The following is a 144,179-nucleotide window of genomic DNA, read 5'->3' on the forward strand; positions in this document are numbered from 1 at the left end:
AGGATGTACTTCAGTGGACAATACCAATCAAATTGAAATTCGAAGCTGTATATTCATGCTCGGCAGTAGATTTTTTTTTTAATGGTGTAAAATGCTAACTAGAAAAATGGTTTCCATCTAGGTTAACAATAGGAGCTCTTGCATAAGCCAGTAGAGGTTAAAAAAAGCTTAAAAAACATTACCTGAAATTTTCCAAATGTAACTGATGATAAAAATTGCAATGATTTCTTCCAGAACCTGCCTTATGTTTAAATTGTTTTTATCAACGTCTGAATTGCGTTTTTGAGGGAGCAACCATATGTGGTTACAAATTGGGACCTTTATTGCATGCTTTTATTTTTGTAGTTAGAAATTCTCCAAATGAAGGAAGGAAACTTTGTTATTAGGGAAGATACTTAATGATAATGAAAAAAAACCACCTTGTCCAGCTAATTTCCTGCTGTAAACTACCAGGTGCCAACTTTGTGTTTTCCTTCTGCAGTTGGATTATTTGGATATTAGTAACATAGAGGAAGGTCCAACAGGGAAGATATTCAACTTTCTGGAAATTTGTTGAAGATCACGGAACACTGCCAAATATTTTTCTGTTCTAAACATATAGTTATACGTTTAATAAATATTACAGAATTTGTAACGTTACCATCCGCATAGCTGCCTTATTATGAAAGGACCTGAAGGATGCACATTTCCATGCTCAGAGGTTAAGATCCTTGACAACTAGAAAACAAAACTAGATGAGTAGCCTGTAATGAATACTGGGTGGGGTTTTTTTATGTGTGAATATGGGAAAAACTCTGATTAACAGATTTGTTGTCTTCTGATTTCAAAAGGATGCAGATTTCTTCTTCACTTTCTTTCTTAAGGACTGCTTTAAGACTACTGTGGGCTCTCGGGCAGATGTTTCATTGCGCCTCAGAAGAATTTGGTGACTTCTTGCATATTTCTTAAAGCACATGAGATAAAAACAATTATATGGGTGAGCACATAAATTATAGCAGTATGTTCTGTAAAAAAAAAAGAAAAAAATACTTGTCCACTGTTAAAAAATATTTTGATCTTAGTTGATTCCTCATTCATATGAAATTTTATTCTTATTAAAAAAAAAAAAAAGTTTGCTTTACAATGTGCGCTCTGGGCTGTTTATAGTGCTGAGTTGCTTTCAACCTGCTGCTTTAACATGGGGATGTGGGACAGTTTCTTGCTGGCCAGTTGCTTCAGAGAATTAATTCAATATGCAGAGCCTGAACTTAAATGAACTTAAACGAATTATCTGGTAGTGGCTGAGCCTCAGAAGCCTGGCCGTACCTTCAGGCTTTTGACTCAAGCCTCCATGGAAGGCAACTGCCACTTTCACGCTGTTTTATCAGCTGAGGTCCTGGCTTAGTACACTCTTGTTACCAGCAGGCCCAGAAGGCGAAGGAGAAAAACAACAATATTTCCTTTAAAATTCACTTGGAGTTCAGTTCAAGCTTTAGGAGATACAGTTGCTAGTGACCTAGGGGTGATTCATCCATTATCAGGTTGTTTAGCTGAAATTATTTAAATACAGTGAGTTGAAGACAAAAAAAGTATTTTCCAGAACAGAGAGAACTTTGCCTAGAAATGGGCCATGTATTTTAAGTCAATTGAACGCTTCCAACCTTTAAAAAAATCTGGCTGTTTTGGGCTGCTCAGTGGAAACAAAGCAGAAGGAAATCTGATTTACCCTGCATTTAGATGGGCTTTCCAGCTTCTTTCTTAACAGTGCAAAGTAGCAGGCTGAGGCTGGTGTATCTGGCTGTTAGTTTGAACACAACTTTTGCTTGTTTTTCCCTTGAAAAATTATAATGATGGAATGAAAATCTCTTGTACTTGTTTTAATGTTTAAAATGAGCAGCTGCTCACCTAACATGGCTCGACATCTACTGATTTAAAATTTTGTTTCTGTTTCATCACTTGTATCCTGATTAAAATGACGTGGACCATCTTCCGATGTTCGATGTTAGAACTTCGGTTTTGTGAAATCTCTTGGGTTTTAACATTCAATAAACCAAGAAGCAGAGAGAGAGAGAGTAACTGAGTGCTGAGGGCATTTAGCAAAATCTGTGGACCAGTGCAACAGCTTTAATTGGAAATAACTAGACTTTACGTGGCTTTGGACGTTTATTTTCAAGAATTTCTCACTAATAAGTTTTTTCTTTCCTTCCCTTTTCACTTTAGATAGAAGTGTTTCATTTAATGGATTTTTCAGCTTTCCCATCCTGTCAGAAATCAGACAAACGGCCACTCATTTATAATGGAATAAGTAAGACAAAGAAGTGGTTCATGTATTGATATTCTGTGCACCTAAAATACCTTGAGGGAGGAAACAAATTGAGTGTCTGATGCTGCAACTGTCTTCTCAGCAAAGCTCATATTAAGTCCCAGCTTTTCTATGGAGAAGTCATAGTTTTACAGTGTATTAATAAATAAATCATCTCTTCATCTTACAGAGCTGACATTAATGGATGAGAAGTTTCATGTCTCGCTTGATGTATCTGGATGAGAATGTAGCCTGGAAAGTGCTCTTAAAACTACTTCTGCTTCCTAGATTTACATATTGCTGAGGGTAATTCTTATAATCTTAGTTATTTTTGCATTTATAAGCAAATACACTAATGAGAAACTTTACAAGCTTTTGGAAGAACCAGTGGTTATTTTAATGTAATGCTTTCTTCCAGGAGCTTGACATCTCACTTTTAGGTGTTCTAGATCTGAATCACTCTCAATCTGAAGTTAAATATCACTGATGAATTCTCCCGTGTATCACTGGTAGATCATTTGCTTCTGTGTCTGTTGCGTTTGATTTTCATCTTGCATAGATGAAAACTTGCACTAGCTCTCTAAGGGTGGCTGCCCCAGTACCAAGGTAACATAAACAGAAGATTCTTCTCACTTCACATCTTTGCTGTTTTTTAATTTAAGCAGCCAGAAAAAAACACACAAGTGGGATATAACTGTCGAATGATGACTCCCTGCCTCCTCCACGTCCATTTTTTTGTACCCTTCTTCCGTTTGCTGTGCTCCCTGTGTTTTTGTACCCTGTGATGACAAAACTGACCTCAGCAGGTTGCCAGTTCTGAAAAAGCACTTTTAAAAATCACTTGTGTGACTGGCTAGAGAGAAATTTGTGCCAGCAACTCCTTGATTTCAAGGATGTCTGCACGGAACAACAGCCTCTCGATGCTGAGGGACACTGAGGTTCGGTGCCCCGGACACAACACGGAAGAATCAGAAGAAGGATCCTTCCTGTGACGAGAGACCAGCCCATGGCCATGGAGAGAGAAAGCAGGAAGGACTTTCACTAAACCTGAAGCGCTGACTGTTTCTTTGAATCAAGGGGTGAAGTTACTCTAAGAGATGAAGAGGAAAGAACAAAGAAATAATCTCTGGACTTTTTCCACCCACCCTGACCCCTCCAACAGGTTTGGTTTTTTTTTTTAAATTATTTAACTTTCCTTCTTAAAAAGTATCTGTGATTTAAAAAAGGAAAAAAAGGCAAACAACCCACGACAAAACAACATACAAAACTTCTCAACTAACCCCCTCTACTAAAACACTTTCTTGCTGTTATGCCTTTCTAGGGCTGAGCTTAACGGTGCAGCTGAAAACTTCAGGGCGATCTGTGTCAGTCTGGGATTTTGGAAGGCTGAATTACAGAAGCATTCGGACAGGAATCTGCTCAGGAGAGCGCACCCAAGGGACCAGAAACCACCTCAGAGAGGACTGAACCCAGAGGTGACAAGAGTGGGTGAAGAGAAAGAAAACAGCTGCTAAATGACTCAGTGCTGCAGTCAGGATATGCACAGGACATCGGGCATCATGTCATTTCAGTCATCCAAATAACTCGGCAGTCCTCTAACGATATGGTGTATTAACACATAATTGCATAGCTAATTTGTCAGCAAGACTAAATTAATTCCTCAGTGTTAAGGTCTGCAAGAAACAGCAGCCTGTTACGTTGTATTTCCCTCAATCAATCTGGAAGGTGGCCAGATAAGCAACTTAAGATAATAATGGTGTGATTGTTCGCTGCCCAATCTCGGATGTTAGAAAGAAAAAGCCCAGCTGTCCTGTGCTGCAGCCAGACGGACTCATCACTCTCCTCTGTGCCACCAGGAGAAGAAGCTCACCAGTGTGACAGAGGACAGCAAACTGCAGAACAAGGCTGTTCCTGATCAAGAAACCCTCTGTTTTATTGTGAACCCAGACATGACGATTTTTTTTTTTTAAGAAAAAAGAACTAACCAACAAAAATGTCTAACATAACGTGTTATTTTCTAAGGGAGGAAGGTGACTTTCACATCCAAAGCAAGCACCATTTCACAGCCGTCTCCCAAAGTAACATTGCTTTGTACCAACACTTAATAGCCTTTCCCATCTAGAATTCTGAAAGTACTTTTTAAAGATGGGCGAATCTTTAACCCTCTTTTATAGATGGAGAAGCAAATAAAGGCTAAGCAGCTTTCTTGAGATACACTATAGATTTGTAGTAAAGACAGTGAATCATCCAATTTCGAGTTACAGCTAATGAGACCAGAAAAGCCAGCACAGAAAAAATGACAAAAGAAATCATAATCCTGCATGGATTTACAGTGAGTGAAAACATGTATCATGAGCACTTCTCAAACTGAGATGCCAAATTTGTTCCTTAATTAGGTGACAGTACACTATTTGCTTTTGCCATTAGAATTGGGGGCAGAGCTTGTACCCACGGAAAGAACGTCCTTTGAAAACTTTACCATATTGTGTGATAGGCCAGGTGGGGGCTGGAGGCTTACCGAAATGAAGGCTTAAAGGCTTGGCTTTGTTCTTGAGATTGGGTGTTGAGCAGGGCAGCCCTACGGAACAACCAGTCCCAAAGCTATTCTGCCTGTCCAAGCGTGGGATTCCGGATGCTGGACTGAAGACACATCAACATCGGCAGGAGCAGACAGACATGAGGTTTCTCTGGTTATATTAACCCTCCAGCTGCTGCTGCAGGATCATTCTACGATTTGCACCAGGCTCTTCTGAGCTGGTAGGACATGAAGGTACCTGAATGCTGGCTGATCCAGCTACCCCAGCCCAGGGGTAAAATGCCGCACGAAGCTGGTGAGAGGTGCCCTGCAAGCTCCGCACATGGAGCATCTCTGTGAGCTTCCCACTGCAGGGTGGCAGGTCCTCAGGGCAGTGCTCTCCGCAGGGAGCTTACAGGTTTACGATCAAAGTTCTCTTCCAGATTTTACTGTTTTGAGAGCAATGCTTGACCTCAGCGATCTCAGTTTACTTAGCTGTAGGATGGTTTTTACTATAACCACTTAGAGTAGTCCAGCTGGGTAGTTTAAAGATTAGGTGAAGGATTAAGTGATACACGAAGCAACGGATGATCCATAAGGATTTCTTTTTTTGAAGTATAATCCTACCTTTTGATATAGGTTGGCCTAAAATTCGAAAGCCTAGCTCTGGGAAGCTGGACATAATCCCTACTCCCAGACTTTGTGAATGTGCCCTCTTTGCTGAAGGTCTGAATCCCTTTAGCATCTATCAGCACTCCTGTCTGAATGCTGCCTTCTGTGCAAATCTCAGTAACTGAGAACATGATAGTTAGAGCATGATAGTTTTAGGTTGTATCAAGATGAACTCTGTACTTTCAATCTATTATAATGTTTGATCTGTCTGACCCCAAATCAAAGCTATTTTCTGAAGCATTACCATGGTGATGCACAACACAGCGTAATGTCATTGCCAGTGCTTTTAGAGCTTTATTGAAATGCTTTTGAGCTAGAGAAAAAGATGTATATGAAATAATATTACATTATGTTAGAGATTGACTTAAAATGGGATGCTATATAAAATATTTAATAGAATCTTTAAAATTATATCACGACACATTACCGGAAAATTAAAAATACCTAAGTATATAGAGCCGCAAACATAGATATTAGTGTGTGAGTACAACCAAGCCTCTCTTTCCAAAGCACTGAAGGAAGAAATGTTTGCTAGCAAATTGAGTAATTGTTTCAGAAAATTGGCAGCTATCTCATTTCTGAGTAAGCCTTCAATATTACCTATTCCTAAGAAACTTCTTTGGATTCACAGAGTGCTTACTATTGTGAAGCTAATAGATATGTTTTTGATGAATACATTTTTCCATTTGAATTGTGAGACCAGTAACATTTAGTCATACACAGACAAGATAATTTCAATTCTAGGCTTAGTCCAGCAAAATTGCTTGATTCAGAAGCTGATATGTGCATTGGCTTAATTATTTTTGAGGCTCTTTTTTGAAATAGTGAAGTTTATTTTACATGTACGGTAAATGAATCTCCAGTCTGATTAATTTATTTCTCCTCTGTCCTCCCCTGCTCTTTAAAAACATGCAGGATTTCTTGTATTGCTTTTAGAAGACCCTTTGTAAACATCATATTCTGTAGATCTAATTCTATCTTCCCTGCAAACCAGCAACGAGTATTTGATGTGAAATCCTGACCCTATTCAGGATTCAGCAGGAATCTTAAACCATTATCAGGTAGTTCAGACTCCACTCAGTGCAAAAGAGGCCAAACCCCGTCCTTTTTCCTGGGGTAGGCAAGAGTCCTAAAGCTCTATTGCTGAGATGTGCAAGAGTTGACTGATCTTGCTTGAATCTGTGTGCCTTAGGCTGGTAAAAGTGCAATCAGTGCCATGTATTTTACCTTGTATATAATTAATTTTAGCATTTTTTGTCATTTCCTCTCAAAATTCATTAATGAGAATAGAACCATTAAATTTACATACATCAGTGACTAAGCAGTTATGTTAACCACACTGTTAGAAACATCGATATTACTTGAAAGTGGGTCTAATTATATAGTGCTTCACATATTGGGCGTTATTTCTGTCTGAATTGTAATGTGGCTAAATTATTATTTTGATTAAGCTGATGAGTTCACTCTCATTTATCTCCATTTATCTCCTTCATTCTGATTGATTTCATTCAGAAACCTTTTAAACCTGCATAGCCGTCCCACTCTGAGGAGGCTCCCACTCAAGTTCAAGTAATACAGTGCTGTTCTTCATGAGAGCAGAGTTATTGGAAACTGGGAGGAGGAAGAGAATGGGACAGGATATTTTAAGTCATAGGACTCAACTTCCTGACTGAATCTGGGAATTACTGGAGAAGCTTATGTTAATACAAATCCATGCAAATCAGTTCATCTTCGCCTACAGAAGCCAAATAAATGGGTTGAACTAGCAGACTTGAACTTGCTTGTGCTAACAGTCACCCTGATTAGCTGCCTTTTTTTTACGGCAGGTCCTTACCAAGTCTGGAAGGATTATTTTCCAAGGGTTTTTATTTTCCATTATGTGTGCCATTTCCTGAGACGGATGTTCTGCTCGTTGGTAACTGCTGCCTTTCCTGAAGGAGGCACCTGACATATTCATGAGGCCATTTCCTAAATAATGGGAAAGATTGCACAAGTTCTTTCAGGACTGACTAGAGCTCTCAGTGGTGAGCTCTTGCTGCAGAAGCCGTGAGGCTGGCAAGGCACTTCTGCTGGTCCTTATCCTCTCCCCATCACATGAATAAAGGCTCCATGTGGTCGGTGGGGAGCAAAGAACAAAGCTGAGTATGAGAAGACTCTCCAACGCATAGTGTGTTTGTCTTATTTAACTCAGCTCGTCGTTTCCGGATCCAAAGTGCTTCAAAGACTGCTGGTTGCTTCTGAGCTTTGCCAGAGCTCTCTTCTTCCTGGCCGTGATATCCGGAGCACCGACAACCAACATACTGCAGAAAAGTGGCACAGCTACACTGGCTTTTCCTTCCATACTCCATGTCCGACCTTTGCACATGCAGTAGGAAGAAAGGAAGGGAATTATGTTTAGCAATTAACTCCTCCATTCTCAGCGAACTGCTAGTTTAAGGGTTAACTACCAGCAACAATAACATGTTAAATAAGGCAAGAAATGGACTAAATACTGCATTGCCTGTACATGAAAAAAATACTTCAGGTAAGCAAAGAGTTTTTTGGTTTTGGCTAGATATCTGGAGCCTATTCCTGCTCCCAGGCTAGTTATACCCTGTTTCCCCGAAAACAAGACAGGGTCTTATTTTAATTTTTGCTCCAAAACTTATTACTTTTTCACATGTATAGCTGCCTGGACACTATTTAAATTGACTTTTTAAAAATGAACTGTAACTAGGGCTTATTTTTGGAGTAGGGCTTACATTTCGAGCATCCTCAAAAATCCTGAAAAATCACGCTAGGGCTTATTTTCGGGGTAGGTCTTATTTTTGGGGAAACGGGGTAGGTCTTATTTTTGTGGAAACAGGGTAGGCAGGTACTCTGTGGTTATAGGCTGTCTTCTCCCACAGGAATACCCATGGTGGATGCACAGGGCTTGCATCATTCTCCAGACAAGCCAGTTTGTCGTTTCTGGCTTCCTCCTTGCTTGCGTGCAAGCTGTGCACGAGCTCTAACTCCCTGTCCCTTTGCAGTTTGGATACAAAGCAGAGTAATTTAATTAAGGATGCTCTGTGGGGAAAAGAGAAGGCTGCGGCGGCCAGGGGACAGCACATGAAAGCAGAGCATCAGCTGCAGCTAAGTGATCAATTGTATTGCAAAAAGAATAACGGATACTGTGACAAGTTAGCAAAATGGCAGTTTATACAACCTCACACGGATCCCATTTTGTGCTCAGAATCGGGACACAGCACATTTTTTTACGAGTTATTGCAGCAGGCAGTGTGAGTGTTCTATCTTTGTGTATTGCTTCGTTTTTCTAACTGAGCCGTGACATTTGATGAAACATTTTTTTTTCCTTATTAATAACGCAAAATATTTAAACAGCATCTAGTGTTGCTTTTAGAGGCTTTGCTGATAACTTTTGTTGCTCTTAGCAGGACTGGTTAGCCTCAGAAAGAGAAAAAGGATGGTCTGATCATTTCTATGTGAGCTTAGAACCTGCAGGGCTCCTGCAGAAGAATTTATATAATTTTCCCACCTGTTGTACAAGGAGCTTTTCTATCTTGCCAGCAGTGGCCAAGCATCCTGGATGCAGAGACGTCTTGAAGGAAACCTCAGGTAGGAATGCCCAGAAGATGTGTACATAGATTCCATTTGACATCTATTAACCTCTTTTCTTCTTAAGACTTTTATCTCTGTGTGTGGCACCGAGTAGTGGGTCAGAGGATTAACAAGTCTCCATTTTATTGCTCCACTTCTCTTGTAAAACTTCCTAATTCCCTGAGGCCTTTAGAGGGAGAAAGGGCCTCATAACTTGACCTTGGTTTCAAATAGACAGAAAATCAAAGGTTCAGATTCTTCTCCCCACACTTGCTGTGGCAGTATCAGGGCAACTATAACTGCACTGATGCTATTGGAAAGAAACCCACTTCAGAGTTTCCCATTGCAATGGGAATTTTGAGACTACTGTATGCTTAAAGTATTTTAAAAGAGAAGTGGTACATGGTGTTTCAGGAGCTGGCTTAAAAACCCTACAAATCCAAACTCATTCTAATGTTAATGGCAATGAACTACGTACTGGGCTAATTGCAAAGCTTTTAGCTATGTTGGTTGTCCATGCACTCCCTATTTCCCTGCCTAGGAGTCCCAAATTACATATAATGGAAAAAAATTAAAGCACTAAATGGTTGCTGCAAGTGGCGGAGATTGCAGTCTGCCGTAACATCTACGTCATCTGCACAGGAAACAAAAGTGTTATTGTCTGGAACGTTTCCATTAATCTGAAAGACACTGGGAAGGCCTTGCACTTGAATTTTACAGGAAAAATTCTTTAGCTTTAGGTGTTACAAAACAGAAGAGGGGGATTTTCTTAGAATGTGTTTAGGATTCCAAAAGACATCAGAAGGCTGTACTTAAGGATTGTAAATTAGCGAGTAAAAACCCTGAGGAAAAGAACAGAAATCACTCAGCTTTGGTGGCTAATGTTTTGTGTACCATGTCTCGATACAGTAAAGTCATGCGCTTCAGTGTCACTGTATGGTGAGGGGGGTTGTCACTGGAAGAGAACAAGGACAAGGACTCTTCCCTGTCTCCTCCCTAGGACCTCAGAAGAAGGGACTCACAAAAGTGACAAGACCACAAAGCTATTTTTTGGTTTTTTTTTTTTGAGGCCTCTGCTGATGCAAGATAAGCCAGAAGGTTTCCAGAGCAATAGGAAACATGTCGCCGCCTCTCCTTTCCTTTGGTAAAGAATGGCACACATACTGCCTAGATGCAGTCTGCAAAATAGGTCCAGACACATTCCGAAGCTCCCCCAAAACCAAGTTGTGGTGCAGGATGAACGAGGTCATCCAGACTCGGTCAGGCTGGGTTGTCTTCAATACATTTTACTTGCACCTGACACTGCGAGTACCCACCTGATTTTCTTGTTGTGGAGGCTGATTACTTGTGTTGTGCGACAGAACTAAATGGCTGCAAATATTTACCCATCTTTAGTTTTTCCATGATTATTGAAGCAGCGCTTGACTTCAAGCTGCTGTGAAGAATCATGTTTTAACCATAATGCAAAACAATCTACACGAACGTTTTTTGCTTTGTTTGTTTGTATTTCCTACAGGATGGTAATGAACTATGTAATCTGGCACCAGGTAGACACTCCAAACCAAGTTTTTCTGGGACTGCAGCAAACCAGAAATGTTTGCTAGTGGGTTATACACAAAGATGACAAAAGAATCACCAGCACCTGTCAGTGAGCAGAGCAGCCTCAGCTGGAGGTCTGTGTTTGACTGACTGTGTCAGCGTAACTGGAATGAACGCATTTATGGTGCTCAGCAGGTATCTGAAAACAAGTTTTCCTTGAAAACTCTGTGGTATATTATGTCCTTCAGTTACCTCCCACTGCTGAAACTGCTGGGAGAAAAAACTTTGCCACTGATCATAGAGGTGTTAAATCAAACACACAAGCCAGGATTTTGCTTCAGTAGATCCCAGAAGAGAAGGAAACCAAGCCTTCATGGTTCTTTGAAGTTTTGGCCTCTCCTCACTCCTCTACTCTGTAGCTATGTCCTTATCCCTGTAGCATAGAAATTACTTGATAAAACATGAATTTAACTCCTGGGAGAGGGAAACGGAGTGAGAAGAAAGGGAAGCATTAAGAAGTCTGCTGCAAGAAAGTGTATGTGCTTTTCATGCTCACTCATGATCTGTGGCCTCCAGCTGGCCCTGTGTGTATTATAGCTGTATCCCGTCCTGATATGAAACTGCTGGTCCTTAACGTGAGCTGCATCGTGGCATGACATGAACTTCGACACGAGCTGCACCATCAATGGCGGACTGGGAGCAGTCGTGCTTTCCAAATAGGACATAACCCATTGGAAACACAGCTGCCAGGGCGGAAGGTCACGATGTCAAAGACAATCAAAAGCCTCGCGAAGGGGTGGTAAAAGGGTTAATTCTTCAGTTTCTGAAGGGGCTTGAGGGCCCTGTTGCATTGTAGCTCTTGCCTTCCTTCTGCAATCCAAGTTAGAGCAAGATATTGAGGAAAACAGGTCTCTTAGAAGGAATTCGGCATGACATCTTGACTGTTTATGACGCACACCTGCCTCTTTCAAATTACCAGAATCCTGAAGGTCAGATCCTTCACATGCACCTGACAGTTCTGCTGGTCTCCCCATTTTACGCTGACTCAGACATTACTGATTGGTAGCAGTAACCAAAAAAATCCTCTTGTGTTGTTTATTTTAAAAAGTGTCATACATTTTGGGAAACGATGTATATAGTCTGCTTTTGTCTACAGAAATGGCAGTATCTTTCCAGTCTTTCTTCATTTAATTATCTGGAGAAAAAAAAAATCCCTTTCAAGTGCATTATGGCCTCTCTGAGATGAAAGTGTTATTAGGTTGGCACAGTCTGAATAAATTGGACCGAGCTTGGATGACCTCTTGCTGTTGTTCAGAAACAAAACTGCGAGCTTCACAGCATCTGTTTTTTTGCTTTGCAGGAGCACCCCAGAGAGAAGATGATCATCTATTGTCAAAAAGTAACACCTTTTCTAACAAGAACAGTAGAATTAGAAGCATGAATTTGGAATTATGACAGCACGTTATAAACAAGAGCAGCCAGGAGACAACTGATTCACAAATCTTTGCTTCCTGAAGAAAGTACAGGAAAGATACAATTGGTATCAACCAAGAGAGTAAAAGCTGCCTGAAAACAAATTGCTGATAAGAAATACTGATGCATTGAAAATGTCTTTGTTCTCATTCATTCTTTGTGGACACTTCAACACACTTGGCAATTGACTGCAGGCAGTTTACTTTTATTCTAAGAAAGTAGTTGTAGATACTTGCATTGGATATTAGGAAAAAATTAATTATGGAAAGCGTTGTGAAGCACTGGAACAGGCTGCCCAGGGCAGTGGCGGAGTCACCATCCCTGGAGGCGTTTAAAAGGCGCATAGATGAGATTCTTAGGGACACGGTTCAGTGCCAGAGTTAGGTTATGGCTGGACCTGATCTCGAGGGCCTCTTCCAACCAAAATGGTGCTATGATTCTGTGATTTTATCAGCCAAATTCAGAAGAGTCCACAAGGAAATGGGCCACCGGTACGGCTGTTGTGTCTTCTAGTTGGTCCCACTCCCGCTGGCCGGTGTTTCTGGTGGCCTCTTCTGCCAGTGAGGCTTCCAGAAGCAGCCAGCAGACCGAGCCCTCTGGAAAGCACACTGACAGTTTTTGGGAGCGGTGACGTTTTCCGTAGTGAACTTGCTGTCTAGATGCTTAGATAGGAGCTGAACTCTTGTGAAAAATCTGGCTCGGCAAACTCTAAACAGCAAGACTCCCGATACTGTAGAATCGCCAGGTTTGAGTCGTGCACTTTAGTTTCGTGTGTCTCTCTCTAAGCTCTTGCTTCTGCCTTTTCCTCTCTCGGAGTCTGACAGTCGTAGGTGCTTAAATGATGCGAGTCCATGTCACCGCTGGAGCTGAACCAATTTGTAGGGACAGTTTCCTTTCCTCATGGCACTTGCTGTGTCAGAAGGCCGGCAGCTGCCTGCCCCGCGCCGCAGCCCTGCGGCTCGACCCCAAATTCAGGCAAAAGAGCAGCCACGGATCGCATTTTCAGAAATACCTTGTCGGACCACGTTCTTTGGCAATGGGATGGAGAGGCCCCTGACAGCAAGGTACAGGAGCACTGACCATGGGAATTTTCCCAGAGAGGATTTTTGATCATTAGGATTTTCCCCTTGAGTAATAATTCACCCCACTGGGATTAGGTGACATTCTCAAGAATTTTTGTTACTGTTGTTGAAGGTTATTTGGAAGTCTGAATCTGGCCAGTTTAATGAGTTGAAGCTTGAAGCATTTGCTTATACAGAATAGAAAAAAACCCCTGCTGGTCTCTCACACTATGGTGTCAAGAAAGCCTTAATTTGCATGTGCTTGACAGTAAGAGGTAATTGATATGTAATTTGTCTTTTTTTTTCATAATAAACTGCTGTAATTGTCATTTAATGTACATTGCTGCATCCAATAATTATCTCATTACACTTGATTTACTCTTCCCATGGTGGTGTCTAACTCTGTTTAAAACTGAGTTTTTTGTCAAATCTAGGTTCCATAACCTTCCTCCCTTGAAAGAAAGTAATTATTCAACCAAAATATGTACACTTTGGTTATTGTGTCAACATACCCACTTTCTGCTGGGCATTTAACCGTATTATTCCTGGAGTCTGGACTGGGAATATGATTAATAACAGGTTCTGATACAGAAGAAGGCCATGAAGGCAGAGTAATAGTAATTTTTCATTTGAATCACAGACAAATTGGCTGTTTTGCAGTACTTGTCTATGGCAATTATGTGTTGCTCTGCTTCCTAATGCTGATTTCCGTCCACAGTTTATTAGCACGAATGCCAGGGAAACACTAGCACGCTGTTTTTTTGTCTATAAACACTTCTGGCCAGGTGGAGGAGGCAGCCCTGTCTGCACGGCTGGTTAGATCCGTTTGAATTCGGGCACTCCTGCAAGACCGCGCTTTTGCTGCGTGCCGCCGGTCCTGCCCATGCTCGCGGCATCTACCCGCTCGCGGTGGCCGCCTGCGCGTGGCCTGCTTCGTGGCAGCCTGGGGACGAGGTGCGCAAACCTTCTGCAGGTGCAGCGCGCACCGAAAGCCACGTCGTCCTTCTCTGGCTTGCACAAGTCGCCCCGCTGAGCCAAACTGCAGGTTTGTGCTGCGCTGTGGAGCAGTGCCGAGCTGCTCCAAAGGTTTGCGGCTTTTTTTGTTATTGCAAAACAAGCTATTGAGCTCTTCGGAAACGCTGAGCTGCCGAGTTAGATTTGCGATGAAACTTTGGCTGGGTTTGCACAGGGGACACTCAGCAGTTCACATTTTGTGGTGCTTACGGTCAAGATCCTGTACTCTTCCAGAACTCAGTGTTCCCAGCTGTCCGAAGAAATTTGGCCCCAGCTTGTCTTTAAAGACACAGAGGAACTAGAAGGGAGAAAAATTAAAAAAAAAAAGAATTGCTTTTGATTTTTAATTTCTCCATTAGAACAGTTGTATTATGTAGTTCCACAAAACAAGATGCTAAAAATTGAAGCAGCAGTTAGATTGACAGTGGGTCTAGAAGAGAATTTGGAGATTTTAGCTTCCCACAAGACATAGGTAGTGTTATTCTTTCTAAGTGAATTGTAGGTTGCTTTGTGCTAATTTGTCTTAAAATGGCCATTGTAAATCTGTGGATCTAATTTGTTTTTCACATTTTAATTCAAACTAGCTGGATGTAAGACAGGCAGCAGAACGGAGGACACTTGGATTCCTACTAAAAGAACACAACACTTTCATACATGCAAAGAACAAAAGCGACTTGCAGAAACGGTTAATTCCAGATTTTCTATGAATTGTCAGTGACTGACTGAAAATGTGCCTTCATCAGGAAAGTGAATATATGCTTGTACATATGCATGTTTAAATGCACAGGTGTGTATGTAAATATATAACTCATGACGATGGGGAAGTTCTTAACAAACTGCTATTTTTTTACTGTGGGCAACTAATTATAGGATGTGAAATTACACATTTGAGCTACTGAGACACCATGAATGTACAGCCAATGTGGGTCTGATCACAGAGGTGCTGACACAACGGGCAAAGTGCTATTGGATTCACAATGTAAACAAAAATATTGTTGAAAATTAATTTATTACAACATTAACATGATCATGCGAAGCAATGTTTTTGAGACAACTACATGTTTTGTAATGACAATTTCTCGTTAAGGTATGGCTTGTTTTTAGACTTTTCCTGCTCTACAGAAATTACTTTTTGCTTTTAACACATGCTAACTCATTATGCAGATGGCTTAATGATCTTGTATTCATTGCTGTATCAATGTGGGAACTGTATTCTTAGTTAATTCCATCTATTCCTTTATTCAGAAAATCTGATTGCTCAGAGTTCTTTGATGTGCTGGTTTTGATTGTGGAGAGCTTTCACTCACCATTTACAGAGCTGTCTTAATGTACTTATCTCTTTAGGAAAAGTGATGTTAAAAACTTTGTGTTACGTGTTCTGTTCTTACCGGCTTCCAATAAAACAAAAAAGTGGGTAGTGTATCAGTAAATTAATTTTCTAAATAGCAATATTTGTGCATATGCCTGGGAAGCTGTTTCCTTTTCCTGATTAGCAATTATACAACAAATGGGGAGTGACTGTCACATTAGAAGTAAAGTATTACTTCAGTATATCAGAATAATTTTTAATTAAGGAGAACTACCAAAGGGACAGCATTTAAGAAAACAAAACACAAAACTGTCACATAGCTCCAGCTATCCCAGAAAATTCTGTTCCCTGAGCTGTCTATTGCCTGTTACAATCTGAAAAATACTGTTGCCTGAAATAAATGCCAAATTTGCTGGCATCAGTATTTGACATGAATTAAGAAGCGGTCGCTTACATCTTTTCCAATCTCTTCCCTGAGCTTTACAGAACCTTCAAAAGTGAAAACTTATAAGCAGCATGTTTTGGTGGCTAAATAAGAAATCCTGTTCATTTAGGAGGGGGCAACAGTGGGGAAGTTCACAAAAGATGTTTCTGCCCAGGGCAGCAATTAAGTGGTATTTTGGTCTGTAAGCCAGACAGATAAAGCCTGATATGCTAGTTTTCCTTAAGCAAAGCAAATCAAAAGTGTCCAGTACAATATTCAATGCCTTTTCACCTTTTCAGATAATAATTGAGCTCATTTTGAGTATTTCTCATACGTTTGGACTGTCAATATTTTCACTGCTCTTAGATTCTGGTAAGAAGCTGCATTTAGGTCAAAAAATGGTATTTAAAATCTAGCATATCTGAATAACTGGTTCCATTTTGATTACCTTGTGTCATTAAAAGAGAGAGCATTGATTTTCACTATACTTCTGTTATCAAACAGAATTTAGGCTGTAAACATTTAACTCTAAGTAACATCGTTATTTGGTCTTGGTTGCCCTAAATGTCTGTATTTTGTAGGCTTCATGTTTTAAAGAATATTGTTGGCTTAATTATCATCTAACCCTTACAAGTACAATATGTTTTTAGATAACACAAATTAAGAATACATAAATATAGCGGCCAAAACTACAGGACAAAATTTTAATGTATCCCTTGGAGGATTTATTTTTCTGTTCTTTTGGGATTCAGCAGAAGTTGGGGCAAATTCCCATCAAAGTGGCCGGAAGCTGTTGTTCCTGGAGAAAATAATATAAAGGTGGAGGCAAGTGTTCCCTTGTCTCATTTATGTGCTTGCCTTTGGAACTATATGAGTCTGCCAAGTGCATCTGGCATAGTTGTCAGGCAGCAAAGAAGGTATTTTAATACAAGAGAAAAAGATCTTTACAACCCGAAGTCATAGTGACATGTCAGCTCTTAGTGACACTACACAGTAAATAATCAGAGGTGGTAGGAATCTAACGTAAACCAGTTTAAATTAAGATTATGAGACGAGAGAAGAAAATGATGAATTGAAACCCTGAGAACATAATGTTTTGGCACCTGGTGAATTTATTTTAAAAAAGGATATTTAGTAACCTATGTGTGCACCATCTGATCCCGTGTACGTGTTATTTCATTTCAATAGATTTTGTTACTAATTACTTCCTACTTGTAGAAATTCTGGAAAAAAAAGACAAACACAATCTTTACATTTTTTTTTTTCTTGATAGAAATTCACTGCCCTATGAAAATTTCCTATTGTTTCCTATGTCATTCCTATTTTTTCTAGCTTTTGATTTAAAATTTAGGGGTTTGTAATTATTAACCTTGTAACAGAATTTGTGACATATCTGGTTTACAATTTTAAGATACATTTAAAAGAACAAAAGAATATATGCATTTTAGCCAACAATAACATGATAGAATTATCAAATTGCATGCCAAATCATCTATAATAAGGTTAAATTATATGAATCAGTGGTGGAAACAATGTTTGTATTGTTGTTACACCCACAAGTCAGCTTGTGTATGCTCTCAGTTGTCTATGCTTGTGTATGATTTCAGTTTCTACTTCGCTTGCTTAGTCAAAAGAAAAAGCCCGTGCTTCCTGATCTAAATGCAATGAGCAGAAGAGAACAATTACTCATTTGTAAAAGCTTTTTGCTATTGAAATACGCAGCTGTCACTTTGTATACAAATACACACATGCTTCCAAATTTAACATTCCCAGTGCACTTTCTTCTGCTTCATCTAGTCTGATATTAATCAATGGGAACCTCTTTGATTTCATAAATAATCCAATATGGTGTCTTATTGACCAATTGCATTTACCTAAGTCAATCTTAAATGTTCACTTCTGTACCCTCCAAAGTATGTTAATCTATATGAAGCTTCTCAGAGTAACACCTGTGCACACACCTGCTTTTTTTTTTCACAAATCGTAATGACACACCAGTATATGAACTCTAGCCACACATTGATAGAAATTGCAGGTTCGTGCCAGTTGTATACATGGATTATTGATTTTTTTCATTTAGACCTCATCCTGTGAAGTTCCTGTTGGCTACACATGGCATTAAACAGGGAGGTGGTGTGAAATATTGCTTAGGAAATGGAGTGAATTTTTGTCTGTTCAGCTATTATTTGAGTAACAGCTATCGGTACAGAGGAGAAGGGTCATACCTGAGAGACTGCGTTTGATGCATAGGGCTGAAAACTGCGGCGTGGCTGGCAAGGGGGCAGAGAACAGCAATCAAATCACCAAAAGAGCATCTTCTGGCCAGATTTTGTTTGTGACTGCTGCCATAGATGCCACACGGAGCAGCGTGGTGTCCCCATAAGCTTAAACCTGAGAAAGAAGGGTTGATGTTAAAGAATTTTAGTTGATTCTGCTTAAAAAAAATCTGTTTTAAGACCGCTTTGGTGTCTGCTGGTGGATGCTCCGCCCTGCTTTGCTATTTGCTCCAATGGAACTGAATGTTCAAGTCATCGCACAATGCAGGAGCTGGTATTCTGCCTTGTTTTGTGCTTTTAAGTAGCACCTGCTTTCACGATTTTGGTACTGAGAAAGACACTTGTGTCTTTCAGAAGAAACAGGCTGGGCTCATGGATATTTGTTTAAAATGGGAAGACCTCTGGCCCCTGTCTCAAGACTTTCTATGAATGAAAAATGCCAGGACCAACCTGGCCAGGGAATACCTTTTTCTTAAAACCCCAGTCTTTTCCTTGGCTAAACAGTTTTCACTTGTGAATCAAAATAAAACTAACCACCACCACAAAACCCAAACACAGCTCCCCCCTAGCCAGTTCATTTATTACATATACCAAACCTGTTTGGACATTCAAAAGCTTATGCCAAACATAGCCAATTTTTCTTCTTTGTACCCTCCGCAACTTTATGCAATTCATGTGGGTCATCACCATAAATTAAATCATATGTCGATTTACTTCACTTGTCATCTCTTAGGAAAAAAATGGATGATTAATACCCTTTAAAGCTTCTTTAAGCATTAGACTTTCATAACTCCATGCAAATGCTTTTCATTAGTGGAATTGTACTAGAGTTGTGATCGCTGGTTTCTCAAAGGAGGGATATGAAGGTGGTTAATGGTGCCTGTGATGGCTTTTGTGGAGTTCATGATCACAGCTACTGATTACACATTCTTGACTCAGAAGGAAATGAAAAGCTCAATAGTCACAAAGGCAAGAAGTTCCCCCACCTCATACCTGGCTGCAAACCTGGAAATCTAGTAACAGATTCTACATAACAACCCTTTCTTTTAAGTTTAGGAGCATCTTTTGAAGTTAAAGAACAACAATCTTTGTGTTATACAATGTGCCTTTCTGATGAAATAGATTGTCTTTTATATAAACATAAAAATATAATGCAATACACTTTATTATGACAGTCGTACAATATTTGGTTTAATTTTTGTACATCAAGTTATCTCTGCAAACCCATTAGTTGCTTTCTTATATATGAAGAAAAGTTTACTGCAAGTCTCCTGATTTGTTTTTCCCAAAGTTTTGAATTCCCAAGTCTACCGAAATTGCTTTCATGCCGAGAAATCTGAAAACAAAAGATTATCTTTATTTCCTGTCCATATACCACTTAGGAACTTTAAATTATGAGTCCTTGATTTAGAGTACATTTCCAAGTACATGCTGTGCTTTTTAAAGATTACTAAAGGCAAATCTCTTCACAGGTATCACGTAGCTGAGTGCAATGAAGAGGCAGGCAATAAAGGGCTGCAAGTATTGGTCTGGTGTTTTGCCAAAATGTGGAATAACTTCAGCCTCATTTTGAGAGAAAAGGGTTTGTGAAAAGGTGCTTTGTTCTTAAAGGCTGAAGACAGGAGTGCATGTAGGCGTTGTGAAATAAGACAGGAACAATAATACACACAAAATCTGGACTAATTAGCTGCAGAATCTTGATTTCACAGTTAATGGATATTATCTGCTGATGGGCACCAAAGATACCCGCCCTCAGATCTTCCCTCTCCCATGTCTCGAATGGCACTATGTGCCTCCAGTAGGTGTTTTGCACTGCTGTTCAGACTTTAATTACCCATCCAGCTGTCTCTTGCCCGTCTTTTTTGCCTAATATTTTCTTGGAGGTGTTGATCCTGCTGGTGACGAAAATCTGAATTGCGATGACTCACGGAATTGGCTCCTTGCATGTTGGGACTCCTGCCTGCTGGCGGTGTTATAGCTCCAGGTCTCCCAGCATTTGGACAATCTCAGAATCATATTTTCTCTGTGATCTCAGAGGTGATGGCATAACTGGAAGGGGTAGTGATGCCTCTGCCTGTCCCTTTCCATCATACACACATTTCATAGAAACGCAACTTTGTAAATTGTTCCCTGTTTCATTACGAATTTGGGAAAATCAAGGTCTGCAAAGTTGGGTAGAAATTCACCGTCTTTCACTGAGGCAGAGATAAAAAGGCTCCTTAGTTCCCCAAGCAAGGTATTGCAAAAAAAGCACGCTCCTCTGTTTTTTCCTGAATTTAGAATTTTGTGTGACCACTTACCTTGACAGAACTAACAATTACATAAAAACATTTAGCATGCCAAGTTTCAGCAGTGCCTATCAACTCCCCCTGTAGCTGAAACAGAAAGTTGTTCCTGGCACAGATCTGGTGAAGCAGTCACTTATTTGACTTTCCTAGACAGTGAATGAGAGTCTCATCCCCTTCAGGAGCTTCCTTGCCTGCAACATTAGCCTTTGGGAAAACTCACCACCGTTCAACAAGGTATTATAAAAAGAGAAAAAGAGTTGAATACACTTAGGGCTGAAGAAGTCTTGAGTTGACCCTCACAGCTGTGTGCTAACAGCAGGGCAAGCGCTCTGTTTCTTAATGCACTTGTTCTGAATCACACTTGGATGCTTTTCTCAGTGTGTACTCAAACCGCTTTAAGTCACACATGCCAACACTCATGCAAAGCTCTGTTAAGGTGTAATATGAACACCTAATGAAGTGAGCACTAATAGGCCCTCACTGCCTCTTCTCATCACAGGAGGTAAGTGTTTAGACTGATTCTCCCAGCTGCACCTTTTCACTGCTTTGATTATCAGCTCACTCAGTATAATGGCCCCTTTGGGGTAGGTTGCTCCAGCAGTGAAGCTTTTGGAAGGTGGAGAGGTGCTGCAGTTGCTACCCAGTGCTTGTATAGAGCGGGGCTGTGTTGAGTGAGCAAACTCAAATGGGAACGTGTGTAATAGCGGGTGTGCACAGACAGGAGGTCTGTAGTTGTTCTGCCTCACCTACAGTTTCTGGTACCCCTGTGAGTATGTAAGTCTAAAAAAAAAAATGTTTATTTCTCAGGTTGTCTGCAGGTTTACTTGTGCTTATATATTAATTTAGTGGATTTGAATAGCTGGAAGTGTTTCTGATTCAGGGTATGGGTGTTTAAAAACCCCAAGGTTTCATCCTGTTAATTTAAACTATGTTAATTGCCACATCAGTTAATACCTGGTTATAATATTTGCGTGTGAATGCAGAATGGTCTCAAGTCCATTGTGTTTGGTCTCTGGCTTTGTAGGTCCTTTGCAGTTTATCCCTGACGTGCATCCTTACAAATGCAGTGATTGTATCAGTAATGTGTTGAAAGTCTCTTGCTGCCTATTATACCCATTACAGTGAATGAGGACTGCTCTATGTATTTTATTTTTTTCTAGAATGTTCATTTCTGACCTGAATGAGTAATGGTTACAGAACAACCCAAAACTGCATCAGTTCGGCTTGAAGGTGGATACTGACTGTGTTTATTACTAATGGAGACAGTCTGAGAGGTAGAATCATAGATTTATGGATTTTTCTAAGTAGATCTCGCTTCAGCAGTGCTTTGTTTGTAATCAGAAGAGAGGAATAGACTCAAATAAAACCTGTATGTTTTTTCATAAACAAATAAATGAAAACTGTTGAAGTCCTGGTTCAAGTCTTCCTGATAAAGCATATACTTCTGGACTTCTGCCGCATTCACCAATACAGCATTGCACAAAAAACAAATAGGCTGCGTTCCAGTTGTTATAGTTTGTGTTTCAGAGACATTTCTGACTTGGCTATGATATACAAGCCTCTTTGTATCAGTCAGATTTAGGGTTAATTTGCACAGCACTGAATCAGTGAATGTGATGGAAATATACCTTTTGCTCAGATCAGAATTGGTGCCAGTAGAAAGGGCTGTGTTGGGACCTTATCCGGTGACTTTAGGCTGACATGTGTCTATTATGAGAGTGATGAGTGAGTGTAGTCCTGTGCTACAATTAAAATGTTTGTGAAATATATAATGTCTGTGATGACGTTAAGGTGGTGGATGGTTATGAAAAGTGGATTTGGAGCAGGCTTCCCTGTGCTTCTTATTTCTGGAAAAATTAATTTGAAACAAGAAGAATATAAAAACGCTTGTTTTCCAAGCAGATTTAAAGTGTTAAAAGCTATGTTTTTTTTCTCTTTGGAGTGAATCTGATACAGCTTATTTTCATTCTCCCCTGTCAAGCCTGACCTGAGCTGTGACCCTGTTACGTGGCAGCCCAGAAAAGAGCACGATGAGATGTGCGGCCGTGCTGCTGCCAGTGCGCTGAGCTTCCCTGGGCAAATGGGCTTCACCTGGAGCTCTGGCATTAAGAATCTGCTTTATCTTCCTTCCTCAATGCCTCTGTCTGCTTAATGTACATTATTAACTGAGCCTCTTGAAAACAAGGCTGCATTTTAACCTTAAATTTTAACCTTCAAAACTGAGCAGAACAGGACCATCTGAATGTTCTTCAGAGAAGGCTGAAATTTTTATTATTCTTGGCAGTGTTCTTTAAAAGCTGTTTCTTTCCTCTGCCTTCCACCTTGAAAGCCTATTGAAAACGGGCTGTATGTTGCTGTGATAAAGACCCAGACCCTGTCCCCAGAGCTCTTCTGCAGAGGGAACGCCAGAGAGCCCTGTTGTGACTTGGTAACAACACTTACAGTGACATTGGGATTGCTATTATAATACAAGCTATGTGAGAACTCCTGCCCCGCACCTTGTAGCCCACTGAATGCTCGCCAAATTTCTACGCCTTATTCAGAAGGGATCGTCTTGTATCAGTTGTTCTGAGTGTAGCTGTCCTTTGCTCTTGGATGGTGGAGATGGCAAGGAACAAGCTGTTCTGGAACTGTTGCATCTGCTGTACCCATGCTGGGTGTCTCAGTGCCCAGGTTACTTGGCTTCTCTCATACTGTCTCATAGCTGTAGAACTGAGATTGGGCCGGATTGCCCAGCAAAGGTGTTTCCAGTGCATGCTGTGAAGCAGTATTCCTTTGTGGATGAGCTTCAAAATCGCTTTAATGGTTTAGGTATAGCTACCAAACCAAACAGCTAGCCCTGGTCCCAAACTAGGCATCAGGAAATAGAAGCATCTTATTTCGGTGGAGAGGTAATCAAGGTATTTGTACTAATGGCCCTACTGATGACCTTGGTGGACTGCAGAGTTCTGTGCCTTGTGTTGTTGTTTATCTATTAGGACAAATGCTTTTGATTATAAAATATTTAGACACTCATTGATGGGAGAACTGCATTGCATGGTACTGAATTTTATATGGGAGAGGCAAATATGGCTGTGATTTGCAGAATGTGCTGTGTTGAGTTGACTTAGTGAGATAACTTGTGCTCCTGCAAATTCAAATATTTGTCTGAATATATGAGGATTTTCTAACAAGTCTTTGAGCAAACGGTAATCCCACAGTGCTCATGTACTGCCTGCTTTTTCTTGCGGAAAAACCGAGTCAATAAATCCATATAAACGGCATCTTTAGATGAAAAAGATATTATCTCAGTCTGACATTTCTTGTACTATCTAGGGGGAAACTGCATGTGTCTTGTTCAGCCCAGCACTCTTACCAAGGAAGAAGCATTTATTCTTGTGAACAGACCATACTTTGAGCTTAGTAGTTACAACTCGGGAAGTGTTCACGTTTCACTGCAATTACAAATGGGGGCAGATTCTCAGCAGATAGAAATGTTGCTCTGGTTATTAGCATAGTTAAGGAGTGCTGCCCTGTACTAGCATGTGTTGCTGTGATGTCTTTGTTCTGCTGTATGTATATATATATGTATACATCTATAGGGTGCACTGCTGGAAGATGATGCTTTTTTTTTTTGGTGTGTGGGGGAGGCTCTGCTGATGTTCCAGTCCTTTTGTGTCACTTAGATGGGTCCTGACCTGAGCCTGGGCCCTTTTCCTGAGCACTGGGGGTGGCTGAATGCCGGTTCTGGGCATCCAGTCTTGGCTAAGCATTAAGGTCTGGCCCACAGCAGCTGGTTGCAGCGAAGTTTCCTTCCACTGCAGTCCAGTTCTTCCCTTTGCTTCTGTTTCACCCCTGGAGCTGTTTGTATCCATTCACTCCCTCCGATTGTGGGGTTCAGTCCCTTCCCATCACAGACAGGTTTGCGACGGTTCCCATCCTGGCTCCATGCAGGAGACTGCACTGTGGATTTCCAAAGTATGAGTTAGAGAGCTGGGATTCTGAAACGGGGGCTGGACAAACCCACCACCCATGTCCATGGACAACCTGTGGGGAGGAGCTGCCCCTTCGCTGGCTGGTGCCAGAAAGTAGGAGAGATCTTTGAGGGATTTTATGGATTCTCTTTCCATCATGTTTGCACGTGGGTTGGAGAAGTCTGGCTTTTTTGCTCATGTCTGTGTAGCTCTGTGGACAGTAGGCAGACCTAGGAGGTTTTTTCCCATTGTTAGGCTCTATTTCTAGTGGTCTGAACCAGACCACCAGGACTGTGGTTTAACATGGCACGGCGCTCTGACAGAAGCAAACAAGATTCAAAGTGAAGTCTTCAGACTGTTTTATTCAACAGACATATTTTTTGCTTAAAGGCAAAGCACAGTATGAATCAGTCTCATCTAAAAAACACTCTTTAAAAGAGAAGTAAATAGGACATCAGGTAGAAGAAAAGCTAAATACACGATAACCTGAGGCAGAATATCATGGCAAACGGTGCTTCAGAGTATAAAGGTACATAACACTGACAACAAGCAGAGTTTTTTGCGACAAATAGGTACAGCCTTTCCACACCACAAAAGGCCAGTTGTGTGGTTTCCTATACTGATTTGTTTGTCTTAATGTGCACATCAGATGCTGCAGAAGTAAGGCCGAGCTAACTGTATGGATCCTCGTACTGCCAAAACGTAATTCGTGAGACACAGAGAAGGCTGAAAGCATTCAGTTTAACTGACTTGCCGGTTGTTGGGGATTTTCTCTGGTCTCTACCTGAAATGTGGCAGAAGTTTCATCTGTGTCTGTTCTGCTACATGCTCTACAGCGCCCAAAGGACCTTGGCGGGTTTTTAGCTTGGCTTTTTAAGTTAAGGTTTATGAGATTAGGTAAGTGGTGAAACAGTGAGAATATTGGGGAGGTGGGAGGATGGGATTATGGGAAGAAAAGAAAACAAAACTCATAAGGCAAATGAGATCTTTTAGATATTTGAAGGCATTAGACAGTATTTGGTCCCCCTCTGCCCTGAGAGTTTCAGGTTACTGCCCTTCCTAAAAGTGAGATACCAGAAAGGTGCTAAATAGACTTTAGAATGGCTTAGAGTTTTCTCAGTCTGGCACTGTCTGTGATACTGCCTGTACACCGTGTTACATACACATCACATCAGCCTTTGCTCAGTTACAATATGCTATTTGAAGGCCACTTACATGGTTTATTCCTATAAAAAGCAGAGACAAAGACTGAATTATTGTAGCTGAAGTTGCATGTTTACATGCCACGAACTTGCACACAGAGTTTGAAAATGATTGCAAACAGCATGTCGTTTTCTTGTTTCTAATGCAGGTGTGCCCACCCACTGAACTCAGTGTAAAGCTCTTTAAGTAAAAAGAGACCGACTTGTGACATAAAATTCTCGATGCATAGAAGTCATATCTGCCAAACACATCCTATTGCTTTCAGGTACCTAACTTAGCCAAATGGATATCTCTGAAGACTCCATGTAGCATTAACAAAAAGCTAAATTCAAGCTATTTTGCGTTTTAGCTGTTCCTTAGGTTCAGCTCAGTGTAGCCTTCAAAATTCTCTAGGGATGGATCTCATTGGTGACAATTTATCAAAAGGAGATTTCTGTGATTTATTTTGTTAACATACCAAATACTACATAAATCAGTGCATTTCAGTTTAAAGAAAAATAGTTTGAGGATACGATGCTCGTATATCATAATAAGGAATGCAAATGTCTTCAAATTAGTCAGCTCTATCGGGCAGCTGTTTAACTCGCACTATTACTGATACAGTCACTGTTCCTTTTCACTTGACTGATTTCTACTGAGAGAATATTTCAGTGCAAGAGGAATGTTTACCTTCACCCTTCAAAGATTTTACTTGGGTTGCTTTATAGCAAGCAGTGCAAATGTCAATCTATTCTTTTAATAAAAGGTGGAGGCATGGGAGTAAGTGTAGAGCAACGTTGGTGTTTGATTTGTTTTGCAAGTGATTATCTTTCCATAGGTATTACTAATTAAATCTTTTAGAAAACACTGACTTGTTGGCAGTGGCACAGAGATAAAGCAACAGGTACAAATGAATGGTAGAGACAATATTATTTCCATCTCTATAAGGTAGCATTCACTTTCAGGGTTCATTTTTCCTGTGAGTTTCTTAAGCTATTTTGTAAACCACTCTGGATTTCCTTCTGTGACAAGTATTTAAATAACTTCAGATTATTTAGTTGAACCTGTCTTCCATTTTGAAAAGTATAAATCAAGGGATCAAGGAGAAGGTTACTTTTTCATTCCTGTGCCCCTCTTTCAAGCTCTGCTTTTAAAGAGGAGTTCCTATGTATCCAGACACACGTGTATATTTGTACACCTGTCATATGTATCCTCTTTATTCTCAGTACAAAGGCAGATGTTTACAGCATGCACTGTCCCACATTTATGCCATAGCAGCAACACACTATTTCTTTGAAAGTCTTTCTCATCTCCAGGCTCCGGAAAGCATAAATGAGTGGATCAATTACGGAGTTGCACATTATCAAGACCAGATAGGTGTTGAAGTGTGAGGTGTAGCAGACACAGTACGGATTCATCGGGCAAGAAATGATGAGAATGAGGTGAAGGAAGAAAGGCGCCCAGCAAACAATGAAGACACCAAGTAATATAGTGATGGTGACAGCTCCCTTCATGCAGGTGCGCTGGTAGGGCACCCCGTCCACGGGGAGGGCTGCGATCCGCTTGACGTGCAGACGTGCAAACAAGAACATGTGGACGTAAAGGGAGGCCATGAGAAAGAGCATGGTAAAGAACATGGTGATGAGACAGACAATGACAGTTTTGCTTTCTGAGTAGGCAATGAATATGATGCCACAGATGATACAAGCAAGCCAAATGACCACAATCAGAGTTAAAGCTTTCTTCACAGTCATGATGCTGTGGTAACGGAGAGCATAGAAAATAGTTATGTACCTGTCAATGGCTATAACCAAGAGGTTGCAAATTGAGGCTACTAGAGAAATACAAATCATGGAGTCAAAAATGTTGTCCATATGCTGAATAAAGTGGTCATCAATGATCAAGTAGCCGTTGCTCAGGATTGCAATCATGACAGTCTCCAAGGCATTTGACATGCTCACCAGCATATCTGCCACAGCCAAGCTACAAAGGAAAAAGTACATGGGAGAATGTAGGTTTCCATTCTTCAGCACTGCAAGAATGACAAGGATGTTTTCCAGCAGGCTGATGATCCCTAAAGTCAAGAAGACCTCGGCTTTTATGAAGACCTGCTCACAGAATCCATTGCTGCTTCTGTTGCTCAGAACTGAGTCGTTGAAGTCTTCGGTGACATTGAGCAGCACAGGCTGAAATGAAAACGCAGAGTGTGTAGTATTCATTGTCAGCAGAGGACTCAAATTCACAAGTGATTACAGACCTGATAGAGCACAGGTTAAAAAAAAAATAAAAAAAGGGGGTGGGGGGGAAAGGAAAAGAAGTCCTTCCAAGTTGTTGCTGTGCACATGGGATGGAATCAAGCAGGACTTTTCTTTAGTCACTTTTACAAGTAGAAACAAATTCTGCGTTTACAGTGAGTTTTGTGTCAGTCATGGGCTGCTCTTCTCCTTTATAAGAAGGTGAGCTGCAAACCTTGCAGGTATCAAACAGGTTTCTCTGAAGGGAAAAATCAGCGGCGGTTTCTGGCTCTCCTGGAGATGAAAAGCAGGGAGTTGTCCCATCTGCTCTCGTCAGCCGGGGCCAGCGCAAGGTTTGCTGCCAGTATGTTGCAGGCTCGGTGAAGTCTCTCTTGCTATTTCAGTGGCAAGAAAGGAAAAGAGAACGGAGGGATTTATACATGCATGAAAGAACAAACAACTCCTACTTCATCCCCCGTGCGGAGCCGCGGCCACTGCAGAGCGAGCAGCGCGTTGACTGGCAGCCCCGCATCCCGCGCTGCTCCCCGGCACATCGAAGCTCTGCCGCCCTCTGCAGACAGCGGGTAGGATCGATTTGCCTTAAAATTCACCTGAAAAACGAGATTTGTCACCCAGCAAAACCTTACGACTGGTCTCGGCAGCCAGGTGGAGCGACCAGGGGCAGTACTTCAGAATCAAAACGATACAGCGTCACATGTACTATTATGTGGGGTTTCTGTTGCAGGTTCATTAGCTCAAAAAGTTACGAATCTTTTCCAGATTCATTTTGAGGCCACAGAATTATTATCACGCACCCCTAATTCAATACCAAGAGGCAACAAATATAAAATTCAAACTCCAGATGATACCTTTACAAGGAAAATATCCAATGCAGTAATTTTAATCTGAAAAAATAGCTGGAAACTTGCCTACTGCATTATTCAGTTAATGTTTTGAAGATCTTAATTGGTGTCTCAAAGTCTCCCCCAAAATTCACGGTGATGTATTTCAAAGGAGATTGTTTGTTTTAAGCTATGTCTCCCATACCTCTAATCCCATGGCAAGGAAAAGATATTCCTCTGTTCAAGTGTAGCAGTGATGGATTTATGCCAACAGCAGCTATCTTTATTTTCATGGAATTGTTTCGGTTGGAAGAGAGCCTCAGGATCACACGGTCCAACCATAACCGAACTCAACTCTAGCACTAAACCATGTCCCTAAACACCTCGTCTAAATGCCTTTTAAACCCTTCCAGGGATGGTGGCTCCACCACTTCCCTGGGCAGCCTGTTCCAATGCCTGGCAACCCTTTCCATGAAGAATTTTTTTTTTTCCTAAAATCCAATCTAAACCTCCCCTGGTGAAACTCTTGTGCAGTGAGCCCCCGTTGCTTCTCGCCGGCTTTCTTGAGCTGATGAAGTTCACTCAAGATGGTGATTTCAAGGCACCATGACTATCGCTGGCCTGGCAAATCTTGTCTTTCCAACTGAGGAGGAGCCCATCTTTACAAGGCTGGAGAGATGTCCCTCCCTGCTGGCTCTGTCCTTGGGTAGTGCCTTGTGAAGTGGCAGATGGAGGTTGTGTCCTCCCAGGGTGCAGACAGGACAGTCTGTCTCCCGTTCTTGGGGAGAGCTCATTCGTGGAAGAACAGCATCCTCCTGGCCTTGGCTCTGGATTCCCTGCTGGTGGAGCAGCACTTATGTTCTAGGCACTCGCATGTAAATCAGTTCATGGGAGTGCATTGCCATTTAATTTCCAGTCCTGTTTCCTCATCTGATTAGGTTCAGCAGTAGTATGGACTCCAGAATGCCCTGTCCCTCGTTGCCACACTATTTCAAAAGACCGCTACAGATTTCCACACCTTTCAGCTGAATCTGAGAATAACAAGTCATTAAATATGTTTCATTGTGAATTTCTGGATGTATCTGACAGCAGGAGTCAAGCTACCATTTGCACTGAGGTGCAATTTGAAGTAGAAATTGAATGTTATATACCAAAGTGGATTAATGGCACTATTAGCTTTGCCATTAAGTGCTAAAAATAGTGGACTAGAGCCTCGTGTATCTGATTGCAAGCTCAAACTGACTCTAAGGCCTTTGCAAAAACGGGGAGAAGCTTTGTTTGCACAAAAGACAGTGAGATGTTAGGCCTTGTTTTCAGAAGGTGTAAGGTGTTTTCTTTGCTCAGCATTGGAAAAGTTACGTGGTCTGAAATTTTGCAATGTGTTTTGTGACAGCATATTTTAATAAGTTGCTGCCCCTCAGCTGTCGGTTCCTGCTTCGCGTCCAGAGGCGCAGCCAGTGATGATGTCCATCGCAGTGCAAGTGGACAGGTTACTCTAACATCCACCACAGTGGTGCAGTGGATTTGTGTCCTGGCAATTGCTCCATTACATCTGAGGAATGGCAGCTTATTAAAATGTACTAAAATGACAGCAGACGTTCGGATCCTCAGCCTCCTAGAGAGTGAAGTCCGCTTGTCTTGGGTAGGGGAATGGAGCCATGGCAATTGTTGCAACCCAGGGCATGTAAAATGATATAATAATTGGTTTAGATCCTTCCTCAACCGAAAACTGGTGAAGATTGGAAAGTTAGGGATATGAGACATCTGTGTGTACTCCCTAAATTTTGCCTTGTGTATGGCTGTTTCCACCTCTTATACCCACGGCCTCAAGGCAAATCTTTAAACTGGTGCCTGGGATGGGCTCAGGGCTGTTGTTCAGAGGAGATCCGTGGTGGAAGTTGAGTGGGACCAGTCCAAGTTTTGAATCCTTGGGTTTTGCTGGGTCATGGTGAGCCAATAAGCTCATGGCACATCTGAATGTTTCATTGTGACTGTTAATGTGCAGAAAGTGACATCTCCTATTTTAAATCAGTGAGTAAAACACCCTTCTCACCTCTTGTCTGGGGCTCCGCGGTCCATGATTAGTGTTACATTACAAAGCCTTCTCCAGGTGTTGTGAGAGCACATTTATTTCACACCCAGGGAATGGTGTTGTCTTTCTGCTATGTTCTTGTTTATTCCCTGGACTTGAAAAAAAACTTGCTGTTGAAATTATGGACTCTTTTTTTTTTTTAATCTCCTGGTGCACCAAAGGAGAGAAATCCTTGGTTTATGTCCTTGTAGTTGCTATGCAACTGTCACCTATTCTCTGTGTAGTTCATGATACCGTGTTTAAGTCAGACAGCAGCTGGGCCCGTAGGTCAGAGGACAATAGGTGCACAGGAAGGGAAAGCATCTCTTGCAGCGTGAGGTTCAGTCCCCTTCTGTATCGGTTATCATTGATAAACTATGAGAAGGAGGTGATACAATTATTTTAAACTCCTGCTGCAAATCCCAGAACTGTATTGTTTCTTGTAGATTTAGAGGAATTCCTGTGTTTCACCAATTTGACATGACTTTGATTCAACTGGACTATCATATCTGTAATGATCAAATAGGTGGTAAGAAATCTCTGCGGTTCTAGCCTCCAGAATTATTCATCTCCCCTTCTGATTTTTTGTTAATATATTTTCACACACATAAAAGTTGATAGAGGCAAGGGGTGATTTTTATGCTTGTTTTACTATGAGGACTTAGCCTCCTATACCCTGATTCTGAACAGAGTGGTGCTTTTCAGCCTCCAGAGTGACTTGCTGGTGGTGTCGCTTAGCAGAGCAATAGAAATCTTGCAAAATGCACTGAGAGCTCAAATTTTGTATTGGATCTGTGTACAAATACTAGCACTTGTGTTGACTGCTACAGTTCAAACCAGTTCTTGAAGCAGGTGTGACCTAAGACAGTTTTTACTGAGGAAAACACCCTTCTGTGCTTCTATAAACAATAACTTAAAACCACATACAAATGAAGTTTTAGCAGCTTGAAGCCCAGATTGTAAAAATGAACATTAAATTTCATTATGAAAATCTCCGCCTAACTCTGGAGGTATTTGAGCTCAGCACCAGCGTTTTGACCCTGAAGGTTTCTGGACACCAAAGATTTCTGTGTCTCAGCCTGCGCACGGCTCAGGTTTGGCTGAGGAGCTCCTGTGCCTAAGCCTGAGCAGGGTGTGCGAGCAGCAGATTGGACACCCATGGGTAGTCTCTACCTGCGACCGGGTTTCTTTATATTTTATTTATATTTAGCAGTGGCCACCTCCTTCTGTTAGAAGGGGTTCAGAGGAAAATGCATCTTTGCTGTTCTGTTTTCTGGGCTACTGATTAGAGCTCCTGCCCACCATCTGCGAGACCTAATTTCCATTCCTTTACCTGAAAAGATGAGACGGTTTATCTTTAGGTTCATGTTTTCACATATCACCAGCATAAGCCTTGATTTGTCGGGGCTTTGCTCCGTACACCCAAGGCGGCATAGAGCTCTGTGAACTAACAAACCATTTCTTTAATGGTATCCTCTAATACCCACCTGCCATCATCTTATCTGCCAGTGTCAGGGCCTTCCTTCAGTATCTGAAGCTTCCAAGCTTGAAATTATCACCTAGCCCATTAATCTGTAGCGTTGATAATGAATATTATGTATGCTTCATTTCAAGCGGATGGATCCTTAGAAGGATCACGAGTAGCCTAAAATGTCAGGGCAACCTACCCCAAGTACACAAAGATGAAATGGGTAAAATGTGGAAATTAGATCTATCAGGATGTCTGTTTCGTTCAAGTCTTAATCTCATCATTTGACCCTAAAATAATTCCCTTTCCAAGAAAAAAAGCTGTAAATAAAGTGAAGACAGCATGATTAATGGAATATTGGTTGCAATAAAGTTGAAGGAAAATGTTTAGCTGTTTTAACTACCAGCAGAAATGAACCTTTTTCTTTGGTAAATACCTCAGTCATGTTTTACAAAGCAGTTAATATTGTAAGGCTGCTTTTTTTTTTCATATGTTATTACTCAGTTGTTTCTTCACTAGGTAATCTACTTGGTCTTCAGGGAAAGATAAAGTAGGTGTGAATAATGGAGTTTTCTAGAGAGAATTCCCTTGTGAGGTTGTTGAATGAAAAACCTTGTTTAACACTTGATATGAGATTCAAGCTAAAAATGGCTGATAAATGCATATAATTTTGCTTTATTTTCACTCTTTTCCAACAATAGTTTGTGCCAGATGAAATTAGAAATTTTAAAGGAATTTAGAGGGTATCAGACAGGTGCTCTGATGCAGCAGGTAATTGCTACTCTCCTGTGGTTCCAAGTAGCCAAAATAGTAAGTGAAATCCTCTTGAAGGCCTCTCCTCAATCTTATTCTTTATAGGAAAGGACTTAACAAATAAAATATTTTATCTTAGCAAAGTACACAGTTTTTGAATTCTGTACACGTTTCTGGAGTGCCCGTTACTTCACAGGCTTTGATTTGGAAATATCCGTAAACATGTGCTTGAATTCATCATCTGGGCACTCAGTGATGGCAACTCAGTGTTCTACTGATATACAGAGTAATTCTGTGCTGAAGAGCTGCCTTAGTAGAGTTTTAGTTTTTGATAATAGAATACTTGACAAATGCATTAAATTAAACTTCAGCTCTTAGTCACCAAATGACTCGTAGATCATTAACCTCTTGAGTATTGACTCGGTTGAAGAAAAAAACCTGTTTGGTATTTTTCATTGAAATTATGAAGATGTCATTAGCTATAATGAATAGTGGAAATGCGGTTTGAGCTGTTTTTCACTTGAAGGTTGTTAAACTCCAACAAAACTGGAGGCAGGAGCCTCACAAGGATCTGGCAAAGAGGACATACAATGACACCGCTATGAACACTCAGATGATCAAGCTCTGTCTACTACAATGCTGTGTTTTTCATGAATGCCTTAGTATCAGGTTTCTAAGAGCACTTTTAGTCCTGTCAGATGCACAAATTGCAGAGTCTCTTGCAATCTTAGGTATCAGATGCAATATTGGAAAGATTTCAATTGTATTCTGCTGAGTACTTGTAGTTCATACACTTCAGTCATGTCCATAGCTAATAATGTTATTTTATAGTCTGAGGCTCACTAAGATCTGTGGCAAGAATGAATCTGGCATCAGCTGAGGTTAGCAGAAGTTGCATGTGTATGTACCAGATTAATAGAGGAGATTTTCACATTAGAAGAGTAGATCCTCACCTGATACGACCAACTGAAACCCTGCTGAAGGACAGCACTAGCAGTTTGCATCACTTAGGATCGGACACACTGAATTTTCTTTCCACTCTGGCTGGAGCAAAAAGCACCAGTATTGCAGATGAAGAGGTGCCTGCCAGCCTTTGTGATTAGTTTGGAAAAGGAACGTGTAATTGTGATTGCGGTGAGGCGGCTTTCAGTTGAGCGTTTCTATAATTTCAGCCAGTTAACAGGTTAATTTAAACAGACCCAACTTTTGGACATTATATGCAGTTTTCCTTCTCATCCAAGGGTAAAAGGAAACAAAGCAGACCTGATTGCAAATCACTTAGCAGCACCTGCAGGTGCTTTGCCATATTCAAGGGATTTTAAGTGCTTTAGATTAGTAATGCTCAGTATCAGTTTTGTCCTCTCATTTACAGAGTGAAAGACAAGCAGACGTGATTGAGCCAGCTGCATTCTGCTATTCAGCTTCATCAGTGCCAAGAACCCCTGGAATATTTTCCTCATCTCCCTGGAAGCCCTTGTCTTCATAAATGTCATTGCCCTGTGGTGCTGAGTAGTGGGCGCATTTGGCCTTTTAAAGCCTAATAACCTAATGCTGCTGACTGACCTCGTTCCTGGCATTATAGATAATGTGAGACTTCGGAGACCAGCAAGCTTTAAAGATGATTTGATGGAGCTGTCAGATGCTGTGGTGGGTGGATTTTGGGAGAATTTTTTCTGCTGATGCTTAGGGTACCTCGATTTGTTGCTGTGCTTGGAGTCCAGTATTGTTTACTTGCAGACAAAATACACTTCCCTGAAACCAGTGGGAAAGGCCATGGGATGGGTGGTTTCCTTTCCAGCTCTGGAAGAGAGCTCCTGTAAGACAGCTTCTCTCACTAAGATTTTGATAAGAACTATTAGAACCTACTCTTTAATTTTAATTACCAGTTAGGTCTAATTTTTACCTTGTTAATTTGGTCCAAGGATTTCCTGTTCTACTCTTTTTGTGTTTGCAACCATAGGACAGTATTTTCCAAAAAATTCGGCTTCAGTGCTTAAATCTGCGTTGCTTTTTGCCAATAATTTCTAGAACAGAGTGAGGCAATCTTTACTTGTTTCTTATGATTTAGGGGTAACTGGGAATAGCAAAGGTCTGCGTCTGTTAAACCAACTGCACATGCGCAGTCAAACTGCTGCCCTTGAGATGTTGCCCTTTGGCAGTAAAATGGGACTTAAATGCTCTTCGGCGTTGAGGAGATTAACTTTTCTGGGTTCTGGAATTTGTGATATGGGCCAGGTTTGGGTTTTTTGAGTAACGTCAAACTACAGAATGTGAATATGGAATGTTTTCTGTTAGAAACAGAACCTTCTTGATTTGGAAAGCCGATATTGTTCGTGAAACCTTGTACCCATTTATAATGGAAAACAGAAGTGACAACTAGCTAGTTTCATAGTATTTCTTGTTACTTTTTGTGTGTGTTTTTCAGTTCAAGTGCACAAGGTTATTTACGCATCTTTCTTTGTATTTAATAATAATTCATGGTTAAGTGTTTCTGAATAGCACATTTTCCCATTTAACACAGGAAAACAAGCTGATGTTTATGTTTTTGTTTGTACTGAGTATTGTCTTGGCAAGAAAAGGTGTTGTCATGTAAAGGTTACATGGATTGCTCATCTTACACAACTTCTAATGGCAGGGATAATTACATTTCAGCTGAATTCACCAGAACCACTTTTGTTGACTGCTTAGAAACTTCTCAAAATGTTTTGTAACCTTGATCTTCTAGGCCGGCGCCTCAGAGGGTGCAGGTGCAGGAACCCTAAACCAACAAAGCCTGAGCTCAGGAGCTTCCCCTTCATAGTTATCTGAAAGGATATTGTGCCCAACAAACTTTTGTAGAGGGACAGAGTGAACCTTCAAAACCCTCCTGCTTCGCCAAGTCTAGTCACTTTGAGTCTGTGCTCCATTATTCCCTTTGTCTTCTGGACTGGTTGTTGTTAATTAGTTTATATATATATATATACACACACATATTAAAATGTGTCTAAATACAATATATTAACAATATATAGGGATAATATTACTAAGAATTTTCTATATGTGAGCCAACGCTGCCTTTCCTCCTCCAGGCAATGCCAGCTGGAGAGGCTTGTGTGGACTGTCTGGAGTGACCGTGTGCTCAGGGTGTCCAGAGATCTGTCTCTGCTATAAATACACCCCCTGCCTGGTGGGTGGTTGTTCCTGCACTGGCTAATTACATGTCAGGTCAGGAAGCGGAATAAAATACTGCTTTTACTGTTTCGCTGTGGAGATATGAGATTTAATACCAGCTCAACCACAATTTTTTTCCCTAGGTGTAGTTCTCCTTTCCGCCTCGCTGAGAAAAGCAGAGAAGTGAGCTCATTCAATCTGACCCTGAGCTTCATGTTTTCTCCTCTGTAGCCGGGCAGGTATTTTTCTTAATCTTTTTTTTTTCATTTTCCATATTAAGTGAGAAGCAATGACTGAATACGGCCAAGCTCTGCAGACTTCCCCTTCCTCTTTCCTTTGCCCAGGAAATAGCCTGATGATGAATAACTCAGTGACATCGAGGTTGGAATTTCAAAAAGCTCTTAGTAATAACCTGCCACTGGCAAACACTGGTAGCTAAGGTTTCTAAATAACAGCTACAGCTAAAACTACAGAAGAGAGTGCAGCTGAATGCTCCCTACATTGTAAAATAGAGGATAATGATGAATACTCCCTGGGGGAAAATTGGCAGGGCAGGGGTTGGATTTAGCCTGTTTCAGTTTTCTGTTGCTGCTGCCGCCCAGGACCCTGCCTGCAGCCTGTCTTCTTGGGATGCTCTTTCAGAGACTGTGCCGAAAGAGCCTGCCCAAAGGCGAGTTTTATTTCGGTGAGATTCCACGTTTGAACACCAATTTTGTCCATCGCTTTTTAAGCCAGCATCTAGGAATCTGGCTAAGTGGAGTGACACGTAATAGCCCCCTCATCAGAAAAGCTGGGCTTGCAAATGTACTTGTTAGAATTTGTGCCTTGCTTGAGGTTAAAATTGCACCACTTTGTGTGTAAAGAAGGGTGAGGATTTTGGTCATTATGGTTGCAACACTCCTGCCTAAAGCCTGCCATGGGTTTAACTGTGTGTAGAGCACAGATGGACAGCTGCATGTGTAGCTTCAGCCAACAGTATAACTTATGCTGGACATAGCAGCTGTGTGTGGAAGCCATTTGCTTTATTTTGCTTTATTTTTATCCAGTCGTTTGCTGACCAAGACCGAAAACAGGGCAGGCAACTGCATTAAAGCTGTCCTGGTACATGGTGCAGTGGCCAGAATGAAATGGGAGGGAGGCAGCTGCAATCTCCTGTCGTGTTTCTGTGTTTTTTGTTTTTTTTTAAATATCTGCCTTTGTCAAAAACAAAATATCTTTTTAAATTGATGAAAGGCCCGAAGTTTCAAAAGGAGGCTGCAGGAGAAGAGGCATCCTTTTGTCAGAGCTCTTTCCAGGATGAAAAGGCCATCCTGGAGTACAGAGCACCCTGACTCCTTTATCCCCTTTGCGCCCCATTAAAGTCGGGGGTGCAGCTGTGTTTCACAGCTTTCAAAGACTGATCCCATTGTTGCCCTCAGAAGCTTTCAAGAGCCAGGTTTGCTTTAGTTCTCTCTTTGATTCCACAGCCAGTTTGATGCTTTTTCAAACCCTTCAGCTTTTACCCCTTGCCCCTGCTGTTCCTCAGCCATTCCCATGAGCTGGTGGACACCCTGGACACACTCACTCAAGAGTCCATCGTATCCTGACTCATCTCATTTAAAGCTGTATATATGGTTCTTCAATTTTAAGCTGCTTTGATGTTCCACTTTCTTGGTCGCCTGAAATTAAGGTAGTGTCTGATGCCATCTTGTGTCACAGAGGAGTAAATATATAGAGCTGTGATTTCTTAACTTGGAATAATGTGGGTTTTTTAACCTGCTTAGCTTTAGCATCGCTCTGTGCAGCATAAGTATCAACAAGGCGAGATCACCGGTGGCGTTCAGAGGTCTAGAATTTTGCATGAAATATGTTGTAGGCAGTTGAAAAAATGAGTTAAAATGTGAATTGAGCATCCAGCTGGGATGTCAGGTCCCTGCAGAACCTGCAGAAGGAGCCGGGCCGCGCAGGGATGCGCGGGGAGTGCTGCTCTGACGGCGCCTCTATTAGTGGTGGTTGCACACAGTGGGAAGCCCAAAGGAAATTGTTCAAGTAGATGAAGAACCGTTATTTTTAGAAACATGTAGGCTGTTTCTTTTCTTTTCCGGATGGTGACAATGAACCACTATAAAAGGCAGAAGACTGCTGGAAACATTCTGTTGTTCAAATTCAGCAACTAAGTAGTTTGTGCATTACCGATTCGCAAAGGAACAACTAAAAGATCTGTTGCTAATTACTGATTTGCTTTATTTATGTATCAAGCTGCCACTATGCTTTGTAGAATGTATTGCACAAAAAAGTGAAGAATAAGAGTATTTGTTTTTATAAAAGAAGACAAAAAATGACACCTCCATCAATTAGGCACCGTGCACCTACCTCTTCATTTTAATGAATAGATGTATTATCTCTATCTCCTCATTCCTTTTTTTTTTTTTTAAAATTTTCTGGATTGTTCCACTATTCATTCAAAATGTGCACATAGAATTAATTAAAAAATTAAGCCAAATTACCTGAAAAAATCTAACCCCCACATTTCACGGGAAAATAAGGCTTTTACAGTATTTCTGGTGACACAGAAGGAAAATGTTGAAGTTTGCTGGGTGGGCCGGCGCTGCACTGTGCCGGCGCCTCCGAGCGGGGTGCCGGGCCCTGGGAACCCGAGTGTCCTGTTGGGTTTGACATCCAGCCGTGCTGGCACTCCTGTCCCAGCCACCTTCTCCCTCCCAGCTCTCTCCTTTCTCCCTTGGGCTTTATTTCAAAATCACAGCTATGAGCTAAACAATAAAAATAAGATTAAATTGATCTGGAGCGTGCCTTCTCTTGACCCTGCCAGGAAAGGCTGGACTGGGTTTTGGATATAAGAGCCTGATTTCAGCAGGAATAGTTGAACATAAACTGTTCATTTTTCATATTGAAATATATTAGTTCTTTTTACAGTTTAAGAAGAAATTTACAGACACATTAAAGAAGCTAAGAAACATGAAGCTGTGTGCCTTGGGAGGGATTTCTGGGTAAGAATACTGGAAAAACTGGCAGAATTTGTGCAGAAATCATGTATCAAGCATCACTAGATGTCACTCTCGACCTGAATTTAGTTTCACAGACTGACTCACTTGTCAGAAGTTTTAATTTTAAACCATTCATCTTCTATTCACACTCCCCTCTTTTTTTTTTTTCTTTTCCTTGCATTTAATGCACAGGGGATCTTCCAGTTTGGTGTAACATAGTCTATTGTGCATAAATATTTTTCTTCCTTAAAACCAGGATCAAAATTAGGTCAAATAGAAATACCTAAAGTTTGCAATACCATCAGTTTCTGTGCTAGATATTCACTGGGGAAATAGAAAAGGCAAAACCCCCTGAAACAGGGTTTCCTTCTAACACGTTCGGTTGGCTTTCCAGTTCTGTTCAGAACTGTAGGCGCAGTCGTGCCATCCATCATGTGAAATGAAGGGGAGGATGTCCATGTCAGCCTCAAAGATGTCCTTTGCTTCAAAATATTGGTCTTTTGCTTATGTTAAAAAGTAGAGGTGACATTTAGGTGATTTGTGTGATTTAATTTAATAATGTTCTCTTTTGAATTGCAAAGGGTTTCTATTTTGATACTTCTTGACTTTTTCATTGAGCCAAATTTCTTAAACGAATTCAAAGAACATTGAGGAAAATGGCAATTTCAGCTTATTTCATTCACCTGCACCACCTGTGGAGGCAGAATGACTTGGGGGGAAAAAAATCCCCTCCCTGCACTTCCTCTATTTCTTGTAACTTCTCGTTTGCCTTTCAGGAAATACCTTTATTTCCTTGTATCCGGTCCAATGTTCTCTTACACAACTGACCACTGCTGCTGTTTGTATCCCTGTTTGTGTCACTGCTCTGGCTGCCAGGGCAGCCCCAGAGCTCCTGCTGCAGACCGGGACATTGAAAATGAAGTGAGGAAGAATGAGTTGTTCATAAATGCAAGGCGTTAAGAAGCCCTTCTTTACTTTCTTTTTTGAGCTGTGAAGGTGTGTGATATCTGCAGAACCTTACACCTTGAAATATTTCCATTGGCCTTCTGCTGTTCTCAGCAATCATTTAGGGGAGAGGGAAAGAAGAGGCTCTGTTCATCCTGAAAATCTAAATCCCTGCAATATAGCCCCAAATGTTCTCTGTGTCTTTAAAAATAAAGGTGTGTGTAAGGCAATTAGCACTTTCAGGTGTGATAAGGACCTGGATAACCACTCCCCCCTTATCCCCTGTCCCATCAGTGGTTCCCAGCTCTGCTTGTTGGCATCACTGGCTTCAAGGGAGGCACAGAGGGTCTGGCTGAGGGTCTGGAGCGCCCCGGCAGGGCAGCTCGTGTAGGAAATGGAAGGTGTCAGCCTCCCAGGGCTGCCAAGCTGGCAGCTTTAAAACAGCTACTAAAATAAAATGATTGAAAGCCCCCAAACCATGAAATTTCTGTGGCAGGAGGAGTGAGCAAGTGCATGGGAGGAAGGAAGGATGGACAGACGGCTGAACGCCAGCGCTCAGCCGTAACGATTTAATGTAAAGCGCAAGCCCGGCATCCTACAGGTTGGTTATTTTTCTGCTGGTCTCCTCTGTGCCCAGGAGTGTCTCTCAACCTGCCCTCTCTCCTCTCACTGTGGAGACCCAGGCTGTGCTGAAGGCACCATTTTGCTCTTTCATGTTTGCAATTCAAGGCACCGTGTCTCTGGTGGGCGCTGAGCAGCACATGTGAGCCCTTTATCGTGCCAGCCCTTAATGTCAGGATGTTTTTTATCCAGTATCTCTGTTAGTTCCTTGATGTACCCATTAACCTAGTCTAAGAAATGACACTTACAATTGCAGTATGTTCCCTTTGGAGTAGATACTCTACCCTTTCTGGTCCTTTCAACCTTTTCTTCTTTTCTTCCTCTTTTTCCATTAGAAAAATGAACTGTTCTCTCTTCAGTTACTCATATTTTTTTTTTTCCCCCAATTCTTTCTTTTCTTGGTCTACTTTCAGCATGTCTACCCACATCACTTTCTGCTGATGAACACCCTTGGTATGCTTGCTGTCGTGTTAGGTCAAAACCCCACATTACAAGACGGAGTCATTAGGAGCTCTGGCTTCCTCTCTTTTCCAGCACCGTTCCAGAGAAAAAAGAGCCCATTTATAAAACAGGTTTGGGCAGTAATTTTGAAGTGAAACAAGTTTCCAGTAAAAGGCTTTGTTTTTCAACTCTCTGAGGGCATTCCATCTCTGCTGAAATGTTCATGCTCGAGAGGCAAAAATGTTTCTATGAAGTTAATACTTTTACGTATTTATTTTTTTAAAAAGTATAATTTCATTCAAACTCTAATTTTTTCACCTAAAGTGACTTATTTCATGATGTCCTTGGGTATGAAAATGTTTAAGAATTTTTTTTTTTAATGCAATGAAAAAGGGACACACAAACACGTTTTGGACTTTCGCCTATTAAACAAATATTTCAGGTTGATTAAAAACATACCGTCATAGTTTTGTTTTGTGTTCGTTTTTTTTTTTTTAACCTTCCACAAAAAGAACAAGATAATGAGTTCACACAGGGTTATCCACAATATGCTATTGGAAAACTCCTGGGGGATTTAGCATTTTAAAAAGCAGGTAGGGAAATTTCTGATTCCTGGCATGTGAAGTTACTCCCAGGGCTGTGAGGGTCCTGGTGAACAAGGATTATGTTACTCTGAAGTAAAATACACATTGCTGGTACAGCACATTCACCTTGTGCATCAGTCAGGCAATGCACAAAATGTTCTTCCACGTTGGTTCAAAACCCTTTTCCCCATTCCTTTAGTCTTCACTCGAGAGTATATTTAAATGCCAACTTTTCCCATGTGCTCATGTGTTTGCCGCAGCACAGGATTCTGGCATATGTTTGAATCGATTAACTGAAAAGAAAAAAAGAAAATTACGCCAGAGGCTTTATTAAGGGAAGGTGTAATTAATGACTTCAGATTAATTGAAAATGTTTGCTCTAAAAGTAGCAATTGAGCTCCATTCTGATTAACCGCTTTCTCACAGGCTTTGTAACCTTGCAGAACGTGCTGTTCAGCAGGCACTGAAGGGGAAAAAATGCCTAATATCTCTGCAGAGCCTTTATAAAGAAACCTGTCATCTTCCCATTCTAAAATGTTCTGTGGTGCTATAATCAAATTATAAAAAGAAGTTGCTTGGGATTCTTTAATTTAAAAAGAAAATCATAGTTCCTCAAGGGCTGAGGACTCTGAAGGGGAAAATAGGTCCATACTAGAAATTTGATTCTGAGTGAATTAGTTGCTATTTTATTTTAACCAAATCACTTAATATGGCTGCCAAAGAAAACATGGTTTTCATGATTTTCTTTTTTTTCTTTTTCCACTTCAGTGAAGAAATTTCCATCTTGTCATGCTGGATATAGAACAGTCAGAATTGAGAGCACTGAAAGACAATCTTTTATTAAATATTTCTTTGTATTATTTGCCTTTGTTAAGCTAACGCTCTTTCAAAGAATAGGACTCTTTAATCAGTTAAAATGATTTAAAAACTGTTTATAGTAGCATATATTAACCTTTTTCATTTCTATTGCCTTACGTAATCTTGGGAGAATTCATTCCTAGCCCTTTCCCTCCCACGCATTTGCTATTATGGTCTCTCTTGGGTCCATCTACGACGTTTAGCAAGCGTGAGCTTAAAGGCTCTTGGCTGTGTAGCTGGTGGATCCCGCGCGGCTGCCAGAACCTGCTCGTAGGCACCGGTTTCGGGTCTGTTCGTGGCGTGTTGCGGACCTGCCTCCAAGGTGAGCGGGTTGGACGCCTCCTGTACCACGCTGCTCCCCGCAGCTTCTCTCTGGCGTCCGGCCTGAATTCGGGCTGCCCGCCCTCGCCTCTTACTTTTGCAGTGCTGTGTTTTTGCTGAGCTCTGGCAGAGAAATCAGCCGAGCTCCTCAGCGAAAGCTCCATAACTACAACAGCTCGAAGAGCAGGTGGGATTCATGCACGTGGATACGTGGGGCTGGGGCTGTGTCCTTGTGCCCAGAGCGATCCATCGATACCTTTTCTGCACTGAACTTCTCAACTTCCTCTCCATACATTGCTTCTCTTTTAAAAAAAAAAAAAAAAAAAAAAAAAAATTGCTTCTAGTCTAGTAGAGGAAGGAGACCTGTCATCAAAACAAAATGTTTCAATTCCTGTCACTTTTAAAAAAAAATTGCTTTCCATGCGATGCTCAATATCTTTTGATCTTCCATTTTGCCTCTATTTGGAGGAGAAGAAATTTCAAAGTGCAAAGAGTCTACTTTCCAGTCACTTCGGTTCAAAACTTTTGATCTCCAAACTAATTTTGATGTGTTTTTGTGTCATAAGAGAAGTCTCCATATAAAGGTAGAGAAACTGAGGTGTATTTGTAGCTGCTGAACAACTTTTGTCAGTCAGGGTTAGATTTCAGGAATGCCTTTACTGTTAATTCCTCCTTCTAATCACTAGTCTCTCCCCTCCAATACAGGACTGAGTTTAAAAGGCCATTTATCTTTACAGGAATCTTGCATATTAACCTGCAGGTGCTTTTGTTCTTTCATCCAATATGCACCTATTCGTGCTGGAGTTTGAAGACGTATGTTAATGATGGCTGCTGTGCATAAAAATATTGCTGAGAAAATTGTGCATTGTGGTTGCAATTCCTCAGGGAAACTTTGTTACCTTTAGTACGAAATTTGTTTTGGTAACTAACCTGTTGGGTGTTCAGATAGGTCCAATGTACAGTAATAAATGATAATTTCAACATTCATGGCTCAGTGATTGCAGGAAGTCACTAGAACATAAATATCAGCTCAGGAAAAGCAAGCAAGCAGCTTCTACATTTTTTTGTCCTTTCACAGAGCTGCCATAAGGAAGCAAAGCATCATTATTGTTTCTTTCAGTTCTCAGCATAAAAGGAAGTAACACTTAATAAAAGCCATTGGCTGCAAGATTTCATAACAGAGAGAGAAGCAGAGAGAAAGAACGGGAACTGTGCTGTGGAAAAGCAAGTGTGATTCATGAATAAACTGTAGTTTTCAACCCTATGGGATGCTGATGAAACAAATAGGATTTTCACCAACATGGATAATACAAGAACACAAGACACTTTTTCACAGGTAAAGGCAGAAACTGTTATGGCTTGTGTGAAAATGCTGTTTGTTGTGCGTAATTGAAGAGATGGCGTATCAGAAACTGAAAACGACTTCATATTTTATTGTCAAGGAATTTGCAGTAGATTCTTTAATGTAATTGATTATTATGTGATATGAGCTCAGACTGGTCTAATATATCAGAAAGTGTTTGCAGACGATGTGTATGAAGCAATATTTTCTGTGCTTTATTCTTAAAGTTGAAATGTATGAGGTTTTTCTGATACAAAAAAGGGACAAAGAGAAAAATTAGTCTTTCTATTGCCATGTTAGAGAAGATTTATTAATACTATATATTATCTGTGCTAAAAATTTCCATAAGGTAATTGGAGTGGAAAAAAGTAGTTCATGTTACAGGCAAATACAGTCTTTTGATAATAATACTGGAATTTGAAGAGATTGATATGCTAGGATTGAATATACATCAGCTTGCAGCGCTATTGAATTTGTCTGAGAGTGCCTGCCAGATATATAGTCGTAGCGCTCTGCTTGTTTCAATACTTGCATGTTTGGAAGTCTGTTATCTGGAGAATTGGGCACTGGAAAACTCCCCTCTAACTAGGATTGCTGATAGCGTGTATTGGCGGAGATTCCCTGGAGTGTGACCTGGAGTAAGGAGCAACGAGGAGGAAGGATGGCTGTGCTCCGTGTTGGCTGTGGCGGGGCGGTCTGAGTGAGCCCTGCGCGGCTACGGAGCGTGGCTCGGCTTGTGACCGCTGCGTGTTCGGAGCAGAATGTGAAAGCCGGGCAGAACCCAGCCCTGTTTGCGTGATTCCCCTTTTTCACCGAGAAGTACGAGATGTTCGTCGTAAAGGCTTTTCTAGGCGAGGCTCTAGACAAACCCTGAGCAACTTCGTAAACTAGGGTGAAACCTTCTTGTTGCTCTTTGCTTTGTCAAAGAGGGAAAAGGGCACTAGACAACTCGCTGCCTTTGGTTACCTCCATACGACATCAACCTGCTGGGCCTCTGAAGGTTTTGTGGAGGGCAGTGTAACAGGTGATGCAAAGACATTTAGCTTGACGGATACTTATTGCTTCACCCAAAGTATAAAAAAAAAAAAAATCCCTGCAGGTCCCATCTGGCAGTATTCAGTATAACAACATGCTGAGGTGCTGGGATCTATTTGGAGAAGTTGTTGATGATGGTGATGTTGAAAAGGCACAAATCCAGTCTGGAATTTTTTTTCCTTTCTCTGTCTACAGCTCATGTGTTTATTGCCTGGCACTGACGCACAGGCCTGAGTTGCAGCTCGTGAATCATTGCTCTTGCTTCTTCAGGTACTGCTGGGAGGGTCGGGGCAGCACAGATGTGAAATAACCAAACGTTTGCTGCCAAGAAAGGCTTGCGTGAATGAGAATCAGAAAACAGGAAACTGTAACCAGATGGTGCCACTTTTCCCTTTCTTTCGCTCCCCAGGGCCTGCAGTAAAACATATGCACAAAGCTTGCATTGTAAGATCACCAAAATATTTGCAAAGCTAAATTGCACCTGAGAAAAATGTGTGTTAAACTTTTTGTGAGCTCCTTTCAAAACTTGCATGTACGTTTTCCTGAAGCTTTTCATCTAAATCTTCTGAGAGCTGGTAAGATCATGGTGCAAGGTGGAATGGTGGTTGGCCCTTTTGCTTTTCCACCCTGCTTTACTTTAATCAGTGACTTTAAAGTACTTTGTCCCCATGGCTTTCCCATACAATTTTCATTAGACTTCTCATTTTCATTTTCACCTCTCTTAGGTGATTTTTTGTTTAACCTGTGTTCTTTTCCAAGGCAGCTTAAAGGAGTCAATTCCATTTAAATAAGGCCAAATGATTCCATGTCTTCTGATGTGTATATTCATGAACATGTACCCAGCCTAAGGAGCAGCTCTTGTAGCCTCCAAGATGGGCTATTGTTGTCAGACTACAAATTAGAAATCTGATGTTCTGCTTCTAAAGACTTGGCTATACACATCGGGTGGTCAGTCCAGCACAGATGTGGATTCAGAGCAATCTGCTGCTGCAGTTAACATCAAATACGACCCAGTGCAGAGGACCTGCGAGATGGTTCAGCTTCCTTGGTCCTTCTGGTGTTCTGCACCTGGGTGTTCGTGGGTTCTGCAGAACTGCTGGGTGAGATGTGCTGGATCAGTGCACGTTACTTTGAGACTGCTCGTACGCTTGAAGCCAAAATCACTTGTAGGCAGACTGTAGCATCGATATAGAAACAGTCTGTGTGGGAATCAGAACGCACCTTAATCTATCTGAAAAAGCCTCAAAACTTGGGAATGTGCTTCTTGTGTAAAAGATCGAAATACCCATGGAGGCTGCACTGGATTTTCTTATGTTTGCTACTTAGTGGGCAGTAGCCCATTAGACAAAGGGGATATGAAATGCCTGTGGGACAGGGATGAAGTACATCCTGAGATATTTCTTCCTTATCATCCGGACAAAGGTGAAATCCCGCAGTTAAATTTCCTGCTACTGAGCCATTTGGAGCTCATCTGTCTTGTTTCATTCTCAATATTGTCCAAGTTCCTGAAACTGGGAGCACAATGAATATTGGCGAACCTCTTTTTGAAGGGAAATGATTTCCTGAGTTTAAGGAAGGACTTAAAGACCCAGACTAGTTAGATGTCCAACTAACTGATCCCGAGGAAGCTGATCCTGTTTAGAAAATGTAGGGTACTTTTGTAGGGAAGTATTAAGAGCACAGCAAAAACATTTACACAGACAGGGATTACATTATGCCAAATCTGTCAGAGTTTAGGAGGAAAGTGGCAAGGAGAAATAGCCTCTTTTTACCTAAATATTTTGCTAGGGTGATTTACTAACAAACCAGAATCCCGGAGGATAAAAAAGTTAGGTCAGAAATGGTGCATCAGCAGATGGATGCTCACTGGGGTTTTTCCTTAAGCTCTCAGACTGTGTTTTGATTAGAACATAATGAAGAGTTTGTTCATTAAATGTTCCAGCAAATTAATGTAGAATTCATGGAGACCCTGGATTCTCAGTTAAACATCCATGAAATCAGTGTTGCGTTCTCTATATTGTGCTTCATACTTTTTGCTTAGCAGGTGTTGACTAATGTGATCTAATAAACCCCGAGTATAATGAAATGAGTCGTGTTCAGCATTTAATAATTTTAACAACCTAATTCTTGCTTGATATGTATCTTTCCTCTACAAGGCACAAGATGAGATTGTAAGCCTGTGAACACAAGGATGCATGATTTTCTCCAGAATAATTAGATGTCACTGTTAAATAGTCTGGTAATCTTTATTTCTTTGCAAGATTAATTGGGCTATCACATTAATAAGCAAATATGATAATCCTCAATAGTTCTTATCACTGTGGATTATTTCAATTACTGTAGCTAAAGGCATAGAACATTTAATTTTTTAGTAACAAACTGAAATACTTCTATATGAACCAACTTCTTTATTCTCCTTCAGTCCATTTTATAGTACAGCATTTAAGTTATACCTCAATACAAGAAGAAGCGGCTAGGTAAATTCACACTTAAGTGTGAATACGTCATGCTTTTAGATAAACAAAGTTCTCACTTATAAGCAACTGGACTGAGATAAAGGAAATTTGAATGGAAAACTCATAATAATACTATTCAGAGGCTGCTGTGAATTTTTATCTGAAGATGTAGCAGTGTACAACTGTGTCTTTATACTCCAAGGATCGCCCCTGGAAACATCCACCTTACCTTTAGTTGTTGGTACTAAATAAACTCAATAGACATCTGGAACCAAATGGATGAGGGGTGGAAATAAGAATGACCATCATGTGCTTGATTGTATTTGATCTCCATCAGTATTGAAGAACCAAAGCACCGTAGGCTTGGCTCTGCACAGCTGAGGGCTTCTCCATTCCTGCCTTAGATTACTCAGGTCCTTAGTACAAGCCTGGCTTAAACAGGACCTGGAATGTGTGAGTTAGGATTTGGAAAACATCGTCATATTTCTTATGAGGTGAAGCTTGCTGCAAAAGGGTTTTTTCTCCACTTGTTGAATTGTGTATTATTGCTTCTTTCATTTGTCAAGCTTGTTTTGAATTTGAATCCCCCTTGCAACCTGCTTGCAGTTCTTTTCACCTTCACATCAAAGTCTGCAAATTTAATAAACAGAATCTCTAGTCCACCAAGAAATCATTAATGAAAACACGGAATAGTACAAACCCAAGTCAGTCTCCTGTGTGGCACTATTCAATTTATCCTTGGAGTTTTTGCAGGGAAACTCCAGAAATTACTTTGCGAGTGTTGTTTCCTGACAAGTTCCAAGTGCTGTTGGAGCAGAACGGTCCTGCTGAGAACGTGCTGGTCTGCTGGGTGCTGGTGGAGGGAAATTCTAAAGTAATTGCTTCATGTGAGACATAAATAATTGGTTTTTCAGAAGGAACTTTAAGAAATGTTTAGGCATTGAGATTCCTCAATATGGTGATATTTTCAAGACTGGAAGTAGGTAGACTAGTTCGTGTTGTATGCTGTACTATATACATGTCACTAGGCACCAGTTTAGATTTTAGGTTCTGAAATATTTTTGAGATTATCGAGCTCTTTGAGATCTTTGTTGTACTTAATCACTGTATACCTTTACACCAATAAAAAAAATAATTATAAGATATTTTCAGGCTCCTTCAGCTCCTACTGAAAGTGCCAGAATTTCCAGTGTTTTCCAGGAAATCAAGCTACTGTTTGATGAATACCTTCTTCTTTGAATAAATGTTGACAGATATTATTCAGCCAGATATAGATCTCAACAAATAATGCAAAACATTATTACAGATGGATAATTTATTTGATGAATAGCAGCTCTGTTTGACAAATAATATTGGTCTATCTCAAAGACTGGCTACAAAAGAGGGTATTGCCACATAAAAATATCACATCAGTCATCTATATTGATATTTCATGTAAATTAGAAGTGAAGGCTTTTCAGATACCCCAATCATAGAAGACAGCCACTCCCCTGTAAATATATGGGAGCACTCAGTACACTCTGGGCCAAGTTCAAAGCTGGTAAAAGGGAATACATTAGGAGATGAAAGCTGATAACACCAGGCTGGAACTTTTAAGGCAACCCAGTTTGTGTCAACTATCTTTAAAGTCACTTACATGACATGTTCAACATGCAGGCAGATTGCAGTTCTGCGTAGTATCGTAAGGAAGACAAATATCCATAGTAAACTAAGCCAGTGCCTTTTATTTAAAGAAAAAGAAAAAAAGTGTTTTCTTTAAAAGAACAGCTTGGAAAAGGAAGCTGCTGCTTGAAATTTCATCACAGGTCACTCACTGCATTATATCCTGGCACTTATTTTTCAGCTTCTACGCTGCACTTGCTTTGCAGAAAGTGTTGTGCACTGTAGCTGGAAGGCACTGAGTCAACAGAAAATCCCCAGAAGGCTTTACCTCAAAGTTGCTTTATCCTGCTGTTCTGGCCAGAAAATAAAATCTTCTGTGCTTAGAAGCTGTATCTAAAAAAACTGGACTCCAAAATGAATGACGATATGACCCTGTGCTGGATAAAAAAATGCCAGGCATGTATGTTAGACCAGCATATTTATTTTTGTGTGGGCAACGATAGCATTCAGTCAGATTTGTGCCTGGAAAGTCAGGAGGTATCTGTAAAGCAATATGTAGGCACTACTTGGCTCTTCCCTCTTGGATTGAGCCCCCTTGGCCTTGAAGCACCGATCCCAGCCGTGCTGAGGGGGAAATGTTGCTGTGGAGCACAGAGGATGAAGAAGATGCCCTCTAGGTCCAGCCTTCTCTTCTGGGTCCCCTGGCAGCCAGGAGCTCGTTTGTCACTTACTCCTTGCAGCAAGGAGATGAGAATGTTTAACACTGTTAATGTTTAATAAGGACAAGCGTAAGGAATGCTCAACAGTGAAAAGCTTGACTAGACTTGAATGAAATTTTCTGCTCGTTCGTACAGGGAGCAGGATTTCTGCTCGACTTGGTTTTGTTGTCACAGGAAATGATAGAGCTCAGTGCATATTAGCTATGGCCTTCACCTAAGTAAACTTGAAATAATGTCTTGCTGAATTGTGCCAGCATTTGTAATAATTGAAATCATATGTATAGCTGACTGACAGCTGGATTTCTTGCTTTACGTCTCCATGGGTGTACGTGCACACATTCCAGGAGGCTTTTGCATTAGATTGCTGTCATATTATTATGATTCAGGTAGGATGGTTCACAGAATAAGAATAAGCTGAGCAAAAGCTACGTAGCTTGAATTTCTCTGTAGGTAATGGAGAGAAAGAGTTGTTAGATAATAAGTCTTACACGCGGTGAACGGTCACCTAGAGAAGCCCAAGTATCTCCATCGCCTGTACAGGAGTCACAGCAACCCTGTGGTTGACTGGGGAATGTGACCTGGTGTGTATTAGAAGATGAGGGTCAGAAAGAAGAGACACAGGAATATGTTAACCTGTCTTATCCTTGAACGGTTACCTGTGTTCTGCACGCCTTCCGCTGCTTTGCTCTGTCAACTGCAGATGACTCAGATGACGTGGCTTTAACGCCTCTTTCTTGGTAGATGCTCTGAGGGTCTGGGGACCTTTTTGGAGTCATGAGAGTGATATTTCCACAGCGTGGAGACCACATGCAAAAACTTCCATACCTCTTAGGGCCTCCTGTGAGACTGTGCTGGGTAAATGGAGAGTGGCAGGAAGCCCTGGAAGGGGTCATGTAGAGCACTGCATGGGCAGCTGCCCAAGAATAAGCTAGAAATCTCATATCTCGCCACTACACACATTTTTTATCACGTCTAGACCAAAAATATAAAAACCTCACCCTGCACAATAAGGGATGTATGGAGAATGCCTGGAGTCCTGCACTCTTCCTTCAATTGTGAGCGTTGAGTTTTCTTTCAAATCACTTACATGACTGTATTGAATTTGGGGTCGGTGATGAAAACTTAATCTGTTTTTTTAACCTGACAGGTAAGTGAATGTTTTATTTACACAATCTCATGTATTTCCTTAATGTGCATGCTTTATAATAGAAGCATTTAATTTTTTAATAAGTTTTGCTACCCAAGATTGCATAAAAACATTCTGTTCAGTTGCACCAGTCACTTTCTATTAGGCGATATAGCACAATCTGACTTAGTGGCATTTCGGCAGATAATATGACAAAAATGGTTTCTTTCTAAGAAAAACATGTAACCAAAACAAACACAAGGATGAGCATTACGAAAACGGTGACATGCTGAGAGAAAAGCCCCACAGATATAAAATAATAAAGGTCAGGATCTGTTACTCAGGTCTTGTTTGCAAGTAAAAATACCACGCTAACGTGTGGCTGTCAAAAACCTAAGCGAGGCAGACAGACTTATGACAAATAATTTTGACAATTCTCATAAGCTGAAAAGTGCCTTTTTTTTTTTTTTTTTGCCTCTCTTTTGAAATGTTTCCCTCCTGCTTACAGATGTACACAGAGAGAGTTAACAAAGACATTAAACCAACAGGGTGCTGTTAAAAATAACCTGTACGAAGCACTGTCTTTTTTGGGCTCTCTGGGGAAAGCATTAACTGTCAGCAGTCTAACTTACTAACTAACCTTCCTGAGTTTGCAATACACAAAATGATTCGCTTCTCTTTTTCAAGTGTACTTCTTCATACATTATTAAGCAAATTAAGAGGTGTTCCTTGTTGCTTTCATGTCTTAGGCAGAATTTCATTCCAGTCTAAGGGAGACTTTGGTGAAGGTAAGCAGAATGAAGAGCTGAATACTTCGGAGTCAAAATGCATTCACTTCTGCAATTTTTGTAAAAATAAAAATAGAGAAAAAAAGAACTTTTGAAAATTTTCAGCAATGTGACAGAGTAACACAGTGAATTACAGGAAAACGTCTTCTTTTTGGCGGAGATGTTGTAGCAAGTTTTCTTGGTCCTAGGTAGAATATTTGGCCAGAAAGACAGACCTTAAAATAGCCACTGCTTGGGGCACTGCAGAGTGTGGAGCCTGCTTGTATGAGAACAGGGATGGTGACCCAAATCACCTATATCCTAGGAAAATCTTGTTTCCTTGGCCGCTCTTAGGAAGCATCCCCGCAGATGTGCATGATATATTGTGCAGCTGGACAACACCGTGAGATTCAAACGAGAACTGAGCTTGTTCATTGAATTACTTGTGTACTGAAATGAAGGAAATAAATACTTCTCTGGTTTATGTTAATCAGACTCTGCCTTCGACATGAGGCTGTGATATTATCTTTGTCATCCTGCTGCAATGTCTTTGAACTATTCTTCATACAAAAGGGCCTAACAGTTGCAAAAATACTATCCGACTTCTATCAAGAATTGCTATTCTGTATAAATAGGATCTTGCACTTTAAAACTAGCAGAGCTTAGCCTTAAGAAAACTATATTTTTCAGTTCAAATATATCTGTATTCTTGTTTGGTTACACAGAGCCTGTTCAGTGAGGAATTATCTTGTTAAGATCTAATCGTATATGGTGTATGTGTGGTGTAAATATATGGCCATTTAAAATTCAAATACAGGATGCGGAGGTCATTGTAGGAACCTTCTGTGCCTCGGCAAGTGTAAATGAATTATCAGACGGCTTTCATTCTTTCCTCACTGTTCACGTTACCGTTTGCAGCTGGGAGCTATGCCATAAGTTACCTTTATATTAGCAATGAAAATTCCAAGGCTTTAAAAACAACATATTTCTTCTTCTTTCACTCCCAGTTTTTATTCGTAGGCTGTAAAAACATGCAGTGTGTCTGCTGATCAGAAACTGCTTCAGATGTCAGAAATCTGGTAAGCTGAAGTGCGTTCGGCGTAGTGTGGTTCGGGAAAAGAGAACCTGGGGATTTACCAGTCCCTGACCATTGTGGTGCGAGTGGTTATTTTAATGCTGCCCGTCACACTTGTCCCGTGTGACTGGCGCTCGGATGGTCAGAGAGGATCTTGTTCTGCTGCAAGGCTGCGTTGCTGGGGTGTTTGGCAGGGAAGCTGCTGTATCTGTGGGGAGCGGTAGGTGTAGGTAAAGCGGCTGGTTAGGACAGGAAGGTGCTGGGGTGGCGAAGCAGCTGCAGCTCTGCTGCCCGTCCTGCCCGCCCTGCCCGCCCTGCCCGCCCTGCCCGCACCGGGGGGCTGAGGAGCAGCCTGGTGGCTGCTGCTGGGGGCAGCAATCGTGAGCCTGGCGTGGCAAAGCTGGCAGCTCCCAGTAGCTCCGAGTTCTACCCATGCCGGCTCTCCCGGGCAGCAGCTCTGATTCTCTAGGGATGCCTGTGTTTAGCTCTTCGCCGCCTTTTTCCTATGGTGGGAACAGCAAAGCCCACTCCAAGTCTTGGCGCCTCGCCCTTGGAGCAGCCAAATTCAGGTTTGCTTGCAATGCCGAGATGCTTAGAGCTGCCTTGCTCTGAAGGCGTTAGTCCCCGCAGCAGCCCCGGCACTAGAGACGCGGGGGAAGCCCCGTTCCCGTTCTTTGGGACGTGTCTCCTGGCCCTTCCCCTCGCCCCTGCCCAGCCTGGGCAGTGCTGCTGGGGAGGGCTCTTCACCAGGGTGTCCATGTGGAAGAGTTTTCAAACTCTTTCCAAAGACGCAAAAGAAAGATTTTACTGTAGTAACTGGTGGTGACGTCATTCTCTGGGGGGTAGGAAGGTTGTCTATTATAATTAATTGAATATTGTAGCTAAGCTACTGGATAAAATCACAAGTTCCTTCAGCTCTGGTTGCAAAACCTACACACTCCTTCCAAATTCCCAGTTCTGCCACTGTTGAGGAATGGATATCACACAAGGGAACTCCGGTTTGTCTCGAAGGGAAGTTGTTTATTCCTTCTACAAAGTCTGTGAAAAAGCTTTAGCAGCAGTGTGAACAGCTGTAGTTCTGGGTCCCTGGTTACTCCACTTGCCTTTTTTCTTTGCTTAATTCCTGTTTGGCATTGCAATCCCCACCCGGTTCACTTAAGAGAGACGTAACATTTCAATGTAAGCCTATTGGCAGTGCAGCCTCCTTTTTGGGTAAAAGAAAGAGCCAGTGTAATGCTGGCTCGTTAGGGTGTTTAGATAACTTCACGTGACAGCTATACCTATTGGTACCCACACCAATTTTCCCCCTTTCACCCTGAAAATGTCAAATGGTCCTGATTTTGCTTTCGCGTTGTCTGTACGCAGTACTTTATGCTAAGGGTAAGACACAGACAAGCACACAAAACTGAAGTTTTTGCTTCTTGCCAGATTTTCTAACTAAAAAATATTTCCTCTCAGTAGTTCTCTCTCCAGATAATACCACCCCATCTTCTAAATTTGTAAAAGCCCCTGTATATTTGATATCTTGTGGACTGCCACCTGATTTCAAACAGAGATTATATTTACTGGGCAGTTTGTTGATAGAAGATAAAATATGAATGAAATTGTAATTTTATGGCAGATACCATAGCTGTAACTGTCACAAGTGCTCTGTATCCTCAATAGCAAGATGAAAAAAACCAGTATCTTAAAACATTTAATTGACTTTTTTTTCCAGTTAAGCCAGGAAAAAATCCTCAAAATTATGAACATGGTGAAAAATAAAGAAGTGAGTATTGAAGGAGCTTTGCATTTGGCACAGAAAGAGGTGTTTGCTGCAAAGGTAAGGTCACTCCTTTGATCTATTTTGCAAGACATTCAAATGTATGAGCATGTTCTGGAAAGCCTGGTTGAGTGTTAGGTATCTGTCTTTCTTGCTTTCAAGGATGCAGTCCCAGCTTGTGCAAACATATACACTCCAGTTTATAACCAAATATAGCAGGTACGAATGGCTAATGCTGCCTGTATCCTATGTAATGGATATCCCATGTAGATGTTGCAGCTACACTGATGTCATTACCTGGATTAAGTAGTTTAAATCTAGATCAGATGTATCCATATGAGTTTTGTTATTCTGAGTGCAGCATCAAATACTGTAACAACAAACGTAGGGCAAAATCCTTGAGCTGATACCATGAAGCACCTCAGGAAAATGATGGATCTAATCTCTGAATGGTCTCCTAGTGCTGGGTTGCCTCTGGGTCATAACTGGTTGTGTTTTGAAAAGTGTTTAGTTCAATTCCATGGGCTCTGCTCTTCCTCTCCCAGCTTTCTGCTCTCCCTTTCTCCTTCCATCCCGACCTGGAATCCCTTTATTAGCTCAGCAGGAGTTGTGGATATTTTGTGCTTGGGAGGATGCTTCCACGTGTCTCCACGTGGAGCTCTGCAAAGCCTCCAGCACTGTCTGAACGTGGTTCACTGGGGGAGGTTTCACCTGAGAACAGGATCGGAGTTGAGTGGACAAAAAATAACATCGTGGACATATTGCTGATTTCTGATATTTTTCAGGATTCGCAGGATTTGCTAACTGGCTCACAATTTAACTTCAGTATCTACAAATACAAACACTATCGGTGGCAGAAACGAATTTTACAGGTAACTTAAAAAATTCTCACTTTTGAAGAAATACATAAAAAATTAGGATGTTTATGTTGCTCAATAAATGTTATGTTATAGCTTGATACATCCTGTGGTTCAGCAACCTGTCAGAGAGGTACAAAATATCGATCAGCTTTCTACCTTTTACACCAAGGATATTCTGGGGGGTAATATGTGAAAATCCCTCTGCTGAACCCCTGGCAGTGCTGTACAATGGATGTGATTATCTTAGAGGTTATTTCTCCTCTAAAAAACCTGATTTGTCACAAAGATCCTTGATTATAATTGGCTCTGCCTGGGAGTTGTTCTTATTAGTTAGCAACAGTAAATGCGTACAAGTGATGCAGAAATACTTGGATATCTGTCCCTTTTGATAGAACACGACTTCAACTGCTGTGTCTAAACCCTTGGGAAGCAATGTTCCCGGGGATATGCAGAAGGTTCCTTTGGCGGGCTGTGTATTTCATCTCTGGTTACTGTTCTGTGAATTCTTTTTTGACATTATGAACCCTTAAGGCTTTATTGACTTGCTGTGTCGTAATGGGACAACACTTGGACCAAACTAAAGCAAACTTCTGTCGATAACACCCGATGGTGATTTCCTGATTCCATGAAATCAGTGACAAAGTTTTCATGCTGTTTCCAGGAACCTGGGTTTCGCTGACTTTTTCCTGCAATTTGGACAAAATTTGATAATGAGCAAGTCCAAGTCCATGCCAGATGGTACATATATCTCAATTGTAGAAAGTATACTCTCCTTATTTCCCTCAATATCCACCAGTTTTTGGAATTAAAGGATTATTCATTTAGACATAAAGGTGATGGAGAAATGGAGACAGCTCTTTTATGTGTGGAAGTTATCAGCTTGGGAACCTGGAGTAGCTTAATTCGAGTTCTGTAGTTACCAGCAGCCTTCAAAAGTCAGAGATAATAATGAGAATCATTCTGCTTTGGAGATTTCCTGCTATAAACAACGGAGGGAAAGGCCATGGTGTTAGCATTTGGTTGACGTGGTCTGCGTTATAGGAACGAAAGGTGCCAGGAATCATTTGTGGCCAAAGGTAAATCTCTAACTCAGGCAAGATCTGAGACTCTTTTGAATTTGTCTTCTCTGTGGGCTGCGTTCACTGAAGCTGGGCAGTCAGATAATATTCACATCTTATTGTACCAACAAAGCTGTTTCTGCTCAGCAGGGACTGACAAATAGAACAGATACTGGAGTCTGCTGTACCAGTTTTTAACACTGCAAATGTAGATTGTGCAGTGGAAGAAGAATAACCTTATTTTGAAGCAAAGAATTTTTAATTGCCATAGCTGTGAAACAGCAATAAAATAACTTTATTGGCTATTATCATTCCTCTCTTCATCTATAAATGTACAATTGTATATACATACGTACAGACAAAAAAACCCCTGTGTTAGAGAAGATCTAAACCAAAACACAGAAAGTAATCTCTCAGTAGTATCCTCTTCCTCACACAGAGATGGCTGTTATAAAATAATCACTTTCCTTTTAGTACTGGGGCATATGTTGAACCAGTTAGTAACTGAATCTCTGCTGAGATGGTCCTGCTACCACTGCTGCTGAATGGGAAGTTTTTGCACTGGATCGTATAAGACAGGGAGAATTTAAAAAGAAATAATAGTTCAGGGTGATAAATTGATGTGTATTAATCAAAAGAGACAAGGAAAGAGTTACAATGAATATCTGTTTGTTTTGTAACTAAAACAAATATAGTACAGTATCTTGATGATGGAATGTCATTTTTTATTCTATGCATCGGCAAGATAGATACATATTCCAACCTGGTACTTTATCCTCGCATGGTAATATCGGGAATGCTGTCTTTCCCTTTCAATGAAGAGAAGCGATGGAGTCAAGTAATGAAGAACTTTCTATTCCAGATTGATTTCAACACAGAGACCATTTTTAACATTGAAAAAGGAATTATTAAGAAACAGTTCCCTTTCTCACAAGTCAAAGCCTGTGAAGACACTGAAAGGAGGCGCTTCAGCATTGTGTTTCACGGGCGACAAGACTACGAGCTGGAAGCAGTGTCTCTTGATGATAAAAGGAAGGCAAGTATTTACCATGTCATAGACAGATTGCTATAAATAACAGCTGATGTTATGGTAGTACCCAGTAAATCTCAACCATAAATGGGACTTGTTATGCTGTGCATTGTGCAAGCAAAGAATGTCTTTATTCTGTGTATGTTTGTACATAGAACAAAGGGAATGTGAGTTTGTGATAAAGTTTGGCCTTAGGATTTTGCCACAGTTCATTAGGACTGAAGATGTAAAGCCAGCTCAAGATGTGACATGAAAGTTTATGCATTTCTTCAACTGTACCTTGAATGCAACTGGTCTGAGATTGTATTAAAACAAGCAAAGAAAACTGATGACACACACAGTTCAGTCTTAACTGAAATTTTCTAAGCAGTTTTTTTCTATATATATTTATTAAAATGCATGCTTTTAAGAAGTATAAAGGATGCCATTCTGATGCTGTGGAAAGAAAAAGACCTAGTAGTTAACCTTTTACCATCAAAATACACTGGAATTATAAAATTTCCAGAGGAAGACAGCCTAGGTACAACTAGATTTTTGTTTAGTTAAATAATTCAATGTTGTGAGATTTTGTATGAGCTGTTTCATTTTGAGGTCTCAGCTCCTTTTGAGTTCTAGGTTCAGTTAAATATTCCAAGTAGTTAGTGCAAACTGAAACTTGAGAAACCCAAGTCTTGACATGAGTGCTGGCTTTTCACCTGCAGGCAGATATCGCGGGTGTTCAGGGCTGACCAAGTCTTGGAGTTGGTGTCATCCCACTTCTGAGGTGCTGCAGGCAGCTGCACAATTTAGCCTGAGATAAAATCTCTCAAAAAGCATGGAAGCGTTTGCATTCACCTCCTGATGTGACCGTTTTTAAGGGGCTTTTTGCAGAGGGATTCATCCCTTGTGAAACTTAATTGTTCGCTCCATGTGCAGAAACTTTTATTCCAGATGAACAGCACCTCATGGTTGATTAACTTATTTTTCAAACTAGATTACATTTAGGAGAAGAGCTCAAAAAGTTGCATATATTCTGTAGTAAGAACACTCTAATATGGCCCTGTATAACAAAAAGAGAGATTGTAAACTTACAAAAAGTGAACATATTTTACAGTAACCTCTCCAGAATAAAATTATATTACCCTTATACTGACAGGTTTAGAACTGTGGGCATAAAACCAAATTGTGGTTAAGTAGTTTAGCGTCATAGAAAGACCCTATTTATTTTACGTTAATTTATGTTACCTATTTGGCTGCTGCTTATAGTATTGTCTATCATTTTTACACTTGAAAAATGCTCCTATTAATGTCTTATTCAAGGGAATTAACATGGAAAATATACTCTCTGCTGCCACTTATTATATAGATAATATACCTTCTGAGCAGAGTTATACAGAGCAATTCGTACAAGAGACCAGCGGAGTCCTGCTCTGAAAGACCTGCAGAATGCGACGTGATACATGAAGGTCTGCTGGATTTGCAGCAAAACACTTTTACATCCACTGAATGGGTGAAGTACGAACTGCACTTTCATAGACCTCTGGGTTGTGCATTTTGTTAAAATTTCTGACAAATACTTTAAGATTTTAATTTTTGGATACTAACTTAATTATTTAATTGTGAAGTTTAAACTTAGATGCTAGATCTGCATGAGATGAAAACGTTGAAATTGACTGTTAGTGTAATAGTGGTACCCAACAAAATGAAGTTTTGACGTGTGCTAGAGACTGCCGTGTGCATCACTAATGCAAATATATAATGGTGATGGTGCTCAGAGTGATTTTAATGGTAGGACCTCTTTATGTTTACCTCTTTACTTTTAACTCCATTTTCAATCATAAGGAAAAGGAGAAAAAGACTGGCAAAGCAGACAAGTAGCATAAGAGCCCTGATTCACATGGCCAAATGGCTGCCCCAAAATTCGCAATTCATTTTTGTAACGTTCTGAACCTCCCCCTGTGGGGGTGACCAACCGTGGGGGCCTAATGGGGTGGTGGTTTCAGAGACAGGAATCATTATTCAGTAGGAAATGGACTGTCACCACCATTTTACTCTGCCCCTAAACCGTCACAGACAAGCATGACTTCTGCTTCCACTTATTCTATTATTGAACTAGTGAACCAGCCACAATGATTTTGTGTAGTTTACTACCCATTCTACAGACAACCCACTCTTCCTCTGAGCCAGCTTCTAAAATATCTGGAAATTGTTTATACTATCAAAGGAGAAAAAGAGAGCGAGGAAAAAAAATCTGTCTAGCAAAAACTAATGAAAAAAAATTCAGCATTGTAATCATCTGTACAGGGCAATTATCTCAAAAGACTTAGTTCACTGAAAATTATTTTAATTGTTTTTAAAAAGGCTGCCATTGTATGTCTTATAAACACCATCCTCAAGTGTGTCCCAGGATTTGTTACCTTGCAACATTTAACAAGTTTGTTAACAAACAAAAATTGATTTTTATTTATCTTGTAAAGCAAAGCCCTTATTGCTTTGTTCTTGATATTAATCCTCTCTCGTTTTTTTTTTTTTTTTTTTCCCCAAAGTAAATAACATCTGGAGATCCGATTAAACTATAAGTCCCTGCTTTAAAGAAAGGAGAGATCAATATAACTGCCAGTTCCATTATACAATTCTTATCACTTTGACTGTTTATGTGGGAATAGATGCAATTTATATTTTATGTTTAATTCTTCTGGAACAGCTAAACTTATTTAAATTCCTCATAGAACACCTTAATCAACTAGCCACACCTTGAAGAGAGAGCAGAGGAAAAGAAAGGTCTGATAGAACTGTCAGAATGATAAAGAAATGCAGTAACCCTCAAGAAAAATGAGAATGCAAATGCTTAAATAAGAATGAAAAGCACATACAGTAAAGCCCCACTTGTTGAATGTGCAGAGCGGAATCCTAGAAGAGAGACTGAAGCAGAACATTTTGCTCTAATAGAAGCTGCATATGGGCAGGCAATTTGTGCCAGGATTAATTTATCATTTAAATAGGTAATACCCACACTTTGGCACAGTCCTTTCTGATGGAAACCCCAGAGAGCAGAGTGTTTTGGCGCCTTCCTGCCAAGTGACTCGTGGGAATGAGAGGGGACCAGGATCAGCCCTCATGGACTAAGAACATGTGCAGGGGCATTTCCAGGAGAGGGAGAGTTATTGGACTATAAGGTTGGGCACTAACTTATGTTATGGTGACTTGTTTATAGCTTGGTGGCAGTAAAACCTGGAAGACACAGAAACTCTGAAGCCTCATTGTATTATGCACTGCTCAGTCACATGGTGAAATCCTTCAAAAACTCAGCATCCAACAGATTCACCATCGCAAACAAACAGGAGGAACAAATAGAGTGAGAGGGACAGAGTGTAGCCAATAAATTAACAGGACTTGTGTGACTTTTAGTTGTTAGTCAGGTCTTAGTTTTAGCTCTCTTGTTAGGTACGGCAGGCTGGAAGTTCATATTTTATGTCATAATTTACTTACATGTCAGATGGGAATAAGAAGCCCTAGTCTCAAAGGTTTTATGCTTTGGTATTGATGCTTTTTGTCTGTTCCATGGAAGACGCTATAAAAATGGAGAGACTTATTGACTTAGAAATTTCTTTAACAAAGCTTGTGTAAATAAGTAGTCGGTGAAGAATGAACTGTATCTCCGTTCCTTGTCCTTCAGGTACTTGGTACAACTACGTGAAGGAGAACTGACTTTATATTGCATAGGTCTGGGAAGACACAAGAACGCAGACCCTACAAGTACAGTTAATTTGTTAAGTGGTAATGTGAGTGTCAGCAAAGAGAATGAATGCAGTACCTTTTCAGTCCAGACCAAAGAACACAATTATTTGTAAGTATAGTTGGTAATCAATAATTTGTTAAAGCAGAACTACTGAAAACAAGGTCAAGCAACAGATAATCTCAGTGTTCCAGAACAAAATACAAGAGTGGAAGAATGAGGCCATCAGAATTATATAGATAACCACTCCCATGGCTCTGTGGTGATTTGGCGAGTGTTTTAAGGAGGAGTCAAACGTACCTCATTGTGGAATTGAGAAGATACATTGAAATACTGCCCACAAAGACTTGTTGTCATGTCAGGAGCCAGTGAAGAAATATATCATCCAGCTTGATAGGACAGATGCATGAACAGGTCCTGACTAGCTCATGCAACAAGCACAGTAAGACATAGCACATTGGTCACCTTTCCCCAAGGTGGAGAAGAGGAATTATGAAGTAGCTGCACCACAAAATCAATATATGGCAAAACTTCAGCTCTCTAACTTTAGACACATAAGCAATTAACCCCCTCTGAAAAGGTCAGAGTCAGCAGCACTGGGCTCCTTTGACAAGTAAAGCTGCTGAACATCATTCTGCTTAAATAAGAAATATCAGTGGCTGTATTAGCATGTTATTTACACTTCCTTGTGTTTATATATGACACTCTTAAATTTCAGGTTTCGAATACCCTTTACTGTCCAAAATAACAGGACAGAGGATGTTAGCAAGCTCCAGAATGAATGGGTGTCTCTCATAGAACGGTACTGCCCACCGTGCAAGGGTGCCTCACCATCTCAGGAGGGATCTCGAGGATGCACCTCCTCCGAAGCTGATTATGAGGATTTGGTTGTACCTGTGGGTGAACAGAAAGAGGAGGCTCCCCACTTCGGTGTGAGTTCTGCAACAGCCAGTCTGAACAAGTCTTCAAGCCCCCAGACAAAGCTGGCAGAGGTGCATACAGCCCCGGCATCACCACCTCTTCCACTTCCCATGAGTAAGGCAGAGGTTCCACCCGCCCCACCTGCACCCCTGAAGCCCTGTGGCCTCTCTCACTCCACAAAGAGAACCAAAGCCTTTCACTGGGATGTTGTTCCTTGCGATAAGGTGAGGATTAAACTGACGGTAACAATTAAGGAAAAAAAAAAGTACCCTGTATTAAATGCGTATATCTCATAAAAATACAGCTGTGCCACAAAACAACCTGGGTGCCCTTCTGTATGTTTGGATAGAACAAAGTGACTCTGCTGTTTTGGCTTTTTGTTCACCCTGTCACTCCTATATTTTTAGATTCAAAAATCTCTCTGGGGATTATGTGACCCATGCAAGAAAAAAATTGACGTATCCAGACTCTGTGATCAGTTCCAGATTCAGGACATGGCAGCGTTTTCAGGCAATGAACCTTCAGTGAATCAGCACATCATGTTAGATCAAAAAGTTGCACATAACTTCAGTAAGTGTGTTAATAAGAATTGTGTACTCCTATCTGGAAGCCTGAGGTGCCTGCAATTTCTATTTATACTTTCTGCCATTCAATAGGCAATGAGACAAGCTCGCGTCTAAATCATCTTTTAAATCACTGCCCCTCTACTCATTTATAAAAATTGACCTCATGGTTTAATAGCTCTTAATGTTGTCCTTAATGATATACAGTAGAAGCACCAAGCTTCTCCTCCTCTTGTACAGAACATGTGGATATGCCATCAAGCTGTGATGCTGTTATCTTAGGACAAACTTAAAATCACATATTATGCCTGTGAAATCGATGTTAAGACTCTGGCTTCAAAGACTTTTCAAATTTTGTGGGCTGACCAGGTGAAAGAAGTCAACAGAAACAGCTTGGCAGCTAGAACTTTGAGTACTGTCCTCAGTCTCTCTCCTACATGGAGTTCAAGAATATTCAGGTAGGTGTAGATGGGTTGGTGTAAGAAACCTTTGAGACAGTTACAAGCCAGGTGACAGGAATTCTCTTGGCCTTTCGCTGTTGAGAGCTTAGACTGTGAATGTCTATCTTGAATGATCATGAATATCCTCGACTCTCGTATCCCAGGTGTGATTCTGCCAAAGGCCTGACCTAGAACAGTCTTTCACAGCTAAAGCAGCAGTTCAACGCATGGTTCTGGTCTTACTAATAAAATGATGTAAAAGTCTTTCAATTACTTTGGTGAGAAGTGGTAGATATTAAAGGATCAAGAGTAATTGTTCTTCAAAGACTACTCTGAATTCTATTACAGAAATGGTTTTCCAAAAAAAGTTCTGTAACCTAGCGCTCTTTTAAGAAATGTTACATGTGTAAAGAATTTGGGGCAGTTAAGTTTGAAGTTTTAATGATTTCATCTTTATGAATATTGATAAGAAAGAATATACTTTGGAGATTGTATAAAGTTTTAATTTGGAACTGTAAATGGAGATAACTTGTTGGAATTATTGCATCCATTGACTCGCAATTTGAAGAGTTAAAAGTGAGTGATATGGAAGTGCTGTTGTAGATAAAAAGAATCCTGTAATAGCACTTTTATCTACTAAATTATTGCAGTTTCTTTGAGGAAATTTATTTCTTTTGGTTTGCAAATAGCACTAGTTTTCCTTTTGATCCTATTCCTTTTACAGCTTTTTTTTCATAGAGACATTCTACATCTGTTTCTTAATCTTATGCTTAAAGTCCCATCAGTGAGATTTTTGGCGTGTACTTGTTATAATGGACATTACTCAGATCAAAAGTTAATTTGATCCTGAGAATTCTGATTAATCTCGCTGCAAGTACTGCAAACCAGAGTTCTTAAATTAATGAATAAAAAGATGAAGCTACAAAATGCCAGTAGGTTAAAATTTCTCAAGAATTTGAGTGGGTTTCTGAACACAAGGAAAAATGGGAGCTCTGAAAGGAGATGTACACACTAAATTCAAGCTCAATATTTGAGAAAATGAAAATAAAAGCTAGGTTATCTAGTGTCTTTTTGTAGACAAAATCAATTTCTGCCATACAGAGAACAGGTATCAGAAGGAGAAAGACAAGAAAAACATTCTCAGATTTACGGTGAAAAAGTTTTGGGAGACACTATAATGCATATCTTAATCCAAGAATGTGGGATCTAGTGGGTGAAAAACTGTTTAAGAGTCAAAATACCACCTTCCATCACCTGATTGGTGCCTGTTTTTCTGTCCGAGACCCAGTTTCCCATATATACAATCCTTATTTTGCCTAGGGAAATACTTCAGTCAAGTCTGATGACTCAAATTTGTTCAGTGGCTAATTTCAACAACAGAAAGCATTCAAGAAAATATTAAATACTTTGTAGACAGGTTGCGAAAATTTTAAAATCAACATTTTACTGAGAGTTATTCACTCTGTTATGGTCTGCAGACATCACCCCACCTGAAGAGATTTATAGTTTAAAAGGCATAGGGAAGAAAAAGTATATGAGGCATAAAAAGCATTAGAAGGAAGAAGAGAAGATTCTGCCAGATTTTAGCACTAATGTTAGATCTCATAACAAAATTAAAAGGGTGGAATGTGTGTCAGAGGAAGTCTAAATGGTACATACTCGGTTGGCCATCAGTCTGATGAGAACCACCAGTAGCTGGTTTAAGCCACTGTAGGTTCCTAGAACCTGAACAACCTGGTTGTTTTTAAGAATTGGAGGGGAAAAAAAAGTCAACTGTACACATCCTTCTGAGTACCTTCTGACAGCAGCATCTTGATAGTTCTGTCTTAAGCATTGACCATGTTCTGACGGACATATACATCTACTTGACTACTACTATGTATATTTAAAGAAACTACAAACACTGAGTTTTTGCTTTAGCATTAGCAGCTACTAAGTTTTTGTTTTTGTTGTGGTGTGGTGGTTTTTTTTTTGGTTTAGGTTTTTTTTGTATGTGTGTGGTTTTTTTTTTTTTTTTTTTAAGTTTTGGTGATTTTTTTTTTTTCTTTCTTCCCTTGGGCATTTTATTCCAAGTAATCTAAGAATCATTTTCCTCCAGACATTTTTCTCAAAAGTTTCCGTGTGAAACCACGTGAGCTGAAAGAAAAACTATACATTATACATGAAGAGAGTGGTGGACTTACAGATGAGCAGATAACAGCACTAAGAAGGTAATCTTTGAGGTTCAATTGTTTGTTTATAATACATGTTACCTTTTGGAGAAGGCATAATCTCCCATAAATAATGCGAAGTTCAGGAAAGATGCTACAGAGACATTGGATCTATCCTGACTGAATAGAATACTAGAGTTACACACAGAAATCTGTCCTTTTCCCCATGCTGGATATTATAGTAAAGTGGATTGCAAGAAATGGCACCAAATTGTCATGATTTTGTGAAGTAGTTAGAAGGAGCAGAGTTAGTTAAGAGTAAGTTGTGGCAGTGAGCCAGTGTGACTTGATGATAAAACTTTACAATATCTCTTACTACAGCATTACCGTCTACTGTGGGACCAGAAATGAAAGACTTAAAATGGGTTTGGCGAGGAGGAAGGCAGATAAGTGTTAAGGGGTTGATAGGATATTAAGAATATCAGCGTTTCTGAGTGGCAGAGATTTGTGGATTTAAAGCAGAATGCAAATTTCTGTACCTTAAAAAAAAAAAAATTAGTTACTATATTGAGAAAAATAGTTTGGGGATTGGACTAGATGATCTTTCGAGGTCCCTTCCAATCCCTAACATTCTGTGATTCTGTGAAAAAGAGATTTCCAGGAGTGTAAGCAAACTATTGGCATGTGAAATTTGTGGGAACTGGACTGTATCTCTGAATTGATTAAGATATTAAAAAAGAGGAAAGAAGTGGGATCATAGAGTAGTATCCATTATACATTCCAGTTCCCATATGATATTTGGGCCATTTTATTAAACACATTCACGTGAATACTTGGTGTTTCTTGATTCAAAATGAGAAAATATTCGTGTGTTTTGTCAAAGTGAGCTTGGAAAAAGATGATGCTGGCAAAGAAAGTGAGCAAGTAAACAACTGACGTTTCTACTTTTTGTGGTACGAGTTTAATTTTGGCCTCAAAATCCTGATCCTAATCAGTACATCAACAGTAATTTTAAAGTCTGCAGAATCATGTCTGTACTTAGAAAGTGATGTGAACGAGAAGAACAGACAAGTAGTACACGGAATCAGTGTCATTCTGTGAGATGGCTCGTACAGAGCTTGCCTAGAAGTATGAAGGGACATGGACAAGACACTGAATATTTAAATGTTTTGTATGTACCGATGTTCTGGGGGGTAGTTTCCATGTTGCCCCAGCGCTTTACCAGTTGTACTCCACACTGGTGCACAGCAGATTATGAGCTGGTGGAGGGTGTGCAGCCCCGCCGGAGGCCATGGAGCTCTGTTGCCTTTCAAAAGCTGACCTTAAAGGCTTTGTTCAGAAAAATATCTTCCTGCGGTTCCTAATTGCAGTGATGTAATTGGTCAGGAGATAGTTGCAGTGAAGTGTCTTGGGCGTCGAGGGTGCTCCCCAGTTACACGCATGGCTGTCTCTGAGGAAACTGCTGGTTGGAACTGGTAGAAGTGAGGAAATGCCTCTGGTCCTGCAGCACCGCAGAGCACTTGGGGTCTGGCCAGTCCCGTTTACGAGGGCTGCCGCTGCTCACATCGTGCTTTGAGGGAAAACACTGAGCGCACTCTGTTGTTCAAGCCCAAATACAGCTCCACATATTCAGTCCAGGATCTCCACGCTGTTGAAATTGGTGTAACACACCTGACATCACTGATTTATAGCATCCGGGCTCTTTGCCATCAGATAATAATAATAACGATGATGATGGTAATGAAGCTTGAGAGATTTTTTTTTTCCCTTTAAAGTTTCAGAGTCTTCCTTTGATAGAAATAATGCTGAAGAAATTTTTCTAGCAATGGAACGTGTAAGAGATATTGGATGCTGTATTGCCATGTAGGATCAAGGATTCTGCCCTTGGTATTCTTATTTATTGCCAAAATCTAGGAATGCACGTACAAATCTTGTAGTGAAAGGAAGCTATTTTTTCCACCCCAACAGTTTAAAAGGTGTTGCTGAAACAGATGAGATGCATTTCAGAATTGAGGGTTGGATTTCCAAGGCTCCCTTTCAGGGTTCTCATTGAAGGAGCAGATGCTTATATTGCAACATCAGCACTCACAAGTTTCTCTTGCACAATGCACTGTAGTGGACTTGGCACGATACATGTAGCAGGACACAATAGCATTTTTTAAGACCTTTCCACTTGATTTAGGTGCCACGGTGGAAAATTTTGCTGTTGAAAACGGGTCACCAGTGAATTGAGAACCTGTGGTTATAAGAGTAGAAACAAGATAGTCAGGGGCTGGAAAATTCTTCTCTGTGCAAATTATATTTGTCATACTGTCTCAGCCTGAGCAGGTGGTCTAAATTATACTATCGTAGAATGAAAAAAATTTAAAGCCAAAACGAAGATTACGTTTTCAAGACTGTGACCCGTGAGCAAAATGTTCTGCTCACGTATCCAGTGAAGGTTAGTGGAGGTGGTGGCATATTATTAGAAACTTCAGGACTTATTTTGATATCAAAACCTTTTCATTTAATAGTTCTTTGAATGATTCTTTATCCTGATGTATTAAAGTCAATAGCAAAACACTCTTTGTCTCTATAAACTTAATGTTTCAGAACAGTGTGAGATTTTTCATTGCACAAATTCCTTTAGAACTGCATTCATGTAAAAAGATATTTATGGAATGCATGCACATATTCTTGTGCTTCCTTTTCCATGGCTTCCATTGTTCAGTGATTTAAGCTTTAAATCTCCCAGATAATCTGATAGTTTTGTTTCATATACATAATACATTAAAACAATCTAATGGAAGAGCAGACTTCTGATTAAATGAAGATACTTGCTGTCAGCTTTGACAAAAACATTCTTTGCATTTGCTTAAAAAGTTAAACCATTTTAAACGATAAATAAAAAAGCTTTCATTTGCCAACAGATAACTGTTCTTTTTAAATGAAAATGCTTTTTTTTTCTTGATGATGGAGGGTGATGAATGGAATATTTTGTAATCTACTTTAATATAGATTTAATAATCCAAACCCCAACAATTATTCAATTGAAGTGTCATATTAAATTATTGACAACAGCAAGAAAAAAATCTTACTGTTTGTCCTCTATTTAACATGCTAAAATATTTGCTTTATTTTTTCCATCTTTGAATAAATTTCCTTACTTTTAATGAAAACGTATATCTATTCCCATGAATGTTTAATCACACTTGCTACAAATTTAGTAGGTTGTTTGCAGAGAAAGAAGAGAAGCGAGTAGACCTGAATACTTATTTGAGATTCTTAACACTCCTTCTCATATGTTAGCTATTACATCGATTTCATTTTTCTTCTTTAAGATATGCTATGAATTCCCATAGGGTATCAGTCAGACAGGCAGGAAGATCCCCAAAGGAGGGGAACTGCGGTGGTGCGAGTTTATTTTTCCAAGTGTGAAGGCATGTTTAAAGACATCAAGTTTCTAAAAGCCTGCATCTCTGGAGTACTGTGGGAGAATATTCTGTTACGTTATGCAGAAGGATGAAAGTTGCGGGTCTGTGTTATGTGCTGTCGCAACAAAACCGAGAAATGGATCTTGGATGTGATGCAGCACTTAGAGAGACAGAAACGCCATTGCACGCTTTTGTTTCCTTGGCAATTAAAAAAGTTTTAGAGGTAGGAGCTGGTCAGACCATGGAGCCCACTGGTAAATCACACCATAGCATGAGTGTGCTCTACTTCCGTGCTAATTTTTCAAAGGAGACAAGCTGAGCTGGCATGGCCTTAACTGCTCAAAAAGTGTATATAGTTTCTAGGTGCTTTTGAAAAGTTCATCCTTTGTATCCCCAGGTAGTTTTTGTACTCCATCATGTAGTTGGCTCAAATGCCTATTAAGTTCCAATGGTTAAAGAATATGCAATACATAAACCACACTAAACAGTAAGAAATTCTGATGCATAGAATGGAGTGATTGTTTTATGTTACAACAATATAGAATGAAGAGGAAAAGGACATCTAATTTTGATTTGCTGCTTTACAGATACATGCCAACACCAAAAGACACAGAAAGGTACCTGTCATTCAAGGGGTCTCCTTCAGATCTGCATGTGGTTGATCAGTTCATGTTGGAGGTAAGAGGGCACAGTATTAAAAGACACCACATGCTATTTCTAGCACACTCTCTTCTAGATAAAACCACTACAAGAAGCTGTTGTTTGAAACTTAAGTTTACAATCTCAGACAGAATAACTAGAAGAGGACTGATCTGATAAAGGGTTGAGAAGGGTAGATGTTATGATGAGAACTGTTTGGATCCCTTTGCTTCGCCGAGTCGCACGCCCTCTCCTTCCTCCAAAGTAGGAGCTGATTTATTCTGAGTTAGATTTCCACAATCTTTAAGCATAAAATTATACAGATTTAGCTATTCCTGTTCACAAGAAATGAGTGTTGCTGATTTTAATAGTGTCCGTCTGTACTAGCATAGAGGGTTTTCCTGAATTTGCCTATACAAATGCTGCACATTCAGGTATGCAATTTTTATATTTGTCATAGTACATCTACACACTTGAGGTCTAGAATAAAATTAATAAATGAGCACAGAAATTAGGAAAACAATAGCGTAGCCGAATTACTCAATAAGTTATGAAAGATCTATGTGCATGTTTTGGTATAAACATGAGTTTTGATTCCTTTTCTGTTCTATTCTACTCAGATGTGTAAAATCCCCCACTTAGGCCAGAGGTTGGATCTCCTGCTTACCATACGCGAGCTCCCTGTCAGCATGAGAGATTTGGAGCCTGTAAGTGATGTGACTCCTTCATAGTGTGTTTGTAATAAAAATCTACCAGTTAGACAGTAGAGGGCCAAGTGGTCTCATTGCATGTCAAAGTGCTGTAGTTGGGGAGGTGTGGTTTGTTTTTTTTTTCTTTCCTCCCTATGGCAAAATATCTCACAGTACGTAATGTCAGAAATTCATAGTTTAATAATCCAGGCAGTCTAGTGTATAAGAAAACATTTCATGGCGCTGTTCAAAAGTAATAACCAAAAGGTTAAACAATTAAAAAAATCTCTCTACATTGTGACTTTGATAGCTAAGTGATAAGACAGAAGTGAATTTCACAATTGAAATTCAATTCCTCTTGTGGGGAAGTTCTTGCCCTACAAGCTGAAAGACTCGACCTAAACTCATAGGTACTTAAAGCAAGTTTATTTGACCAGCATCTCATAGACATGTACTATTTTCAGAAGAAGGATGTTCACCCTAAGGATTACAGCATCGAAAATGTTGCAAACCAGAGTTCGAATACCTCTCTGTCTTTTTCAGGATGACCTAGGGGTGTGGGTGGGTGCAGGTAAACAGTGTTCCAGTCTCATGGACTGGATCTTCCTGATCCAAACCACTGACATACCTGCCAGGGTTTGTATATGCTTTGATTCAAAACGAAGTATTTCAACACAATCTGTTTCTGTGAAAATATTTCGAAGGTTTTGCTCTCATTCTGCATGGGAATGAAAACAAAATTTGAAAGTTCTACAAGACTGAGATGTTATCCTTTGTCTGGCTGTGATTAAAACCATAGTAACAGTGAACAAAACTCAGAAGAGGAACAGATGGAAAGCACTGGGGACATGCACAGATTTCAGACCCTACCTGATACAATGCTTCACATTTGCTGTCCCCCACTGAAACCAAATATTTGAATATTTGGAAGCTATTATATATAATACTGCTTGCTTTGAAGGATATTTAATCTTCATTGAAGAGCTGATTAGTTGTCTGAGTATTTTCTTACTTGTGCATGATAACACGTTTGTAAACTGTAGATTATACACCTAAAATTCTATAGGACAATCTGAATATTGGCTTTCAGCACCCTCTGACCCTATGAAGTGGTGCTGATGTTTTAACATTTCAGCTCTCACACATGCTTCATCCTTTCCCTGTTTTTAAATTTGTGTGGTGGTGACTGACAAAGAGAGGTGTGGTGCTAAAATAAAGATATATTTCTTAATTTAAACCAAAACTACCTCTTGTGTCTATAGCCCTGGAAGGGAGGCGACTTCCCTGGGAAAACAGAAATTGATACTGAGTTTGATTACAGGAAATTATTCTTCTTCCTTGTGGGGAAACTGTGCTAAGAATTTTGATAGCAGTCGTCAGCTAGTTTAGACAGAAGGGAGGGAGGTGAAGGATGGAGAACCTTACCCTGTGCTTCGGGCTATCTGCTTCCCCTGATGCCTGACATTTGGTGCAATCTGGTGCATTCAAACAGCAAAATACTTTTTCTTCATAAGCATTTTTAAGAGATGAGGTAGAAGTTGTTTTGGCAGCCAGAAAGGATGTGACCTCCATCGGGGCAGGGTAAGTGTGCCAGCTCCAGCTTTATCTTGGCAGGAGGCTTTGAGCTGGTCCTTCCTGAGACCCCCTGGCCTGTTCCCCCCAGGGAAGGTGAACAGGAGAGTGTCCATCAGTGGAAGTGTCACTTGCTTCAGGTGGGGACAATGAGACTTTTGGCAAACAGAAGGCATAGGCACCATTGATTCACTCACATTTTCAATTTGAGCTGAAGGAAGATTTGTGTGTTTCAGCTAATAAACCAGAAAATTCAAGCGAGTAAGCAGCTGCAATCCAGCCAGAAATTTGTTGCTGTCTTGGAGTACATTTTAGCCATTGGGAACTATTTAAATGAAAAGGCTGGAAAAGAAAAAGCTAAAGGATTTCGATTGTCATCTTTGACCAAAGTGAGTAAATATTTTTCTTGTCATTAAAATCATCATGCTATAAGGTATGTTAGTGATTAATATTAACTCAGTTTTGCCCTGAACGTGGGGAAAGGCAGTCATTTTTAATGAGTAGCTAACATTTTAACATCTGCTCTTGGTTACACTAGAAACAAAATCCTGTTTAACAATCTATTCTTTAATGTGTGTTATTACAAGATGCATTTCCCCATTTTAGACAGCAGCACTGGAGAGATGGGAGCGCTGTGGTGTTGAACACACTGTGTTTCTAATGAGACAGAACATCAGAATGCTGGCTGCCCTGATGTTGAGATCCCCTGGCTAGAAGAGGTGTCTGAGATGCAGGCCCTTCGTTAGATGCAAATTTAGATAAATTTTATTCTGCGGTTTTGTGCAGAGCAGTGTTGTATGGATCCTCTTAATTTCACTGTATCTACAGCATTTCTTCTGTGGTAGTTGCGCTTTTGTGGCACTGGAGTAATGTCTTAGCACTTCATTTTCACTTCAATGCAAAGGTCTTGCAACAAGTGGTACGATGCCATTTTAATGTAGAGTTTCAAAAGTGGAATGTAAATAAATTCATAAATTCAAAGAGAGTTAGATTTGCCCGCAATGGTTTTACACGCACCCGTCTCCCAAATAATTGTTCTTCTGGATGACTGAATAGGGGGGGAGGGTGGCAGTCCCAATCTTTACTCTTCCCGATAGAGTCCTGCTCTACAAGAAACATTGTCCAGCTCTTAATTCTTTGTCTCATCACTGACCTACCACTCACATAACATAAGGCTGAGTTTTCCATTAGTTTTAAGGAAACTGCTTTCCCCTCTTTATCATAACCTGCCATCAGAAAATGCTGCTACTGTTTTTTTTCCCTCCCCTTCCACACAACAGTGGCTGAGCATCATCCTAAAAAGCAAGAAATAGATATAAATTTCCTAATCTGCCTTGTACTTCTAACACTATTTTAAGATTATGCCTGATCTGTAAATAGAAGAGAGAAGAATTTTTACTTTGTTTTTGTAAAGTATCTTTCCCATCTGGAGACTTTAATATGTGAGTGATTTATAACTCTAGTGACAATTCTGAGACAAAACTTACATTTTTTTTTTAATATATATATAGTGGTTGTAATACTACATCTATCATAATGAAAAATGCCTACAAAATAATTTTCTGCCACAGAGCGCCTTCCCAGATTCCATTAAGGAGCTTCACTATCTTCATGAACACAGCACACTGCTTTTAAGTGGAAAGGAATAATAACTGTGTTTGCAGATCCAAAATCAGCTCAATCAATTAGGATACTTTAAGTTAAAAAAGACCCCTGTGAATTAGAAGACACAAAAGAAAAAGGATGGCCAACAAATAGGAAAGTGTAAAGCTGATCTTAATCAAGGATGGCTGTGAAATGGCAGATTGAAAAGGAGAAGTTTAATTTCATTGTGTTTTCTATTCTTGTCAAATTTACCTGGGAGCTATCAACATCCCTGCTGTTTCTTTTATTTTCTTTCTTTCTATTTTTTTTTTTTAAATTAAAATAGCTCAGTCTGTCAATTATTGCTCTTTTCTATTTGCAGTTGCCTTTGCTACGGGGTAAGGAGAGGACGTTCACCTTGCTTCACGCCCTTGTGGAGCAGATCTTCTTACACGAGCCCGATTTGGCTGAATTTTCTCAGGAGTTGACAGAATTTGAAGCTGTTCCTGATGGTACGATGAGGGAGGGGAAAAAAAGAATAATCAACAAATGAAAAACGAAGTTCTTCAACTTCTGTGGAAACTCCCATCCTCACAATATAAATGATACTTATTAGCATTTTTTCCCCTCTCTCTTCCTTTCCAGCTTCCATGAAGGGCCTCAGTGCTGAAGTTGATGGTATGTAAATGTGGTTTCTAAATTCAGAGAAAGATTTTCATACATTGTGCAGTCAATTGGAACTGGTTTTCATTGCACTTCTCTAGTTTCTAAAGAGAGGTAAAGGTTCAAAATGTTAAGGTAAAGTGTTGCTATGGTGATACTTTAACCTGTCGTGTTACTGTGAAGAATTTAAAAAAAAAATATTAAAAGGTGTCTAGGTGGTTTAGAAATATAAAAACTATAGTGCCTATGGCAAATGGAGTTTATCATAACCTACAAATGTTGAGCGATACAAGTGCTCCAACAGTGTTATGGCTGTATCAGAGTATCCAGGAGCAGGTGTTGCTGCAGGAGAAAACTTCCTACAGTTCAGGCCTGAAGTTCAAGAATTTCTTTGAACCGAACTGGTGTCCTTCTCTAGAAAGGAGTCCAGCACTAGTGAAGTCAACATGGGGGAACAGAATAAAGTTGTTGAAATGTAACATGGACTTTGGGAGACATTTACAACTTACCATTGAACAGTATCATAAGGTGACCAGCAAAATCAATGGATTTTAGATTGAACTCTTAGAGAGCTAATAGAGAAGGTGTATGAGTGGATGAAAATGACTTGTATTGTGTTGAAAGTTTATAAAAAAATCTTTTGAAAATGTGGCATGGATATTGACTGTAACTACAGACGAATATATCCTATTTCAGCCTTTGATGATATACCTGAATGACAGTTGCTCTCAGCTTTCGGTTTGAAAAGCTTTGTGCCTATTCTGCTGGGCTTTGGGAGACAGCCAGGCATGGAACTCGAGGCTACCAAAGTGTGTGTTTGTTCTGTTCCAAGAAATTCCAATCAACTTTTTGAGGAGACATACATAACTAATAACAACAACACTATTTACCTTCAATCACTTAGGTTCTTCAGGAACAATGTTGGTAGTAATTCAAAATCACTAAATATATTAAAGCCAGTTTTGGAAAGTCATGGGTAAAGTGATGCAATAGATGCGGTACCAGAAACCACTGGGAGCTATCAAAGGAGGTGAATTATGGGAACTGGAGGAGATTGACTGGCCTCTTCCCTCCATGGATTACTGATGGGTCCAGTGTAGATCACTTTTACCTTCTGAGTCCCATTCTCCAGGGCAGAGAGGGAAAGAGATGGACCCAACGCCGTGAACTGGCCTTTCTTGCCATGTGGTTCAAGGCACATCCTGGGGTTCATGTGGTGCAAGTATTGCATAGGCACAAGGGGGGAAGATGCTGGACTGCAGCCGGGGTCGGTTCAGGACTGAGCCCCTGGAGCCAAGGCTGTGTCGTCTTCTCCCCCCATTCACAGCATGAGAGGTCCCATGGTAGCAGGCCGATGTATTGCTTGATGCCAACTGACAAGATCTTTTACTGTTACATAGAGTACAATTTTGGTTCTTTTATCTTTAAAAGAACCTTGAACTTTCTACACGAAAAATGTAGGTTTGAAGAATGTTATTTTCACTGCTAATCCCAATGCTCAAAGCTAAGAAAGGTCAAATTTACGGCTACTGCATAACCGTACTGTCAACCTCTTCATTATTCTGCAGTTGCTTGTGAGGTGGTCACATATCACTTTTTTTCCGTAAGAACTATGCCTCTTTTAGGATTTCTGTTTCAAAACACAGTTAACATTCCTAGATGAATGCATTATAGACCCATATTCTCCTAAATTTTCCAATTGTCCTAAATTAGACATTTGCACTCCTTTGGGCACAACTGCATGCTACTGAAGTTTCTAATTTTCTTTCTCTTTTGTTAGTTTTAAGAAAAGAATTGGAAAATGTTATTCAGTGCAGGCGGCTTATTAAACCCAAGACAATCAAGGCAACACCCCAGGAGTCACAGTTCTGCAAGGAACTAAAGGTAACGTTATCACAACTGTATCGTGGGCTGGAGGTAAAAAATGAATAATCTGATCAGTTCGTGGTGAGTCCTGCCCTGACAAGGGGGTCAGGAGCATTTGAGGAGAGTGATTAGGAAATTTTAGTTAAGTTTCTAAGGTCTTGTTTCTGACTCCTTAAGAAATAGCAACTGGGAGTGTTTACTTCAGATGCAAAAAGGCTAGACTATACCAATTGTGAGTGGAAATTAGGACCTTATGTTGCTTCCCTAGTTCTGTCAGTTTTAATAGATTTAGGTAGTGCCATTGGATAATACAGTAAAAATTATCTAACATTGATTGTCCTTTTTTTTTTTTTTTTTTTGTCTTTGACATCTTAATACTTGTAAGGAAATGTGTATGCTTGATGTATGCTTATCTTTTGTGAAATACGAAATTTTTGTGACATGAAAATTTTGACTTGAATTATCTTGTTTTCGCTGCTGTTTAATTTCTGCTTTAATATTATGCTCCTATACCCAATTAAGAAGTTTTATTTCATTACAGGATTTAATTCAGAAATATGAAGGGGATCTATCCCAGCTGTCAAAAAGATGTGATGAAATGAAGAAGCTTTATAGCAACATACTGGTACAAATCATATTAAAATGCAATGAAAATAAATCTGCATTTCTTCAAAGAAAAAAAGAAGGAAGCGCAAGAAGTTCCCATACTTTACAGCTATACTGTCCACAGAAATGGAGAAAAAAAAAAAATCACATCTAACAGTGGTGGCATGTTTTGAATGGCTTTTGTTTTTCTTGAGGTCTTACAGACCACTTTTTAGAAAATATCAAAATGAAAAGTAGGCGTTCAGCAACTTTATAAATTCAAGGAATTCAACCATTGAATGTTTTCAACATGTTACAGAAAACCACGTGTTTTCTGGTTCTTACCAGCAATCATGTCTTTGGCTGGTAGGAGCTTGGGCTGAAGGTTTTTTCTAGTGACAAGTGTATAGTGCAGGATATTGATTTATTTACTGTTATTTGAGTGAGAGGTAGACTGAGACAGAGATGTTAGTAGTAGCACAGGTCTAAAAATGAGCAGAGAAGAAAGGAAGCTCCATGGGCAGAAGATTTCTGATAAAGGAACCATCTGTTCTTGTTTATTCCTATTATATTCACCCACACTTGTACTGGAGAAGCACTTAATTTTCTCAATCATTTTGCCTCTGAACAGAAGTCACCCATCTCTGTCCAATACACCAGAAAATGGTTTTTTGGGTCAGAGGGTCACACCAGAAGGAATTATAAAACCTCCACACTGCAATTTTTAAAAACATTGCATGTGGATTTCTCATTTAGTACAATGTTCTTGGAGTGTGATAGAAATTCAGGAGATCTCTGCTATAGTAACAGTATTCTCCAGCAGAATAGCCGCACTAGGAGGTTTTAAGGAAAAGGACAGATTTGCTGAAATGCAGTGCTAATCTGAAACTGGAATAAGTCTTTGGTACTGCGATTAGGACACAGCTTTAAGCAGTGGCGTGGTGTGTGTGTGTTTGTTTTTTCTTATGAAGGGGAAGTAGATAATTTGATGATAAGCAAATGTTACACAGAAGATGCAGCAGGAAGACCTTTGGGACCTATCTAAACAGACATTGAAGATTGGCATGATGTTTGACCATGGAATTTTAATTAGTCATATTTTACTAAAAGTAATATTGTAAGAATGTACAAGGGTTTCTTTGTGTCTCTTGCAATCTTGCACAAGTGGGGAAAATGGTTCAGTGTAGAGTAATGAGCCCAATTTGTGTGGTAGTAAAAGAGCTAGACAAAGAACTCAGTCCCAAGCCTACAAAAAAGGTTGAAGGACTGGGATAAAGCAAGTAGGAAAAAAAGGTGGAAAAATACTGTAAATGAGAGAATTAACAAGTGAGTTACATGAGTGGAAATGTTGAAAAGTATTCATCAAATTCCAAAAGTGGAGAGGCTTTTGCTGTAAAACCCTTGGGACGTTTTTTGCATGGGGTATGGAAGAATTTGACCCATTTTACCTAAAAGTAATCTTCAGAAGGAGTGAGCGTCTTGTGGCTGGTCCTGTGTGTGGAGCTGTGTCATGCCCAGCGAGTGCTGGACGTGCCCTCCTGCCTATGCACGCACTGTCCTAACCCTTGTATTTGTCTCCAGCTGTGCATGTTCAGCCAGGAGACATTGCACATAGATATCTACAGCATCACGTGAGGCTCTTCGCTTTCCTTTCTTGTATTGGAAACTCTCGTCTGAGACTCTTAGTTGCATCTGAAGAGGATTTCATTCTCTGTGTAGCTGGAAGTTTCTTCAGGTTTTAACCCAGCTACTTTTTGTCCACCCTCCACTCCCTTGTCCCTTATTCTCGAAAGTTAGGCATTTGATATATTTCTCTCATTTAGAATGTATTTTTTTTTCTTCTGAATAATGTTATTACCAGGCAGAACTTTTTGCATATTTATGAAGCAGCAAAAACGTAAAGCAAATATAAAATCGGATGGGTGATCAAAGATGAGGCTATCATCTCAACAGCACCAGGAAGGAATAGTCCAGCTTACCTGGGGGAATATCTGATCTGGAAATGTGTTGTAGGTAGCCATGGAAATCATGTTGCACACAAACCAAAAATCCATAGGCCTATCTTTGTGATTTTATATTCTGCTTATAAAATCAATGATGACCTTGGGATGAGACATTTCTATGGAATGAACAATAAATTGGGGATAAGTGCCTGTGGTATAGCTGTGGGCTATCAACTTCTCACAGATGGTCATTAGCTCCAGGAAATGCCTCTCTCATTACTGTGTAACTGATGGTGCGCCATGGGTGAGTGGCGAGATGTGCCAAAGATCAAGGGCTTGGAGCACCCAGGAGGTGCAATTAGGATCACGACAGGCAAAACTATTAATCAGGTGTCACTGGATAAGGTTAAAGTTTTTGCGACTGGATTATATGTCAGTGGTTTCTTTGACTGTGTTTCTGGTTTCCAGGCACAGGATTCACTTCTGAGAACATGTTAGATGAGGTTCAGGTGAACGTGTACAGATAACAACAGATACCTGCCCAAACCTTCCTGTATTTTTCAGTTGCAGTCTGAAATACAACTCCATTGCTGTTCAGCCTTGGGAGGGCTGTATCCCCCAATTACAAAGCTGCTCTCAATTACAGCCAAGATAAGAACTTGTAGCAACACACGAAGGCTTTTTGAACTTTTTGATGAAGCCTTCAGAGCATGTTCTCTGGGTTTGTTCTGCTCAATTAGAAAGCTGTTACATGCAGAGTTATGTTCTTTAACTCATTGGTCCCATTAAGGAAGAATCTTTGAAAATGATGACAAACCTCTTGAATTAAACCTTAGAAACAGATTTAATAGAAAAAATCCTTTCCTAGAGTGGGAGAACTTATGTAGAAATGGTTTTATTTAATGCAGGAATCCATCTCCTAGTACTGAGCTTTGCAGTTTGCCTGCCTTTCACCTCTCGGGTTATAGCAGAGCAGACATGATGCCAATATTGCTCACATTGTTTTCAAAAACTTTCCATCTGTTCACCTTTTTCAGGTGAAGGAAAGAAGGTAACAGGGGAAGGTGGCTCTTTGAGAAATTACTTTTTCTCCCGAAAATGTTGTCTTCCCTATGGATATTTTTTGTTTGTTTGCAAAGCAAAATGGCAGAAAAGTATAACTTTTTGGCTTGAACATGCTGCTACTGTGCCCACCGTGGAATATAAACCATTTCCCTAATGTCTGCATTTTCTTTTATGAATGGGTTTATCTAAGAAACTGCAGAGCCAGGGAGCTTCATGATTTACTGATTTTTTTCTCCTGTTCAGCTGGAGATCTGTAGTCCAGACAGACAGACGGGGTTACCCAGAAACCCAGGTTACTGAATTCAGTGACAACCCCTGGGGCCACGTTTGCTTGGGATGTTTTGGATCTCAGCTTGCTGGAGATTTCAGCCAGCTCCAAGTTTAATAATAATCATAACAATATTTAATTTTTTGCTTGCTCTTTTGATTTCATTAAGATCCTAGACATGGTTTAGACTCCTTGGATATACTAATGCTAAATATTCTTCTCTTTCAAATTTACAGGTAAAATTTGGGGAGCCACAAGACCTAGACTCTCAGGAACTATTTGGATGGATATCTTCATTCATTAGTGAGTTTAGGAAGGCCTGTGGTGAAGTCATGACATAAGGACAACACAAAACTTATAGAGGTGAGGGAATGAGAAGTCCAGGAAACAATGTTCAAGTCAATTTGTTTGAAAGTTTCTCTATTAATAAGTAGCACATAGGCAGTATAAAGTCTGTACAGCAATATGCCTTGATTTTAAGAGATACTCAATTTATAATGTGTAATTTGTAAGTAGTATTTGACTTGAAGGATCACAGATCTCTTATAAGCCTCTAATTTTTTCTGATGTACGTGCTTCTGTAGCTTGAGATGCCTGCGTGTTTAGAGAGGATACCCTTTTGACATTTTATAATTTCTCTTTTTAATATTTTCCTTTGATACCCAGTCTTCTGAGTTTTAGCTATTACTTTCAATAAATAAGTTTCAGTATGGTGATCTAGTTTTTAATTATTTTTGCTGTAGTTTTCTAAATAACATTTTACAAGTCTTATTAATATAGTGAAAGGGGAAGCTGTTACCCGCAGAGAAGAATACCTAGCAAAAATTCTTGTTTGTCTTTCTGCTATTAAAGTGTTGCAGCCTTAGTATGTAACGGAGAAAGTGTTTGGATGGGTGTTTTTTATGGCTAATATAATGTATTCAGGTAAAATACTACAGAAGTCAATCAATATGTGAGATTTGCATTGGCCAGAGAAGAAAAATAAAAATGTGTCATGACGTGCCTAAGTGATGGATACTGCAGGCAATTATCCATGGTTTTCAATAGAGAAAATACTTCTGTTGCATTTGTTGGTTTTTATGTATTTTTAATTAGAATAATTATCTGGAGCTCAAATATATGAGAAGAAAAGGAGGCCTATAAATGCAAAGAAAAAATGGATGTGTTTAACATTGAAAGCAGAAAATAGCTCTAGAAGGTCATTGATAAAATTTGGCATTTTCTCTACCAGTTTTGCAAACGGTGTTATTTTAGAAAAAGTGGTTTACTTGCCTTATTTTTGGTCTGACTGCCCAGGTCTCACAGCGTTTGAGGTTTTGGTAGAAGTGCTGTACTTTCTCCCTGACGTCAGTGCTGAAAGGAGTTAGGGCTAACCATCCAAAAGGCTTAAGCACTTACATCTAAAAATTACATTATCACAACCCTGTCTCAGCTGGCATATAAAATTCCCCTATATCTAGCGTTTAATTTGCTGTTCTAGATGTGACCACTGCTGAATATCTAGGTATTTAGAGAAAGGTCCAGCAAAGAGCCCGGGCACTCACCTGCTATGTCCGGCAATACCTGGATTTTTAGTGCTGGTCATGTCAGACAGTAAAGAGCGATCACCAGGAATACAGAGACAGTTGGACACTGTCTGCAAAGCAGAAATAAAAGAGGCGCAAGACGTTTTTCTTGTCTTGGCCTCAGTACTTTAAAGGGCATCGCAGGCTGCGGTTCCTGGGAGCTTACAGCTTCTGATGTGCTGTGACTGGTAGCACAGCCCTGTGTGAAAAGGCAGAAGAGCATTCCTGCAGCTAATGTGCTCATCACAAAGTGAAGCAAGGGCTTCATTTCACGTTTCATGTTGATCTCGATAAATCTGCTGCCCTCCATGGATGCTCCTCTGCTCATGAGGGCAGGTGCCCACCCCTTCTGTTTCAAAAGAGTGCGCGGGGATCATAAATGTTCTGTTAAAATTATAGTTGCCACCTCTGTTTTGAGGAGTCACTGAGGGTGTGGAATCTTGCCCTGAAGGATTCAAATCCTCATAACCCTTCTCTTAAAGGAGTGCTTTGGCCAAAAGCTGTGCTGGGCAAGCAGCATCTCATTCCCAGCCAGTGAGCGACAGCTCCAGGGAAACGTCTTCAACAGGAGGCATCAGGTATTAAGCAAGTGCACTGATGAGCAAAGAAGCAACTGCTCTTCCAGCTTTGTGAGCAGCAAACCTGGCACCAGCTGTGAATGCCAATGGGCCTCACTGCTTAACTTCTCTGCCTTAAATCCATCCCTTATCTTGGAGGATGTCTAAGAAAGACCTTCAAGGAAGAGGTTCAACCGACCATGTATTTAGAATGCTTAATATAATCTATGCACCTTCCTATCACATAATAGATAGAAACTGTCTCACGTGAGGCAGAGGATGCCAGAACTAGAGCTCTGCATTGCAGCAGCCGAGTGCCCGGTGGGTGCCCTCAGCCCCGTACCGCCCGCGTCGCTGCCCCCCATGGGCTCATGCACGTCTGCACTAACACAGTGCATCCTTTTGGCTTCTCAACAGGCTTGTCAGGACTCTGCTTCCAGTTGAGTACGTGCAGCCATGTTTCTCAGAGGCAAAAGGAATACCATTAAAAAAAAAAAAAAAAACAAAGAGCAAAATTGATATCCCTAATACTTATTTTACAGAAAATTGTTTACAGAAGCAAATAAAGGGATTTAATTTTAATGAAAACGTATTGACTATGTTTGCCTCAAGTCAGCATCAGAGCAGTGCCATCTTGTTGACACTGAAGTCAGTGGCATTCATCTAGGTAACAGGAGCTATAGCTTAGATCCCTCATTTCTGATTGAAAGAGGAAAATTAAATTCCTTTTAAATTTCTTGCGTCTCTGTACAGTACCTTATACGGTGCACATACCTGCACTGTAAACACTTGCACTTTTTGATAGGTGTTTTTACTGCTCCAAAATCTGAACCATCTTCATTTATATGTGAATCATGTAACATAATCCTGAATACAAGTGCCATTTCCATGGTATCAAGATCCTTGCATCCCTGAACAGCATGCGTGATGGTCATGATAAGTTTCATGTTTTTCTACTGTTACCTTAGCTCAGGAGTCCTGGGAAGTCTCTTTTAACTAAATAGTTTTTTCTCTTTTTTTTTTTTCATGACTCACTTTTTCTCTTAGTCTTTTTTCTCTATTATTATATCTAACAGCTTGTACTTGTTTTATAGCTCAGCTGGCATGGCCTCTTCCAATTAAAAGTATATTCTACACAGTAGTCGATATATGTGTCTTTGCGTGAATATCCTGGAGCATTAATTTTAAAAATTAATGTCTAAATACCTTCTTGGCAAGAAGTTCTAGCCCCTTCAGAAGGCACGAAGCTTTCCTATGGAGTGGAAGCTTACTGAGGAGACATGTTTCAATTTTCTTAAGCTATTTTTTCAGTGCCTGTGAGTCTCGGTGACCTCCTGATTTATATGTAAAAATAAATGAATAGATATTGTTCCCTACCTCATGCTTTTTTCCCAAGAGTTATTTTGCATAAGACTGGGTTTTTCAGGTCTCTTAGTCAACTGTAGTACTAAGTTTTAGTGGTGTAAGGAATAATAGTTGCTACACCTCAACATTTATTTGGTATTATATAGACAAGATCTAAGTCTACACGTGGATAACGTCTGTGGAATCCTTCCCTAGCAGCTGAGAGTTTTATCCGGCAAACCTGTAGTTGTAGAAGTCAAAGAATCAGGTGAGCCTTCTGTTTGTGGAAACTAATACAATTGGGATGACTCCAACAATTAGCAACCCGTAAGAACTGTAGTATTTATACATCTGGATTTTTTCCCTACATAAACCATTTGGCATATTGTGAAATATGAAAGCTTAGTGATTACATCATATGAGCAGTTCAGCTCATTAAATTTGTCTTAATATTCAGTTGTGTGGAGTAAAGCTGTGGGTCAAATGCTGTGCTGATTTTTCCTTCGTGGCAGCTCAGCTGTGTAAGAACTGCTTGCTCCAGAAGGAAACAGGGATCTCTTTTGATAGCTCCTTTCCTTAAAATGCACACTACTGGTAGTATGTGCAGCACTTCAGCAAGAACGGGAGAGAGAATTTCTGGATCCCGTAGTAAACGTTAGTTGTCTCCAGCAAAAATGTGACCGAGAGAAGCCCCACGCTCCGCAGAGAAATCTCTGACTTCATCCTCTACCCAGTGTCTCTGTGTATTCAAATCTGCCCTGAGAAATGCTGTAGGAAATGGAGCTCATGTAGGCACAGGTCACAGAACCGACCTGAGCTCCCAGAGGGACCAGTCTTACATGCACACCAGCACTCTCAAGGGTTTTCCAATAATTCAGTTTGAAATGCAAGTATCTTTCCCCAGAGGCAGAAACTTCCCAGGGTTTCCTCAAACCAGAAATGTGAAGAGCGGAGGTTATCCAGCACTAGACTCAGCGGAAAAAAATTAACTTCTGTAAACCAACAATTATATCCCAGGACAGTGGCTGAACTTTGCTTTCCAATTTTCATTTCTTTTTCTTTCCTATTTGAACTGCCAGAAGATGAGACAACAGGCATAGTGCCCCTGCTAATTTGTGTAAATGAACAGTAAAGCAAAAATAAAAATTGTGGTCACTTGGAAGGTATTCTGTGCATAAAAGCTTTGAAGACTCTTATGTATGCTGGTCTTCCAGACTGAATTAGTGCTTTTTAAATACAAACACCAATTGTAGGAGAAGAAAAAGATTGTGTTGGACAAAGCGAAAAGAAACATGGGGTCTCTAAAAAGGAACCTGTTGGGTACTCGCTGTACAATAACTAAAGCCTGAAAATATTCTTAGAAAATACTCAATCCTGTGCTTAAGAAGTTGCTGCTAATGATGACTCAGAAGAATCACAAACAAATTTCAAGCTGCTTGACTTAAAGGAGAATATATTAAAAAATTCAAACTGAGGGGCTGCTTTGACACAGGGCTGAGGTGCTCTGACTCAAAAGCTCTTGGTGAGATCCTTCTCTGCATCGCTCACAGAAGTTTTGCTGTAGATATTCATAGAACCAATATCTAATTTCCTGATTTTAAAGACATTTTCAGATAGCCAAAAATGCTCAACTCTTAAATTTTCTCAGCAAACTAAATGCAAGTATTCATTTCTTTTACTGTTGCTTCTCGCTACCCAAGTAGAATGTACCAGAAGTTGAACTGTCTACTCCCAGAGCAACAAAGGGAGAGCCTCTTAATGAAAACTCTAACTCAGACTTTTGCAGGTATGAATACTTCATGCAAATAAGATTCGATTTAGCATTAACTTGAGTATTTTACATCACAGCGTATTACTGTAGCTGATGTGACGTGTCTAAGAAGCAGACTGTGCTTTCTTGGCTACACTTTGAAATGATTGCAGCGGTTGATAAATGTGCTTAAGCCTTACACTTGCCGCCTGTTTACCGAGGGATGGATTTTGCCTATTGAGAATATTTTAGTAAAGGACAGTCAGCAGCAATTAAACAACAGAAAACTACAAAGGTAAATATTGTTTTAAGCTCATTTTGCAAATTAGACATTTGAAACAAAAGGTTTCAGAGGCAGATTTTAAGTCTCGGGATGCAATTTAAAAATGCTGCAATGTCTTGAAACATAAATAACTGGCACTCTTTTGATTGCACAAGGATAAAAAACCTAGTGATGTATGCTATGGTGATGTCATTTTCTCATGAGTACTGAACTAAAAAAAGAAAATAACCCCGATGGTTTTTGGCCATAAAGTTTGAGTACCAATGAGCATATTTATACTAAAATCCTTCTTGTAGGTCCTAGAAATTTTCCTGAACAAGCTCTATAGGACTTGGCCTGAAATCATGTAATTATAAATAGAAATTTGCTCGACTCAGTTTCAAAGCAGGAGCTTTTCTCAGCCAGTAAATAATTCCTAGACAATACCCCAAGTTGCTGTCATTAATGCCTAAATTGAAGTTTGTTATTCATAATCCTGCCACTTAAAACAATCTGATGTCTCACTTTGTCGTCAGGAATTAAGCCGATAAGGAAAATTAAAACCAGCTGAAAATCCTTTTGATTACGGGTTTACTGAACTCGCCCTGCAGAAGGACAGCCCGGCTGGGGTGACTCTGCTCCCCACGCTCAGGTCCAGCTCCGGCCGCGCGGAGCCGAGCAGGCGGACGCTCCTCTGGCTCTCGCAACTTCTCACATAGAGGCACCGATTGATTGTGCCAGATCCGTGCGGGTAGTGCTGTGAAAAACAGACATTCCAGGGAACGAAATTTAGAAAAAAAAGTTGCGATTCGTTTCAATCGCTCCCACCTCTTCCCCTTGGCGCTGTGCAAAAGCTGCTGGGTGTATTGAGCCGCGTAGAGGATAGGACTGGCTGGAGATTGGGGTGGTCGGTTGGAAGGAGGGAACCTAAGTGCTAATCGCTATTTCAAGAAATGTTTGTATATTTTTATATTGAAAATCCACTGGTTGAAATAAAGAACCAGCACTGGTACAGAGGCCAGAGCTCTCATCTGCCTCCCTTCAGGACAAGGCTGAGGAGCTGGAACCCCTGATTTCTGTGAAAGTGGTGACTGCACTTGGATTTTGGATCCAGTTCTGGGGACCAAATGCACAGAAGTTATGCAGAGCCTGTGTTTTGGGTGTGTAAACCCTTTTTATCAATTTGTCTCTCCCTTTCGGTGAGCGGGTAGGCTGTTCTGACACTTTCCTTAAAGGGCTAGAATACATGCAAAAAATAGCTGCTGTGTTAAAGCTTTTTTTTATCTGAATCCTTCGAGACTCAGATAACTGCTTATGAGCATTCATCTCGATGAACTCATCCTGTAGAAAACCTTTGAGCAGCCATAGAGAAAGCTCAAAGCGATTCAGTCAAGTGAAATTTTGTTTACTTGCTGAAAGAGAGCCAATGTTTCAAGCTGAAAATCCCATAGATTAGTTTTGGTGTGATGCTGGGAAGTTGGACACTGCAAGTTAAGAAATGACTTTTGGAGTCTCAGAGAAGGACACTTGTGCCAAGTCTTTGACCTCAGAGAGATTAGAGAATATTATCAGGTCTTTGGAAGTACTTACTGTTTGGACATTTGTTTAGTTTTCTTTCTGTTTTCCCTAGTATTTCTTTTATATATTTCAGTAGCTTCGTTGGAGAGGAAAAATGCAAGGGGTTTTAGCAGAATCACAGAATGATGGAGGCTGGAAAGTCATTTAGTCCAGAGCATGGTGCCCAAGACCACGTCCAGTGTGGTTTTGAATATTTCTGATGATGGAGAAGATAGAGATTTCACGGTTTGTTGGTGAGTTTAACATTTCTAGAATTTATTAGCTGAGGACCAAAAGAAAGACAGAATGTAAGTTCAGGACCCTCATTTACTTAAGAAAGGGAGTTTAAAAAAATGACAACAGATTGTCGCTTGGGAAAGATACCTACCAGCCAAGGGAGAGAAATTGGTGTGTTCAATGGACTTGATTCCTTAGCTGTGAAATTTATGTATTGTTTTCTTACCTGCATCTTTTTAAATCATTCACTATGACAAAGGTAAATAGTAGATATTTATTGCTCTTGACAGCTTTGCTTGGACGGAGTCAGAAAGATCTGGTTAAAAATTACCCAGTGACATGTCCAGGAAATTATTCAAACTTAATGAAAAAATACTTTTAAAAGACTTTTTTTTTCCACCCCAGAGGTGTCTGAAGTTCATCTACAGGGGGTTCTAGATTACATGTAGTTAATTATGCAATGCTGGGGTCCTCTGGGATGAACTTGCTTTCCTTAGGAAGTTCAGAGGGGATTTGGAGGAGGAGTCCTGAGCCGGCTCTTGCAGCGTTGTGTGTTCCCATGCCCTGGCTGATCATCTTCAGCAGTATTGTCTGGTTTGGCCTCGATGGGAAATGCACGGTTTGCAGGATACTTTCTGTGAGTCTGGTTTGCGAAGTACCACATATGCTTAAGAATAATAGTGAAATGTGCTGTTCATGAGCAGTTACGAGAATTTACCTTTTGGATTAATGGACAAGCCTTGCAGGGCACACAGGGAATGTGTTTCACCTTCATACCACTGGCACGATTTTCAGATTGAGAAAAGATGGAAGGATGAAAGACAGAAAAATTAATTTGGTGCTTCTGTACTGCAGCAGTGATGCATGCGCAGCACAGGGGTTCACCACAAATGTGCTGTCAAGCTCTACAGAGGGTTGAGAGTGCTGAAAAATAAGGCTGTTTCTAACATGATCTTAATATTTCATTCAAACTTCAGGATCTGGGGATTTTTTTGTCCTTGTTCACACGTGATACTTCAACAGGCATATTTGGAGGAGTCTAGGATCTGTCCCAGTTGCCAAGGTGTTTCTAGAGATTTGGAGAGCTGTGCCCAGCTTTGGAGATTTGCTCTTACGATGTTTATCCTAAAATGAGAGCAGAGAAACGAGCTACTTGAAGGTACCATGCTGTGACTTGTATAAATTTCACAATAGCTTGTGAATGTAGCAGGGCCGTCTGATATGATCCATGCTGCAAGGAGTCTGGAAACTAGTCTGAGCAGCAAATGGATGCAATGAAACTTGGTAGGTTAAAACATGAAACCTACCATATCTAAAAGCCCAGTCTTTTTCTTCTATTAAAGTTGGCACATCTCGATAGATGGCACTAAAAATCCCAATGCAAAGCCGTTCCCCGGGGATTCCTCCCTGAATATCATCACGAGTCTTCCGGTAAATCCACTCTCTTTAAATATCAAACAAGCAATACAATCAATGGACAGTACTCTAATTCACTATCTCAGATGCTTCTTCTAATGCAAATTATTCCCTCAGCAACACCATTTTTAGTTTTTCATTGGCCCTTGCTATGAAACCACTCAGTGAGAAATTTATCTGGGACAAATTTTCCTGAGGGGAGGTAATCTGTGTATTGCGATTGATGTCAAAGGAGGTGCACTAAATTACATCACTTCAGGATCTAATTTTTCTGTGGTTTCCTTGACACTAAATTAGCCAACTATATCCACAAAATATATTCAACAGTTTAAGCTAAATTGACTGCCAGCAGCTTGCTGAAGCCTTTGCAAACTCCATCCTGAGTTCACTGTAACCACCTCGCTCAGCGAAATGGGCTTTGAAGCTCGGAGCAAGTAACAAACCGTGTTCCTTCCCTTTGCCTCCCACTAAAAGGCAAACATTGTCAGATTGTCCTGCCTGCATCATCTGGTTTTATTCTATTTTGGCAAAAATCACGCTTGCCTCATTAAAATGTAATTGAAAAATCTAAGATCATTGCATAGGTCACTGCAGAGCTTTGCAACATTATTTATTTTATAAAATTGCATAAATGTATCAGGTAAATTCTTGTTGAAAACAAGAAAAGAACAGTTGTGGTTTTGTTTTGTTTTGTTTTTCCTAGACATGAACCGAAATGCGATAGTAAAACCAGAATTAAATTTTACTTTATAACAAGTTATATAGCTGCAAGTACCTGCTATAAAGGCAGTTAATGTATGTAAGTTGATTTTATGGTCTTAATCCACCAAAGCCTTGTTTTTACAAGAGGGTTAAACATGTAAATTAGAAAGAGATTTACTGGAAATACTTTGAATCAAGATAAACGCAAGAAATATCAAACAATTTGTGGATAGCCTAGCCAAGATTAATGATGAAATTTACTGGCCTATTGATGTTGCAAACAATTGACTCCTACCTAGTGTCTATGAGGGAGTAAAAAGAACCTACAGGGTCAAAGCTCTCAGTTTTACACTGATGTAAATCCAGACTAAGTCTATTTGACTCAGTATAACTGTGCAATATTTCCATTGAAGAGTAACTACAGAAACACACTGCTGTAAGGAGTCGCAGAATCTGGCCATGGGCATTGCAGACCCTGATTTGCACTTTGTGCTTGGGCCTGAAGTGTGCTCAGGTTTGCAGTGTTGGCCAAATAGAAGGTTGGGCTGTCTCAGAAATGCTGAATAACGACTGCAAATGCCAGTGCTGTCAGCACAGCTGAACAGCTTTACCTTTACACACATGGCAGACATCCTGCTGACTTCATTTTCTTAATCACCTCTAAAATTCAAACAGAATTTTTAAATTCTCCTCCCTAAGATGGCCATCAAAACACGAATCTGTTACAGCACAGTGTCAGGGAAATTAAAAAAGCCCAACAAATATAAGTAGAGAATTGTTTTTCATTGGTTTCCCTGTTCTGTGGCTGCAGAAATGTTTAAAAAATTCTAGAAGATGGAATGGAATGAGTAGAGGTACATTAGAAATAGGCAAACATACAGAAGAAGCTTACTTAAAAAGCTAAACAAGATTGGCTTTTAGATTAAAATACACCAAGGGAAATCTAGGCTTGATTCTGCATCTGTCTGAATTAAAGAGTAAAAACTTGCGTTCATTTTAGTCTTTCCAGCAATGTACATATATATGGCTGAAGATGTTATTATATTCCTATAGGATCTCTTTACATTTTATGCCTAAATAAATGAGGTGAAATTTACTTTATAAAATATTTACAGAATCTTCTTAAGAATCATTAAGCTCATTAGCCAGGTGAATTCATTTTGGATTTGGCCAACAAACTGTTTAACTAGCTGAGAGCCACAGGACCAGCTGTCTCACAGACAAGTTAGTCTGTACAGGAGCCAAGAGCCAGATGGAGACGACAGTCAGCTCAATATTTAGCCTGAAAGAATGTCAAAAGATGGTAAAAAGTTTGGCCACTCAGCTCCACAAACACAGATTTGAATTGTCGTCAGTTCTCTGCCTTTGAGTGCAGTGTTTTTGCCCCCTCTGCACCCGTTCAGCTCCCGCGTCCTCGTTAGGGTGAGTTCGGCAAAGAGCCGAATTGAGCAGCACCAGAGCTGGGGGTTAATCCTGGGAGGAGGTGATGGGTGCTCAGCCAGCTCGCTACAAACCCGTGGCACACACGCAGCAAACAGAACGCTCCGCTTGACAGAAGGGAAATATAATTAGGAGAAAGAAAAAAGAAAACGAGAGGAAGGAGGGCTCCTGTTACCGAGGGGTTAGTAGAATTCATAAGGCCTCTAGACACAAGCAAGAAGCTCAAAAGCAGGAGAGGAAGTCTGAGGCAGATTATTTCTCCCTTTTGTAAGGCAAAATACTAATTACACAGAGCAAGATGTCTTTTTTTTTTCCAAAGAGATTTGAAAGCTATCATGCAATATTGATACGGAAATTGTATTTAATGCAGGTTTACAAGGCAAGAGGTAGAAGAAATTGTAAATGTAAACATGGTGTTTTCTCCTTATTCTCCATGCAGCTCTTCCCTTTGTCAGAAAGGTGCCTAGCACGCCTGCCTCGGTGCAGAAAGTTCCCTGTGAAAAGGCAAAATACTTCCAACTGGAGACAGTTTTAGGCTTCCACAGTATGTGTCCAGAAAGAGAAAGAAACTGTGAACTTAAACAAACTGAATTTCCATTCTTGAGCATCGTTGCTATTTCTTTTACTCATTTTTCTTTCAAAGGAAGAAAAAAAAAGATCCCTGTTGGAGGGAGCTGGATCAATACTAAGAAATTCTTTGTCAGATAAAATAAGAACAATCATTAACCTTGCTGCTTATGAATTAAATGCAAACTTCACTTTTCGACTCTTTTTTTTTTTCCCCACAGCATCCTCAGCAAACTTTCCTCATATTGCACAGCAATTAAAACATAGCCCAACCGCCCAAAACAAATGCTGTTGTTAATGACCTCTAAGGTCTCCTCCTGCTACGTGGGTGGGAAAAAAAGGAGGTATTTCACAATATAGTTCAGGTATTTTGGTGTCGGGTGCTCTTCAGTCTGTTTACTTAGGCGTGGATTTGAGGCTGGATTCTGTACAGTATTTATAGATCCAATCTCTCTGGGAGGGTCACGTGGATGAAATTGAGGGTCGTACCAGCGGGTCGATGTGTGGGGTCCCCTGCTTTGTTCACGCAGCTGATGGTGGGATCAGCCGCAGCAGCCCCGTTATCAGCTTGGAAATTATTGATAGCAGGCTCCAGTATTGACATCTGGTCTCCAGTTAAGGACTTGATCCATCGCCTCCAAGAATTTGTTTTAGCTGCCACTGTGACTATCTGAATTGCCATTTGGTGCCATGTCTGAGTAGTCAAAAAAAGACTTTATCTACAGCATCGTTGAGAGCGATGCTTTACTTTTGAATGTCTGAGAATGCTAACTTTATTGTAGGTTATATTAATTCAATTTCCAGGAAGAATTCAATTTTTATTTTCAGTTCATCTCTCCTCCCCACCCCTACCCCCCCCATGCACTTTCCCTGATGACCTTTATCTTCCTTTCCTTTTCCCGGAACAGAGGAAATTTATTAGGGTTTCCTTTGTGCTTGTAGGACTTGGATGTTAAATCACAATGGCGGTGTCACATTTTCCTTACCCTGTTACCCTGCTGCCTTCTCTCCATCCTGCAAATGGCTTATTGCTAAGGAAAAGTTTTAATAGTCTTATTCAACTCTTGAATTCATATTGTTGATAAATGTCATCTGAAATCTTAATGCCAGTTACCGTGTGGAGAAAAGGATACTTTCACTGAACCATAGTGCCTTCCAGTTCCAAGTGTGGCGTAAAAGTTCTGCTTGAGTTGCTGCTGGTTTCCACAGGGGAGGCAGCTCCGTGGGTACCAGCTCCTCAGCGCTGCCTCTGCTCAGCCCCCATCCTTCAACTCCATCAAAGTTGCTAATTTTACCGAGCTATAAGCAATCCAGAAAAAAATGAGTCAATAGCACTCTAGAGTACGGTTTAGACATGGAAAAGAAAATAATAAAATTATGAGAAAGGTTTGTTCATACCATTTTATGAGTAGGAAAATATAAAGGGACATGTCCTAAGTCAAAGGTGCCAAGACAGGAATAGGAGCCCCAATGTCTGAGGATTTCCACTCTCCAACACTGCAATTCAAAGGGTGGTTCAAGTAAAATATGAGTTTCAGACCAGAACCACCTACGAGCATCTACCCAGCATAGATGCAGGCAAAATACAGGGGCAGAAGCTGCTCCCTTCTTCGTGTTAGCATTATTAGCAGCCTCATTTAATTGGATTTCCTTCAGATTATGGTACTACTGATGTCAAAATTAAATGTCGTCTGCTAAAACATTTTTAGAACTTGTTGACATTTCTGAAAAATGTAATCTGCGCTGCAGGACAGAGTCCACTTCAGTCTCTTTTTGTGGGAGAGATATGATGTTAATCATCGATGTTGGTCTTATAGTTGTCTGTGCAGACTGTTAGTTCTAAGACAATTTTAGTTATATTTTCTGATTTTTCCAGAATAGATTGTATGAGATGAGCAGCACCTAGCTTTTGCAGACTGTGATCTCAAAAGAAGGTTTAAAACTGCATGTGAAATGTGTGTGCAAATTTGTTCCTAACTTGCATTTAACTTTATCCCAACTGAGCTCTGAAATTAAGTAGCTGTGTTCACAAATGGCTGTAATTAGTTAGCTGCGCACAGCTAAAGTAACCTGCTTGCAAAGAAATGCATGCGTAACTCGGGGAGAAAAGTATGTGGGTGAGAGACGCTTCTCATCTTGACTTTGTCTGCACTTCTGCATCTGCTCTGTGCAAAACAGGCCCTTAGATATTCAAGTGAGAGAAGTGGAATGGGAAAATGGTGTTGCCAGGCCAGACTTAGCAGGCACCTGTACCTGCAGACAAGGAAACAGGAAAGTCAACTTTTGAAAACTCTGATTCAAAACCCTGTCTTGCTGATTAGTTGGGTTTCTTCACTTTCGATTTCTTCATCTGAATTTTTGCTATTTTCTTGTTTTTCCATTTTTTTTTCCCACTATAGAGACAGTTGATGATGTTGTCCACAACAAAATGGAACTAAAACAATTCATCTGAAATTATTGTAAACCTTTTAATCTCTGACAAATGATTAATCTTTCAAAATCGTCAGCAGTTTCAAATTTCAAATTAAATTTATATATGTATTATTTGCTGATATTTGTGCTGTGTCGAAAGGTTACTCAGCAGCACGAGGTACAGAAGAGTTTTTAAGCACAAGATGTTGAAATGGTGTGGAATTATTTATTCATTTGTATTGATTTAGAAAATATCGTGGCACAAAATCTTTTGCTGTTTTCACACAGATTTGTTTTTCAGGAGTCCTCCAGAAAGGTATTCCTATGCATTGGCATAAATCTTTTAATCTGCAGATATCCTTTCTATGAAAGGGACAAAGTTTTGCTGCAAGTATTTGCTTTATTTCTTGTTTCCTTCTCTTATTTACAGCAAGTGGTACTTCTCTGCTTGACTCTTCTCTCCATCTTTGTTGGTGTCACTGAATAAGAGGATTTGATGCATTCCTAGAAAACAGTAAAATTTCTTTTTACCTTTTGTCTGACCAATGGGATTCCTCAAAATTTGAGTCTGGCTTTCTGAATTTTGGAGGATATTGAATTTGTTTCTAGCTAAGAGGACTTTTGGCTGCTTTATGGTTTCTCAAAGAATTTGCTGAGTTGTGCAGACTTATTGCTTCACCCTCAGTTCTCCACATCAGTTGTGAAAAATAGTCCCAGCTCACATTTGCCTGGAGAAAACTATGGTGTTCAGTAGAGAGTGGCTTACTGTGCGTTTTATTCCTCAGCTTAGTTTCCCGTTGCTTCTTTAATTTCTTTTGTTTGTTAGTGTCCAGATTTACGGTCAGCATTCATGAGCGCGCGGAGCTGAGGTGCTGTGTGAGCTGTCTGCATCCCAAGCCTCCTCTTCTACAGAATGGGAGGCAGCAAGATGTGCTGGCATTCACAGCTCCAGAGCAGATCAGCTCCTTTCACAGCTGGCTTTGAAAGGCAGAAAAGCTGCACCCAGGTAGAGGTGCCTCCGGGCAAGAAGTGAGTGAAGGTTGCTGGTAGTTAATGGTTGACATGGGACATATTTGTTGCAAGACTGTTATAGGCACAAAAAATTGTTGTATTAAAAGGAGTCTATGTAAAAATCACACGCTTAATTTCTTATGAACTATTGGCACTGTGGTGGTGTTCTGAATGGAAATCTGTTTAGCCAATGCTGCTTGTGAGTGCACTGTATCATTTCTAGCAATCTTTGAAGAGGGCTGTGAGACTATTTCAATGGGAGCAGGTGATCCAGGAAAGACCTCCTCTAGAAGCCATCAGCAGCACCAAGCCAGTTGCATTTTTAATAATCTGAAATATGTGGGAGTAGTAAGCTAAGGTGCCTGCTCAGTCTTCCAATCCTTTCAGCATACATTAAAAAAAAAATATATATACTAGACAGAGATGTCTAATCAAAACATTACCAGAAGCTGCCATTTGGCAGCACCATGAGGTGGTACCTGGCAACATTAATCCTCAAAGAGCAGACAGTAAATTCCTATCAATGATCCAAGCGTCCAAGGGACTGGCTTTGAGTAGAGCTGCTTCGCTCGTGGCTGCGTGACAGGGCATCAGCGGCAGCGCGCACAGGGTCAGGGTGACATGCCAAAGCGCGAGCTGCAAATACACGTGCAGGAGGTCTGTGCCCTGGGAGACTCCTCTGGGTTTAGATGCTGCCTTTCAACCAGGTTGCAGTTCTTTACCCCTCCTCCTTTTGAAAACAGGGGCCGTTGCAGTGTTTTGATGCTTTCTCTTTGGCTTTGTAGCTGCTTAAAAAGCTATCTGGGAAGACAAGTGTGTGTGTCTGTGTAGTAGGGGCCAACTCCAAGGGGAGGGTCTCTAGTAACGAAGCATTGTATCTGCCCAGCTAGGTGAGAGCTGGGCAGGTTTGCTATGACATAGCTCTTTGGCAGGGGGGTTGGGGAAGAGAGAAGGGGAGAGAGAGAGAAAGAGAGAGAAGTTGATTCTGCAGCACCCTGGCAGTGCTATCAGCCACAGGATCTGGCAGCTTTGGGGGAAGCTCCCACCTCCACTCCACTGCTCAGAGCATCCTGGATCTCCAGCTCGAAGGGGAGAGCGAGCCAGCAGCAGCAATCATGGCAACGTCAAATGGTTTTATTTCTTCATGACCTCTCTCTTCTCCTCTCTCTCAACAATAATCCACCTGAGGGTTGGTTTTTTTTTTTTCCTCTTTCCTCACTCCCCACCCCTCCTTCTCACTCTCTTTTTTTTTTTTTTTGATGAGGAGAGAGAGGAGAAAAGGGAGCACTGGAAAGTGTTTATTTTGTTCGGCAGCTTTTTGCGGCATGTTTTAAAGAGCTCATGAAAGGACCCAGGTAAAGAAAGAAGGCACGAAGTGGTGGCTGAGGGGGGAGGAGGAGAAGAAGGAGACGGGAAAAAAAAAAAAAAAAAAAGACACAGAGGGAAGAAGCCGGAGGAAGGAAGACTTTCAGCGCGGCGTTGCCGGGAGGTGCGGGTGTGTGTCTGTGCGTGTGTGTGCGCGGGGGGAGCGGCTGCCGCTGCTGCCGGCGGTGCCTCCCGCGGGTGCGCGGCGCGGTGGCCGGAGCGGGGCGCGGAGCGGCGGCGCGGGCGGCCGCGGGTGCGGACCATGGGCTGGCGGCTGCTGCCCGCCGTCCTGCTGGCCCTGGCGCTGGGCGGCCCCGCGGCGCGGGCGCAGAACGACACGGAGCCCATCGTCCTGGAGGGCAAGTGCCTGGTGGTCTGCGACTCCAACCCGGCCACCGACGCCAAGGGCTCGTCCTCCTCCCCGCTGGGCATCTCCGTGCGGGCGGCCAACTCCAAGGTCGCCTTCTCGGCCGTGAGGAGCACCAACCACGAGCCCTCCGAGATGAGCAACAAGACGCGCATCATCTACTTCGACCAGGTAAGCGGTGCGGCCGGGGGCGGGGATCCCCGCGGGGCCGGGGCGCTCGTACCCCCGCCGGGACGCGGCTGGGCGCGATCAACAGGTGCCGCCGCCCGCCCGCCCCGCGGGAGCCCCGCCCGTTCCCACTTCGCCCGTTTCCTTAATTCCAGCAAAAAGTTGGGGTGCAGGGGGCGACTGCCTGCCGGGACCCCCCGTGCCCCAAAGCTGGAGAAACGGAGGGACCAGGCAGGTGGCAGCTGGAGGCTCGGGGGGAGCCGGGAACCGCCGCCCCCGCGGAGAGCGTGTCACGCCCCGCGGTGGTTTCCCACTTGCCCCGCGGGGATGGGGAGGGCGGAGCGGGGCGGGGGGAGCCCGCCCGTGCGGGGCAGCAGCCGCGGGGGCGGCGGGGGCCGAGCGGTGCCGGCCCCTCCGCGCGGTTCTCCCGGGGCCGCGGCCGCGCCAGCCTCCGCGGGGATGGGTCCGAGTCCCTTCTCGGGGTAAAGCGGAGCCCGAGCAGGCTGCGAAGATTTTAGACGGCTTGCGCAGCCTTTGAGCAGGGAGCGAAGAAGGAGTTTTAGGCAGAAAATAATTTGACTTTTCTATAACAATCACAGGTTCGTAGTACAGCCCCTCTCACCTCAGTCGCTAATATTAACATACAGATGACAGCACATACTGCATATACCAGCTCCTGTCCTAGGGCAAGTTCAAAGTAATTGAGACTGATGGTTATTCTTCTTCCTGTACCGTTTGATAAAGAACTGTAAATTGTCGTGACAACTGAAGCCACATATGTCACGTAGTTAATGCTAGCAATGTAAATTAGTGTAACTTCATGGACATTCCTAGTTGCTTTCTGGAGCTGTGTCTGGCATAAAGTAGCCTGAAAATATCTGTTAACACTAAAGCATATCTAAGTGGAAAGCAAGAAAAATTTAGTCATTGAAGAAGATGTTTAGCATATGGATGATGCACTCATTTAATATGTCCCCCGCTGTTACTTGTCTCTGTTTAATCAAACTGGAATTATTATTAGTGCTTACAAAAACAAAGCAAGCAGCAAAGGCTCACAGTCAGATTTTGCTCAGATATACCAGGTATTTCAGTAACTCAGCCTGACTATAAACTGGTGAATGAATTGTATCATTCATGTACATCCTTTCTCTCACAGCTTGAGACTTTCAGGAAGACAGTGTTGAGCTGACCATTGCTTTTTATGCCACTCCCTGACTTAGTCTTTTGATGTCATTTTTGGGGAAAGATGAACAAAAATTCCTTTTCTTAATCTCCTCTAAACATGTCTAGACGAAAGGTCTTCAAGGTATGATATAGTAGTGAAGAAATGTTTTCCACCCTAATTTATTTATACTGAAGTTGTACTATAAATTAAGTAAATATCTATTTGATGAGTAATAGTCCAACTTGATTGAGAGCAATGAATGCAGCAACATAGATGTAGATTAAAAAAATTTCCATAGCTGAATGGCTTCTAAGGTTAATAGTCTGTATTTTTTATATAGCAGTGAATACCTGTACTAATTCCCATGCTATATTTTTTGTTTGTAGATCCTAGTAAATGTGGGGAATTTTTTCACGTTGGAGTCTGTCTTTGTAGCACCAAGAAAAGGAATTTACAGTTTCAGTTTTCACGTAATTAAAGTCTATCAGAGTCAAACAATTCAGGTATGTTGATCAAGTATGATTATAAAATATTTTACTTCTGTTGTTTATTTAGAATAGGATCTTGACTGAACACAGGAGTATTTAACACACTTTAAAGGAAAAATAGCTTAGTTTAAAGTAACCGGTGGTGTAGAGTTCCCAGCAGTAGAGTGAACACATTTAAACTGACCGGCTGTAATACAGCAGGATTGTCACATCAGATAAATTGCCATAGCTTCACTTCTGCACTGTAAAAACCGAATATGTGGGGTGATATAAAGTGTTAAATAGAATGAATCACCCTAGAGTAAAACAGGACTATAAATTTCACTTGATTGCAGAAATACTTTTCAAGAGTCATATTTTGCTACAGGTTAAACTCACTGTCTTGCACACAGGAGTTCTGGGGATATGTACCAGATTTGACTATTTTTGTAACCTTTTGTGACCTGGCTGCCAGCTCATGGGGCCAGGTATCTGTTCATGGCATCAGTCTGCTGTGGACCCAGGTTAGTTAAAGTGGTCTACTTGTTCTGTAACTATATGGAAATGTTACACCTCTATAGGGATATCTTCTAGGGAATCTTTTTAGCAGTTTAATTTTTTTTTTTTTCCACCACATAATACTTAAGAGATGTGTCACATATTAAGAAAAAAAAAGTGATTCTGCATTTTCTTCTGTAGCTTGATAGCAGCTGAACTACCTAATTAACTACAAGTATGTACTAGCTTAGAGGAAAAGCCTGTAAGTTCCTGAACATCCACTTGCTGAGCCAACAGTAAATTCCTTAAAGTACATTCCTTAATCTTCATGCCAGGTCAAGCAATTTCTGTGACATACATGCTGGCTTTCTAGATCTGGAATAACATCTATGGCTTCCCTTTTTTCAACCCATGGGAGCAGCAGATTCATAGAAGTATCTGATGCTTTTCCCCTGGTCTGTCTTGCTCCTGAACATGGTTTTTAGCCTACAAAGCTGAGATGAACTGGATTTCTGCAGGAGGAGAGATCAGCCATTTGTTTGTGGCAGCTCTGGCTTTGGTTTGCCGGTAAAGCGCTTGAGAAAAGTATAAATGGTCAAGATGACAGAGAAAGCTGGTGCAAGACACATCCACATCCCTGGTGAAATTTGCCTTCAGTTTGCAACATGAAGTCACGGTTCCATCCAGGTCAATGGCAAAAGTCTTAAATGAAATGTTGACCTCATGAAAATATCTATAATGAGCTTATAAGCTATTTAATGCACTCAAACTTTGTTCCTTTCACTCCTTTAAATGCTGAAGGTTGAAATGGGCTAGAATAACTGTATGTCAGCCAGCTTCATTGGATTTAATGTAAATATCACCAAGAAAGGTGTCAAGGCTTAGATTCTGGAATTCCAGTGCAGACTTTGGTGTTTCACGTACCAGGTTCTCAGACCCCAGAGCTGGGGCTCTGTTACAAAACAGGGAATGCTACAACCTGTGACATGGCCTGAAATCTTTCCTAGATCGAGAATTTCCAAAGTGGTGGCTGGGTCTGGTTGGCTCCCTTTTGGCATAGTTAATGTGAGACCATCCAGTGCAAACCCGTGATGTGTCTTCTGCTGTGACTCAGCTGTAAGATGGTCTGCAGGGTAACCTGCCCTAGCAAGATGGTACAGAATGAATGAACTAAACCAAAACCAAGCAATGCGTAAACTCTTGATGCCCCTCTTTTTGCATGTGTAATAACTAGGGGGAGGACCAAAAGCCATTGCAGTGGAGCAAACCAGCTTGAGTCTCAGCCGCACGCAGACTTAAAAACCACTAAATCACCTGAAGGCTTCCCACATAAGTGATGTTACTATGCCCACGGAACATCTGTTAATGCCATTAAATATCATTAAACTGAAATTAGTTCCCTGGGGACATCTGATTAAGTGGGTTTCCCAGATAGGCGAGTCCCAAATAAGGGCCAGATTCTGCTACCCTGACTTGTGTTGAGCACTAATTTATTCCATGGTGACTTCCATTAAAATCAATGGGAGCATATGCAAGGCCAGCATACTTGTTATGAATAAGCATTTCATAATTCACCCCTCTGTGACTGCATTATAGCTGCTTAAAAAGAAAAAGCAGAAGAAAGCTAATAGCTTGCCATTGGGGAAATGAAAAATGCCTGGATCTGTCCATTCCCCCAGCCCCTGCCCATCTTTATTTACAGAGCGTCTGTGTGATGTTGTTTTCAGAGCAGAAGCTGTGCTGACTTTCAGAAGTGTTTTATAGAAAAATGGATTCGCTACCAAAACACAGTGCAGTGGTTCATAAAGCTGAAGGTCTGTTCTAGACTTTAAGCTGCTGTCCGTAATGGAAGGGACATGTGTTTTCCTCTCAATGAAGTGTAAGTTCCCAGCCTGCTGCGTGCCTTTGACATCTCATTAGGTGCCTTTATTGCATCTCTAGGTGCATAAGTTTCTTGAAAAATGTCTTTTTTTTTCTGCTTCTTTAGTGCGCATCTAAATAACCCATGAGGTAGGCAGAGTGAAACAAACTGAGGTGTAATATCTCGCAGTTCCATGTTACCAGAGTTACAACAATTAAAGTTGTGTTGCCTTTCCTGCTGGCTGAGCTCAGACCAGGGCAGCGTCCTGCCAGCTTCACCCATGAAACATGAATGTGCTTGTCCACTCCAAAGAAATGTAATTATCCATTTAAAATAATAATTAAAAAAAAAAAGCAGAGAAGATTGGGACCTCAGCAGACCTTTTACACTGTGGCTAATATTCAGTGATAGTTTTTCTGGTTTTCATGTTTTTCTGTCAGTTAGAGCATTTCAGTGTTTTTTAAAAATTTTTCTCTTGTAGGTTAATTTGATGCTAAATGGAAAGCCAGTTATTTCTGCTTTTGCTGGGGACAAGGATGTCACACGTGAAGCTGCCACTAATGGAGTCCTGCTCTATCTAGACAAGGAGGATAAGGTTTACCTGAAGTTGGAGAAAGGTAATCTGGTCGGTGGATGGCAGTATTCTACGTTTTCTGGCTTTCTGGTCTTTCCCCTGTAAAGTCAATTTTCCTGTGACATTCATCCAGGTGTGGACTCATCATTGCCTCTGTTACACGAAGATCATTATATCATCATGGGATTGATGTTTCTTTATTGGTTTTTCATGGGTGAATATGGATTCTCTTTATGGATTTTGGCTCCACCTGAACTACTCAGAAGTTTCACAGAATTTTGTGTGTTTAAATACAATATATTTGGATTGAGACTAAACAGACAATAAATATCTATGCTTAATGTTACGGTCTAAAGCTGCCTGCAAGATTTATTCAGATTTCATTTACTGGACTTACCGGATTCGTGGGAGATGTGGATTTTCTTTAATTATGAAAAGACTGGCAACCAGGTCTATAACTTAAGAGAGTTTGAGTTCAGACTTCAATCAAGAGTTAGTGTGTTGCTGCCAAAGAACTGTATATTGATATACTGGTCGTACATGTGTTTGTCATTGGGACTTAACTGACATGATCTGTTCCATTGTCTTGAGAAAGGTAATTATTATTGATAAGTGGTTGACTTTAATTCTCCTCTGCGTGTAGTGTGTTGGATGGTTCACCCATGTATTTATGCTCTGTCACCGGTCACAATCACGTCTAGCATCCATAAAGCTAGGAGGTTATGGTTGTATTTTAGTTGGGTATGTAAGGTATTCCTCTTTTCCACGTGCTGTTTTCTAAAAGGAAGAGCAGAGTATGACCATTAAGAAAAATATTATTACCAGGGTTAAGGGTGATCATTCAGGCACAACCCTGCAAAACAGATTTGCCCTGAAGGAAATCTAACACTTGTTCTTCAATTTTAATTAACATGATTGATAATAACTGCTTTATTAAAAACCTAAGGGATTCCTTCCTTAGACACAATCACTTTATTAGCTGGAGATGAGATTCCCCTGTTTGTAATTGTGTCTATTTTTCAACCTTCGGTTGTGTTAAAGGTATCATCTGGTTTTGCCTTAAGTCCACAACTGTATATAATTTTAGATCCTATGTTTAACAAATACGAAATCCAAATAGCCGGTACCTAACTTGGTGCAATATCCTTTTGGCTTTTTGTACAGGTCATATGAATTCATAAACTTATTTATTATATCGTTGTTACATAATAAAGATTAATATATGTTAGCTGAATTTTTGACCTTTGGATTTTGGAAGTCACTTCATGCTATTTTTTTATTGGATGTAATTATTATATGCAAAGTGTAAGCTTTTGGGATTCACAGAAACTGGGAGGCAGACAAACTGTCGTAATTTTCTCTGGCAGAATCCTAGAGGTAATCAGAATGATCTAGAGATAACCTATGCATTTTATTTTAAAAAACATTTAGACAGAAATCCTGGCTTCACTGAAGTTAGTGTGAAGAATCACATTGATTCCGAAGGATTTGGGATGAAACCTGTGCTTTAGGTTTCGCCATCAGCATTTAACTCCAGTGCAATCGAACTGAATATCAGTTAAAAAAGATTTTCACGTGAACTGCTAATGAAACCTTCATCCCTCATGCCCAAATTATACACTGAATTGGATGGGTCTTTGTGCCTTGCATATCATGAAGGATATGGTTCTAAATTAAAAAATACTCTACACTTTAGAATGTTTCTGGATGGAAGTACATCCAGCAATCTGGGACCTTCTCTAAAAGCCAGTTTAGGCTTGGAATTGCTGTTTTGGGTAATCTAAAATTAACAATCTTCACTTGTTAGCCACGTGCAGTGTATCACATTGCTCTAGGCGCTGTAAATGGATTTCAGTGATTTAAAGTCTAATGCATGGCTCATTGATGCTCCTGATAAAAATGTCAGGGAAGCAGTGGCACAGAATTGTGCTCCAATTCCATATTTGTCTGGACTCAACATACAGGAGTTTTTGAGGAATTTCAGGAGGAAAGGTGGGTACATTTGCACCCCTATGACGTAAGTTAGATGAGAAGGTCATTTATTAGATATAGTGTTGTTTCTGTTCAGAACGCTGCAGTTTGGGAGGAAGTGGAAAGTCATGGCAAGAAGCAAATGAGTTACATAGCTGAAAAATAAGAAAAGGTTTTCCATTAAGACTAATCAAAATGTATCACCACTGTACTCCAAAAATGTGTGTGTGTATATATATATGTGTATCTAACCCACTCCCGGGATTGTAGCACATAATATGCATGATGTTATAAAAAATTATTTGTCATAAGAGTTTATTTCAGAGAGGAATATCAGTATTTTGTATAAAAATGGTCAAAATCTGAAAGCTCACCTTACCCATGGATATATATTTAATGTAAAGGAAATGTTCCTATATAAACAGAAGAAAAATGGCATTAAAGGTGTCAGTATACTTTTCAGACTGATCAAATGTATCTAACTTCTTTAGTTTGTAAACATATGATTTTTAAAAGCTGCCTTTAGCATTCAGCAATAATGCTGAACTCTCTTAATATGCTGTTGATTTCCCCGTGGCAAAACATTTCTGATTGCTTCAGAGTCATTAGCAGTTATTTAAACTTTAACTAGAGAGTCTAGGAAGTTATTCAATTAAAGAGATACGTTCTGAAGGAAATGTCCTAAATTTTTATTCTCAGGCTCTAAAAGCAGAATTACCAACTAATTATTTTGCTGGTTAAAGGGAAAAAAAGTTTCGGAGAAGTCACCTTAGAGCAGCTTGTGTTTTCTGCACACAGCGCTGAGCACCCACTCTGCTCAGATGGACAACTGCACACCTGTTCTCTCAGCTCACGTTTAAATGATTTGATAAGAAAAAAAAGTGGTTTCTTAAACTACAATTTGAGCTGCTTTCCAGACCTGGAGCTCATTTTCATTGTATTGTCCCATGTCAGAAGTTTCCTCCAGAAAGGTGTTCTGAGTAGAAAAGGTAACCTAGATAGAGCTGGGACTGCAAACCAGACTGTTGAGCCAAAAATTATGCTGAAAATATACCATTCAAAAGAGCCTGGGCTATGCAAGGCGTTTTGGAAAAGGCACTGAGGTAGCTTCGAAAATTTCACAAGCAGTTTTGTGTTTACATAAAAAGGAAATGCTGACTTTTGGTTTGTGTTGTGTCATTTTCTAGTAGTATCTGAATATTGTCCGAGTCTTAATTAAATTACTTTTGGCAAGTCGTGGCAGAACGAGTATTGCAGCCTCAGTGTTACTACTGAGCAAATAGAGCCAGGGTTGGGCAATGAGCAGTGCCAATCCGGAGCACCAGCAGGCGTCCAGTTTGCTGGATTGCTCCTTTTTCTCATACAACACTCTTTTTTTTTTAAACAAAATGTGGTTTTGGAATGAATGGCATATTGCTATCTTCATCCATATTATTCAGATGTCTATTTCTAGAAAGATGAATGCAGTGAAACAGGGTATTTTAAAATGACCTAAGAAACTCACAATTAGCGTGCTCTGTTTTGGTGTTTGGTGTTTTTTTTTTTTTTGGTGCGAGCCCCCAAAGGAACACATCTTCAGTATGTATAGTATTTTTACAAGCAGATTTTAGGACAGAGAAGATAAATGCAAGAAGCGCTATGTCATAATCACAACCAGGAAGCCAAACCATTAACATGAAATATGTGCTGAAGCAGAGAAGCAGATATATGTTCTCCTCCTTTTATAAGGGTTTCTGAGTTGGTAACGTGTTTTACCTTAACAATTCATTACAGTTGCCCTTCATATTTTAAGAGCTCTTTATAGTATTCAAACTCTTTGTCTTCTAAAGACAGTGTTAACCAGATGACTCAATGTAAATAAATTAAGATCCCCAGTGACAGAATTTATTGGCTGGCACATGCCACAACAACGTCTTTTTTGTACTATTGCTGTCCAGACGGAAAAGACTCCTTTGAGAAAAGACATTTTCTTAGACACTGAGCTGAAGTTACTTATCTGTTGCTGGTTAGGAACAGGGAGGGAAAAAACCAACTTCCTACCCTAGAGCGCTAAGGGGAATGCATAGCAAGAATAATGACAAAAATCAGTCACTGTTATATAAGTGATGATGACAACAGTGGAAACGTGTCTCGAATAGTCTGTTTAGTGAAAGCTGTGATCTAAGGCGTTTGATGGAAGCAATCACTATTTTAATCTTCACAGTTTGGGGGAAGGGAAAATGCCAGTTGCATCATTTTTAACAGGTTCTTTTCCTTTTTTTTTTTTTTTTTTCCCCTCCCCCCTCCTTTTTTTCTTCTGCCTTTTGGTTCTGCTTAGCTGAAAAAAAAAATTGATCAGAAATTCTATGACAATCGTTCTATGATTCTATGAAGTGTTCTAAGAGAAGTTCATTTCTGAAGAGGGATGGAGAGTTGGGTTTTTTTGGTTGGTTGTCTTTGGTTTTTTGTCTTTTGTGGTTTTTGTTTGTTTGGTGTGGTTTTTTTTTTTTCTTTTTGTTGTTGATGTTGTTGGTATATCTGGTGCGAGGGGAAAAAACCTACCAGGAGAGGGAGAGAAAATGACAAACTTGAGTTCACCTAAATACATTCTTGACCTATTGTCCAGTTCAGTGAATTGCCTAAGTATGTTCTGCTTATATGCATAATACTTTTCTACAATGCATGATGCTAACCCATCCTGTTAAGGCCACCATATTGTAATTTGATGGCTTTTAATCCTGCTGGAGGAAACTAGATGTAGAAATGTAGTGCAGAGCACTGGAGATCGGCAAATAAAACAGCTTGATATCTGTATTTACCTGTGTGCCTGGATTTACTCCTACAAAGCAGGTCTGTCATTTTGGTGCAAAGGGCAAATGTGTGTGTGGACGTTGACACACTGGAGAACAAGCTGAGAGTGTGGATATTTCTGAATGACTGCTGACACGAGTTAAAAACGGTACCCTAATCTCATCGTGAGGACATTTAAATGTGCCGTACGGTCCGAACGCTGGAAGGAGGCGAATCTCCAACGCACCTGGGCAGAGCGACCAAAGCTCTGCGGAGGGGACGAGACCTACGGTCTCTATTGACCCAAGTGCTGGTGGCCTCTGCAGAAGTCTCAGAGCAGTGTTGTGACAGCCAGGCCTGCTGTTAGCTGTCCTGGAGTTCTACTCAATTCAAAAATCAATGTTTGGGGTTTTATTTTATCCCTTTCTTTGCAAACAAAGATCTGTTTACAGTGAACATATGGGAGTCTCGGGCAAAGGCAGTCTTTAAAATTAACGCTGCCTGAAGAAAAATTTAAGAAAAAGTTCTTGAAGTATATAGCAAGGCTAAATTTCTCTTAAGTTGAAGGCATGCAATTAAATAGCAAAGCAAATTAAAATAAAGATACATCTGTGCTCTACTATACAACTAAACATAAAGGAGCAAAATTGATTCTGGCATCTATCCCACGAACCTGCAAACCAGCTCAGAAGCTCAGCACAACAGTATAAAAACTCATTATACCGGCTATTCCCACCGTGCAGGCATAGAAACAGCCACTGGGCAGCCTCACCTGGCAGCGCGGGTCCGGCTGCTGCTAATGAGCGGCATTTAACGAGAGGAAGGTTGATGCTGGTGTTGGAGCATCTTCCTGCAACCACAGGGCTCGATGTGACTTCCCCAGCACTCCTGGTCAGCCTTCGCGATGCTCTGACCGACAGCAGGTTGCAAAGTTTTACTTGAAACAATTTCCTACCAGGAAACACCATCTGAATTCAATTACTGTTTGCATTAGGCAGACACATCAGAAGATTTTTTTTTTTTTTCCGAATAAAAGGAGAGAAATTTTTTTAGATCAAAAAGCTTTTGTATTTAATTTTAAACTCACTCTCTGTTTGAAAGATTACATTGGTTCAAATAGAAAAAGGAAATAATTAAAACTGAAATAAAACACTTGAACTTTTGAAATAAATATTCGCAACTAAAATAATTAGACTGCTCTGATTTTTTTTTTTATCAGAATTTCATTTAGGTAAAAATAATACTATTTTGGAAGTTTGTTCAGATTTTTTTGCTGACTATATTTCAAAAATCTCTCTCCTGTATTTTTTTTACCAGAAAGCAAACATTTTCCCACAAGCTTTATTTTCATCCCATTAATTGGTTTGCTAAAGCATACCAATGCGCTTGTTGAAAAGTCTACATGAAGATTTAATAAATTGTCCTTTTTTAAAAAATTTCAGGTTGAATCTTTAATGGCATGGGTAATGTTTTTCATCTTCATGAAGGATCGAACACTACAGATTTGCTCTGTTAAGAAAACCTGAATCATGTTATTCACACATGACTTAAGGATTTCACTAGAGGCTTGTATTAGTATTCAAGCTCAGTAACAATTTCATTAAGACCTTCAATACTTTAGGGTCAGGGTGTAGAAGAAGGGGTCCAGCTTTCATATAAAAAATGGTTTTCTTTGTGCCTACAACATGGCTCCACCTTGACCCTCAGTTACTGCTTCCTAATATGATGTTGGTGGCCAATCTATTTTATTTGTTTATAGCAATATTGAAATATTGATGAACATGTTGCCTTAGTTCAACAGTTATTGGTACAGGTGTGAGCTCAAGCAATCACTATGCGATTTAGTCCTGTTTGGCAACCTTTTTTTTTATTTTTTCTTTTTTTTTTTAAATAAGGTAAGAGAACCAGAAGCCTCTGTGGGCACTGAAGAAAGACAGTAACCAACTGTGCGAGGAGACATTCAACTCCAGGCATGGCAATTGCAGGAAGTTATACAGAATGCTTCTAGTCATCAGTGCCCAGGGGAAACTACTCAATGCAAAGCTAGAACAGCAGGAGATAACCTGATGTACAAGTAACCTGTTTAAGGGCACCTCGTGTCTCATTTCTTTGGGAGAAATAAGCTCTGGTTCATTTCTACATAGCAAAACTGTGATCCAAATAACAAAAAGACTTGAAGAATGAATACCTAAACTACAGGAACATGAAGAAATATCACTGCTGTGTAAGAGAAATGAATTCTGTGGTAGCATCACGTGTTTTAGTTTTTGTGGACTGTTTAAATGGATTCCTACAAAGATAACAAAGGCTTCTGAAGAAGATAACTCCAAGACCATCTATCTTAGTTGTCTTGAATTCAATATGGGTTAAGAAAGTCTAGGTTTAGTCTGCTGTATGATTCAGCTGTCATGTACATTTTGTATAAGAATTTCTTCACTGAACGAGTATGGAAGATACTGAGAGACAGCTGAAGGTATGTAACTGATTGAATAACAATGTCAGAAACAGAAGATATGTTGAGGAAAAAATTCTGACTTTCCGTCTGCAATCCAAGTCCCCAATTTATATAAGTTCTATTGAATATTATGCACATATATCTGGTAGAAAAGGTTGCGAAGTTTTTCTGTGCTTGTCAGTGTTAGTTCTGGCTAAGACGTAGCGTTGGCTTAAGTGGGGTTTTCAGTAATGATGGCATGCAAAATAACAACTGTGAGTATTCCTAAACTCCGATGATTTGTCAAAAACCCTGAGATGAGAAATTTTACTGAGCACATAGTCTAAGGGTTTCAAGATGAAAGACTGCTCAGGAGAGCTGGACAAAATGTAGCCCGTAGATTTTATGGAGAAAAAAAAATGATGACTCATGATATTGTTTTCCTTAAATGCAGGGTAAAAAAACCAAACCAAACCCCTGATGTACAACAGCACCTGCAAAACTTTAAAAAACCACTCATCTGCCTCTTGGAACATGACAATATTACCTCGAGTTAGGGCCACCCAACGGATCTATGGAAGAGTCAGGTAAGCCTTTCTGCTTTGCCCTGAGTTTGTGTCTTCCAGACCTCAAATGTAACCTTAAAGCTGCCAGGTTAGTTGGTGGTAGGTAAAAAGGGGAAAAAAAACCTTTGGAGAAGTCACGTCCATCCAGGTCAGTGGAACATTCACCCCAGTGTGATATGGAATAAAGTTCCAGCCTGTCCTGGTGCTCCTCTTGGCTACTGAGCATACGCTTTGCTGGAGGTTTCTGCTGAAGGTGAGAAATCTGGCTGCCTTCCCATTATGAATTATCGTCAATAGAAATGTCCTCATTTTGCGTATCGTTAGTGACACTGGGAACTTATTGTTTAAGTAAAAAAATAAATACAGTAACTGTTTAAGCACTGTGGATTTGTGTACCTTCAGGGGCAACCCACAGATGCCTGTAAGCTTAGTCTTTTCCTCTGTAGTAAATCTGAGTTTAAGGTGTTCAAAAGGCATTGTTAGATTTTTTTTTTTTTTCTGTTTTCTTCTGGAAAGCTCAGCTAAGGAATTTGCTTTTCATCATGCCCCTTAGGGTCCCCACAAAGTAATAAGTCAGCATCATTTTCTAGCTGCAGTTGATAACATTTATTGCTAATTCTTTAAACCCTTCTTTAAAAGAAAACAAGTCTGCAACCTGCATTGCACCCACAGGAATAATCTTTCTTTTCCTCAGTTTGGTAATTCAATTGTGACTTGTAAACTTGTGCAGTTGTAGCAAAAAAAGTATACAGTCAACTCTAATCTATCTTGAGGAAAGTAAAAAGTGCTTACCACTACTGGTGTAGTAAATCCTGGCTGCTTTATTAAATAAATGTAGAATTTCGCTCAGAAGCCATAAGGAAGAGGAGTTTTAGAATATCTGAACAATTTAGCACATTTTGAAGCTGAATAAAGATTGATTCTATTTTGGAGTGAGATTTAAGCTGATGGCATACCAAATCCAACTTAAATTAACTTGAAAAGTATAAGCATTATTTACGTCTTCTGAATTGTGAAAGGCAAACTAGTCTACTGGAAAAATTCTTGAATATCATAATCTTTCTGGTACTGTAAAAATAAAGACTAAAAAAGATCCCATAGCTGTCTATTATTGTAAGTCAGATCTTGAATAGTCTTTTTGTAATCATGACACATGTAAGCAGGACAAGATCCAGCAGATAGTTAAGCACACATACAATGCTAAAAGCTGAAGCGGTTTCACAGATTTTGATATACTTGCTTCCATATCTAAAGTTACGTGTCTGCTTAATTCTTTTTTGCACCAACAGAACAGAGTTTACAGGAATAGGTAATGCTTTAAAAGGTAACTTGACATGCAATCAACCAACCAACCGGATTTCTCTTGCTGTGCTAAACTAATGACATTGCTCAAAGACAAAATCTCCTCTTTAAGGAGTCTCTGACTGAACTGTAATAGTGTGGGTGGATTTGGGCACCAGACCCCACCTTCAGAGAACGTCAAAGATGAACTCACGTTAGTATTCATAAAAAAATCTGCTGTCTTCTAGAAGAGGAAAGGACATGACAAGATAATAAGTATTGGAAAGCTATACTTGCTTTATCATCTCTAAACTTTCCCCAAATAACCAAGGCTGTTGCCAGTGCAGAAGTATCAGCATGGAGTGGGTTACAAAATACATATTTTCCTTTAATGTATTAAAGATGCTTTCTTAAAATTCATACTGGCATCGGGAATACACAAATTCCCTCTGGCATTCCATCTGATGTTGTCTACACAGACTGAGGTGAGTGGTTGGCATTTATCTTTGAAATGGTTAGGGACTGGATTATTTATGTATTTATGCATCATGGTTTCTTAGATGCTTATTCTTTACCAATGGATAAGGAGCGCCTCTTTAGACTTAGAAATGTAAGCCTGGGTGAAGTTGTAACACTGCAGAATATGACTACACTGCTAGGATCAATTTATGTGGCAATGAGCTGCCAGGTCACTGGCCTTGGACATGGCACTGTGGTTAAAATGTAGTTTAAAAAGTACTTTAGAGACAGGTATGAATGACTTTCAGTATTGCTCATATGGCTGCATTTAAATGACCTGCAATGTGAGTTTTTGATGGGAGGAGGCTGGGTATCCTCGTTAGCTGCTTAACTGAAACCAGAACTCAGGACCTGAGATGAAACAGGGCTAAATCATCTTAACTTATGGTCAGTCTCTAAATTCAAATCTCCACATCCATAGGAGTTGTAATGAAACAATGTGTTAAACACTGACTAATCAAAAGCAATGCAAAATATAGTATACCAACAATTTTTTTTTTTTTTTTTTTTTACTTTTTGGAATTGGTCACAGAGAAAGCAAGAACCAGATAGCACAGGGACATTTTTTTGCTCCGAGCTTTCTTCCCAGCTACTACGTTACAAAAATATTGCAGAATTAAACAGTGCAGTTTAGCAAAGTTTTCCTCAGCTCTGTGCTCGTTACTGCCATTCTGTAGGCTACAGAAATGCCTGTAAGCCACATAAATAAATTAATGCACTAAGTGAGGGTCAGAACTCAAAGTGCTTAAAACCTGGTTCTGCTTCGGTCCAAATTGGCTCACAGGTAGTGGACTGATGGCTCCAAAAGCCGTCGGTGTGAGGGGAGCTGGAGAAGGGACAGTTCGAGCTGAGAGCAGAGGGATGAACTCAGACTCACCTTGGTTGCTTAATTTGCAAGCCTTGGAGGATTTTTGACTATAAAAGGAGAACAACTGCTGAGTCTGGGATTGGAAATAAAGCAAGGTGAAGAAATGCATGAACGAGGTGACAAGACCCTCCGTTACTATTTTCTTTTTTTTTTTTTTTTTTGTAATATGGCCTCAAGCACACAAAAATAGGAAAAACCTATGCTTTATTGCAGTGCTATGGCCAGAGCTGATCTAGTCACCAAACGATCTATGTGCCCAACAGATCCTTAAAACACGTTTTCACCTGATCTAGGAAACTCCCGCTAGAAAGGGGTACATATATTGCAGAGCCGTGTGCAAAGAGTTTTCTAAGTTGCAATCTTGAATTTCAGATTTCTAGGGATGGGGGAACAGAATTCAGCACTAAGAGTCCTAATTCACCCCTGCAATTTTAGTAGAAGTCATATCCAAACCCAAAAGGGAATTACTTCTACAGAAACTGTGGGAAAAAATAATGCATATTTCATACCGGGATTTCAGCTTGATTCACTCTTATTCCAGTTTCTGCATATTTACAGCTTTGCAAAGCTCTCAGGGTGGACTGGATGATTCGTCTTGAAATATGTAGGATTTCTCAGCAGCTATGTGTATTTTAGACACTAGTAAGGATGTCCATTTACACTGCCTTATGCATCCCATGTCTTTATTGTGAAGCAGTGTGTGAAAGTCTCATTGTGAATGCTCTGTTTAGGGGCAAAATAACCTTGGATGAACGTAGCTGAATTTCAGAGGAGTATCTGAAGGTTTATACTATCCCATACTTAAGGCACTTTTCTCCCGAGCATTACAAGTTTTTAGTGCACTCTTCATCGATATGCTTTATATCTTTGGTTGAGTCTTTTAGACTGTTTCTTTGGAGAAAAAAAACATGAGAAGTAATCAGCGGCAATGCAGCCGGACAGCTCGGTGTGTCTTGCGCCAAGCTGTTGCACAGAGCGGTGCCGGCTGGTGCCCGGGGTGCGGAGCTGGGGGCTGAGCAAGCGTGACCCTGCGGAGCAGCGGCGGGGGCAGAGAGCAAACCAGCAGGTAATGTGGCCAGGAAAGCACGAATTCTGAGGCCGAACCGGGCGTTTGGCTCCTTTCCAGACCAACAGCTCGCTGGTCCATGACCGCCAGTCAACGCTTTTAAACACAAGATGTATTTGCAAATACAGAGGCTGATTCGCAAGAGGCTAAGCTGCTGACCTGTGAGCTAGGCCAGCTCTGCTTATTTCTGCGTTACATTCGACATGGCTAAAGTCATCTTACTCGCTTTCGTGAGACTTTGGCTAAATCCTTTCATTTACTGGGTCTGCAATTTCTTAGGAAGAGTGTGAGATACTTTCCAGTGAATTTAGATCTGAAACCTGTATAGACTCAGCCTATTGCAAACCTGGAACTGATCTGTATTTTCTTTCTCCAAACTTAGATTTGATTACAATTCAGCATCAAAGCTTTTTTTTTTTTAATGAGAAGTATTGCAAAGCCTATACAATGGAAATTAACAGGCTTAAAAGCAAGGACCCAGAGAAATCTCTTCTGACTTCTTCCTGTCTAGGGGAACTGGCACTTGCCTTCATTGCATGGTGGTAAGAGATCTGTTTGCCTTGTCCTTTTTGGATACTTCAGGCATTCAGTATGTGCTGTAGCTTAGAAAAGCTGCATTTCAAGGAATTCTGTTGATAATTCCTCATTCTCCAACACAAAGAAAGCACAGGAGCAAAATTAGTCCTGATTGTTAACAAAGATATATTGAGTCATCGATGAGCTCAGCATCCCCCTTGCGTCCTGCTGGCTGCTTTCATAAAGTTCTACTCACTGCCGTCTGCCAAGGTTTTCTGAATTTGTTGTGTAGGCACAGATAATACAGTCTTAAGTAAATAGATGACTCTGATAATCTTCAGCCTATTTACTAAGGCCACTCTCCTTCAGAGCTGCACACTGAAGGAAGAACAGGGATAAAGAGGAGGAGAAGGCAAAGACTGTGCTGTACAGGACGGGAAAGGTGTTACAGAAAACCGGCTCCAACAAGGAATCCAGCTTGTTTCACTATTTCCATCAGCTCATCACTCAATGTCTTCAATAGCTAAAGTAAAACCACAGGTAAGCACATCAGCACATGTTTGAATTCAGACAGAGCTGTATCTACTACCACATGCCTGACAGTAAGGAGTTGAGGCTAAGGTAGCTTATAAACAGCTCTACTTACTTATGGAAATAGATATTTTCTTATTTGAGAGAGACCATAAGTGCTATAAGGACTATGAACAGAGACAGACCTCATATGACAGGAAAAGTTGGTCCTGATACGATATTAGGAAAAACTATCCTACGGCTAACAGAAATCTTAATATTGGATCATAATCTGCATATAGTTTGGATCTAAACAGAGAGATTAGAGGTCAAAATAGCAGACTAAAAGTAGAAAAATAACATTTCAGGGCAAGCAGCTAAACCCCTTTCTTAAGAACAGCTCAAGGTTGTAAGTATTTTCTATAAAAACCTCTGGTAAAATTCAGATTGTTAGAAATCTTCAAGCCAGTGTCAGAAGAACACCAGCCAGTGAGAATCTAGAAATCTGCATCCTTTGGAAGTCGTTTATTCAGGTAAAGGCTCGAGTTTTCACCAATTTTCTTCCTGTCCTCACCAGCGCCTACGGATTTAGCTGCGTAAGATCTTTAGGATTCAGCCCCATGTTTGAAGATGCCGCCTGTCTCGATTTGGGTAAAAATAAACCGCGTCTTATTGTCTTTTATAAAGCAGAGCAGCAGCAACAACATCTGGCAAAACAGACACCGGCATGTGTTATGTCGCAGCTTTTTCACGTGGTGCTATCTCACCCTTCTGCAAGATGCAGAGAGGAGTTCGTTAACATGTAAACTCTCCCCTGAAAACCCGATGAGACCTTTTTTTTCCATTGCAGTGCCGTAAACTGGGCTGTAACCAAGTCCAGCCATGCAGCTGCCTAATAACATTTAATTGCTTTATAACTCGGAAGCAAATTGTGTTGATTTAACTGTGTTATGAAAGAAGGCTTTGCTATCATTTTCTTGCAAAGCGCAACCCCCTGGCTTGCTTTTTGGAGCATTTGCTGTCTTTTTAAGATTTCGAGTTAATAGCTCTTCTGAAAAAATGTGAAAGAAAAGTATTTATGACATTATAATCTCAGTTCTCGTATACCTCAATCTTAGAATGTGTCATCACTTTTTATTCAAGTGTTAGCTTTTGTTCTAAGTTTTCCTTATTCTAGTTTTAATGAAAATATAATCCTGATGCTTAATTATGGCATAAGCCTAGTAGAGTTTATGCATAACAAAAATGTCAAAGCCTCTGTATTCTGCTAGGAGCCCTTACTTTTAAGCAATGCAATTAATTATTCTTGAACATCCTAGAGGTTTATTGCTTCAGATAAAAGAATTCAGAGTACCTTCTTTACTATTATTTCCAGAAGAAAAACAATGTAAAATAAAGATAATTGAAGTATCTTTGACAGACAGGTGGTTTTTTTAAGGAATTTTGTTGCTTTAACAAAGAACCTCCTTAAACAAATTTATGACAAGCTACTTTGCATACAAAATTTTGGTTTATGTCAGCCTAGGTCATCATTTACTTTATTCTCTGCCTTTAAATATACCATTGTACATTTGCACCGGTGAGCTGGATGCCAGTTTAATTATCTAATGTCAGCTTCTGTAAGACTGATAAAACTACTAAAACAGAAATTCAGTGCTGGGGTGGAATGGTGCTACTAAAATTGAAAAATAGCCCTTTAGTTCTGTCAGCAATACTGGCACCGCTAAATTTCTTTCCAATGCGAAAGGTGTTTGGTGTAAGTATTGCTGAATGGAAGCCCACGACCACATTATGAAGACATACAGAGCTAAATCTGAGGGCTGTGCCTTCAAGAATTGTACTAAGCTGGCTATTTTATTGTGGTTAGGATTTTGACACTAATTTGATTGATTGCCGTACACATCTTCTGGAAGAGGAAAAAAAAATCCATTAAACTGTTACACTTAAATAAAAGCCCCCAGCAAATTGCTTGCTGCAGAGAGCTGTTTGCATGAGAAAGCAGCAAGGACATAAGAAGCTTTTTCAAACTAGTGGCATGTGTTTTCTTGATAAAATGTGTAATTCTCTGCTCCTCATTGTGCATTTTAGTCATCATGTCTAGCTACAAGAAACTCACACTGATTTTTATCAGTTTGATTTAAAAACGATGTATTTTTCCAACAGCCAGATTTAGTAATAGTTTCTTATGGAGCAGCTTTTATTTTGTTTAATCAATGATATTGATTTCCCTTTAAATATAAAGATTGCGCAGTTCAACACTGGATGCAACAACAGTATTTTAAAGACGAAGTGACCGCCTGTTTTTTTAAGGTCTTTTCTCAATAAATCACTCATTGTTTAACAATCTCGTTTGGAATTAACCTTCAAGAATTAGTAGTTTTTGATCCTTAACAGTGAAAGCTCAATTATAAGTTAAAACAAAGGTCTTATCAGTGTTCAAGGCCCTCCTATATACATTCTGGATTATTTTTTCTAATTTCTAAAGTCCTAATTTTCACTGCCTTACCCTGAGTTGCAGTTTGTCGTCATCGGGCTCACTGGGTGTGCGAACACTTCTCAGAGTGACTAAGGGTTATGGAATCTGGCTCATTACTGTGTGTAAAAATAACAGAAACCGGGATGAGGGAACTTTTGCTTTGAAACGCCCACTTTCCCAGCTATTCAAGAGAAAGACCTATTGCCCTTCGGTTTTGTTTTGTTTTATAAAACCTATGATCTGGAATTTCTAGGCTTCTTTGGACTTGCTTCTCCTATTCTTTCAAAATATTCTGTCTTTCCTTCTTTCTGTCCTTGAGGGAATGATGAACAATGAAGAGCCTATGAACAACTAAGAACAATTAAGAGCTCCTCCTTGTCTCACTTTTCCAAGCCTTTCTCACAGAAAATGTTGGAGGATAAGATCTAAAGAAAGCAAGCTCCAAAAAAACCCAGACCCATCCCCTTATTATCTGTTAAGTGTTTTCATTCAGAGTATTTAAAAATACTCTTAAGTAAGAATGCATTCTGAGCCAGTCCCAGTTCCTCATCCCTTTTTGCCTTCTGCCAAGTTTTTCCTGCAGTAAAAGAAGATGACCAAAAAAAAAAAGGAAAAAGAAAAATAAAAATATCTTTACGCTCTCCTTTGTTTCTCTTTGTTACAACTTTCTTTAAAAGAATATAAGAAATGTTAGATAGTGATGGTGGTGAGAGAAATCTGTTCCCCAAATAACTTCCATTTTCCTATGTAAGAAATTGAAAGGACGCAAGTTTTTAATTCAAATTATTAGACTGGAATCCAGCTGAAGAAGAATGCCTATTTCATTCTGGATTGAAACTTTTGAGAAACCTTTAATGGAAAAATTCTGAATGGATTATGAACACCAAAAAGAATTACAGGGAAATGAAAGCAAAGCATTTGACCATCTGCAGCCTGAAATGTTGAAGTCTGATCGTTTTATCCTCCCTGTAAAGAAAGGCTGGTGTCTGTTGAGGCGAGGGTGTTTCTCAGTTCTTGCCGTTCGCTGCTGCTGTGTGCTGCTTCCACCCGGCACAGAAATCTGCAAAGCTGGTGAGACTCATTCTTAAAACATTAATATTTACTAAATGCAATTAATGCTTTCACACACCGTTGACATCTAATAGAAAAGTTCTGTAAGCTTGCTACAATGTGTGAAATGCATTTACTTTTAGTATCCAAAAATATCCTAATTTCTTTCTCAACATAGTCAGCACCAGACAGAAGCAGCTCTAAGAAACTAAAAAGCTCCTTCCCAAAACTCTTGATTGAAGTTCACTCCTGTGCAGAGGAACAGTTTAACGGGGGGTTCAGAGACACAAAATCCTTGCACTGGTGCTATGCAAAAGGGTAAAATTTATGACAGGAGAATTAAGAGGAAAACTACAACATGACTTGAACTAAGGTATAGGAAATTGTGCTATGTCATGGAACATTTAAACTCCAAATCGTAATTCTAACATAAAAAACCCCAAATGAACCAAAACATCTGTTTCTGACAGAGTAATATACTAACAAATTATCATGGCGACATGAAGTACTGAATATTTTTGGTGGAGATAAGACAGGTACAGAGGCTGGTCTGCAGGTTATCGTCCTTTCTCTTGTGGGTATTTTTTCTTTGCTCAATATGCTTTCTCCCAGGCCCTATCCTCCATTATGCCCTATATAGAGCTGAGCTAATTATATCGATCCGAGAATCACTGAAGAAAGCTGTCAGTAAGACATGAAGTGGGAGTTGGAAATGTTAGCTCTCCATACACCTTAATTTGAGAATATCTTCAAGAGGATGACCGTGAGCGAGGGCTGTGCTTTTGGTCCCAGTTATCACAGAACACTGCCAGGAAAGCAGACTTAAAGGATGAACGGCAGACACTTATTAGAGCAATTAAGCATGTTTTCTTTCACATTTAGTGTTCTGCCCATTTATTGCAAAATGAGACCTGGAGCCACACACTGTTGTACAGCCTCAGGAAAGAGACCAAGATCCTGTACTTCGGAGTTTCTCTGGTTCTCAATTCATGCTGGTTGTTTCATGCATTTCCACTTTGTCCTGAAACCCTCAAAATTGTCTTTCCAACACCATCAAACTCTATTAGTATTGCCCCTATAGCATAACATGTTTGATATCCTATAATGCAATAAAAGTAAACTGGCCTACATTTGACAACTGAATTGTGTTAAGAAAGGAAAATCGTTATAAAATGAATATGGTGAAATTCCAGTATTCTGGATGATACTCCACTGCTCATGTGTCACTGAAGCCAAGGAGAAAGAGAGGACATAATAAATGTCGTAAAGTTTTTTTTGTTTGTTTGATTTTTTTTTTCTCACAGTCACAGTGATGATGGAATATGAGCAAATTCTTATTTACTTTGTTCCGTGCCACAATTAGTGAAAATCAAAGTGTCTGCAGCTGCATTCTATACTGTAAATTATTAGGTAATTAACCTTAACTCACCCTGCTGAGAATCTCCAGCTTTCCAACATAGCTGAGAGCATCTTTCAAATGCAACAATATATATGACTGCATCACTGCTTAATTATAAATAAAATGAGCCTCTAATGCAGTGTGAGGGATTTGAATGGTGCTAATGGAGAGTGTGGAGGAGGAAGAGGGAAAAAGAGAGCTAGAGAGAATTAAATAATCTTTCATCAGAACAGAAAGGCAAAGATTCAAATTACAAAGATGCAAATATAAGAGCATCCTACCAAAGGATGCGTTACTTGCACACTGTTTTATTACATTTGTTGTCTTCCACAAGGATCGTGTTTGTTCTCTTTCATAACAAAAAATGTTTTCTGTTTAAAAAACCAGAGATAATAAGTGGCTAAACCAGATTATCTATAAATAAAACTGAGATTGTTGGAACCTATATCAGGGGTACCCATTTCTGTTTTTATGGCAGAAGTGGGCCCTAGGGACCTTAAGACCAAACCAGCTGCTTTCACTTGTATTTTCACAGAGTGACAACTAATGGGATTAACCAGCAAGGCTCAGTAGTAGTAAATACAGGTATGAAATATTATGGACTAGTAAATATTATTAAATATTAAATGTTATCTTCTATGTTTGAGGACACATAGCTGTTGGCTATAGAAACTTGATTTAGGTTTGAGGCCCTGAAGTTGCAGAACCACAGGAGAAAGCTCAGGCAGGACGGCTTAAGGCAGCTTTGCTGGCAATGAATTCCCCCTGTCCTGGGACAAGACGGGGTTTGTCCTCTAAACCATTTCCCTTTGCATTTCCCGTCTGTGTCATTAGGAGCAGTAGATTGCTAATGCAGAATAACCCAGAAGGGATGCATAACATCCGTAGGAAAAAGTGTTACAGACGAGGTTAAATAAGCTCTAGATTAGGCAGCAAATCACTGTCAGAGCAGAGTGCAGGAGAGCAGACCCACGTTCTCTTGCTGCAACCAGCGTACCTTATCTCAAACACATGCTCCATCCTGTCTGTGAAAAATCTCACCTAGTTTTGTCAAAAATGAGTGTGTTGCTTTTTGGCTTCAGCCTTGCAGCTGTTAGCAGAAAGTAGCTAAATTACAACTTAACCCCCAAATAATATTAATGTGAGAAATGCATTATTTTCACAGTGGGAGAAATTGCTGTGACATTATATTTGTATGAAAAAAATAGAAGGAAAAAAGGAAAAGGACACATCTAGTAACATATTGCTGATTATGTGACTGTTTCAAAAAGGCAACTATGAATTTTGTATGATCTGAAGGAGGAGGGAGGAGGAACAGGTCTGATGACACAAGTGAGATCTGTCATTAAAAGGCAGCAGTAAAATAATATTTGAAGATTTCTGTGTGCATGAAAAGAACTAAAAGGCCTATTTGTCTCTTCATGGGTGTGAATAGCTCCTATTGACATTAGCACGACAGGCTTGATTTATGTTGAGCTCAGCTCAAGGGATGAGGTTCCTTTACTCTGCGTAAAAGTGGTGAAGCTTATTGGAGGAATATGCATAATCTGAGAGAAGCTTTTAAGTTTAGCAGAAACCTTCAAGTCCTGTATGCTGTTAGCAATGAAGGGCTATGTAAGCTCTCCAAAGCCGAGCAAGAAGTGCAAACTTCTTAAAACAAGGGAGTTGTGGCTGCATTTCCCCCACTATGAGAGCACGTATGTATGCGAGTGTCAACACAAGGGTACAGGGCTGCAAGAAAATAGACGGAAAAGAACCTTCGTACCTGTAGCTTTCTATCGCGTGCTGGCATTTAACATGACTGCAAATATTACACAGTCCATGCTTCAAAAATACACTAAATAACATTTATAAAACCGTCAGCACTGAGAGACAGAAAGGATTAGGGATAAAACTCGGGGCTGTTAGATGTGGATCTGCTCCACGCAGATGATGTTGCAGATGGTGGTGCTCTACATGGCAAGAAGAGCAACACAAACTGGTGGCCCTGTACCAAATGACAGAAGGGATGAAGTCTCCCATTTTCGGTGTGAATTTCCTTTGAAGTTCGAGGAACGTTTTGACCCAAAACAAGCACTGTTGGCAGGTGAGAGGGAGAAGTGGGGTGGAGGAGTTTTGCCAATTCAGACAAACAAGTAAAACTACACAGCCTTGCGGGAAGTCTCTTACAGCTCAATACCAAATGATGATTTTTCCTCTGTCTTTTCAGTTGTCACTAAAAGCCAAACCTGACAAGCAGAAGCAGCTTGTGAGTCATAACTAAAACCAGGTTGTTAGAAAACAGCTATTTCTCTAAAAGCTGAGCAGCAGAGGTCAGATCTAGACACTGGGATTTTCAATAAGAAGGCAAGGAAGAAGGAAAGAGGTTTTTTCCTTGTGATCCTGACCCAGAGTCAGCTGGATTTTTGCTCTGCATAAAAAGAGTACCACACATGTAATCTTTTCCCTCTCCTGGTTCTTCCTCAGAGGCTCAGCATCATCCTCAGTATCAAACACAGCATCCTCCCGCCTCCGAGGGGAGTATATTTGTCCACCTATCTCCTCCGCACAAAACATTTATATTTCCTGAATGGCTTCACCAAGACCAACAGCTAATATTTCATTTAGAGCTGAACAGGTAGGGGTTTACAACTGCCAGGCTATGTAGCTCTAACAGTCAAGTCATTTTACATCTATGGAATATCCAAACCTGATTTTCCCTAATCAGACATCATTGACTTTCAGCACATATGAACAGATTTTTTTTTCAATCTCCCTTTTCTTTTTTTTTTTTTTTCCTTGTAAATGAGGTGTGGCTAAAAATGTCCCTATTTATGAATGATGGTTCGGCAGAAATGTATAATGCTTTATATAGCCACCAGATTACAAATCAATACAAGAAGTAGCATCCTCCATGCAAAACAAGGAGCACAGTAACCTTCACCAAGTTGAGTCACACAGAAAAAAAAAGCTATAGAACTTTGAAAACAAAACATACAAATTTTTGACAATAATCACCATTTCCTGTTTGCTTATAATTATAATTTAATTATGAGCCTAATTTTGTAACAATTTTTTAAAGTAGGTAGTTAGCATTAAAGTACTTTATACGCAATTATCTGCTATTGAGCATCCTCATTATACGGCAATTGCTACATAAATTTTCCTGTTGTTTAAGCATATTTTTTGCCATTTGCAGATTTCACTTGTAATCTAATAATACAACGCATATGATCAGAGATCAATGGTCCTGCTTTACATTGTGGTTTCCAATAAACCGTGGTTAAATATTTGATATAACGCATATTGACACATATTTCCTCTTGGAGGCAAGCTGACAAATAGCAAAATTTTGGATATTGTAATAGCCTTGCCTACTGCCATAACCATCCATCTAAAAAAAATGAATCTATTGAATAAATCAAAGGTTCATCCCATCTGAGGTCCCCTGCTCTTGAGTTAAACTTCTATCCTGGCTGAGCGGAGGGGAACCCGGGATCAGACAGAGGCCGATTACAATAAATTATCTCAATTTCACACACTTCCCAAGTGGTGCAAATGGACTGACTTCAGCAGAAACAGGGCAATTTATGTCATTTGAGAATCTGTCACCTGACTTCCAGAAAGGAAATAAATTTCTGCCTCTCATAGTGGCCTAAAATACCAACAGAGGCTCCAACGTCAGCAGTGGATCTCCCTTTGTGAGAAACATTGCCTTCTTGTGGCACAGATGACGTTCTGGTAGGTAACGTAGTAGATTCAGTGCACAGAAAAGGACTTTATGTTTCTCGTGAGCTCTGTAAGAATAATATTGTGTAAGGCCTTTCATATGATTACATATCGACTCTTTCACAATATGACAGAGGAAAGTGCTTCATTTGAGCTCCCTGAGAGAAAGGGGAGGAGATGGAACACAGATTTTTCTCATCAGGCTTTCCTGAGAAGTATCTGATTTCTTATTGTATATAGGGTAATAACTTTGGACAATTTTAGAAAATGGCACGAGGTGCATGTTCTGAGCAAAAGGAGGAAAACATGCTTTTGCAAAGAAAATCAGAACATATCAATATTTAAGTGTTTGGGGACCTTCGTGAGCACATTATAAATCTAGGTGACTTTGCCTAAAACTGGCACATCGTGGTCTACAGGTCTGGAAGCTGCAGTGGCCTCGGCGGGTCCTGAGTGTGCCAGGGCTGCCGGGAGGTACCTGAGCTGCACGAGATGTCAGAGAAACTCCTCACACCTTTCCAGATGTGCAGCTGTGCTGGGAGAGGGTTTGGCGAGGCTCCCAGACAAGTCTGCACCTCTGTGGGAAGGCAGAGGCAACCTGCGACAACAAACGTTGCCACGTTGACGGTATTTGCAAGCCGAGAACAGCAGGGAGAAGGGGAAGGGTTGGCTTTCCATGTGGCATTTGGTCTTCAGGTTTTCTTTACTAAACTGTCACGTAGGGTGATCTAAACAGTATTGCAAAGACTAAAAGAAATTGATTTAGCCATTAAAAAAATAAGAGCTCTTGGTGCTCTATCAGCTGTAGCTGGAAGGAGAGTTCAGGCTGGCACTAGAAAATTTATTAAATTGTTTGAGTCCACAGAGAAGATGAACTTGCAAAAACTCAGTGGTTGATCTATTTTAGTGTTTTTGGAGAGCAGCATAGTGCTCATCTCCCGAAGTAATACCAGCAAAGTATTCAGAGAGATTTTTATACAACCATAGCTCTGCTTTGGCAAGATGATTAATACCGATAATACAGTTCTATAATTTTCTTTAGTGCAGACTATGAAAGGCATGATTATCCTGGCCTCAGACTGAGCTGCATCTTTTGACTTCCTGGGCCGGAGCTGGAATTGCTCCTGAATTCCACTGGGATAAATCAGAGAACAAATCTTTAAGTTTCAAATGAAAATGCTCTCCGTTCAATATGTTTGCATTTAATAGAAAAAAAATGAACTCATGACCATAAAATGAACTCATGACATACTAAGCTAGGGTAAATCGACCTCAGTGAATAATATGTGAATATTTGAAATGACTGTCCCACTCAGTTTTTATATCCATTTACACCGATACATTAATTAATACTAAGTTGTTTATAGCCGTAGTGATTCGATGGCAACACTTTTAAGTATTCCAAAAAAGGCAAAAATATTAAATAGAGATGAACGTTTTCCACTAGCCTGGACTATTTTCTAGTAGTAATTTCACTTGCATGTAAAACATCGCACAAATCTATCTAGCTAAGGAATTAACAGCTGGTAAATAGACATATATTCCTTTTACATCAGGAAAAAATATGCAGTTGTTACATAGCATCTATATTCAGAAAGCCATAGTAACACCCAAATATACTTCACTGCCAAATTAGTAAATATAGGAATTTTATTCTAGCAGCATTATAAAATATTCCTATATGAAATTTGAACAGGTAGGATGCAAGTAGATATGAGTCAGTGGGTCCCTAATTTCTTATGTACTTGAGTAACACTTGAAAATGGAATACACACAGAGATTACTCCAACTCCTGCATGTTTGGACACTTTTAATGCTTTCCACTCTAAAAAGCCCCAAAGAAGAGTTCTGTCCTTTGTATTTCCCACTGTGAACAGAAATGGTCTTCCCTTGGACTGGTAACTTATTAACATAACTACCTTGCTATCTCGTGAAGACATGTCAGCTGAGTTCATTTAAACAATGCTGTTCATTAAATCCCTCTGATCTCAGTGAGAAAACAGGGCTTGAAGAAATTGGAAGGTAGCAACAGCATCCAAATTAGAGAGAGCAGCTGATCTACGGATGACAAATGTTTACTCCTCCAGGTCCTCCTGCAAGACATAGACTTGGCTCTGGTTGTCTGAATAAATGACCACCACGGGGCTTTTGCTTCAGGATTAGCTCCAGCCATTTTATAATCATGTATGACAGATTTCCGAGACAGAAGAATATGGTTGGTATGATCATATTTCCATAGCTTTGTTCTTCCATATTTAAAAGCACAGTCAAAACCTTCCTGCGCGTGAAAGATATAAGATATATAGAATGCACCACAGAGCAGTCACTGGCCCCAGATTTGATAATTCAAGAGTCTGATTTCTGTGAAGTTAAGCTGCGCAGTTCATAAAATGCATGTGTAATTGCTTTCCTAAACTCATTAAGCAATTCCCAAGCCTGTGCATCCCAATCAGGTAATTGCAGACCTAAATTTCCATTTGCATATTTTCTGTCGCCCAACTGGCATATACAATTACTGTGCATGGAAACTAAGAGCACTATTTTACATCCTAACAGGCTCAGAATCCAACCTCTAGGTCTTTTTCTTATCTAACTTTTGTTATACATTTCACATTGTTGTATTTAAAGTGGGTGTTTGCCATTCCTCATTCAGAACAAATAATGTAAGTTTTTCACTGTAAACTGAGATAATGTATCAGGCAGTTCCTGGAGGTGTTTCAGATAAATCTCTCATATAATTAATAAATCTAGAAGAATACACATTGATCTGGTTACTTCTTGTCCACCACTGATAACAGTAAAATAGAAAGTTTGTGAGGAAAATGAAATATTTATGTAGGAAATTAATAGGAAAAAAGTAGAATACAGCTTTCCCTGTTTTTCATTCTTTTCATGTCTATGACCTTTTCTTCCTCTACTGCACTCTTTTATTGGCTTTGTCAGATTCCCCTTTTTTTACTGAATTAATTATTAATTATCCGTATGGTTTATCAGCTAAGGCCTCAACTGCACCTGCCCCAAACTACTTGCAGACAAAAAAGAGAAGGTGGTTTTGGAACATGATTTGGAAGCAGAACTCCTCTCCTCAAGGTAAGATTTTATTCTATCTCATGTAAGCATTAAATCTTTATCTCTTCTTGAAAGGTGAGTAGCTTCGGCAGGGATACTGAGGTGAGCAGAGGCCTGGGAACAAGGGCAGGTTCCTGGGGCTCTGTCTCAGCTCCCCAGGCATACAGTGGACATGAGCTGGGTGAGTGTGCTCCGTCCAAAACAACGCACGTCAAAATGAAACTTTGTTTTCTGGCTTCCAGATCCAAACTTGAGATCCTGATCCAAAATTGTTGTCAAAGTGTTGTAGCATCACCCTTGGTACACATAGGCAGGAGTCCCCACCCTTGCCATCATCAGCCTAAGGCACAAGACTCTGAACTAACATCAATCAAAGCCGCAAGAAATTTTATACATGTCTAATTTTACCAATCAGATTTTTATGGATAGAAAAAACAAATAGCATCCTTTCTAAAGGGTTCTGTATCACTGGGATAGGAAACGCGTAAGCCACATTAGTGTTAATGGAAGTAGCGTGCATGCATAGCAGAATAAACACATTAAGTGCTGTTAATCGTCACTTAAATATAGAAATCTCTTTGAATAAGAACAGTGCTGGCAGCTCCACTGACTACAATGGTTTGGGATAAAGAGCCAGACATGTCTTTCACTTTTTAATGACTTCTGAAATTATGTTATATTTTCATGGATTAAACTTTTAGAAGGTATGAACCAACAATAAGTACATTAACTTTTGTGGAGTAGTGCCAATTCGTTCCTTAAGGCAATCTGTCTCTATATAAGATCAAGAAACAAGATTAAATATAGTTAATGTAACTTTTTTCTAGATTTGTTAAAAATATGCATACTTTCTCACCATTTTAATGAGAAAGTAACATTTTGTGGTAAAAGAATCTTTTTTTTTTCCACAAAAATTGATTTTATAATATCATAATTGTATAGAATTAAGACTGCTCAAAAATAGCTTTTACAACTTTGAAAGTAGCTGCCATCTTGAGTGTTCTTCTTTGGACGGAAAAGTTGCTATGGACATTTACAGCTTGAAAAGTTCAGTTTCATGGAAAATAGCCTATGTATTCCAAAATTAACCTCCTGAAGCACAGACAAGGAGCATCACAGTTCTACTGGTTATGGTATCTGGGAGCTGCAGGTCAGGACAAAACCTCTCAAACCAGTGCAAGAGGAGCAGGGGCTTTATAACTGCTGGCAGCCTTGATTTCTCTCCAAAGCCGTATCCCACTACATGAATTTATACTTCTTATCTTACTTCTTTTGCACCATGCAGAATCCTTTTGTGACCAAGTGACAGCTCCAGTGACCAGCATCAGACACCAGAGTGTGCACTTGTTCAAATGGGTTCTTGATGTGCCACCCCATATTAATGCCCTTCGAAAAGCTGGAGATAACAGTATAGCTATGGTGATGGTTAGTAAAAATTCAGAGTTGGTAGGCCCAGTCACAGGTTCTGCGTAGATTCTTATACCACGTATTATTTCCCACTAAGGCCTGAACTACGGAGAACAGAGTTAACCTCAGCATCTTGCCTGTGTCCATGCTGCAATCTGCTTCACACAGCCTAGTAGAAAAGGACATTTTTAAAAAACCCACATAACCGCTTTTAAAAATGTTTTTTTGGTAGCTTACTTATCTACTGGACATGTACTTTCTCCTGGTTTCTCAGCAGTTACTGGCTAGGGCCCTTAGGAAAAGGCTAGAAGAAAGGCACAAGAGACCATCCACAGAACTATTCATCCAGCTCAGCCTGTATCTTGTTTGCTCTTGAGCTATTTCTGGGTGGCTTATTGAAATACGTGACAGCAAAATTACTTGGGTGCCCAGCCTATGTGTTCAAACAAAAGAAATTATACCATTTTGCTAAATTAATTATACCCTTCTGGGTGAGAAGGTGATTCTGTAATTAATTTATTCATACCAAGCTGCAAAAGTCCGAATTACGCAGACCCTTCTGACTATTTCTCCCTGTTTGAGGTTCTACAAACTTAAAATCTTGAATGTGATCAATGTTGATTGATTCAGACACTGCAAACGGAGAACAAAAATGTTGGTCTTCTGAAACACTGATATCATCTGGAGGCATCAATTGCCACCGAAGGAAATACATTCCCAGATAAAACATTTGATTCAGATTTACCGCAGTCTGCCAAGCTGAGAGCCAGCTCCTTCCAGATGAAATATTTCTGTATTCTGTGACACGTTATCAACCTCCAGCTCTTTGAATGTGGTTCAAATCAGGCTGAGACTTTGTCAAACGTGGAGAAATAAATGGAGTTTCGAACTCTGCCTTTCCAGTGCGGCCCTGGGCTTGTCAATGGCAGTGCCGAATTCTGCCGCTTCCTCCTGCATGTCAAATTGTCTCGTCTCCAGCCTCAGAAGCTGCTTTACTTGGAGATCAGTGCACATTCGGAGTACAGCTGGGCACCTTATAGGGCTTTAATAATCATCTATTATTTTTTTAAGGAAAAATACGACCTTAATGGGCTCTTACTTTTCCTTTTTTCATTCAAAAGACAAGCTTAGCTGGAAGAGATAGTAAATAATTTTAATGTCCCTTTTCCTCTGATGCCTTTGGTGATCCTGATGAGCAGAACCCTACCAGAGCTGCTGTTGTGAGTCTGTGTCTCCAGCAATACGAGACGAACACACCTTTGATACACGCGCTGCTTGGAACACGCTTTATTGCCAGTCTGCACTGTGAATTTGCTTGCCAGAGAAGTTATAACACAACTGGGAGCACCAGATTGACTGTTTTATGAGCAACCAGAATTCAAATGTGGTTCTGTTCCAGTGGGCTGCTAAAGAAAGAAAGAGAAAGAAATGCCTGCTGGAGTGGAGAGCCAGCATTTCTTGTCTCATACAATCTATTTATTTCTGTATCATTTGTAGGAGGTATTTTAAAAGGCCAAATATTTTTAAAGCTACAGTCAGTATTTTATTGCCTTCTCATAACTTATTTAATGCCTCAAATCAAATGCTTTATCCTACTACTTTACAAAAAATATGCAGAACACAGCTATATGTCATCTGTAAAAATGTCACCCGCTATTAGTTTCTTCTATTTAAGTGCATCTTTATTACCTACTGTAATTATGAGAAATTTAGGCTGGTTCATATATTTCCCAAGGTACAGAAATCTACAGCATCTTATTTTTCCAGTAGACAGCAATGCAACATGCCTTTCTCATGGCTAAGTCTATCACTATATACTAAGACTAATCAGTGATGTCAAATACAGAATTTAATTTTAATGAGATTCTTCTAATTTTATTATTAACGGCTTGAACGATCACAGCAAATTCCAGATGATGTGTGGTAGTAAGTGCTTTTCTGGTTCACAAATGAACCACCACTTAGCCTAAGAATTCCTTGCAGCTCAGCTGTGATTATATATACAGAAGCAGAGAAAATAGTACTTCTATTAGAATTAGTGACAAGCTGGCATAAGTCATTGGGACACAGGAGCGAAGATCACTCATATGAGTAAAAGCTTTCTCAATTGAGCCCTAAATCTTTAGGATGAAATTCTGGCCTCACTGAAGTCAAAAGCTGATCCAAATTGTACCTACATTGGACAAAGCAGCATCTCCCAAAGAATATATTTATATGAAACCTACTTTGTTTAAAAGTCTATGTGAATTTTGTCAACTCCACGAAGCAGATTGAACAGAAAATAAGATTTTTTTTTAAAATTAAACTACTAAACTTTAAAATATTTTGGTCCTCATGCAAAATATAAATAAAACAATACCACAGTAACTCTGAATTTTGTACTATAATAAAGTGGCTTTCACTCTGTTCACAAGCCCAAGGCAAAATACTGCTCTCAGTGATCTAAATAGGAATCCTTTCAATATACATAAAAGGTACTGGCCAGGACCTAAACTCATATTTTTCATTGGGGAAATCTGATCAAAAAAGCTGGTTTTAAACCTTATAAGATTAGACAAGACCATCATGGAGCTGTCACCTGATAATCTAAAAATATTTATGAGCATTCTGTTTCCCATGCTAGTACCGCAGAAATACTCCCAGAAACGTCCCCAACCTTTTTGATTTTAAAACTGCTTGAAAATGTCTTTTCTTGGCTTTGGCGTTGCCATATTTCCTGCTATTTCTTCAGGAGCAGCAACATCCCATAGTGGATGGTGTTCAGACAGTCTGACGCACTTGTGCAAGGGTTCAGGGATTGCTCAGGAACGACTTGCAGCCCGTCCTGGCCCACGGTGCAGGAGCAGGAGGAACATCACCCACAACCTTGGTGCATCTGACGGCTCCACGAACGTTTCAGGTAGGAGAAGGGGACAGGAGGAGTCTATAGCACTTGACCTAGGCTTAAATAAAGCCAGGGAGAGTTGCTGAAGCAGGGAACTAATATTAGCATCTTACGATGTTGACCATACCCATGCACTCTGGTCTTGTCTAGTAAATACTTCATGAGTTCGCTGTGTAGGTTCCCTGGAATCCCATCTTTGATGGCTCAGATATGTGCTGTGACCACCAGCTATCCCAGAGAGATAAACCCTCTGCCAGAGCTCTCAGTGGGTGAGAGATGGGGGTCAGAGAGGCCAGCGGTGGGTTTAGGGGGGTCAGGCACACTCTTCATCCAGGACATGAGCCAGAGAGATGAGAGAGGCAAAACCCGTTCGACCAGCGGACATTTAAATGGACCACATGGTGTTTCCAAATAGAACTGTCTAGTTAACATCCAGGGAGGAATCTGACTGCAGCTCTGACAATTTACTAGATCCTTAATTACGTAAATAATTACTTGGTGATTAATTCAATTAATTCAGTCCATCTGAAATCAAGGTGCTATATTCCATATTTTTTTTTTTCCTGGAATCGAACTCAGCTGTGATAGATTCTTCCACTTTGCATTTCTAACTCATTGCATTCGATTTAAGAGAGAGGCAAAAGTTATGTTAAAGCCAATCAGCTACAGCCCTGATTTCCTTTTTAACTTTTTCAGCTCCAGAGAAAAAATGTTGCCAATCATCAGGAAATGCAATTTTGACTGTGTGAAAACTGCCTTTTGCAACTCCAGGCAATTATAACAGTCTATTGAAACATTTTCACTCTTGTGGCACTGTTGAAACGCCAATATTCTTAAAATTACACACTAGATACAAATACTGTATTGAGCAGACTCTTCCCAGTACCTTGGGATGGATTCTTATACCCTTATCCTTGCTGAATAGGTATTTTCTCCAAGAGCAGTTCTATTGACTGCAGAGGTGTTATTTGCAGTATCGAGTTTTAAGAAACTCAAAAAATCACCCTGAAACTATTTTCTCCCCTTGGTTTCAGCTGGCTATTAGGCAGAACCGAGAAGGGCCCCAGGACCATAACACCCAGAACAGTATCTGGAGCTCCCTCAGGTTCCACCTTCGCTAATTCAGAAAGTATTTCAATCAGCAAAACTATTTTTTCTTTCACTTTTCTGAAGTCGGTATGAAAGTTTTCACACTGGCCTAGAGACCGAACTTCCTCGGCTGTGGTTCAGTAGGTACCGAAAGCTGGTGCGTGGCTGATTTTCAGCACTGGGGGTACAGGCGGGGGTGATGCTCTGGGCAGGCGCACCAGCACCGAAAGAGAGGAACCAAACTACTTTGCCCACAAAACAGTGTCTTTAGGTTCAAAACAGGGGCAGGAAAAGCTGAACCACTCTTCTCCTTGTGAATAATTTTCTGGATTTTAAAAAAAAACTCATTTCCAATGTGATTAATTTCAAGAATATGTTCAACTCTCATTGCATTCAGTGAGTGCTAAGTGCATATTCAAGGATTTCTAGATAAAGATGGACTTTACCACCACCTAGGAGGTGTGATTCACAGTTGTGATAAATTAGCAGATTTCCTACAATCTCACTGCCAAGCTCACTCCAAGTTCAATGAGCACCAAATTTAGCAATGCTTTTGCATGCAACGTGCACGCACTGTTTGGTCAGCACACACCAGCTACTGTTCCATTTCCCAGCTATGAATCACATATGTTAAAGTGGATGCTTGGTCCGTCATACTGGTTGGGCTGGGAGGTTATTGGTGGTAGGACAGAATTTCTTACGTTCCTTAAAATTATAATTAAGCTGAGATGAGGACCAGAAACAAGACCAGGAGCTGAAGTCCTGTACTCAGAGTTTACAGGATTAACTTTATTGGGATGTATCTCACTGAAGACAGAGTGTCCTTGGGGCCTGTCCTTGATGTTCTTTGTCTAAAAATACTATTTGTCTTTTACCACTCAACTTCTCTATTCACAGAAAGTGTATGCAAGCTCTACTGAGAGGTTCAGAACTGTGATACAGGCATAGTTTGGGTAGGAAAACTATGTTGTTTTTTTCCCAGTATCTAAAGAGTGGTATTTTATTTCAGAATATCCTTTCAATTAAAAGAATACTTGGATATAACCCAGAATCTTATAATGCAATTCAAGACTCATTAATCCTCCCCAAGTTCTTTTTTCTGGCTTCTTCCAAAAATTGTTTTAGTCTCTCTTCTTATATTTTTCCTTTACTTTTCAGTCTCATTCAATTTTATTCTGATTAAGCTCTGAAAAGCCTTTCTTCATATAATATTCATATTGATACTTAGTTTGAAGGTATTCGTTAGCCAACAATAGCTTTTTTATCGTACTTTTTTTATTAAAAAATAATTAAAATATTCCTACCTCCTCACTCCTGAGAAGCCTGTAATCCAACTTCCACAGATAACAGGGAACAGGGTATGTGTTGTGCTTTTATATCTTTTGTGCCTTGGACTCCAGAATAAAAAGATATATAGATTTAAATATAAACATCTGTTTAGTCAAACACTGGCACATTTACAGCAAACAAGGGTAATTCTAAATGCATTCACCTGATCTATGGTAGTTAACACTAACGTCCATTCTTACTGCTATTGCCTGGGTTGTAAATGGGTACTCCAAGAAGGATACAATAAGTTCTCTCCCAGTATGCTATTGTTTGTATCAGGTTATTTTCCCTTCCCTCAGCCTCTGGACAGAAGTTCCCCTAAAGTTATGTGGACAGGATTGGACCCTTGACAGCATAAGGAAATCAGGTAATCCACCACCTTACTATGCAGGGGCTCAGATGCTTTTTCATGTGTATTTACTACCTTACCAGAGCTTGCCAGAAGACATACTAAAGATACTAAAGCCATTCGGGTCAGTGTGAGCACTGATGCAGTAGGGTTAGATGAAGCCCCGGGTAGCATCACTCAACAGCTACCACCTACTAAATCCCTTTATATGCTGCCTTGCGCACAATTCCAATTGACTCTCCCATAAGCCAAACTCCACACAGGCACAGGATAAGGATTTGGTATTTTCTTGATAGAAAGTAATAATACCGAAGCAGATGGTAAGGGAGGGGGAAAGTATCAAGAGAGATTATTGAGTTTTTATCTTACAGTGTGCCAATAATCAGGATTGGTGTCCTGGGATGAAGACCATGAAAGAAAGCAGGAAAAGAAATCAGAATAGCAGGTAAAGTCAGACCTATGAAAGCAGATGGGACAAAAGAAAGAAAAAAAATCTTCTCTCTCCTCTACCTGATACTTTAGGAACTGACTTTTTACTCTGTTTCATTAGAGAAAAGACATAGCAAAAACCAATTTTCCTTCTATTAAACTTTAAAAAAGCTCCTAATAGCTATTCTTTTGGTCAGCTTTATGAACAGTCAAGTGCTGCTTCTCCCTTGTTTCATACAGCTCCTCTGGCTAATGCTGGGGAGCCAGCTCTGCTCCTGGGAAGATGCCTACAACACTACACACCAGGCGCATTGTGCTCTTGCTCTGCCACATTCTCTAAGTACTGGTGGACACCGGAGCTTCCTCCCTGTGCCTTGATTTTGTCCCAAAGGGAGGAAGGGCTGTTCAAACCTGGGTTCCCTCTCCTGGTCCCTGCATGGGGGAGGCCACAAGGCAGGACTGCACATGGAGCCCAGGTACCAACGAGTGCATCCACTTGTAGGTATTAATGAAAGAATCTGACTTGTACGAAGCTAAGAAAAAAAGAGCCTGTAGATTTCATCTGTCCCGATGCTGGCACAAAAAGTCAGAGACTGCTATGATCACATAGTGAGGAAACTTGTTTGAAAGTAATTATTGCCTGGCCTCTTGAAAGATCAGGAAGTAAGACGGAGGAATATACCGCAGCTCTGAACATACATTTTATAAGAGCCAAACAAAATTCTGGCTTCAAAGGATTTGGGATGTGCTCTAAATCTAGAATAGGAGGTCTGTGTTTTTCCCTTCATGAGAAGCAGCTTCTTAAATCCAGCCTGAATGAGAGAAAATGAGAAAAACAGACAGGTTGCTGAGCAGGAGAACTAATGAATTCTGATTCCCATGGATTTGTGTTGCCTGATTAACTAATTCTGCCTGAATTCTACTAAGGTTTCCTGTCACCTGCATCTACCGGTTTCTGCATGTAGTTACCATCTCCTGAGTTAGCTATATTGATACTTATTGATTCTCTGCAATATTTTCTTGCATAGACAAACCCCTGGAGCCTGGTGTTGCTATGCTTACAGAGGAGTCCTAACCAGTCTGGCTTTATCCAGCCTCTCCTAAGTCCCTATCAGTAGTGATTTCTGAAGGCTAAGGACTAAAGCAATCCACCATCTCTTTCTTTCCTCCATCCCACTGGCCCCAAACATTGAACAGTCCCCAAACTTACTGGTTTAGGACCTTTCTCAGCCCCACGTATCGCTCCTGGTGTGTTGAGAGTTTCAAAGCTATTTTCTCACAGGTCACAAATTCCCCCCCGTAGATTTTCGGAGCTCAAGAGGTTGTACGCCCCCAGTAAAGCTTTTTCAGAATTTCGAATCTTTAAGTGTTTGTAATACTGCTGGCTAGTGTAGATTATCTGCTGTCTAATAATCTGCAGACTATCACTGCGGCTTTTCTCACTTGCTTGTTTGCCTGAGAAAAATGAAATCAAACAATGGAACTTTTTAGAAGGGAATGCAGAGGGACAGATGTATATGCATAAACCTTCCACCCACCTCCAAAACATGAGGATTTCCTTAGGGTACTGGGCTAAAAACGAGAGAAAATATCCTTAAGAAAACTCCCACTGTTTGTATATCTCTGCAAGAGACTGTGCTGCCTTGAATATAAAATGGATGTCTACCTCAAAAGCCAGAGGATTCCTTAGAGATTTAAAGGTACAGCATACAGTGAAGGAATTTGTAGTAGTTATCCGGCTCAATACAACATTCGAGCCTTTTTGACAGAATGAGTTTTTCTATTTCTGCTATAAAAGCCATTGGAGAGCAGAACAATCCTTTAGCAAATGTCAGCAGCAAAAAATATATATTCCAGTTTTTATTAAACTAACCTGTGCTAATCTATTTTAGACACTGGTTTCAAATTGTGTAGCCAGAGTATTTGTGTGTGTGTGTGTGTTGAGAATGGGTTGATTTGACATGCCAGGTGCAGAAACGCCTTTTGCATACTCAGACACAGTCTGAATCTCTGCCAGCACTTAGAGAAGGTCCTGCTGAGACCGTGCTACACAAAAACCGCTTCTGAAGCTGGAGAGTTTCTCTTCCGCAGCTCATACAGATGGTTCGGGCTCATCTATTTGACTTGTCAGCACCAGACACTGTCAGCAGTGCGCTCACCTGGAGATTCCCAAGGATCAGTAAAGGTTGATTGACTATCTGGCTCAAGACTGAGCATACAAGGAAAATTCCTGACAATATGAGCCCACTACCATCTCGTTCCCTCTTTTGATGCGTGTACATTTTTTCTCGGGGAAAGGCGCTTTCGTGCCAACAGGCACAGTCGGCAGCGGGCGAGAAGCCTCAAACTAACTGGAGATCAGAGCTGCCCCGGAGCCAAGCGGTGGGCTCAGCGACCGGGACCGCTCTCCCTGGAAAGCTGGCATAGGTAACAACGGCAAGGGATCCCTATTTCTGCACAGTTTAATAATTAAATCTATGTGGTCTTGAAAAAGCTTGTGATGCTTCCTTCCCCCACCAGGAAGGATGATGGTGCGGGGAGCTCAGAGGTGTGATGGGGGTACCCGACACTGCTCCCTCATGGGTCCGTTTGGTGTCTGTGACGCTGGGCAAACCGCGAGGGACAAGACCTTTGTGCAGCTCCGAGGATTCGCATCTGTGGCTCTTCACAGAGATCCGAGAGCTCGGCACATTGCTACAGCTGCCAGTCCAATAAATCTCACCGGCTGTGAATATGCTAGACTTTACTAAAAGATTCACAGAAAATAACTGTATGTTTTAATGACTTAAGACATGAAAGTGTTATTCTAAGTAGTCAATAAACAAAGTGGGGTTTTTTTTTGTTTTTTTTGTTCTTTTTAAAGTATCAGCCCGGAGCAATGGTTTTGGAAGTAAATGTAAAAAAAACTTTAGCTTCTGTCAGATTAAAGTAGTTTATACTGTGATGCAAGGCATTTGTCAAATTCCCCTAAAAATGCCAACTGTGACACAATCTGACTAATTATGATTCGGAAAATTGGAGAGATTTGTGTTTGTTTGGGAAGGGATTGTTTTGTGGTTTGTTGTTTTGTGGTTTGTTTTTTTGTGGTTGGTTGTTTTCAATCCCATATTAAAAATGAGATAAAAGTTATGTTTTCTGGCCATCAGTACTGGCTGACTTATGTATCTTATTTATTTTTCTGATTCTACATTCCGTATTTTATTGCCAATATAGACGCTTCCATTACTGCTGAATACAAACTAAATGAAAATCTGTGGTCCATTGTACATTCCCTTTTCATTGCCTAGGAAACCATGAAAGATTAGCAAGGCAAACTTGTGAAGACACATAATATCCATCATCTGTATGGCTGTACGAAAACGTATCTCAGGTATTAATACTGCTGTGACAGTGAAACAGTAGATTTTTATATCCAAGGCATAAGGGTGCCAGCAAAATCTTTCTGAAACTGCGAAAGTGAATAGTTCAGGGGACAGGGCCTTGGGTCTGGTCTTTATTCCCAGCCTTGTTCCTACTGTGTTAGCCATGGCAAGCTGCTGCATCATCCCAGATATGATCACCTTCCACCAGATTTTTTTTTATCAGAACTTCAACTCTCAGGGCTCTCTGTTCTCCTGTGCCTGTCTGCCCCTACTGCAGGTAGACCCTGATTACAGTCATCTGGGATATCAGAGTGTATTAATAATACTGTGATATGCAAACACTTTTTTTTTTTTTTCCTACTGATTTCCTTAAAACCTTCCTCCCACTATAGGCATAATTTCACATAAATTACAGCCCATCTGTCTCAACCCAGCCTTCATCTCGTCAAACTTCTTCGTTGTGCAGAGGATTTGACTGACCAGGGGTCTGTACCAGAACAGCTTTTCCTCTGCCCCATCCTACACTGAAACATGCCATGGGAGCTGTTAAAGTCTCCTAAATTACAGTATCTCCTTTTTTAGATACACAAATATTTATAATTACTGCTAACACTTAAGGCAATGAATTCTGAGCTTTTAGCAGCACCAATTGTATTTACTTCTTATCGTCAATTTTTTTTTTTTTTAAATTTTTTTTTTTATTTTTTTTTTTTTCCCCAAGCCAAATATTTGATGGAATTATAGTTCTGGCGTCATGAAAGGGAATGGTTATCTGTTACTTTTTCAGTGTTTCCCAGCCCGGGGCATCTGTCTTTGCAGATGACAGCAATAACACAAAGCACTCTTATCCCAGTAACCTGAAGTGCTCTGGGTCTCAGACACATTACAGATTTACATTTACATTTTGTTGGTACCGTGGTTAAAAAGAACTGCAAACTCATCATTATAAAGAGATATACAAATCCCTCTTTTGTTTTCAAAGAAACCATTTAATTGTCTATTTTTCATCCTCAGATTTTTCCCAGCAGTTTCATTAGCTGACATGACAAAATGCCAGCTCATTTCATATTTAAATATAGGACCAATTTAAAATAATATATCTTTACTGTGAGAGCAAATTCATCTGTTATTATTCCATGAATAATGTCCAAAAGCAAGAACTTAAGCCCTTTTCTCCTATTTGCAAGGTTGACAGAAGATTTGTATTTTCTGTAATAAAATAAGGTGCTTTTGGCTGCTTTATTTTTTTCTTCTTTTCTGCAACTGCAGACGCTTAAAAAAAATCAGAAAAATTGAAAGAATCCTACAAAGTCTAGCACCTACATTGATTGACTGCTTCAACGATCTATGTGGAAAGCGGACACATCTTAAACCTTAAATTTTGGGCCACAGTCCCCCGCTGACGGATGTAGGTAGATATCTTCCTCCATCTCCTTTGTTCCTTAACCAAAAATCGTTCTCAGAGGCTCTTGCTCCAATAAAATCAGGTCTCAATCTTTTGTTTTGAATAACTGTTTCCGATCAGCCGCCAGTTCAGCCTTAGACCCGACTCCTGTACAAAGGTATTAATATTAAACTAAAGTGCACGTTTTAAATAACTCAGTGGTCATCCTGGCACTCATTTTTGTCCGTGCAACTGCTTATAGCTGCAAAAATATCTCCGCACAGTGGGACTGATGGTACTCGGGCTTCAAAACAGATGTTGGCAGCTGGTTCTCCACCGGTGCAGAAGGGTAAGTGAAGGCACAGTCACCCAGGAGAGGCTGCAGCTCCCAGCAGCTGCTTACAAGTGACCTGGTTTTTCCCAGCCTCTTTCCCTACGTCTTCTCCTTCCAGACTTATAAAAAAAAAAATCAGTGGGAGCCCTACGACGGTTTGGAAAGGTTTTGGATCCTCCGTTATTGGAAATGCTTAATTCACTCATCCTCCCAGTTTTAAAACTTTTTTTCCTCTTTCACAGCTCCTACAAACGTGGGGGGTGTGGATCCTTGGGCTTCTCCCTGAAGAATCATCTTCCCTTCCTATTTGTAGTTCCCTTTCCTATTTAATGTAAGTATCCCCTTTTCATGCATGCAAAAAGCAGAAAAGAAATGTAATTACATACATTGCTGCTGATATTTCCATTGAAGTAATGGATTTTTTTGCTAATAATAGACAAAAAATGAACACAGTAACAATGAATCCCATCTGAATTCTCACGCTAAACTGATAAAAGGAAAATTCCAATTCCTTTACTATTTTTATAAGATACTGTCAGTGTAAGTAACTCATATGGTGGATAATGGTTTCCCATTCTCGCTGGGAGATTAATGCCTCAGCAAAGTCCATGGATTTATAGAGGACATATTTGTAATGTTTGAAGCCTGGTTTTATGCTTTAGATGGGACACAGAGGGCACTTCTAAGCTCATTTACAGTTCCAGTATTACACAAGTACTTACTGATTTATTTCAAAAGTGTTAAAAAGGAACGTGGCAAGCAAATAGGAAACCTATGTCCTCACCTTTTTACTATGAAATTCATCCTGAGACAGAAGATGTGCAAAATGTTTCCAGGACTCATTTAAACTCTGCGTTAAGTATGTAAAATAATGGGAGTGAGGGTCTCTGTGTGGCAGCATTGCCATTTCTTTTAAAAAACAGGGTTTCTAGCCCTGGCCTACATCCTATTTAATTCCCTGAAAGCTCCATTAAGTGACTTCTACAAGGAGCAGAGTGCAGACTTGATCCTTTCACATTCCCTTCCAAGCTAAGCAGGTTTTTCCAGGGAAACACAGATCAGACAGATATATAGCAAGTATAACAAGTATGGAAAGATGTTGCCTTGGTTCTGAAAAATCACACTCTTGGTACTGCTAGGCTAGTTCACCCAGGAGCTAGAGATGAGAATTTTCTGTGGAAAGTGAAATAGTCTCTTTTCCTCACCATCAGAACACGTTACTTATTGAAACAGGAACATTTCCAAGTTCAAAGTAAAATATCTAATCAAAACATGAGAGAGAAGGAACTTACATAAGACATGGAAAATCTGAGGTCATGTTCCATCCTGTTCTGATAAATGTCCTAATTGCATAGCTCTGGGTATCTGGGGCAGATCTCACACTCTTTCCCAAACAATTTCAAAAGACCTGAGTTTCATTCTCCCACAGAACAAAAGTCTATTTCAGAACTCCCACTATTTTACGCAATCCATATTCCTAGACAAGTATAATATCTGAAATCAGGGAGCTTCAATTTATCCTTCTTCGAGGAGGACTCTAAAGTACCAGCCACTCCACACAGTCTCCTCAGTTGCGAGGACAAACGGCACCAATGCCTCCCCAACCCCTCACGCAAATCTGTCCATTGCTGTGTACATTACTCTTTTTTTTTTTTTTTTTTTTTGCTTTTCATTGCTAAATTCTGATAGAAAAGCAAGGTTTCATGATGTAAAGCCCTATATTTAGGGAAGAGAGACTTGATTTTCAGAAGGATTTGGTGACAAATGGTATTAAAGGATGCACCAGACAGTAGCTAGCTTGGTCCTGTTACTCACTGGCTTAGCTTACTCACTGACTATTTTTGTGCCTTCAGTAAATTGCTGGGAAATGTCTTTCCAGACTAATTTAGCCTCTGGTTGGGGAATGACTAAAAAAAGAGGCCAAAAAATCTTGTGGGAGCTGTAGAGTCACAGGCAGTAACATTTGGGAAGAAATGGAATGGGATATAGCACATGCAAAGTAATAAAAATACAATGGCTGTAATAAAAAGGCAACAAATGGTGGTAAATCGCTGGAAGGATTCCAGGGAGAGCCCTGCCTTGGTGAGAGGCAGGTATGTGGCATCTGGCTTTGCAGAGCTGAGCACCATTCTTGGCTGTTCTATGGTGCATCAGGTTTTGCTTTAGCAGGTCGCTGTAGAACACGCTCCAGGCCAATCATATAAACACATACTTCCTCGAATGAAAAACAGACCTCCTCCTGACCTAGTAGTTTTGTACCTGAAGGGCTTTTTCCTTTAATTCCTATCCAGAAATGATTTTTGTTTGTGATGCAGTCTCAAATATTTAAATTGTGCTCTTTGGTTTTTGTTCTGCCTTTGATCCCATTGTCATTACCTCAAGCACCTTTCACAACGGCCTTAACCTTGGACACATCACTGTCAAAAAACCTCCCGTATTTCTGTAAAATTGCTTTGTCAGTAAAAAAAAAATGTGCAGCTGTTTTCCTAAATATCTGCAGCATGTTACTCCTGACAATGACTGACAAGGATTCCTCTCACTGAGTCTAGAGCAGTGAAACATCACTTTACATTAATTATGGAGGGTAATGTTATCCCACAGTTTGACCCAAATTATTTGGTATTTGACCCAATATCTTTCTAAAGTATACCCTCTATTTTTAGGGGAAGGAAGCTCTTTCAGGATTGGCATGCATTGAAATTCACAGCTCATTGGTAATGTAATCACAGCACTGCGTTAATTGATCTTACTCAAGATGACTCCTGCATGTCATGCAGACTGTCCCAGAGCTCAAGTAGACAGTAGGATGTTCCTTGATACATTATTTAGGGCAGGAGAACTCACTTCTGACAATACAAGATTTTATTCTACCCAAGTTTCAGAAGCTCATGTTTGGGAGATATTCAACAATAAGGCAAAGCTTTGATCTCTTTTCTCATGAATGATGGAAGAATTCTTAGATTTACTGCCTAAAATTTCCACTTTATTAAGCTGTCAAGTTTTGCTTGGTGGCCTACTACAGAGTGAAATACTAAATTTGATTTAAAGGTCAGAGGAGATGTGTGGCACCTACAATCTGCCTCTGAATTGTTTTTGTAACACTAAATAGAGTTTACAAGGAGAGAAAATTGGAACTGGTCAGCATAAGCCATTCCAATCACAGTGTCTTTGAAAAGACAGCTCTACTTTTAACTACACTAAAAGATAAAGGAAACGGATACATTAGTGTGGTACTCTGGGATTTATGGAACTCCAAGCAGAGTTCTGTGACTGTAATTGTTACAGCTAAACAAGGGAAAAGCATCAGGAAAATGTTTCTAACGTTAATGCAGCAGCCACAATTATAAGGAACCTTAATTTGGCGAGACACTATAATCTGAATTTACTAGAGGCCTAAATAAACTCTCAACAATAGGCTCTGACCACCCTCCCAACAGACCTTGTTATTATTTCTGTATCTCTACATCTTTTAATTCACAACTCAAATAAGGCCCCAGAAGAAATTACTTTCTTTTAAAATAATTTTACAACTGCAGCCAAATATATTATCATTTTAATTAAATATGTGAAGTATAACAAGGGCCAAGATATAAATTTCTAGGAGACTGAAGCCTAATTTAATTTCCATATTTAATATATAAAACTTATGACATCTAAAAACTCCTAATATCCTCATTTTCCTCTTAGTACAGTCCTTTATCATGTACATTTCATTAGTCACATAGATAAAAAAAAACAATTACAAACTAACCGTTAAGTCTATATGAGACATTACTTGGTAACAAAATCTGGTGTTATATTAAGTGGAAATTTCTGTTTCAGAAAAAAAAAGAGAGATAATTTCCATCTACCTCATTAAAGAAAACAGAAGTTCACTCATAATCACCACTTGATTCTCTATATGGTGTCTGACTTCGGTTTCTGATTTTCTTGCTTAGAAATTTAGAAGAAAATAGTTTTTCCCTTAAGAATCCTGAAAAAGGACTAAACCTTCAAGAAACCATTCTGTGACATTATTCCTCTATATGGAAAAAGAACTTAACCCTGAACAAGACTGAAATGAATGAAAATATTGACATTCAGCTGAGAAAGCAGCTGGGAAGTAAACTTGTCCCAGACTTGCTAATTCCACCTCCTGACAGTGAAACACAAAACCCCCCCGGGCTGACTGCCTGGCACCACATTGCTGGGATTCAGCATAATCCAAGAACAGGGGAAGCAGAAATATGCTACGGTTGTTCTCTATTTTTTGACCTGACAGTTGCCATTTGGGCTGCGTATATAATACTTCACCTTGAAAAGCTCCCGCGTACCTTCTCCCTGCCTGTTTCCTACAGCTTTCAATAAAAATGCCCATGTCTCAATTTTTTTGGCCTTTTCTCTTACATTAAGGGTCACTGCGGATTAAAAATACAGTTTGAAGGCAGAAAGTGGCCATGGTTTCCAAGTTTTAGCTTTTGACTTTTTCTTTGAGGTTTCACATAAAACCCTTACACTGGAAGCAAACCTGAGCCTTTGATCCAAAAAAGATTCAAGTATAGTTCTAGTTCAGGTCCGTTCAAGAAATATGACATTTCAGAGATAAAGTCAGATAAAATTTATGAATTCCTTAAACCAAATAGGTTTGGCATTTTTTTTCCCCTGTTTTCTGAAGGTCCTTTATAGACTACTTGGCAGATTAAGACAAGAAGTGAAATATCTGAAGAAGTTCTGCATTGAATGGCGTGGTCTGGAAATACAGCTTTTGCACTGACTCATTTCTAGTTCCGTCCTGGATCCCAACCGTGGACCAAAAATTCTTTTTGACCCAGCTCTCGACAGACGCTGCCCTAAGACCATCCAGTTTCTACTGATGTTGAAAACCAGCCTAGGTTTGAGCTTTCCTTCTCGGCTTTTCTATTACGTATTCTCTCCAAACTCAAACCTGGGTTCCTGTCCACGCAACATAAAGAGGAGATTCAGGTCTGAGCACATGGGTTTGCACTACAAATACAAAATGTGTGTGTCTAAGATGGGGTGTTGCCTGAGGAAGTATTACCTGGGAAAGGAGGAAATCCTGCTGCCAAGCACGTGACACTGGCCAGGCATTCCTGGTTTTCAGCCCAGAATGATGCTGTTGTAAAAAACTCACTAAATGCAGCTTTTCTGGAGGCGGTGCTGCAGCTGGAAGAGGTCACCCCACTCAGCCTGCGTGGCCAAAGAGGCTTTTTCCACACACTTTGTGTCAAAGCCGAGACACCTTTCGGTAGGATCGAAACATCTTCTGTTCAGCCCTAGCTGTAAATATGACCTGCTGACCTAACAGCATAAGCGTTTTACATCTGTACTTAAGAAGTAAATTACGGAGAAATGAGTCACTTGAGACTGGTAGAGAGCTCTCAGGAAAACAAAACAACAAGCCCTTCAAAAAAACCCACATTCAAATGGAGCAAAGAAAGCTTGAACTTGACTGCAACATGGCATGTATCAGTGGGGTCTGAACTCTTAACAGTAAAGTGGCTGCCTGACAAGTATCGCAAACTGCTGAGAAAGACAAAAACATACAAATATATCCCTTTTTGTTTGATCACTCAATCACTTGAGATTCTCATCTGAAGCAGCAAATACAGTATACAATATAGAGAGGGTCTACAAGAATTTAAAAGACACTGAGTGCGCTCAGTTTCTATTGATCACAGTTCTGTATCTTTGTGGAATATAAATGATGAATTATCTGATTGAGTAGCTTTAAACAAAAGAAGAGCCTAGATGGAAAATGTTTAGCAGGACCATTTAATAAGATAGCACAGAAAAGATGGCAAGGCTTTCTTCCTACAAATACTTCCAGCTTTAATCATAGAAGCATATCCACAGATTTACAAACTCTCATTATTTTGATGTATTGCTGCATTTCTGCCTAAAAATAAAACAAAACATGTTAAGTTTGGCCTGAGATGAAATACCGAGTTTCCAGTACTAAAATGTTGCAATTATTCATACTGAAATATCAGGAAACCAGCAAGGAGATAAACATTGTTGTTCATATACTGACAAAGTGTGCCAACTGTTTCTACATGTGCTTCTATTTCAGAATAAACTAATTAACATTAGCACAAGTGTCAAGTCATTAACATAGTCTTCTGCACAAAGTTATCGGGCTCTGATTGAAACTTCACTTTCACTCAATTAAATGTATAGCCACTTTTCCCACCGCTCAAGCAATATGATCTTAAAAAAAAAAGAAAAAGAAAATAAAAGAAGATATAGAGATAGTCACCCAGTAACTAACTGACAACTTCAGCTATCTCTGTGATTAATCTGTTTGGATAGGCAGGAAAACATGCAGTGTGTAGATTACAAGACAAAGCTGATGGATAGCATTTTTACTGCACAAAAGTTA

At 40.1% G+C, this 144,179-nt stretch overlaps 4 protein-coding genes across 4 annotated transcripts; 3 read left to right on the forward strand and 1 right to left on the reverse strand.

Annotated features, from left to right (window-relative positions):
* Window positions 1-26,807: 26,807 nt before the first annotated feature.
* MC3R (melanocortin 3 receptor) lies at window positions 26,808-27,785 on the reverse strand. Its single transcript, XM_065645703.1, has one exon. The coding sequence runs from the start codon at window positions 27,783-27,785 to the stop codon at window positions 26,808-26,810; it is 978 nt and encodes a 325-aa protein (XP_065501775.1).
* A 16,250-nt stretch (window positions 27,786-44,035) lies between these two features.
* On the forward strand, window positions 44,036-62,834 carry LOC135994665 (uncharacterized). The gene is made up of 9 exons (XM_065645421.1): window positions 44,036-44,174; window positions 54,678-54,782; window positions 55,508-55,594; window positions 57,503-57,676; window positions 59,016-59,164; window positions 61,326-61,496; window positions 62,104-62,530; window positions 62,714-62,764; window positions 62,817-62,834. Exons 1-9 carry the CDS (start codon window positions 44,139-44,141, stop codon window positions 62,832-62,834), a joined length of 1,218 nt encoding a protein of 405 aa, XP_065501493.1. The 5' UTR covers window positions 44,036-44,138.
* Window positions 62,821-80,404, forward strand: LOC135994967 (formin-F-like). Its single transcript, XM_065645922.1, has 10 exons — window positions 62,821-62,876; window positions 65,408-65,519; window positions 69,460-69,550; window positions 70,132-70,218; window positions 72,009-72,161; window positions 73,739-73,868; window positions 74,002-74,034; window positions 75,800-75,903; window positions 76,427-76,510; window positions 79,983-80,404. The coding sequence occupies exons 1-10, from the start codon at window positions 62,846-62,848 to the stop codon at window positions 80,085-80,087; spliced, it is 930 nt and encodes a 309-aa protein (XP_065501994.1). The 5' UTR covers window positions 62,821-62,845; the 3' UTR covers window positions 80,088-80,404.
* Window positions 80,405-96,193: 15,789 nt separating this feature from the next.
* Window positions 96,194-101,136, forward strand: CBLN4 (cerebellin 4 precursor). Its single transcript, XM_065645844.1, has 3 exons — window positions 96,194-96,469; window positions 98,018-98,134; window positions 100,939-101,136. The coding sequence occupies exons 1-3, from the start codon at window positions 96,194-96,196 to the stop codon at window positions 101,134-101,136; spliced, it is 591 nt and encodes a 196-aa protein (XP_065501916.1).
* The last annotated feature ends 43,043 nt before the right edge of the window (window positions 101,137-144,179 follow it).

Source organism: Caloenas nicobarica, chromosome 15, assembly GCF_036013445.1.
Source record: "Caloenas nicobarica isolate bCalNic1 chromosome 15, bCalNic1.hap1, whole genome shotgun sequence".
In the NCBI taxonomy this organism is placed as follows: domain Eukaryota; kingdom Metazoa; phylum Chordata; class Aves; order Columbiformes; family Columbidae; genus Caloenas; species Caloenas nicobarica.

What these genes read in the sequence shown, in the direction of transcription:
- MC3R (XM_065645703.1), bottom strand. Translation starts at nt 27,785, where the DNA reads ATGAATACTACACACTCTGCGTTTTCATTTCAGCCTGTGCTGCTCAAT.
- LOC135994665 (XM_065645421.1), top strand. Translation starts at nt 44,139, where the DNA reads ATGGATAATACAAGAACACAAGACACTTTTTCACAG. An exon ending in GGCAGAAACGAATTTTACAG is followed by an intron (nt 55,595 to 57,502) that starts GTAACTTAAAAA and finishes TTTCTATTCCAG; the next exon opens with ATTGATTTCAACACAGAGAC. An exon ending in ACATCCACTGAATGGGTGAA is followed by an intron (nt 59,165 to 61,325) that starts GTACGAACTGCA and finishes CTTGTCCTTCAG; the next exon opens with GTACTTGGTACAACTACGTG.
- LOC135994967 (XM_065645922.1), top strand. Translation starts at nt 62,846, where the DNA reads ATGTTAGATCAAAAAGTTGCACATAACTTCA. An exon ending in AGTTCTGCAAGGAACTAAAG is followed by an intron (nt 75,904 to 76,426) that starts GTAACGTTATCA and finishes ATTTCATTACAG; the next exon opens with GATTTAATTCAGAAATATGA. An exon ending in AGCTTTATAGCAACATACTG is followed by an intron (nt 76,511 to 79,982) that starts GTACAAATCATA and finishes TCAAATTTACAG; the next exon opens with GTAAAATTTGGGGAGCCACA.
- CBLN4 (XM_065645844.1), top strand. Translation starts at nt 96,194, where the DNA reads ATGGGCTGGCGGCTGCTGCCCGCCGTCCTGCTGGCCCTGGCGCTGGGC. An exon ending in GCATCATCTACTTCGACCAG is followed by an intron (nt 96,470 to 98,017) that starts GTAAGCGGTGCG and finishes TTTTGTTTGTAG; the next exon opens with ATCCTAGTAAATGTGGGGAA. An exon ending in ATCAGAGTCAAACAATTCAG is followed by an intron (nt 98,135 to 100,938) that starts GTATGTTGATCA and finishes TTTCTCTTGTAG; the next exon opens with GTTAATTTGATGCTAAATGG.